General features: G+C 41.1%; 2 protein-coding genes and 1 long non-coding RNA gene across 7 annotated transcripts; 1 reads left to right on the top strand and 2 right to left on the bottom strand.

Moving 5' to 3' along the window:
• Window positions 1-351: 351 nt before the first annotated feature.
• Window positions 352-70,657, bottom strand: TRAPPC8 (trafficking protein particle complex subunit 8). Of its 4 annotated transcripts, XM_080685956.1 has the most exons (31): window positions 70,130-70,613; window positions 63,748-63,942; window positions 59,787-59,870; window positions 54,525-54,614; window positions 53,080-53,254; window positions 50,687-50,840; window positions 48,126-48,219; window positions 47,257-47,513; window positions 46,795-46,910; window positions 45,938-46,088; window positions 42,672-42,772; window positions 40,800-40,905; window positions 35,047-35,067; window positions 34,047-34,178; window positions 32,292-32,516; window positions 31,027-31,135; window positions 29,442-29,636; window positions 28,893-29,023; window positions 26,387-26,461; window positions 25,790-25,916; window positions 22,864-23,018; window positions 16,550-16,992; window positions 14,927-15,074; window positions 13,551-13,647; window positions 11,027-11,095; window positions 10,879-10,937; window positions 8,391-8,558; window positions 6,493-6,594; window positions 5,306-5,451; window positions 4,013-4,102; window positions 352-3,049 (listed from the first exon to the last, which is right to left on the bottom strand). In XM_080685956.1, the coding sequence occupies exons 1-31, from the start codon at window positions 70,284-70,286 to the stop codon at window positions 2,815-2,817; spliced, it is 4,407 nt and encodes a 1,468-aa protein (XP_080542082.1). In that variant the 5' UTR covers window positions 70,287-70,613; the 3' UTR covers window positions 352-2,814. The 4 variants fall into 4 exon arrangements, with proteins under 4 accessions (XP_080542082.1, XP_080542084.1, XP_080542083.1 ...); XM_080685958.1 differs by lacking the exon at window positions 59,787-59,870; XM_080685957.1 differs by lacking the exon at window positions 35,047-35,067.
• A 151-nt stretch (window positions 70,658-70,808) lies between these two features.
• On the top strand, window positions 70,809-80,410 carry LOC308256186. Of its 2 annotated transcripts, none has more exons than XR_013961415.1 (3): window positions 70,809-70,994; window positions 71,499-71,695; window positions 73,197-74,360. It is a non-coding gene; the product is annotated as an uncharacterized lncRNA (long non-coding RNA). The 2 variants fall into 2 exon arrangements; XR_013961416.1 differs by lacking the exon at window positions 70,809-70,994 and adding an exon at window positions 78,349-80,410 and having other exon boundaries at window positions 71,171-71,695; window positions 73,197-73,411.
• A 21,193-nt stretch (window positions 80,411-101,603) lies between these two features.
• LOC308256034 (uncharacterized protein) lies at window positions 101,604-109,470 on the bottom strand. Its single transcript, XM_080683940.1, has 3 exons — window positions 108,725-109,470; window positions 102,515-102,606; window positions 101,604-102,137 (listed from the first exon to the last, which is right to left on the bottom strand). Exons 1-3 carry the CDS (start codon window positions 108,946-108,948, stop codon window positions 102,106-102,108), a joined length of 348 nt encoding a protein of 115 aa, XP_080540066.1. The 5' UTR covers window positions 108,949-109,470; the 3' UTR covers window positions 101,604-102,105.
• Between the last annotated feature and the right edge of the window lie 12,294 nt (window positions 109,471-121,764).

The following is a 121,764-nucleotide window of genomic DNA, read 5'->3' on the forward strand; positions in this document are numbered from 1 at the left end:
AAAGTTATTTGGGCTGCACAAGCCTCAAAATACTCAATGGTCTAAGTAGCTGACTGATGAGGTAATTTTTGTCAGGAGGCATGGCCTTAGCTGTGTGATGGATGGTCCCTCTTCCTGCTGCTGCAGACTCAAACACCTGCCTATCACCAGAGCTCTGCTCCACCAGCTCTCTCATTATTCTTTCACAGTTAGTGTCAACTTCTCTGTCTAGAGCAGCCGTGGGCAAACTACGGCCCACGGGCTGGATCCGGCCCGTTCGGCTGTTCTATCCGGCCCGCGGAGCCAAAAGAGTGGAGGGTTCTCTTGCTCTCCCCTCCGCTCCTTTACTTTTTTTTTTTTTTTTTACATATATATATTTTATTGATTTTTTACAGAGAGAAAGGGAGAGGGATAGAGAGTTAGAAACATCAATGAGAGAGAAACATCGATCAGCTGCCTCCTGCACACCTCCCACTGGGGATGTGCCGCAACCAAGGTACATGCCCTTGACCGGACTCAAACCTGGGACCCTTCAGTCCGCAGGCCGACGCTCTATCCACTGAGCCAAACCGGTCAGGGCAGCCGCTCCTTTACTTTGAATTTATATTAGTTCACACAAACACTCCATCCATGCTTTTGTTCCGGCCCTCCGGTCCAGTTTAAGAACCCATTGTGGCCCTCGAGTCAAAAAGTTTGTCCACCCTTGGTCTAGAGTGACTTCAACTCACCCATAAGTCCTCTGTTCTCTTACTTTCCAGTCTTTCTGGATCCGTCTTCCCCTCCTCCACTCACCACAAAAGCTCCCAGGAGAGGCGGACAGCCAGGTGGGAATCAGTATTAAACTTCCCCGGACAGGTATCAGGCTAGCAAAAATCTGTCTAGTTAGGCTAAAAGCACGAGTTAGGTGTGGCTTCACCTGCTCTTCTAGTTGATTTGCACACTTATTTGGAGAATGAATGGGAACATTTTGATTTGGGCAGACACCACTGTCCTGCGGCCACCTGGAAGTCAACTCTCTGGGTTTGTCTGTCTGAACATATCTTAGTTTCACTTCCATTTTGAAAGGAATTCTTGCTGAGTGGAGAATTCTGGCTTAGCATTTGGTTTCAGTCCTTTGAGGACACCACACTATCTTCTGGCTTCTGTTATTTTTGGTGAGAAGTCGGGTATTTGTTGAATTACTACCATTCAAGTTTTGTCTTCTGTATTTAAGATTGTTTCCCTTTAATTTCCACTGTGTCACCGTGATGCATCTGGATACATAGGTTTCTTTTATTCGTATTGTTTGAAACTTACTGCACTACTTGAATCTGTAACTTGATGTGCATCTTGGAAAATTCTCAAAGGATCTCTTCAGATACTGCTTTTGCCCTATCCTCTCTCCTTTCTAGGACTCCAAATAAACAGGTAGCCTCTCTCACTGAACTCATTTTTTTTTCACCCATTTTCCTCTCCTTGCTTCAGTTTGGTTGATTTCTCCTGACCTGTACTTCTTCTCAGGTATGCCCAACGCAAGGCTCTGCCTCTCAGCTGCTGCTTCCTAAGTGGTCAACACTCCAAGGAAAGAGTCCCAAAGGACGGTCTCATCTCTCTGGACTTCCTTCTGGATTTGGTCCTCTTATAACTGGCTATATTGGTCACACTTGGTTTTTGTTAAGATGTTTTCTTCTACTTCGTTCAGATTTTTACTTGGCTTCAGCAGGAAGGCTAAATGACCTGGTCTGCCATAACCAGCCCCGGCCTTCAAGGTGGTCATTCCTAACGGGTTCATAAGCACGGATCTTCCTTTCCCCGGAGAGAAGAGGATTACACATGTGTAACTGGGCATCAGACACACACACTGGCAGACGAGATGCACGTGCCCACGTGTACCAAGGTCACAAGGACGGCAGGAACCAAGACTGTGCTTCCCTTTGGAACCAGAGATGAGAAAACGCTTTCTCAGGAAATTGGTCAGGTACCTGCCATCATAATACAGCTGGTATTCACTTTAAATAAAGAATATATTAGGTCCTCAGAATAGAAAAAAACCCCATCTAATAAATTTATACAGTGAATAGCGTGTCTTTATTCTATTTACAGTACATTTGTTATAAATATAATACATTTTTGAAAAGCTTATTTTTATTAACTGAAATTTATATTTTAAACAGATCAACTCAAATGTTAAAGTTACATAATAAAGAATATGATAATTTAAATGACAAAAATCTCATATTGTGAAATAGTGCACACTATGATGAGATGAATGAGGAAAAAAAGGTCAAACTCCTTTCAAAACTATATTCAAAGCATCAGAAAAAAATTTCTTTTTACAAAGTTATGTATAAGCCATAGGGAACCACCAGGTACTGAACCATGACTTATAACCAAAGTTCAGAACTGATTTTAGAGAACCGTGTGAAGCAAGACAGGAAAGTTTGTATTTCATACTCTATTGAACTTCACAGTAAAGCTGGAATTTGACTAAAGGCTTAACAGGAGTATTGCCAACGAGGCCCTTTCTTCCTCAAAATCGTCTAATGTTTGCATACCATCGATAAGTTGTAACAGCAGACTTAGACACTGGTTTTTAAGATGGTGCTTAATAAGGTGCATGGATATGTTGAAATTCTGCAATATGAGCATGTAAATTATTACCAGGTTTAAAGAAATACAAAAGAAGAGTATCAGTTTCTCAGTCCAACGTGCTTTACATCATCAGCAAATTGACAAGTATTTTGCAGTGATCCGACACCAACCTCGAGAACAAGTTAGGTATTCCAAATACTGCTGTAAAAGTCAGTCAGTAAAATAAACTGATTCTTGTGGATTTCAGTACAACTTTACAAGCTGTCACACATTATTAATGATGATCAGGGCAGGCATGGAGTTCTGCTGACTTGTTTCAAACACTGTCACTTGGTCCGATAACTTGGCAAATACCCTAGGAGTTCCAAGGTTATAGACACCTGTGTGGACAAAGCATGCTTTCAGCTGCAAGCTGTGAATCTCCTCGCTTTTAAGCTGCAGTTTATACTGTGTTTGTCCAAGCCATGTAAATGATCCATGGATTTCCAATGATTCTGGACTAAGGAAGGAGGGAAAGGGTAAGTTTAAGGGTTTTTTCTTTATAAATTTATCCCCGAGGTCCCAATTAACACATCCCTTCTATCTAGCAATTCAATTTCTAGAAATAATTTTATGAAGCCAACTATTTATTAATGATAACAATAATGGCATTGCTGTTATTACTATTGCTATAATAGTTAACATTTATGAACAGTTACTATGTTCTAGGTACAAGGCTAAGAGTGAATTATCTTATTTAACACTCAAAACAGCAGCTAGCAAATGATGGGACCTGTTTTCAAACCCAAGCTTTTAACTACCACCTGGCTATCCATACATAAAAACCCATGTGTATGGAAGAATGCTTATAATATTGAAGCTGTTTATAATACTGAAAAATGGAAAGCAACTCAGTATCTACCAATAAGTCATTAGTTCCTTAATTACAATACAAATAATCACACACAGAATGTGTTTGGATTTCAGAGAGCTGCTTCCGATCCTGGGATGTTAATCAACAATAATGAGTGTATGTTTCACATTACTAACAATCCACAAATTTCTGAATTCCAAAAAGCACCAGCTGTTGGAATATCAGATGCGGGAGTATGAACCAGCATTTTTTTTTTAATATTATTTATAATCAGGAAAATAAAACTTTAAAAAAAACACACTTTTTATCACAATCTTGCTGGTTTTCAATTTTAGAGTTCCTTCTCACCAACAAACTTCTATAAAAACTTCTAGCTCTGGTCAAATTAATTTTGTGCTTGGGGGATGCTTTCCATTTTGTCCCTGTCCTATGCTAAGATGACCCTCCGTAACCCTTTGCTAACACTTCTGCAACACCAAACAGAGAAATCAAGACGTGCCTGAGTAAACGTTATCCATGTTAGTAACTATTTGCAGAATTTCAAAATATTACGTTGCTCTCAGATGAACCTTAAACTATAAAATAACCTTACCCTACATAGACCTTTACCTTGTCGTTTTGTGCCGAAGATCAACTATGACGTCGACATCAGCCTTAGAGCAATTGGAAAGTAAGAGGGTGACGGGAACTAAACAAAGGCTACGGAAGAGAAACAAACAGATAATCGGCGGTGTGCTTTTAAAAACCAACCTTCGAGTACATAACACTTAAGAGCACCTAACAGAGAAGAAGCTCCTTAAAAACTAGATTCAAGAAGGAAAAAAACTGAGACCCAAAACCACTTAAGACAAATTGTGTATGTAAATAGAGTAAAACATAGTAATACAATGCCTGAATATCAGAATATACACATCCACAAACCCGTTTTTTATTTCAATGTATTATAGTTAACCTTAAAAAAAACACCAACTGAAATATTTCTAGGTGGTTATTTCCCAAAATGAAAACAAAAGTAAATAATCTCAACTACAGAAGGTCAATGGAGGAAAAAATCAATCATGGAAATGCCCACACATAACCGTTCTCTTCCTCCATTCAGCCTCTCAGGAGACAGGGCACCTTCGGCACAGTACCCAGTGCTTTTTCATTGGGATGGAGCTCCTGGCTCGCCAGCCCCAGCCCATTCCTGGGTTTCTGTTACTCTTCATTCATTCCTGTCATTTCTTTTTTTTTTTTTTAAATATATTTTATTGATATTTTACAGAGAGGAAGGGAGAGGGATAGAGAGCTAGAAACATCGATGAGAGAGAAACATCCATCAGCTGCCTCCTGCACACCTCCCACTGGGGATGTGCCCGCAACCAAGGCACATGCCCCTGACCGGAATCGAACCCGGGACCCCCCAGTCCGCAGGCCGACGCTCTATCCACTGAGCCAAACCGGTTTCGGCCCTGTCAATTCTTTTACCCACACATCTCAGCAACCTGGCACTCCACTCCCTCTTCATTTTCCTCTGGAAGTTTACCACTTGGTAAATCTTAAGTAATTAATACTGTCGAAATTTGAACTGTTTTGATGTATCTATATTGCATTCATGTCTTGGGTTTAATTTCTGTCTTCAAACAAACACAAAATGATATAACATTTTTTCCTTGTTTCTGACTTAATGATAAATCCGTGCATTAAAAGGAAACTTTTGGCAACTGAGGTAGCTGAGGCAATATCCATCTTTAACCATAGCAGCAACACAGAGAGCTGTAGTACAGGGTACATTACTAACACCAATACTTACAGATTAACTATTATTCTAAGTTTCTCCTTCAGCATTTGGATTAATGCCATTGTCAAATTAAATAAGTGTGTATGTGTTGTATAAAAATTTTAACAAAAAACCCCTCAAACCTTTTTTGATGAAATGGGTGGTTAAGTGACTCTGGGTAGTGAAGACTTGTTTTAATGAGACTAGAAAGCTGCTCTACGGATGGTCTCAAAGAAACTGCAGTGTTTTCTGGCCTGAAAAATTTTAATGGTTCCATTTCTGGTGGCTCCTGAAAAAAGAAAAAATACATGACAATAAAAGCCCTGCCTTATTATCATGTGTAATGAATACAAAGTTAAAACCAATAAAGTAAAGCAGACACTATTTCTGCTGTTATTTAAACAAACAGCTGGAATCATTTGCAATATAATTTAGGATAAAAAACTAGCATATGGAATCATTTATTCATTTCCCATTTATTATATGCTGGACTTAAATGTTGTTGTTTTTTAATATATTTTTATTGGTTTCAGAGAGGGAAGGGAGATGGAGAAAGATAGAAACATCAAGGAGAGAGAATCATTGGCTGTCTCCATGAATTCCAGCAAGTTCACATATTAGCTCTATGATCTTAGATAAGCTATTTAATATGTTAAGACTTAATTTCCTCATATATAAAAAGGGTTCATAATAATAACGATAATTTCAAAAGTTGTGGTTCTTATCTGGTGAAAGTGCTTAGTAGTAAAGCTATATTCATTCCGTTGTATAGCATCTGTTTAACTTTTTAATGTAAAGCTTGAAAATTAAGATCTAGTATTTATAAAAACAACATAAGGTAACTATTTGAATTACTGGACTAAATGTGCTTAAATTTTGTTCACAAATACTATGAGAACTTTTCGGTAAGATCAAACAGTATTTCAGGAGAAATAAGAAAACACATTAATCACTATTACCAGCTGCTACCCAACTCCAGAGGGCGCTGGTACATTTTAACAGATGCCCCTGGAATTCCACAACAGGGTGGGCCTGTTACAAGTGAGGAAATAGAACATTGTTCTCTCAAGCAAAGCAATTCTTTATATAATATGAATTCTAGATTCAATATAGAGTATACTTTAGGAACCACAAATGCATCTTAATACTCTTAGAACGGGTTAATGAATTTTATAAGAAATTTACGTTCATTTCTAATTTTAATCAGTCTTCTCAACCAACCACCAACTCAAATCCCAACATAAAGGCTTGCACAAGCCAGACCGCATCAAAAATACAACACCCTCCCCCGCCCGCCCCAGTTTACAGGAAAGCCGCAAACTGTGAGTACCTGTTTCTGAGGATACGAATAGGCTTCTTTTCCTACAGTGTGAAGAACAACATGATGCTGACCTTCCAAAATCAGCTGCTTACTGTCTTCCACCACGTAAGCCTAAGACACAAAGCACAGGAATGTCACCCTGCTGAGCAGGAGCCTGAAAAGCACTCAGGGACACTTTTTTTTTTTTTTTAATATATTTTATTGATTTTTTTTACAGAGAGGAAGAAAGAGGGATAGAGAGTTAGAAACATCGATGAGAGAGAAACATCCATCAGCTGCCTCTGGCACACCTCCTACTGGGGATGTGCCTGCAACCCAGGTACATGCCCTTGACCGGAATCGAACCTGGGACCCTTCAGTCCACAGGCCGACGCTCTATCCACTGAGCCAAACCGGTTAGGGCACTCAGGGACACTCTTTCCCTGCGGCTGCGGAGTTAGGCTGAGTGGGGGTTGGGTGCGTCCCAATCTGGGCTCGATCCCTAACCCACCTCCATGGCTGAGGGCGCATGGCTGCTGGAGGTGAAATGGGGCTAATGCTGCTCTGCGCTGGAGACCGCCCTCAGCGCCATGGCCTAGCGTGCGGAACTCTCCAAGCTGCCACAGCTCAGCCATGTGCCAAGGCCATCTGTGTGCTTGTCTCCGACTCTGAGGAGCTCTGTATGTCCAGCGGGCAGAGGCCCTTGGTGCCCCACACCAAATCAACCTAATTACCTTGACAACCAGAAGCCAGGGGAATACATCAGCCACTAGGAAACCGACAGAGAGGAAAGCCCCGGAGAACTGGCTGGCTGCAGCTGTGTGGTTATGGACTATGGCAAAGAGTCTCAGGCCAAGGATGTCACCGAGGAGTATTGCAAATGCAAGAAATGAACAAATAAACTCGGCTTTGTTTCTCAAAAAAAAAAAAAGTAACCAGCGCAGTATTTAAAGGAAGGTAGAAATATTATGGCTACTCCCTATCAATTACTAACACTCACGGCTGTGTCAGCATTTCTACTTTTATTTATTCATTCAATCTATGAAGTATTTGTCGAAATCTGTCTGCCTCAATATAACACAGCTGGCTTGGATATTTCAGAGACTCATCTTGAAATCTTTTCCAATTTGCTCTAGAGCGCCTAAGGCACTAGTACAAAAGAACAGTGTCATGAGACAAGCTCCTTTTCTCTACTGGAATACCAACACAGAGGCAAAGGCTTATTATATTCCTCTCTCTCTGCTGGGAGTATATGCAGCAGCATTTTCAGATAAAATATTCTGTTATTATAAAAAGAAAATGCTACAGGCCCTGCCAGCTGGGTAGCTCAGTTGGTTAGAGCGTCATCCCAATATGTCAAAGCCGCAGGTTCAACCCCCGGTCAGAGCACATACAAGAATCTACCAATGAATGCATCAATAAATAGAACAGCCAACTGATGTTTCTCTCTCTCTCTCCAAAATAAATAAAAATAAATTTTAAAATACGCTACAGCAAAAAATAAAGGTAAAAATAGAAGAAAACAAAGGGGAGAGGCAAATGGAATATATGAAGATGAACAGCAACAAATGAGTAATGGGTACCAAGAGGTTCATGCTGCCATTTCCCCTTTTCCAGTGTTTGGGAAGAGTTTACTCATTAGTAAAGAGTTTAACACCTGCTGCCATGAAGCTCATCATGTGTACAGTATTCTCAGCACCACTTAGAAATAGCAATAATACCGAGAAAAGTGATTGAATTTGAATGAATTCTTCCTTTTGGCAAAAAAAAGTCATTATGGAACTACTAAAAAAGTTATAAAACAACCTTAATACTGAAACTGGAATATTGAAGCAGGAAAAACATAATTAGCAGTTTACATTTGTTCTTCAGCTCAAGAGTCAAATATATATAAGCAAGGCTTGCTGAAATAACGTAACATCACATACCTTCCACAATATGACAACATTCAAATCCACCTCACTGCACTTCTGAATTAATCTCACCGCATCCTCTACTGACTGTTTTTCCATATGCGCTGACGGCTGGACTTTTTTTAATTCAGAGGATAAACTTCGATAAAAGAAATCTGCACACGGGCTTGCAGAACTTATTATCTGTTGAAAGAATATCACTTGTCTAATAAATGTTTTCTACTGAATATACCCTGCCAAACTTCTATTTCTATAACTTGTACATACCCAAAAGGCTGATTCGATAATTTCATGTCAATGTGTTGACTATAGAGAGGCCACACCAATACTTAAACACCTAAAATATCTGGTACATATTACCCGGAATCTTAAAAGATGTTACTTCAAAATAATTAATCTACACTGCTGTGACATTAGATTTGATCTTTCAAGTATCCATGATGAATGAGGAGCTCTAAGAAAATGATTAAAAAATAAATTGTTGAAAAGAAAGTAATTTTTTTTACTATTAAAATATTAAAGTATTTCTCATTCAAATACTTAGAACACTAGGCAACATCCCACCAACCAGAATGCAAGTGACTCTGGTATTAATTCGGCTGTCACACTTGAAGGGATAGAATATGAGAAAAGAATTTTAAATGGACTCAGCACTGCAGGATTTCCCTTTATGAAATATTGTGTTTCATCGTAAAGTCTCTTACTTAGATTTCCTGCATTACAGCTGTATTATACAGATGCCAACCTTAGGTTTAATAACTATTAATATATACATTGTCCCCATTAGGAGGGAACTTTTCTGGTAAACTACTGTCCGTCGTTTTCTCATTGATCTGCAATGCTTGGTAAGTTCTACTCAACCAGATTCATCGTAAGGGAAAATGCCTTTGTTTCTGTCTTCAATGGTCCCATACAAAACTATTCAGTAACAATACAATTACATCCTGAATATAATTTAAGAGTCCTGGTAATGTTTGTAGGTATTTTAAATTAAAAAATGAACCAAACAAAGCAACTGAAGTCCTGAAAGCTAAATTCAACCATTTGGGAAGCCCAGTAGCTCCAAAAGTCATACTTGTTTTAGAATTATTGGGGTTTTGTGCTGAGCTATTTCTAAATAGCTGTTTCCTCAAAATGTCAAGACAGTCACAAAGAGTAAGTCAGATGAAGGCAAATGATAAGAGAAATACAAAAAGTAAAAGGATGTTTGGAATTATCAAGGGAAAAAACACAAGGAAGAAGTAATGCCAGTAACAGCACACAACAACACAGAATTTTACATCCTTGGTCCAGAATTTTTTAGAAGCAGATCCCCAGATCACCTCTTCAGATTATCTGCAGGGCTGGTTGAAAATGCATATTCCCAATCTCCACCCAAGACATAAGGAAATGGAGCTTTAGAGGTAGAAAGGCAAAGCTCTCATTTTTACAAAATTCTCTAAGTCACATATAGGGTCTGCAGACTGATAACCTCAAGATCACCTGGCAGCTTCCTATGTAATAAAAGGCTAATATCCAAATCGACTGAACGGTGGAACGTCCTGTCACTATGACGCACACTGACCACCATGGGGCAGACACTCAATGGTGGAGCTGCCCCCTGGTGGTCAGTGCGCTCCCACAGGGGAGCGCCGCTCAACTAGAAGCCGGGTTCATGGCTGGTGAGCTCAGTGGCAGTGGCGGGAGCCTCTCCCACCTCCATGGCAGCACTAAGGATGTCCGACTGCCAGCTTAGGCCCGCTCCCCCCAAGGGCTCCCAGACTGCGAGAGGGCACAGGCCGGACTGAAGGGACCCTCCCCCACCCCCACCGTGAGTGCATGAATTTCGTGCACCGGGCCTCCAGTATAATAATATAGACTCTCAGGCTCACTCCAGTCCTGCTACATCAGAATCTGCATTTTACATCCCCAGGTGACTCATATGCACATTTTGAAAGTTTGAAAACTACTACTCTAGGGAATTCTTACAAATAATGAAGTTGGGAGTATCACTGCTCTAGACAATAATACATTTAAAATCATAAGAGTTCATTATCTGGGTCTCAGAACCATATGGTAACCAAAATCCGAAGGAGTATCATCTTTGTGTTCCACTTTCTCTAGTAGACAGGTTTCTTCATATAATCCTGTTTCTTTTTTTTTTTTTTTTAGCCCCAAGAACTATACTTATTCCATGATACTCTTAAAAGAAAGTTAATTTTAAGTAATTGATTAAAATGGTATAACCCTTACAGCATTTTTGGTCTGTTTTGGGACATGAAGTCAAGTTGTAAAACCCAACGAAGTTGACAAGTTCATCCACCAAAGAATGTGGGGATTACTAAAGCAATAGTTTTGCCAAAAGAGGCAGATGTTCCAAAACTGTGACTTTTATTGTTATTATTCTTATTATTTTTTTGGAGAACTGTGACTTTTAAAATCAAATGCTACTATGTAAAACTTTAGACAATAAAGGAAGAAAATTATTTCAAAAAATCAAATGCCTCTGTGTTTATTTGCATACCTGTTCATTTCCAAAGATGATATCTGCAAAGGTGTATTTTTCTGAGGACTGTGTGGCAACTGAAAAAATAGAGGGAAAAAACCTAATCATATCACTGGCATGAAATATAAAATGACCACAAAGAAAGGTTGAAGTAAAATGAATTTACCTTCTTTTTCCTTACATCGTATTGCCTTGAAGCAAAACTTTCCTTTTTCCCTACTGCCAAGTTTGGCATCTAGGAAGAAAATTTCAAAGACCGTTCTCAGTTTATGACATGCGAAAAATCATTATTCAGATTTCCTCAGTCAAATTGGAAAATAATTCGTAATTATAAATAACTAGAGGCCCGGTGCATGAATTTGTGCATGGGTGGGGTCCCTCGGCCTGGCCAGCGATTGGGGCCAATGGGGGCCGCAGAAGGTTGGCCGTGGGAGGGGCCACGGGAGGTTCCAATTGGGGCCATCTGGGCCGGCCAGCTGGTGGGAGGGGCTGCAGGAGGTTAGCTGGCCAGGGTGGGAGGGCAAGGGCAGGACCACGGAAGGTTGGCCGATGGCCCCCATCAGGGTCATCGTGCCAGTCGGCCATGGGGAGGGACCACAGGAGGTTGGCTGGCCGAGGGGAGGGACCACAGGAGGTTGGCCAGCCATGGGAAATTGGCTGTGGGAGCACAATGACCACCGGGGGGCAGCTCCTGCGCTGAGTGTCTGCCCCCTGGTGGTCAGTGAGCGTCACAGCGACCAGTCGGCCTGTTGTTCGGTCACTTAGGCTTTTATATATATATAGACTAGAGGCCCAGTGCACAAAATTCGTGCATGGGGGTGTCCCTCAGCCCAGCCTGTACCCTCTCACAATCCGGGACCTTTCGGGGGATGTCCGACTGCCGGTTTAGGCCCGCCGGTGGGCCTAAACGGGCAGTCGCAATCTGGGACCACTGGCTCCTAACTGCTCGTCTGCCTGCCTGATCGCCCCTAACCGCCTCTGCCTACCTCCCTGATAGCCTCTAACCACTTGCCTTCCTGCATGATCGCCCCTAACCACCTCTGCCTGCCTGATCACCCCTAACCGCTCCCTGGGGGGCGGGACCAGCTGGGGCGAGGGGCCATGGTCGTTCTGGTCTCTGGTCGTTCTACCGTTTTGGTCACTGGGCTTTTATTACATAGGATGTTGAAGCAAAAATGTCTTTGCTTTCATCTCAATAAACTAAATCTCACTCAGCTCTTTAAAAGGATAAAATTAAATTTTCTTGAAATACATATTCATTATGTCTGTCTATATATACACTGAGTGGCCAGATTATTATGATCTCTGAATGCATAATAATCTGGCCACTCAGTGTACATCCTATATAATAAAAGGCTAATATGCAAATTGTCCCCTGGACCAGGAGTTCAACCAGCAGGCAGGCCGGCCAACTGCCCATGTCCTCTCCCCCTGACCAGGCTGGCCGGATGCCCACCCATGCACGAATTCATGCACCGGGCCTCTAATATATATACACACACACACACACACACTGAGTGGCCAGATTATTATGCATTCAGAGATCATAATAATCTGGCCACTGAGTGTATATATGACAGTATAGATAGAAGTTTGAAAGATTAGAACTTGTGGGCTAGGAAGTCTAAAATCCCACCACTCTATCATTACTTCATTTCCTTTCAGTATTTGTAATAATAAAAGCATAATATGCTAATTAGACCAGATGGCCAAATGACCTTCCAGACTAAGCTGGGGCTGTGAGGGCCAAGGCAGCCACCACGGCTGCAAGGACCGAGCCCCCTGAACGAATTTCGTGCATCGGGCCTTTAGTTTCTTCATAATATGCACGATTTATACCAATATTGTTATATGCACATAATTTGCTAGAATATATTTTTTCACCATTGCAAACACCTCTAAAATGCTAATATATTTTAATTACCACAATAGTTTTAATTGCAGCTTAATTTATATTACAGCTACACTGAATTTTTCCCTAGTGAGCATAAATCTTACAATAAACTGCTCTGACCTATATGGGTTTCCCTTATTTTAAGTTAATTCCTTTATATAAATGCCCAAAACAAGGATGACCCTGAGGCTAAGGGTTTAAACATTTTTTATATTTTTTGAGTATGTATCATACAATTCATTTCCAGAAGGAGCAAATATCATTTTTCCAGCCTCACTCCACTCTACTAGATACTCTCTTGTTACTGTCAGGATGATAAACTGACAGAAATATTCTGGAAAACAATCTGTCACAATATATATCACAAGTATGCATATTCTCTTTTTCTGATGCTGTATAGGTATGGAAATACACAGAAGAGCCAGTGAGTACATAGGCATGGTTATACTCAGAAAACCCAGCCTTCTGATGGCAAAGGAAACTTCCATATTCTAGTCTGTAGGTTTCTGAACTGTTTGAAATTTTGACAGTGATCGTGTATCCAGGTACCAATTTTATGAGTGAATAAAAAATAATGCAAATAGATCTTGAAGAGAATAAAAAGATGGAAGATGGAAAAGAATCAATTAAAAAAGTAATTTGATTTATAGTTACTTAAACTAATGAAGGCACAATTTCATGCTTAATAAAATCAGTTTTAAGGAAGGTGCCATATTATGGTACTATTCTAGGGGGAAAAAAGTCAAGCAATGAAGATATGTCAGAATTTACTATGAAGAGGGAAAAAGGCACAAACCTTTGTTTTCAGAGAGATTTACAGATTTCTGTAACTTCCAGTGTTTGCTACTACTTGATACTTGTACTATATGGAATTCCTTAACACCTGCTTCACTCTATCAAAAAGAAATGAAAGAATCATTCAGGATTTAGGAGCACTAATGTATTCTAATGAAAACAATATTCAAACACTGATACCAAAGTCAACATCGATTAACATAAGATGGAAATTTTATTTTAAAATAAATTAACGATACACATTTCAGAAAGTTTGTTATTTAAATTCCTTTAACATTCTTAAAACAGACAAACCAACATTGCATCTAAGAAATGTTTATAATGTATTCCTAGTGGCAAATTTTAAAAACACTAAAAGTATTCATAATGAGTTACTGATAGTGTTTAATCGAGAATTATTTGTTCTCAATTTTTAATCAAAACTATATCATTATTTTATTTCTTCTGATCGTTCTGATATAACCCATTCCCGTTAAGGCAAAAAAACGGGAAAAAAAACCTCTACAAAACAATAAGCATGACCAATGGACACAGACAATAGGGGGGTATGTGCTAGAGGGCGGGAGCGAACGGGGAGAGGTCAATAGGAAAAAGGAGACATATGTAAAACTTTCAACAATAAAGAATTTAAAAAATAAATAAAAATAAAATGATATGAGAAAAAACACAACTGACAAAACAGAATCGCAATATAAATAAAGTTATTTAAACCACATATGTTTTTATTCTCCTGAATAAGAGCCAATATGAAAATGAAAATTTTCTTACTCTTTCAATTATTGATTTTTTTTGGGGGGTGGGATCATCAAAGTATTAGTGCATTAACCCTAAATATCCTACAAAGAAGTGCCCTTACAAATTTATGAAGCTAAAAGCAAAGTACATTATAGAATTAATAATATTTTAAAGTAAGTATTTGAATCGAACCACTCTAAAGCTCAGATCCTATTTTAATTATGAGATTGCATTCCTTTTTAAGAATATTTATTTTTATGTTTTGAGTACATAAACAGGAATGGTAAAATGTTTAAAAAGCTTTGGAAATTGTACTGTCAGAAAAGTATGTGAAGGGTTATCAAATTAATACTGAATGTGAAATCCTAACAGAGCTTTATAAATTTAATTATAAAAGAGATTCTCAATGGTGAGATCTCTTTTGGGTTGAATTACTAGCATATGAGGCTACATTATCATGTGCAAATGTACCATATTTATGCCACCAGATCTTTTTATTTGGAGACTTAAAATTATAAAGCTAATGGAGAATTAGTATGTTTTCATACTCTGTTCTTGTGAACGGAAAAATATCCATTACTAAAAACAAAGGAAATACTTCAAATAGAATTAAAAACAAAATTTAGTTTTAAGCCAACTTACAGTATTGATGTTTTCCACATCCACAAAGACTAGCATATTGCCTCCTCTGCCCTCCTCATCTTCAAGAGAGTTACTTCTGCAGACAGTGGCACGAACGTTCAGAGATCGGCTGGTGCAAATAACTGCTGTGTGTCTTAATATCCTGTGACTGAAGAAACAAAAAACTGCAAATTTAATCTAAAAACCTCTTCCTGTGTCTGAGTCTCTAAATTCCAAATAAAGCTTTTAAAACCTCATCACTTTCAGAATCATTTATTTAAAAGATATATATATAATGAAGTAAAATTACCTAGTTGGCCTTAAGTTCAATCAGTTCTCCTTTGGAGGGTACTATTAGTCTCTCTGACTTAGGAAAACAATCTTCATGTAATCATGTCCTGACCATGCCTCTTCTGTGACAGCAGCTCCAGAGAAACTGCCTACCACGTCAACTCCACACTTCCACCTGTCACTCCAAGCCCTCCACAGTAAAGCCTTACATTCCAGGCTGTATTTAGTTCCCTTTACTCGCTCCTTTATGTTTTACACTGTGGCCAAACTAAGTCGTTCAGGTTGTAAATCTCGTAAATCTTCATACATAGTCCTGGGAGACCCACTACGTCTATCCCCCTCGATATGCAAATTCTGAAGTCTTCACTTTCCTTGGAAGCTCATTTCATCCCTACTACATTCCGTAAGGCCTTCCCTGTTGTCTTGGCCAGAGTACTCTCTATCCTCTTCTTGAGGAATTAGCACTGAATGAGGATCTGAAATGTTCTTATGCTTACAAATACTGTATCATTTCTCCTCAGAGTCTTATATTTTAAATACTCCATTAAATAAAATAAATGTAGCACAATCACTCCTAGTTAATTTTATAAAAATGACAATGCACAATGAAAATATTCTGCTATATAATAGGATAGGCCACAGTCCTTGTCAGAGACAGGTTTGATTTCTTTAGTGAGTTCCATTAAAACACCACCCAATCATCTGTCAAGCACATACATACTTTTTTTTATACATTCTCGTGGGGCAGGAGAGGGCACAAGGGAAGAAGAAAGTTAAAATAATTTTCTTAAAACAGAATGACTGCAGGCATGTTGTCTTCATATACAAATGGTACTTGTGAACTTCGTTATTATGTGATAACTCTAGCCAAAAAATTCCGTTTTATTAAAGAATCGTAAAGTTTGTAAATAGAGAAGCCACTAAAAAGATTAAGCTAGCCTGGCTGGTATTGCTCAGTGGTTGAGCATTGACCTGTGAACCCGGTCACGGTTTGATTCCTGGTCAGGGCACATGCCCGGGTTAAGGGTTCTTCCTCGATAGGGGGCATGCAGGAGGCAGTTGATCAATGATTCTCTCTCATCACTGATGTATTTTTCTCTCTCGCTCTTCTTCCCTGAATCAATAAAAATATATTTCTTTCAAAAGATTAATGTAGCTTAATTTTTTCTACTTTCGGCCACTTAGAACGTATAGCTCGCTATATTAGGAACAGCGTCAGCTAAAAACAGCATGTAGATTTGGAAGGAAGTAATTCATAAAAAATTGACATGCTAGCAAATATCAAAATGTTTATTTGAATTTGTACACATATATTAAACGAAGAGGTTAAATCAGAAGTTTCCTAATGCTCACCGTATTTTAGGCAGCTTTTTAACACTTTCATAGTAAAACAGAAAGTTAATTTCATGGACACCTTCTTCATCCGGCCCACGTAACCACAGTGGTAGTTGGACTGAAGCTCCAGGTAGAAGAACAGAGTCTGGAAGGGGAACAGGAATCACCTCTGGCTGACTTCCTATGCCAATGCCGAAGTGTACAGAAGACGCTGACGAGGTGAGTGCTGCACACACAGAGGCAGGCTCGGTCACCACAGTCTTGTAAGCACTACAGTTCTCAGCAGCTGAGGGACTTAGTGGTGTCAGAGCAGTCGTGTCACCACCAAAAGTAAAGAACTCTGGGCGCTTAGAAACGACCTTCAATCCAGTGAGAGGACACTTGCTGACGTTGACAAATTCTACGTATGCTTTTCGGATTTCTCCGCAGAGGAGCCCTGTAGGGAAATGTATAAAGAACACCTGCATTGGAGGGAAAAAATAGCATTATATTGTCTGTTAACAATTCTGACCCCCTAGTGAACGAATGACACTTTAAGATGCTCTATTCTTTACTAAAGGTTTGCAAGTATTTAATTCTCTTTGATATCTCCCTGAATATGTGGCAATTAACAACTCCATTTTAGAAAAGAGATAGAAACCAATGTTGCTCAGTAGCAGATTTCAGTTATGAATTAAAGGAAAAATGTCACTAACAGAGGGTTACTGGCAAAATCTTCACAGCTCTGTAGATTATAGACAAGAGAAGTCAAAAGTAATTTAATATGGTTATATGAATTAAATAATCCTCAGTCAAAAAGTCCTTATCAATATTAACTTGAAAAATAGCTCATTTATTTATACATCATTAAAATGAAAAGATACTAGTAAATTATAGGTCTTAAAAGGGAAGAACACAGAGATCCATGATTCCATACCCATAATTTGAGAACCCCAAAAGCTCGAAGAACCTCAAGCTTTCAGGAACTCACATGGGAGCAAAAGCTGAACGTGACTAATGTGGGCTTTATATAGCTTTTCCCATTTAATGTATTATTTATTTAGTGTATGATTCACGCAAGAAATGAGCTTGATAACCAGTTGCTGCCACAAACCCAACAGGAGTTACATAACACTTTGGACATAAATATGAACATATTCACATAATTTCTAAAAATTAGGACAAAAAGTGACTTCCAACACACATCTGGTTTCAAGACTTTCAGATATTGTGGACCTATACTAAGAGGTAGAAATATGGGCTAACTACTTGCATTTAAAGAATCATTAAGTATGAATGTCAGAACTACACTGAGTATATCAGAAAGGATAACTATAACCAGTATGAGGAAAAATGTTCTAATAAAAGTTATGGCTGGCAATCCCAAAGGAGTTATAAAAATCCAGGGGAAATACCTGTGTTTCTTAATCTAAGTTTGAATGGAACTACATTATCACCACAGTTTTAAGGCATCAGATAAAATTTGTGGATATTAGAAGCTTTAAAATGGATATGAAAAAATAAGGGATTAATGTAGAATCCCAATTATAGGTTAAAAAGAGGAAAAAATAAAGCAGCATAGCATTATACTGAAGATAATGACTGAACTAATTGGCTAGTGTCAAATAAACTTAAGTCAAATTACCTAACATTTGTGAAGGAATATCAATCTTGAGATGTTACATCAAAACAACGACATGAGTAACTAGTGAGACAAAGTACCACAGCCACACTACAATATACAGACAACTGGACACCATTAACAAGGCTAAGGCGCTGGTAAAAAAAGGGAAAGGTGATGGTATACGTAAAAGATCAGTGATCCAGCATATGGAGATGTTGTGTAATGTATCTTCAGAATAAAGGTTTTATTAAGTATAATAAGTTGGCTCTTTAAGAAGAATCAACATATCTAGCCTTTATTTCAAATGTTACTGAAAGTCCTTTTAAACAGTCGATATTGGTAACAACTTCAATTTAAATGAAAAAGACCAAGACTTACTAATTTATCTTAAAAATACATATGTGAATACAAATATGCAAAATGATATACATGTGGTTATTCACTGTGGTTTTATCTGTAAGGGAAAAGGACTAGACACAAATCAAACATCTATCACACAAGTCTGGCTGAATAAACTAGATATATACACAACATAGTCTATACGAGAAAGTCAGTGGAAACTTGAAGGGGCCTGCTCTTTTCTCTGCTTTTCTATATTAAAGTGGTAGTATATATACAGTATTTTAATTTTCATCTTTTTTTCAATGAGTTTCAGTAATTTTCATCCTCACTTGTTTTGATAAATACCCTATAACAGAGGCCCAGTGCACGAATTCGTGCACAAGTGGGGTCCCTCGGCCTGGCTGGCAATCGAGGCCTATCAGGGGGCAGGCCGGCCAGGGGGAGGGGCTGCAGGAAGTTGGCTGGCCAGGTGGAGGGACTGCAGGAGGTTGGCTGGCCAGCCGGGGTGGGGAGGGGCCGTGGGAGGTTGGCTGTGGGAGTGCACTGACCACCAGGGGGCAGCTCTTGCATTGAGCATCTGCCCCCTGATGGCCGTGCGCGTCACAGCAACTGGTCTACCGGTCATGCCAGTTGTTTGGTCATAACTGTCACTTAGGCTTTTATATATCCTATCTAATAAAAGAATATGCAAATTAACCATCACTCCATCACAAAGACGGAGGCGCCCATAGCCACAAGGTGGTGGCACCCAGTCCCCTCAGTCCCGCCGCTGCAGTGTTTGGGCCTGTCAGCCCAGCCAGGGGTCGCGGGGACCAAGTGGAGAGGCGGGACCCGCCCACTCTGGTAGCGGATAAAGCCTCACTGCTCTGCCACCTCTGGAATGTCTGGGGCTGAGCAGAGAGGCTGGAATGTTTGGGCCTGTCGGCCTGGCCAGGGGTCATGGGGACCAAGCGGGGAGGGCAGGCTTGCAGGGAAGGGCAGTTGGGGGGACCAGGCCAGCAGGGTAGGGCAGTTTGGGGGAACCAGCACAGCAGGAGAGGGCAGTTAGGGGGGACCAGGCCTGCAGGGGAGGGCAGTTAGGGGTGACCAGGCCATCAGGGGAGGGAAGTTGGGGGGGGGAACCAGGCCTGCAGGAGAGGGCAGTTGGGTGAAACCAGGCCTGCAGGGGATGGCAGTAGTTGCGGGGGGTTGGGGGGGAGCAGACTAGGCCTGCAGGGGAGGGCAGTTGGGGGAACCAGGCCTATAGGGGAGGGCAGTTGGGGGGGACCAGGCCAGCAGGGCAATTTGGGGGAACCAGGACAGCAGGGGAGGGCAGTTATGGGGGACCAGGCCTGCAGGGGAGGGCAGTTGAGGGTGACCAGGCCAGCAGGGAGGGCAGTTAGGAGCGACCAGGTTGGCAAGGGAGGGCAGTTAGGGGTTACCAGGCTGGCAGGGGAGGGCAGTTAGGGGTAATTGGGCCAGCAGAGGAGCAATCAGGCTGGCAGGGGAGTGGTTAGGGGGTGACCAGGCTGGCAGGCAGAAGTGGTTAGGGGCAATCAGGCAGGCAGGTAGGTGAGTGGTTAGGAGCCAGCAGTCCTGACTTGTGAGAGGGATGTCTGACTGCCTGTTTAGGCCCGATTCCACTGGGATCAGGCCTAAACAGGCAGTCGGACATCCCTCGAGGGGTGTCAGATTGGAGAGGGTGCAGTCTGGGCTGAGGGACACACCCCCTCATGCACGAATTTCATGCACCGGACTTCTAGTATAGATAATAAAAGTGTAATATGCTAAGTGTCCAACCAATCGGTCAGCCGTTCAGTTGACCACTCGACCAGTCACTATGACGCACAATGACCACCAGGGGGCAGACGCTCAGACCAGTACGTTAGCTTGCTGCTGGGGTCTGGCCAATTGGGACTGGGCGAGAGGGCCGGACACACCCTGGAGCCCTCCCGCATTCCCTCCCCGCCGGCCAGGCCCATCAGCCCCAATCAGGACTGGGTGAGATGGCCCTGATCGGCCCTGATCGCCAGCCAGGCAGAGGAACCCCACCCGTTCACAATTTCGTGCACCGGGCCTCTAGTATAATGTAAGACATATTTCATCAGACTGTAGATCGGTAACTTCTTTCACTACTCCTTTAAAGTTCAAATTCTATAAAATATTTCTGACATAAGGTATTAGGAATAGCTCAACCAACATGGCTTAGTGGTTAAGCATCAACCTATGAACCAGGTCACAGTTCAATTCTCGGTCAGGGCACATGCCCGGGTTGTGGGCTCGGTCCCCAGTGTGGGGAGTGCAGGAGGCAGCCGACCAATGATTCTGTCTCATCATTGATGTTACTATCTCTCTCCCCCTCTCCCTTCCTCTCTGAATCTAACAAGAGCACAGTATTGACACAGAAAGGGATGAGGGAATAGAGTACTGAGCCAAACAAGTATCACCTGAAAACAAAATAAAACAGGGTATGCATACTTTCAGGATATTAGTATATTAGTAAGAAAGTATAAGCTTGCAATATTCAATTAATGGTAATTGGAACTAGAAACAAAGTTTGATCCCTACCCCTTGACATTCAGAAGATGAAATTCCCTCGGATTAAAAATAAAACACATAGAAGTTTGACAAGGGAAGTCCATGTAATTATAAAACTTAGAAGCAACAAAGTAAGAGACTATCAGGTATTATTTTATATGTTTAAAACCTGAACATGGTGAAAGACACCAAATTAATGTCAAAATAGGTGCAAAATAGGAATCAACAGAAACTAGCACTGAAATCAGTCTACAAGTCTTTTATTGGCCCTATTCACACGACACTAAATGCAACATAATTAAGCAAGTGTAAAACTGGAAAGAATATAAGCAGCTCAGCAATAGCCTATGCTCAACACACATATCACCACTGTCATGAGTATGTTACCTATCAATAGGTATAGATTTAGTGCCCACAAAAATCATCCAATGAGAAAAGGGAAATAACACCAATTAAAGGGGTATTAATAGAATTATAGGGACATATGGAAGAAAAAAATCATATGGACAAAAAATATGAAGATTGACAAACCTTGTCAGTTACCAGAGAAATGTAAATGAAAGCAATGTCATTTTTCACCAATCTGATTTGCCAAAGTTAAAAAAAACAAAACTGAAAAATATATAACATGGCAATGCACACTCCCACTCCAAAGAAAGTGCAAACTACCACAGCCTTGCTGAAGGTAATTTTGTGGTATGTTGCAAAGATTTAAATTTCTATACCCTTTGACCAAGCACTTCCATTTCTAAAGTTTAATCTAAACTAGAATATGGACACAATATATGCATAATGATGTTTACCAAAAAAGTCAGTAATGATGAAAAACTAGAACCACACCCATCAATAGAAGAATGGTTAAAATACATTACAATGTAAATAAAGGAACACCGTACGTAGCTGTTAAAAAAAAAAAAAGTTTTCACTGAATGAAAACAGTATGTTGTGAAAGACAAAAGCAAGCCACAGGGGCAAATGTGCAGGATGATTCTACTTATAATTACTAAAACTACATGTAAGTGTACTATGAAAAGTCTGAAAAGAGAAACACCAATTTGGTACGACGGGCACTTTTTGAAGGTAAATGACTAAGCTTATAAGTTCCCTTATTAGAGAAATCGGAGGATGCAGGAGGAAGGACTGCCTTCCAGTGTTCGCCCTTAGACTTCATAGCCCTGCGTTTGTTCTGCCTCACAGGTACAGACACCTGGTCCAAGGTGGGCCAGAATTCTCTCCCAGAAATTTGAAACTTGTATTAAAGTGGCACAAAAACTGTAAGTTATAAGACTAAGGCCATATCAAAAGCAATGCTTTTAAAAGGCTTACAAACATTTACTGCTACATTCCTGGAGCTGCTGAGTCCTTATTTTTCTTTGGGACTTATTATTCCATAATTCTTTAGTTGTCAGGAGATATCCAATACCCTTCAACTAAATAATCTTTTCTCATTTTTGGCTTCTGCAAACTAGTATCAGTGAGTCTTCTGCAACTGAAAGACCTTGAACTCCTACAGCATGAATGTAGAAGTGGGTGGGGATACAAACTAACAAGGTAAAGGGAATGTTGCTTTTTATTCATATTACTTTTATATCTTTACCCAAAAAAAGCCACTGATTTTATTAACAAAAATGTTCTTTTAGAAGTTTTTCCAATTTCCATTCATATTTTGAGGGTCCTATTTCATAACCAGGCTATGACTTAATGCCAAGTTGCATGATTAGCTTTACCTTTGTGAATTATATTTAATCCTAGCTTAATAATAATTCAATGTATTATCAATAACCTCAAAGCCTAAAGTTAATTCACTCAAAGTATAATCTGAACTTATAAATAAATAATTAAATCCACAAATTTAAAAGAAGTGAAATACCTCCAACAGTGGCATTTCCTCAATGATTATGGGATCTAACCGTCGATCAGGACCATACGTTATAGAGGTTTTCTCTTCTTTTGTGCTGTTAAGTCGCGGACCTTGAATTTCTAAATCTTGTCTCCCTCGAACTGACATGCTCAAGGAATGTTTCCCTGAAATAAAAAACAATCAATGTCCTTACAAACTTGGTATGTTATTATCAGTTTAGCCTGAATATATGAATACTCTAAGTTTCAGATTATTTCTCGAAAAATTCTAGATTATTGATTAGCATTGTTCATCAAAGAATTCTGCTTTATTTTCATTTTGATTATACCTATTTTATGCTGCTTAATTACTCATCTTATTAGGATTTTCTTACTTTGCAGAATGACTACCTATCACTAAATAGGAACCTGTATTTTTGAAACCTGTATTTAACCATAATGGCTATTATCCAAAAATTTCTATCTAAGAGAACGACTGTGTTGGTACCAGGTTATGAAAAAGATCCATTCACGTCCTTGCCAGTTTGGCTCAGTGGATAGTGTTGGCCTGCGGACTGAAGGGTCCGAGGTTTGATTCCGATCAAGGGCACATGTCCGGTCAAGGGCTTGATCCTCAGTGTGGGGTGTGCAGGAGGCAGCTGATGAATGATTCTCTCTCATCACTGATGTTTCTCTCTCTCTCACCCTTTCCCTTCCTCTCTGAAATCAATAAAAATAAAGGTATGAGAACAAAGCATATTTTTTTAAAAAAGAATAGCATTTAAAAAAATCTATTCTCAAAGGGAAAAAATTCCAAAATATTGAAGAGATCAACTTTTCACTTTTACTCATATTCAAATATACTAATGTATATACTGATAATAAATATATGTGCTAATATTTCTTTATAACTACAACTTTTCACTTTTACTCATATTTAAACATATAAGTAAACATAAATACTGATAGTAAATGCATATACTAATATTTCTGGATAACTACATCGTCTCAATAGATTGTACAAAGAAAATTAAACTCATTTAATATTCATGTGAGATATCCCCCAAAAGCTTCAACACAATGGAAAAAAATCAAGGGTATTAAACTATCTTTCCTGCAGGACTACTCAAAGCCTTTAATGTTCAAATGGTCACTGTGATATCCCCAGAACAGACATACATATGTAGCATTTCCCATACTGTTTGATCTAGATCCCTATTAGCATTTTACATAATAAACTACACTAAATCATGAAAATTCTGCCTATAAGATGCAACTTATTTCAATAGTTAATTCAGGGTTTGTTCTCATTAACGTCCTAAAATAAATCTATTTATATAAAAGCCCAGCGACCGAACGGCAGAATGACCGGAATGACCAGTCGACCAGTCGCTATGATGCGCACTGACCACCAGGGGGCAGACGCTCAATGCAGGAGCTATCCCCTGGTGGTCAGTGCACTCCCACTCAGCTGACTGGGATGAGCGGCTGCTCCCACAGCAAGAGCAGCCACTCAGAGGGAGGGTCCACAGCTGCTTGGCTAACCGGCCATGCCCACCACCAGTGCATGAATCCATGCACAGGCCTCTAGTATAAATTATAATATCCTATATAATAAAAGGGTAATATGCAAATTGACTCTATCAACTGGGAATGACCGGTTACTATGACGCACACTGACCACCAGGGGGCAGACGCTCAACGCAGGAGTTGCCCCCTGGTGATCAGTGAGCTCCCACAGGGGGAGCTCCACTCAGCCACAAGCTGGGCTGATGGCTGCAAGCGCAGCAGTGGTGGCAAGAGCCTCCTCGGCAGTGCTAAGGATGTCCCACTTATGTCCGGGGGGAGCGGGCCTAAGACATCAGTTGGACATCCCCCGAGGGTTCCCAGGCAGCCAGAGGGATGTCCCCCAGGGAGCGGGCCTAAACCGGCACGTGGAACCCCTAACTGAGTGGATGAATTTTCATGCACTGGGCCTCTAGTTAATAAATATATTTCGTACCATAAATGAAACAATGATCTATCGTTTATTGAAAACCATAACTTACTGGTATTAGATTAAGATCCTAAGTATGTACAAGTGGGAAAGAAAAAGATCTTAAAATTCTTAACACTCAGCTTGCTTACTTAACATGTGCAATAAAATTAGGAAGATTACTTATAAATGTTGCCTGCCTGTCAACCAAGAATTAAAAATATAGTACTAAAATGCAGAATACCATACTCAACTTCAGTGTCAATTTTTTGTTTTTAATTTTGAATTCTTATGGATTCATTCCACTTCTGTTTACTTTGTACAAAAATCATTTGTATCTAAATTCAAGTCTGTTTTAAAAAAAATAAGCCTTATCTACTCAAGTGAAGTGCCGAAAGAAGGGATTTTACAGTAAACTGTGTAGCATCTTGTCAACTTAAATAACTATATATAACAATTACAAGATAATATTAGATCTAGAAGTGTTCCCCAAGTTTACAGAAAAAAGTAAACTATGTTAAATATGTATCTTAGAGTTTTACTCTTCTAAAATTTGTAAAACATCAGCTGGGACACCAAAAATATCACATTAACACTAAAATCCTACTTTCTTCATAGGAGAGATGACAGAATTTAAGGTGTTTAATATCCAATGATGTGAAAACACTGGTCTTTAATTTGCTAAAAAACAATATTCAAAAATAGAATATGCTAAGATGGTTTTTGTATTGGCAGCAGAAATCTCAGTCAATGGTTTGAATATATTTGGTCAGACTTTATTAAGTTTGGATCAATAACAGAAAAGAGATGAAGAAATGGCAGTGTTTAAAATAATCCAAATTATTCATTCTTCCATCTGACTAAATGCTGAATTGAAAGTACATTAAACCTATTTTTAAAATCCTTCACTTTTATTCATTTTATTCTTTAGAGACTGAATCAGTACTAGTTTCCCGACTGTTTAGTGATGTCATAGCTTTACCTGAGTGACATCCAGGAAGAGCACCGATGCCATCTACTGTCATGGAGCCCTGAACAGTGCCCAGATTATAAACAATTCCCAGAATATGCAGGTCCCCTATGTGATGGGGGAAGAGCTTTAGTCTGGCCTGTGGAGATATTTAAGTCACTCTTATTATCTGTTTTCACAGTATCTTAAAAACAGTATCATACCTAAATTCTGTAATGTTGCAGAAATATAAACCCATGACCTAAACTTTTAAGTTATCAACTAATATTTCTTATTGGAAAACATTTTCTTCAAAAGAAAGTCTCTAAATTCAGCAGAGGCCTGGATCCTCATCAATACTTTTAATAAGAATGAAATCTTCAAAATATACTGACCGCAACAAAAAAGCAAAAACTTTTCACCAGGCTTCTTAGAAAATTAACAAATCAAAACAACTGCAAACCTATTTTTCCCACCAATTTCCTTCCTCCTGTACAATCCCAGTATCCTAATCTTCCAAATTCTAGTTTTAAGAAAACCAGGACCTAAAACAAACGGAATAAACTGATTTTTTAGAAAGTTTTCATCTTGCTTTCAGAAAGACTTAAGATTGAAAAATAATCAAATTACCACTTTTGATTCTTCACTGTTAATTAAGAATTCTGAAATAACTTCAGTTCCAATCATTTCGGGTTCACTTGTTACCTAAAAAATAAATTATTTTGTAAAATATACATTCTAATAAAGTTATCAGATTATTAACATTCCTATGTATCAACACTAAGAACAAGCACAACAGTTCTAGTTAGTATTTACTAGGTTCTTACTAAGTGCTAAGCACATGCAGTTTCACTTTTACAACGGCAGTAAAGCCATCCAGTAGTGGGCACTTGTTTCCCCCCATTTAATTCAGTACAACTCAACTGAGGACAGTAAGTGAAAGTTGCAGCCACCAAGAGGTTAAACCTAAAGAGATAAAATTCAGCTGCTTATTATCAACAATGGCCAAAATGGCCATTTAATTTAATCTTGCAATAAGAGCAATTTCTCCCTTTCACTCCACCCAGCACCTTTTTCCAAACTGGCTAATTGCACGTATGAAAAGTAATGGCAGCCCAAGCAGGATATTTAAGAGACTGGTGGAAAATAAGGGCCGTGGGGAGAGCAAAAAAGGCCTGTCTACTCCAATCAATGACATCAGCAAGGAACTCTAGTCTCTGGTCCTGTAACAGGCAGAACTAACTGCTCACACCTGGAGTACACCTGATCCTCATGACCACAGATTTACTTTTACCATGACATTACATTTCCCTAAACTCCAGTTCAGCATCTTAGTCCATCAGTAGAAATTCATGAAGAAATCCAGATTTTGAAATTTATAGAAAAAAGAATACCTTCAATATAAATAAAAACTTTTACTTAACTTTAATAAACCTCCTTTGAAATCTAATTATTAAACAGACTAATATACTTTAAAAGCTAATAGATATTTAAATTTTTTTCCAGGAATAAAGGGTTCATACTCTTCTAATATGTATTCCAGGTATCCATAAAACATTAGAAAAATGACTAAAATTCAAGTCAGAATAGAGCCTGGGAAGTCTCATTCTTTCAAACTATTCACAATGAGTATAAGTAATCACAAAATGTCTTCAATTAATTTAAACAGCAAGGTTTTAAATAAGCCAATCTTTTTTAAAAAATGAAACACTTCAAAAGAAAGTTTAAATAGTTTAAAGTTAATACAACAGATGTCTTTCAGGTTCCCCCTTCATAAATGAACATGAAAATGTTGGAATACTTCCCAGTTCCAAAATAATGCTTACCACATTATTAAAGCACATAGGAAGGTAGTACTAAGAAGTAAAATTTATATAAAAGATATCAGTAAATGAACTAATAACTAGGTAAAAAATGTATTTGTGCAAGTTCTTTCTTTCTTTGTCCAAGTTCTTTCTGATACTATCAACTGGGTAACAAAAATTCTCTGTTCTAAGACATTCCTACTTCAAAAATAACATCTTAAAGTTGGGGGGTGAGGGGAGAAAGAGACACATGTACTACTATTTGTAATACCTTAAACAATAAAACAAATAAATAAAATAAAAATAAAAATAATACATAAAGAGGTTATGACAGATATAGTAAAAAAATAAATATAATTCAAAAAGAAATACAAATATAAGAATTTCAACTTTACTACCCATCAAGATGAAATATAAAATAGTATAAGATGGCATTTTTTAACCTATCAACTCAAGATTTTCTTTTTTATAAATAAGAAGACTTCATGTTGCAAAGATGAGATACCGAACCCCATGTTGTGCTGGTGAGAAACTCGTTGGTCGGCAAACTCATTAGTCAACAGAGCCAAATATCAACAGTACAACAATTGAAATTTCCTTTGAGAGCCGAAAACCGACTTCTGCGCATGGGCCACGAAGTTTCAATCACACTGTACGTGCGCGCCCGCACGTGGTATTTTGTGGAAGAGACACACTCAAGGGGCCAAAGAGCCGCATGTGGCTCGCGAGCCACAGTTTGCCGACCACTGGTATAACCTTTTGAGAAATCAATAAAATATTAAAATATTTATTCCCTAAAATGTTCTAACTTCATGCCTAGGAATCTTTCCTACAGAAATAATCATTATAAAAAAATACTATGCACCCAAATTTTCACGAACTGATTGATGGTAAACAAATGGCAACTTCCAAAGTAACTACCAATAGAGAGATGAAACAATTTATAGATCATTCGTATGGTGATTATGCAAAAATGAAATAGTAAGACATTTTAAAATTACAATTGCAAATAAATCAACAGAGAATGAAAAAATAATATATATGAGAAAAATCCCATATATGAGGGGGAAATACAAATGTAAGTTATTGAATATACAGTGAAGTGTTAAAATGGTTATTTCTAAATACTGAGAAGACTTTTATTTTTATTTCTTATATTCTTCTGCATTTTCAGTTTTCAACAATAAGTATATAACATACTTTCTATAACTAGGGGAAAAGCCTAAAAAGAGTAAGTACAGTTCACTAAACAGAGAAGTTAAAATGTTATTACAGCATCTGTTATGCTATCTCTGAAACAAGCTGATTACAAATACCTTTTAATAACTTACTAGTTCTTTAACTTCTTCATCATTCTTTCCACTGCAATCTTTAGGTTGAAACTTCCAAAGCAATGACAAATTAGTCAACAAAAGTGGAACCTTCAAAGGGTTTCTAAAAGCCACTTCCACTGTTATTGGTTCTATAAAAGAAATACCTCAATCAGTAACTTTAATAACCCTCTACTTCATCTTGTGTGTAAATTCTCTGAAGACGCCTTGTTTCATAGCTCTGAATTTCTGCCTAGACTACCCTTTACCAACGTGTAAATGTCTATTTACCCAGGATTCAGTTTTAAAACCGCCTCCTCGAAAGCAGTGCCTCCGTTTCTCTGTACTAGAGATGGCATTCTCTCTTTGGCATTCTCACAGCACTTTGCATCTACCTACACTAGGAGCCCACCGCCTGCTTCTATAAACGCAGCTCACTAAATTTTGAGTTCCTAATTTATTTTGCATCCTCAGCTTCTGGTGACTTGGGGCATACAAAACATTACGTTGAATCTACTGTAAGTAAAACAAACAAACCAAAAACCATGTGTAAAAATTCCAGTATATCACCTTCTACAACTGCAAGCGGAAATCTTGAGTTATCTGAAAAACTATTCAAACAGTATTGCGTGGGGTGGAAATTGGGTGGAATTACTCCTTTGTTAACCAAGGCCACAACTTGTTCCTCAAGTTCTCGCCACTGCTCAGAGGATTCATTGTCATATTCTTGATCAAGACTTATATGAGTAGCTGCTTGCTTTTCACCTAAAAAATAAGTATCAAAATTAAGTATACATGCTTATTACTAACTACACTCAAATGAAACACTTCAAATAAAAATCTAAGTTATCCAAAGAAATACATATATACACTCACTCTTGCCTATTTCCAATTATCTAAGAGAAAAAATACCCTATTAACCCTCGCCTATCTGGAACTCTGCTGGTCTTTTCCTCCTGACTCTGAAAGGATATAGTTTCTCTTGTCTTCCACAGCAATTTTATATAAAATACTTCAAACATACAAAACCAAACAACCACCCATGAAGAATAATGTAACAAATAATTGTATATCAAAATTTAACTAAAGTACTATTTTCATATAATCCCACAATTATTCTCTTATAAAATAAATGTTACAGATCTGTGAAACGCTCTTCAACCCTTCATCTCCACTGGCACCGCTTCTCCTGGAGTTACTCCAGAGCAGTACAGCATCTTCATCCTTTTTTTTTTTTTTTAACTTTACCATAGATGGGTATATACTAAACAATGCACAGAATTGGCTCTTATGTTTGAAATACATAAATGAAGTTATATTTGATCTATCATTCTAACTTCTTTCACTCAGCCTTTTGTTGTAGTTATTACCTACGTTGAAACATGTAGAACTAGTTCACTCATGTTCTACAGCATGAATCCTTTATATGAAAATACCCAAATCTGTCAACTCATGTGCTGCTATTGTTTCATTTTTGGCTATAAAAAAAAACATTGCTGTTACCCTTTTTAAATAAAACACTAAATTAGCTCAAGAAACATATTAAGCTTAAATATAGGACTGCTTAGAATTACTTTACTTTAACATGCATTATATTTATAATTTTGGCCCAGTTCTGCCATTCTAAGGCTCAATCCTAAGGAAAAAATCTGTATTTTAAAAGCCTTACAAGAACAACAGAATAGGGGCAACTGTTCTGTACTTCCATGTACATTTGAAAACTTCCATAATAAAAAGTTAAGAAAACCAGTTTTATTCATAAAGATGACTCTTACAACATAATTTTATATAAAAAAAGATGGAAACAGCCAAATTATATAACAAGCAAATGTGAAAATACAGTACTTTTATGCACTGAATGTAATATATTATAGTCATTAAAAATTACTATCAAGATTATATAATTGCAGGAGCATTCTTTATATAAGAAAGCCATTATAATTACAGCTATTCACTTGTTAGATTTTAGTTTAGGGCTAAGGAAAAACAATGTAATAGTGATTATCTTCAAATGACAGAAAGATAGGTGTTATGGTATAGAATTATATTTATTTTCAAATATTCTTTAACAACAACACATCAGTTTAAGTGGAGAGAGGAAAGAACTTTAAAAAAACAGTCACTAGGGAACAAGGCCAAAAAAACCTTTACTAACCATCTGCTGGTCGTCTGTCATGGCCAAAGAAAACCCGTGTTGCTGAACTGTTAATATATGGCAAAGGAAGCTGCGGCAAGGGCCCATCTGGCGATAGCTGACTTACATTCTAATAGAAATACAAAAGAAATAAAAAAGAATTTCTGAGAAAACGCCATTTTCTTTATATTTACTTCCCCATTTGTATTGTTGTTGTTAATCCTCACCTGAGGATATATTTTTTCCACAGCTTTTTCAGAGTGTGGAAGGGAGAAAGGGAGGGGAGAAGACAGGGAGAAACATCAATGTGAGAGAGACACATTGATTGCTTGCCTGAAGTGAACCCACAACCCAGGTACATGCCCTTGACTGGGAATCGAACCCAAGACCCTTCGGTGCACAGGCCAACACTCTAACCATTAAGCGACACCAGCCTGGGCTGCTTCCCCATTTTTTAATACACAAGGTGTTAAAAACATGTTAAGCAAAAATATGTAATTTAAGATTCCAAGAACAGCCACAAATCAAATATATACTGGAATATTAAAATTCTCTTTTGCCCTAGCCAGTTTGGCTCAGTGGACAGTGTCGACCTGCAGACTGAAGGGTCCCAGATTTGATTCACGGTCAGGGCACATGCCCGGGTTTCAGGCTTGTCCCCAGAAGGGGGCGTACAGGAGGCGGCCAACCCATGATCCTCTCTCATCGCTGATGTTTCTAGCTCTCTCCCCCTCTCCCTTCCTCTCTGAAATGAATAAAAATATATATATTTTAAAAACTTATCTTTTAAAGAACTCTGGAAGGGCAATGCAACTCCGATCTATGACCAAAAGACAGCTTGTCACACTTTATTATGAAAGATAATTATATATATACTAGAGCAGCGGTCGCCAACCTTTCGGATCTCACAGACCAACAGGGGTCCACAGACCACTGGTTGATGACCACTGTACTAGAGGCCTGGTGCACAAATTCATGCACGGGTGGGGTCCCTTGGCCTGGCCAGCGATCAGGGCCAATCGGGGCTGGCCAGCCAGGGGGGAGGGACCACGGGAGGTTGACTGTGGGAGTGCACTGACCACCAGGGGGCAGCTCCTGCATTGAGCATCTGCCCCCGGTGGTAGTATGCATCATAGTGACTGGTTGTAACGGCCACTTAGGCTTTTATATATATATAGGTATTCTAATAAAACTTTATTAGACTCCTGCTAGATAGTACTAAATATTAGGCTTTTTGCTAAAAATGATTAAAATTTTAATATCTGCTCCAGAAACTATGTATTCACCTTGTAAACATAAAGATATTCTCTGAGGAAGGACCCTTGCTGAGCCGCAGATTGTTTACTTTCGTTGATTAAAATATGCCTGAAAGCAGACACAGCATTGTCCAGCTGCCTAAGAGTATAGGATTGGCGCCCAATAGTGAAGTTAATGTGATCCTCTGCAAGAGACCAGCCTTTTCCTTTGTAAACTTGCATGGCCTGACAATAGCAGCGTAAGGCATGCTTTTTCTGTAAGAAAATGAACACAACAAAGTATTACACAACAAATCCAAATTCCTCTGGGACTGAAAAAAATAAGCATACACACACACAATCAAGTAACTAGTAACTAGTCCTCCCAAGGCTCAGATACTGAGGAAAATAAAACCAACGTTTTGGAAAACCTCTTAACAATTACTACTAAAAACCAAGAGGTCCTACAGCAAGTGGCTGTCTGTCCGAGGGCATGAAGTCTGAAAGTCAGGAACACGGACGCCCTCATGAAACCACCGGGCGTTCCCACAGCAGTAGCGTTATGGAGTTATGGATTAGTCAGAGGCCTGGTTGTCAGCTTAGGAACAAGAGCGATCTTATAAAGTCTCAATTTTGTTATGGTCATCTCTCTTTATGCCACTGCATTGGCCTGAATGGAAATACCCCATGTGTGCTAAAACTGCATATGTGAGTATATGGTTGTATACACACACATTTTTAAACTACTGTTTTGTTTGTTTGGTATTATTTTCTTTTGCCCCCTGCATCCTGCCACATATGAGCAGATACTTGGAATTAATCAGCTATAATCACTGCCACCCGCTGAACTCAGATAACTTCCATCCTAACGATGGAATCTGGTACCAAGGAAGAGGCCTCCCTCCACAAAACCTTTTGCTTCAGAGAATACTCTTGTATCCACTCCCCATCCCAGGGCAGATTACAAACTTCGCACCATGTACTGCCAGAATTACTTGTTTCTTTAAGAAATGTTTTCTTTATAAAGAGATAATGAAAGCAAATCACAGTCATCTACCACTTGACAGCATGCGGAGAATCACCATCTGACTGCTGCTACCACTCTCCAGCAAAGCTCCCTCCAACTAACTCTTGAATGGACCTGGGAATTAATAAAGATCTCTCCAACCCAACTGCTTCTGGGGACAAAGAAGACTTCTACTCATTCACTATTCAGTACATGCCCTCAGAAAGCAGCCTGGGAGACAACAGAAAAGCAGAGTGGAAGTGGGGAAGGTTCAACCCTACTATATAGTAAATACTGTTTGAATGCATTCATCGTATCTGGATTTTCACATATATGATTTGGTTTAGCCTTACAGAAAATTGGGGCAAAACTCTAATTTTTTTTAAAAAGGAGGCTCAGAAAAATTGCTCTACCAAAGTCAAGTTGTAAGCAGAACATCCTATTTTTTTTCACTGTGTTCCCCCATTCAATCTTGGCTGCCACAATCAGACAGACAGAAAGCGCGAGGACTCTTTTTTCTTGCATCTGCACTGGAACCTGGGCAGCATCAGTAACTGCTCCAGGTCTGTCAAATAGATGCGCAGAATTTCAAGGTTGAATCCCAGATTTCTCTTAAATCTAAACCTCATGCTCTTATCAACATAAAACATTACACATTACCTTGAAACAAAATTTGTATCCATCTTTAGGATTAAGTCATAAAATATTGACAAGTGACATACATTTATAAAATAAATAACAAATTATAACAAATAAAAACTAAAATAATGTTATTTTCCTTTTAAAGAAAATGCACTCACCTGCCCTGCTTTACTAAACCGATGGCCTGCCAATATCATATGGAACGCGTACTTTCTAACCATGGGGCTCTTCATGTTTATAAAGCAGTGAGCCGCCTGTTCCAAAAGAAGTGCACTTCGAAGATCAGAGTCCTGTTAAATGTTTAAGAGAAAAGGTGAGTTTCACAAAATCAAAAATAAGATAATGGGTGAAAAACATTTACTCTCTTAATATGTAACATATTCAATGTTTAACTTAGAGTATCTGAGGGCAGAGAGCAAGGGGTAATCCAATCCTGATCATTCTTTTTTCCAATAAGCACATTTAAAAAAAAAAATCCTTCAGAAAACACTCTACCATGAAGTATTTTCTTTTGCTTTTCATAAAGCCAAATGCCTGGTTATGACATATACCACATAAAACGTCTCTGAAGAAATGCAATCCCTTTTCAAATGGCAAAGCAGTATACAGATATTCTGATAAATGATAAACCAGAAAACAGAGCACACACAAACACACAAAAATAGATTCACACCAATCTAATTTCTCCTGGAAATTGATCTGTGACATCCAATAGTGTATTTCCATCCAAAAAAAAAAAAAAAAAAAGGAAAAATAAAACAGAATGTGTAAATTATAAAATAATTTAATCTATTACTTTATCCTCCATAAAAAGTTTTACTGTATTTGAAAAGAATTCTTAATTTTTGCTGTAATTCGAGTGGGCCAAAATAGCTACTTCATTAAAAAGTGCAGAAGGCTTCCCCTTCAAGGAGAATTGCCTGCTATATTAATAAATGGTACAACGCAAATTATTTCTGCCTCAACTGAATTGTACAAGTGTCTACAAAAACCACATACTGCACTTACATCCTTATCCATAAGAAAAATCTTTCAACTGAAAGAGCCATCATTACTTTCAAAATCACTGAGAAAGTACTGAAGGGTGCTGACCAAGTACCAACAACATTTTCACCAAAGCTTTCTCTAGGTTTCCAGCTACTCTGAAGCAGAACTTACCATGCCCTTCCACGTGTTCTGCTGCCATTATTTTCCCCAGGGAAAGTTGAAAACAGAAAACATTGACTTTAAATGAAATAATTTCAACAGGTTATAGTTACATCAAAAAGTATTCAGACACTATGATAACTATCTCTGCAGCAATCATAAAATTATATTAGAGTTGGAACGGACCTGAGGAAACACTCCAGAAAGCATTCAGTTAAATGGTAGATGTCATCTATTTCAAACCCCTCAGAACAAAAACTAAGTAATCAGATCATTTTTCTAGTAACTAAGAGCCAAATGCTAGTGAGGAAATTAGGAATATACACTTAACAAGTGGTTCTATATCAATGCATCAGAATTACCATGGGGGGGGGGGGAGCGGTTAGGAAGCTTACATCTTCATTTTCTTAGGACAATATTTTCTTTTTTAAAAAATTAATACAGACTCTTCTTTCCTTAAAGACTAAATGTTTGAAGAAAAAAAAGTGAACATATTTCTTTCCCATCCCATGCCTCATCCAATTTGCCAGTTTAGAGTGGTGTGTGTGTGTGTGTGTATTACATGTGTGCTTATATGTTAGTTTTTAAAAAATACATACTTTTCTATGCATAAACAGTATTAGAGTATTCTTTATTTTGCTTTTTAAACTTATTATCATGGACATCTTTCCAAGACATCTACATCTCTCATTTCTTTTAAAGCTACATTGTATTCCATTACACAAATATACCCTAATCTATTAACAGTCTCCAACTGATTTATTATTGCTTCAAACTTTTCTAACTATAAGGAAAAAATGCTTTAATAAACATCTTTCTAGCCCTAGCTGGTTTGGTTCAGTGAATAAAGCGTCGTTGGCCTGCAGACTGAAGGGTGCTGGGTTCGATTCTGGTCAAGGGCACATGCCTGGGGTGCGGATTCGATCCCCAGTAGGAGCCGTGCAAGAGGCAGCCAATCAATGAGTTTCTCTCATATGATGGTTCTATCTCTGTCACCCTCTCCCTTCCTCTCTGAAATCAATAAAAGTATATTTAAAAAAATAAACATCCTTCTAAACAAATGTGACTAGTTATACAAATACTAGAGGCCAGGTGCACAAATTTGTGCATGGATGGGGTCCCTCAGCCTGGCCGGCGATCAGGGCCATCTCGCCCAGTCCCGATTGATCAGGGGCGATGGGGGCCAGCCGGCCAGGGAGGGATCATGGGAGGGCTCCAGGGCCAGTCTGGCCCTCTCGCCCAGTCCCAACCAATCAGCCAGACCCCAGCAGCAAGCTAACCTTACCGGTCAGAGCATCTGTCCCCTGGTGGTCAGTGTGTGTCATAGTGACTGATCAAGCGATCGACTGAATGGTCAACCAATCAGTCGGACACTTAGCATATTAACGCTTTTATCATATAGGAATTTTATTAGACAAATTTCTGGAAATAGAACTGACTTAATGAAAGCTATGCTTATACTTCAAATTCTAATCAAGATAGACAAACTGCTACAAAAAGTATTGATATATACTCTTGTCAACAGAGAATGAGAGTATATATTTTCTCTACACAGCCCAAGATCATTTTTAAATGTTTATCTCTTTAATAAACAAAAAATTACTCTTTCTCAACATACATTTCTTCAACAGTAGGCTGTTAATCTTTTCCTATGTTTAAAGGTCTTTGTACTTTTTTTGTGAATTGCCTGTTTATACTCTTTTGTGAATGGGTTTTTGTGATTATGTGGTTTGTAAGAGCCCTTTGTACACTTAATCAATATCAAGCCTTTATCATACATTTGCAAATAGTATTTCCCAATTTTGACATGAAAGAGTTTATTCTTTAGTAGTCAAGCATATTATATTTGCCTTTGTTTTCAGGATATTGCATCAAACTAGGAAAGGATGTTATCATTTCTAGATTTTTAAAATGCTCTCCTATATTTTCTTCTAGTTTTTTTTTTGTTTTATTTTTCACATTATAATTAATCCAACTATAGTTATATTATCATGTAATGAATAATCCACCCCCCCCAAACAGCTAGCTACAAATCACAATAGCATTCAGTGAATTATCTAACACTCTTCACTAAATTAAAAGACACCTAGTCATATGTATTTAAATTCTCATTCCAATACATTACTCTGTCTACTCTTATCACTGTAAACAGTTTTAATTTCTATAGCCTTCTAATACATTTTAATAAACAGAACAGGTAATTCCCTCTAATTACTTTTTCTATTTTGGAACTTTATTTAGACTTCTCAATAGAGTTTCACAGTTTTTTCTCTCAGTCCTATATATTTCTTAAGTTTATTCCTAGTATGCGTGTACACATAACGTTCAAACACACACACTCAGAATAAATACATATTTTTAAATTGCCAGGGAAACTTCAGTGAATTGCAAAATTTGGATGGGCAGCAATCTGGACATTCTGATTAATATAAGGATATGCCACAGATATCTTTGATAGTGTGTAAATGAATCTAATATATAATCCAGATGAGAACTAGCACAGTAAACCCTCAGCATTCTCAAACTTAACCCTCAAGGACTGACCCATTTAGGAGAGACCTGGAAGCCCACGGCATGTATTAATTTAGCTAAAACAAAATTTGACTCTTGTATCCAGTAAAGCTGTTGTCTGAGAAAGCATGAATTTTCAGGTCTGAATAACTACATTCATATCTCATTGCAGCTTAGTTCTGTTAGCCCATCTCTTTCAGTGACACCTCAAGCAGAAGAAAACACTGCTTTGAAACACACAAAAAGCCCTGAAAAGAATGACAACTGCCATGAATGTTTTTGAAAGGAAAATGGAAGAATTTTAGTGATAGTTTTATTCAGAGAGCAGAAGCTATAAATGAGCTGAAGAAGAGTTTATTTTCTGTAGTTCATGATATGACAAGCCTATTATATATACTATAAGGAACTAAGGAAAAAAAAAACACCTGTGATACCACTTTAACAAGAACTCTAGCCTATAAATTTTGCCCACAACCAAGAGATAATTTTGACAAAAACTGAAAGGGCAACGTTAACTTAAATTATGAGGATAAATATAGGGGGAAATCATCTAAGCTAGAGGCGTGAATAAATACTTCCACCAGCTACACGAGCTTAACTGAAATCAGCTCCCAAGGATGGCTTAAGATTTTTTCTTCGCACAACTGTGAGGTTACCGGGAAAGGTGCTGCCAGCTGATGAATTTAACCCAGGGCAGCTCCTCCCACGCTGGAGAAATTTATGAAAACGGTTGCTGTTACTCTCCCTGGGAAACTGATTTAATGTCTTTAGATACAACAGTAGACAAAAAGAGCTATAAGACTAGAATAAATGTCCAACACAGAAACGCAGAGGAAAAGCATCCCCTCTTAAACAGCAAATTCAGGCCCACTATCCTGTGTGGTGGTGAGTGCGGCACGCATTGTCATTGAGCTGGGACTGCTGTGCCACGCTGAGAACAACTCAAGTGTGAGATCCCCTGCCCATCCACTTGCAGTCCAAATACAAAGTCAAGCACAACTCTTCTCACCCAGCCTCCCAGCTGTCTTTGCCATAATGGTATTAGCGAAACCTAACAAGCACCATTCATAAATGTCAGGAGTATATAACGTAGTTCCCTGTCCTCAAGACGAGTGAACTTTCTACGATATAATGCAGCCCCTCCTAGTTAATGAAATACATACAACAAACACAATTATTAGTTAAAATTTAACATAACTTTATATATATTATGCCTAGAAGTCTTTACTTTCAAATTGCCTCAAAGAAATATCTGAAAGATACAGCAGAAAAGGCCAGAGAATCACAATTCCTGGGGAAATAGATGCCACACATCACCTCAAAGTAGTAAATAACAATGATAAATTTGTTAGAATTTCATGAGAAAATAAATCACCCGAGTTTGAAAAAGAAAGGTGAAAGCAAAGAGATGGAAAGGAAAAGAGAACAAGGACAGAAAATTGCAAGGTTACAATGCAGACTGAAGAATCTGCTCTAAAAAATTTTATTCAAGCTCCTACACCATAAATTCCTTTTATATTCACTGAGAATCCCTAGGTTGATAACAACAGCAACATATTCAAACCCAAGTTAAGATTGCTTATTATAATACAGAACAGCACACCCAGCAGGCTATATTCAGCTCTATCAAACAGTTTATGTCTGACAACAGTTCACATTGGTCAGTGTTCATGTGGAATCAATTATTAAACATTTTTAATATCATCTCTTAACCTCATTAGTTACATCATACAGAAACCTTTTGAGAACAATTAAGGTTCAGTTCAGCAAACATTTGTAAGTCATACACCATGTGCCAAGCCTGTGTTAGGCACCAAGGATAAAAGCAGAGAAGGTAGCACAGTCCCCCACTATCAAAAGCTCACAGCTTAAATGTAGTATGACAGGTCAGGCTCACAGCACTGAGAGAGAGGGCATGACAGGGACACTGAGGACAACCTGGTGTACTGCAGATGGCTGTATGAAGGGCCTAACAGGAAAGGGGGCAGGAGAAGGACTTTAAGGAGATGAAACAAGACATGAGGAGGGATTTTTTTAAAAAGAGAGATAAGTATAATATTTGGATATTAAAAAAATACATATTTAAGAAGTTAACCACCTCTCCCACCCCCACCCCCACCCCCAATTGTGTTACTGACAGGTCAGAGAATATCTCAAGTAATTTCAAAACCTTGAGCAAATGAGAAGCTACCTGGTTATGACAATTTAAGATCACGATCTATAAGGTAAGAAAGTTTATGTGGTTACTCACTGATATGTCAACTTAAAGGAAGGTCTAAAAGGCAGTTGGCCATACAAATCTAAAACTCAAAAAGCCAGGGCTGGAGACAGATTTGAGAGTGAAAATCCTGCCTATTAACAAATCACCCCCAAAAGTGAAAGTACAGAATGGTCCGAAAAGTAAAATCATAGTGGATAGCCCTGGCCAGGTGGCTCAGTTGATTGGAGCATCATCCCATACACCAGGTTACTGGTTCAATCCCCAGTCGGGGAGCAATTGATGGATCTTTCTCTCTCATACTGATGTTTCTCTCACTCTCTCTTCTTCCCTCCCTCCCTCTTCCTTCTTCTCTCTCTAAAAATCAATAAAAACATATCCTCGGGTGATGATAATAAAGAAATAAAGTAAGTAAAATAAATAAAACTGTAGTGTACATTACATTAAAATTTAAGGAACAAAGAAGGTGTTTGATTTTGTTCTTCTGTTCTTAAGCCCGTTCATCTAAAAAATGTGTCTTTAACCATACTTTTAAAGAAATTACTATCATTCTTTACAAGTCTGTAGGCAATGCAACTTAATGTCATAAATCTTTAATGTCAACTATAAATGGATTACTTTTTCTTTTGAAATATTCATATAGATTTTTTAAATGCTTATGGCGATTTTTTTTAAGGTCATACTACTAAAATAAGATTAAAAATTCCTGAGTGATCACTCTTTTAAGTATCAATTTTACATGAGGAATGATGCACACGCTTGTTTAATTGTTGTTATGCATGGGTCACAACCTAATTCATAGAAGATGTACAACACGTTTGTGGTTAATAATGATGCAGACTTAAATCTATAAATAAAATCAGTCTATAAAATATTGCATATAAAATGTATTCAAGTAACTAAAGTAGCCATGTTATAAATTCCCAAAGAGAGATTCCCCTCTAATTTTGTTTGGCACACCCTCAAAAAAAAAGGGACACTTTCTAAAAATTATGAAGTAACACTAATTAAAACAAATACTACACAGTTTCAGTACCTCACTGGTCAACCGTATTAGAAGAGCTGCAGCCTCTGAATATTTGCTTTGGCTTTTTAAGATTTCAGCACTAAGCAATACACATCTTTCAGCCAATACCATATTCCTAAAAGAAAAGATAAGAAAAAATATAATTAGCACTACAGTATCTTTATACATCATAGTAACTATGTGTTCAACAAGTTTCCAATTCTAGTTTTCAAGTAAAAAGAAATCCATGTCCTTGTTTTCCACTTACAAAAAAAGTTAAAAAAAAAAAACAAAAAAAAAAACAACCTAAGAATTTAACTACTTGAAGCTTTTCATCATATAATTTTGTGGTAAAAATACTAAGTGAAGTCACATTTCCAGTGTGCAAAGAGCAGGACTTATCTGGTATCTGTAACCCGGCAGCTATTTAACAATAACACGTGCTCTGAACAGAAATGAACACAAACTTTTCCCTCTTTTTTTTTTTTTTTTTTAAATATATTTTATTGATATTTTACAGAGAGGAAGGGAGAGGGATAGAGAGCTAGAAACATCGATGAGAGAGAAACATCGATCAGCTGCCTCCTGCACACCTCCCACTGGGGATGTGCCCGCAACCAAGGTACATGCCCTTGACCGGAATCGAACCCGGGACCCTTCAGTCCGCAGGCCGACGCTCTATCCACTGAGCCAAACCGGTTTCGGCAAACTTTTCCCTCTTAATCCTGGCTCCCTTTGCTACCTCACTCTCCTAGCTCTTCTTCACCGTCTCCTCAATCCTTCCTCTTCCACAGAAAGCTGCTATCTCCTGCCAGAATCTGCAAATCTGTTCTCCAATAGATTACTACATAAGGTAAAATAGGTGAAATTCAACATTGGCCCCACCATTTACTAGCTGTGTGCCCTTGCGCAAGTTAAACTCTTAAGTTTCAGTCTTCTCATCTGTAAAGTACAGATAATAATAGTACCATTTTATAGGCTTAAGATTAAATGAGCATGTAAACTATTTTGGCATAGTAGCAAATGCTGAACACTCGATAAATGTCAATTATTATTATTAGTGTTGTGCTGTAAATATAACACCGTAACTTGTACTACTTATACTTCAACAACATTGTAAGACAACCCATGCATGCTACATGGAAAAGTCAGATTAATCTTCCTGAAAAACAACTGTTATTATGTCAGGGCTGTACTCAAATATTCAGTAACTTCCCGTTTACTACCACGTAACTCTTACTACAGCTTAAGTAATAGAGGGCTGAGGCTCCCCACACTGATGTCTCTCAAACCATCTTTCCACATGTAGCACCCAATACTCTTAATGCTCTCACACCCCGAACCTCGCCATGGCTCTATTCCCTTTCTCTAGTTAGACAGCATCCAAATCATCATTCCTGGCAATCACAATTCCTGAACTGTCTTTATGTCCATCAAATCCCAACCACCTTTCTTTCAAGGTCTTTTCCCCAAACATGCCATGAAACTCCCTGACTACTTCTGGACCAGCTCACTGTCTCATTAAAATAATGAGTTCTAACAGTTCTCACGATGTGTACAAAGCATTTCTCATTTCCTTCCCTGGACTATTATTTCACTGTTTGTGTTTTGCCTATTTAACAATGAAAGTTCAAAGTGGTTAACTCCTGGTTTAACAGCAGTTAAGGTTAGATGTTCCCACGATACAAATCACCCTCAATATAACATGAAACCTCAACATTACATATAACAAATTCCTAAGCACAAATCCAAATAAACTAGGAAACACTGGTTTTAGATTACCTCATCTTGTCTCTCACTATATTAACTTGCATGAGAAACACAGAACCACTTACATTCAATAACACTGTAAATGCCACTGTACTTCCAAATGGAAAGAACATAAATATTCCAGTCACCTACTTGCAGATATCCCTGTATGTCTGGATTGCTGTATCCATGTAATGTGCAGGGTATGGCCTCGCAGCTCCTTGCTGAAGAAAAGCTGACACTGCTGCCATTTCCTGGAGGAAAAGACATTATTTACACTATTTCAAAAATGCTTGTGGTTCAGCATTCAGGAAGCCTAAAAACTGGAATGAAATTTGATGAGATTTTTATACATGTACATGCACAAATTTTATAGCCTAACACTGACTTGAAAAATATACTTAAAGCTTTTAAATTTTAAATTCTCTAGTCAAATTCCAAAGTCTGTTATTCAATATTTAAATGAGATTTGGGGGAAAAGAAGAAGACTCAGTGAACACTGTTGAGTGAGGGCATATATATCTACCAGGTAAGTCTAGCTTAAGATTTCAGCTACCACCTCCTCCCTACTATTCCCCTTTTCTCACCAAGTAGAGAACAGACCAATGATAGGAACATACAGAGACAAAATAAAATACATCTTTCCAATTACTGACATCAAAATATGAAGAACAGAGTTCACAACAGCTTGCACTATATATATTTTCAATTATTTTCACTCTAGTTTATATCCTTACCCTAACAAAAGGCACAAAGACCATTTCTAAGACCTATGTTACTGTCAATTTTCTAGGTCTTATTTCATTTTCAAAGCCCATTTTCTTGTTAATGTCTATAACTTTAGTTCATTAATTCAAATAATATAAAATGGTGCCAAAAGACTAAGAAATAAAGGTTAAAATACAGGTTTTGTTTTCTTAGAATATCCTCCTATGTCCAAAATTGCTTTAAATCCTCACCTAAGGATATGTTTTCATGGCTTTTTAGAGAGGGAGGGGGGGAGAAACAGAATCAGGGAGGGAGGGAGTGAAGGAGAAAAAGGTAGGGAGGGAGAGAAACATCCAGGTAAGAAAGAAATATCTATCAGTTGCCTCCTGTACACTCCCTGGCTGGGGATGGAACCCACAACCTTTCGGTATACAGGACGATGCTCCAACCAACTGAGCCTCGTGGCCAGGGCTTAATAAAAATTTAACTAGAAATAAATGAAATCTTCGTAGGCTAAAGGGAAAAAATTGTTAATGCCAATCTACTTTTAGGATAAATAAATATACTCCTCTGCAACCTTTTTTAAAACACACACAAAACACAAAAATAATTTAATTCCCTAAAAACTGGGATGTGATTAAAGCTGTTAACCTGACAGACTAGGATTTCTATCCTCAGCACCCAGAAGTGCCTGCTCCAAAATTTAGTGAATAAACCAAATAAAACTGTCATATCCATGTGACAAAATATTCTACAGCTCTGAAACACATTTTCTTAACTAGTTTATATTTTAATGTACATAATGAATTTACATAGTTCTATGATGCATAAAAAATATAAAATATATTGACTATGTAGAGTAATACTGTACTTATATTATACAAAAAATACATACTTACTATCCATGTTTTTGTCTGTGTTCCAGTTACAAAGACACATGTTTTAAGAGGACTGTCCCAACATTATTTTCCCCCAAGGCCTATTACTTTTAGGGCAGCTTTTACAGACTACAAGGATTTTTACACATGCATACATTATGTTATAGCAGATAAGCCTTTATTTTCCAGTGCTGAACTATTTTCTCTCATATAGCTACTATTAATATCTTCATTTAAATGGCTCAAATGCAGTATTTATCATACTACAGATAAAAATGAAAAAACTTCAGTGCCATAAAATCGTAGAAATTTTTGCCTTATCTTTAGAAGATTTTACCTCCATACAAACATTAAATTTGCAGGTACATTATGTAAAATTTAATAAATGTAAATTTAAACCTATGTTATATTAATGAAATGACATTCAGTATATATGATTTCATTAGCTTACATTAGATGACTGTAATAGAAAAATCAGAGAATGTCTAACCAAGAACAGTTGACATAATTTTTTAAAACACTTGAACATGAAAATTTTCTGTTCCTGAACAAGTTGGTCAAAAAGTTAGTTGACTTTTTCATTGAAAAATATTACAGAAATAAAAGGTCAGAGTAATATAATTTTGCTATTTTAGCTTCACATTTTTAAATTACCCATTTTAGTTTTATATATACATAGCATTAAAAAATACAAAACAGCTGAAACCGGTTTGGCTCAGTGGATAGAGCGTCAGCCTGCGGAATGAAAGGTCCCAGGTTCGATTCCGGTCAAGGGCATGTACCTTGGTTGCGGGCACATCCCCAGTAGGAGGTGTGCAGGAGGCAGCTGATCGATGTTTCTCTCTCATTGATGTTTCTAACTCTCTATCCCTCTCCTTTCTTCTCTGTAAAATATCAATAAAATATATTTAAAAAAATAAATAAAAAATAAAAAATACAAAACAGAAGCAATTAAACAAGTGTCTACATGATAACAACCCAATGGAGTATTTTTAGTTCTTATACAGTTTGTTCTTCACACTTTTGTTTAAAAGCTTACATGTTTTAAAGAAGATTTAGTAGAAAGCAACAATGCTAGTTTTACTCTTTTCTAGGCACAGAAGGCAAATTATATATATATAGATATATATATAGATAGATAGATAGATATCTATCTATATATACATATATATAAATATTTAAAACAACTTTTCAAAAATACTAAAAGGTGGTAACAAGTATAGAAAATTCTTTCTAAAACACCAATTACTGACAGTGTACCACAGATGATACAATGCTAACTGACAGTTTATTACATACAGGAAGGTATGCTAAGCACCTTACATGCCTTATACCTTATCGACTCCTGTGCCATTAGGATTCATATTTTATAGACAAGAAAACCGAATCTTACAAATAGTCAGTAATTTCCATAAGAGAACAGTCTGTCTTACATCAAAGTACATGTTCTTAACCAATTTATAGTCTTACATCAGGAAAAAAAAAAAAAAACATTTCAAGCAATTTTAAAAGACTATTCAGAAGTCCAAAATAAAAGCATCTTCTAAAAAAAGTAAACTTTACACTTTGAATATAGTAACTGAAATTGGAATCAAATTTTGAAAACATACAGAAAAATTAGAAGGTGTTAATCAAAACTAAGAAATCAATCTTTACATACTACCATGTTTAAAAGCCCTAGCTTGAGGAAAATTCAGCTAAACTAATTCAAAACCTATAAAGCATTGTATGCTCTTTGAATACAACTTTATCCCTAGGTATTTTGTTTGCCATTTCATTTGCAGAAATTCCTACATCTTACGGTAGCGGAAGTAAATTATACAGAATACCAACCAAGGCACCAGCTGCATAAAGCATTGCTTGATCATTAAGAAAATCCTTCTTTGCAGTATGATAGCAACTGTAAGCCAGATCATAATGCTGCACCAAGAAACATAAGTCAGCCATTTTCCTGATTTGAAGCTCTGGTGCTTCTGGTGGATACCTATAAACACAAAATATGGTAAGAAAGTAATTTGTGATTTATGACCCATATACCACTAAGTATTATCAAATGTTTAACAGCTGCTTAACTGCCCAGAACATTGTGAAAACCAATCATGTTTTACAAAAATCCTATCTCCAAGGAAAGAGTGTCATGTCGCAAAGATATCTGGAACTATAGTTATATCTATATTTAAATAATTTATACCCCCATACTGAGAACTGCTCAACAACAGGCAAGCACTTTCTCCATGGTCAAATTATGAAGGAAATAGTTAACTCCAGTTTTATATACAACCAGGAAAAAAATTTAAATCCAAAATGTGCTTTTACTTTACCTTAAAACAGTATCTTATATTAAATAAAATTTTCTAAGTACAGGCTGTCTTAGAATCACAAGACCACAATATCTTAACATAGAAGAATCATTAATGAACACCTAATCTTACAGCACCTTTTTACAAATAGAAAACAGAACCAACGTAAAGTGACTCCCAGTTATTTTCTTTATTTTTAGACATCCAATTACTTAAAGTTGTTTTTTTTAATTAATGGAATTTACCAATAGTCACTGTTCTTACCTACCTGAGTTTGACCAATGTGAAAGGAAGAAAGTGAAAAAAATAGTCATTTTTTTTACAGGCTATCATATAGTCAAACACTAGTCAGAGTTAAACAGGGGGGAAAAAAGATACTATTTCACTCACAGCAATCCAGATGTATTTTTCAGCTCATTAATGCTCTTTTCTGGAACTTTACTGCCACTAAACCATTTTTTAGTTGCAGAAAATAGAGATCGACTCAAACCTTTTCTTGATATAAGCTAAAAGAAAAGATTAAATACGTTGACAAATATAATTTAATATTTTTGCTTTATATACAAAAGAAAAAACTCTAAATAAGTAAAAAGCTTTAATAGTGAGCAAATGTTTATTTTTAACAACACTGATTTTTTTTTTAACTGTTGAATATGCTGAAAAATCCCTATTGAAAATGATTTAGCAGAATTTCATTAGAGATAGTAATGTTACTAAAACCTAATATTGGTCTTTCTTTAAAAAAAAACACATTTTAAATACTTTAAAAAACTTATACTATTATAGTCTCAAGTGTACTATGTACTGCAAATTTTAAAATATTAATCTAAAAAAAAAAAAATCAAATCTTACCTGATCATTTAATTGCCGAATTGTTTTCTCTATATGCGGCAAAAGGCCTCGAAATGTGAATTCTTGTACAAACTGTCGAATTCTATCATGATCAGTGAGGGTTAAGCATGCACCATGAATAATTCCAGGATTTGCTTTCTTTGTTTCATGTAATGAGGAGGCAGATTTTACATGATCTGGGCCATCAATGTTGTTCGAAGGGTCACTAGATGAGTCCAACTGAAGTGGGTGGGCTTTAAAGTTATTTGGTAAGCCATCTGCTGAAAAACAGACCTTTCTTTTACTCTCAGCATGTGACAATATTACTATCATACTGTTAACGAAAAAAAAGAATGTTGGAATCCTTTATTTTTCTGTATATCTTAGACGTCTGTGGTACAATAACATTAATCTTTTCCCCTTTAAAATTACAGGGCTTGGGTTATTACTTGTTACACATAATAGGAATTTTAAAAGTCATGTAAATAAATCAAGATAAAGTTTTTAGATATAAGTAGTTATTTTCAAATTGCAAAACTAAGCAATAAGAAATATAATAAAAAATTGTAAAGCTACTCCTATTACCAAAAATATAATTTAAAATATAAAAAGAAACCCTCAAAATCATGCTAATTTTGGAAATAATTCATGCTGCACATCATAGCTCTCCTTGCTTTCCATAAATTTTTGAGCAATGTAGTAGTCTTATAAAATAAAATTTAAATGTCAAATAAAAACAATCTCAACAAAATCTTCAGAAGAAAAGCTAACCTGTAGATTATCTTTATTATAAATATTTCCCCTATCTTTAATCTATAAAGTTTAGCATGTTTTGACAACAGTGCATATTTTCAATTAAAAAGAGAAATTTACAGAAAGGGTATCAAGACCTTTGACTTCGTTATCTAATCCATCCAATGAAAGCAAGTTACTATCAGAATTCTTATTTGAAGACACAGTACAAGGGCCATCCTCATAGGATTCCTATCAAAACAAAATAAAAAGCATTAGCACTTACCCTTAATCATTTTAAGATAACTCTAAATCCATCAACAAATATGGCTGCTCTGCCTCATTTATTTGCTACAGCAGGACTCTTTTCTTCCAATCCTCCAAATTCTTAACTTTTTCTATGCATCTTTTTCTAGCACTCCAGTCCACACCTACTATATTCTTAAATTTCCTTTCTCATTCAATCTACTACCCTGATAGTTCTGGATTCAAATGATCTCTATCCCAGTCTATCTGTTTATAAGTGATGGATACAAGCCGATATGAATATCTGTATATGCATCTAAGTAAGGAATAACAGCAAAAGAAATGTACTACTAAAGGCAAGCCAGGGGGAAAAGAGATGGCATGGAACCTCCTGGTCATGAACCCAGTGTTAATAGGTTGACATGCATACTGAACATATCAAAATGTTTTAGAAAAATATCCAATGCAATGCTTATTTGAACAAATAAACTAAAAATACTCAGTGTAGTCAATGAGACCAATAAGTTTGAGGTATTATTCCAAATCCTATATAAAATAGAATTTAATAAGGGGAAAGTGATCACGACAAAAAACAGTCTAAACCAGGGGTGGGCAAACTTTTTGACTCGAGGGCCACAATGGGTTCTTAAACTGGACCGGAGGGCCGGAACAAAAGCATGGATGGAGTGTTTGTGTGAACTAATACAAATTCAAAGTAAAGGAGCGGAGGGGAGAGCAAGAGAACCGGATAGAACAGCCGGATCCGGCCCGCGGGCCGTAGTTTGCCCAAGGCTGGTCTAAACCCTTTAAGAAAAATTTGAAAAAAACTTGCTATATTTAGCCTGGAAAAATACAGAAGGGGACATGAACGCCATCCTCCTATATTTTGAAAGTTGTCTCAACAGAAAATTCATACAGTCCTCACAGGACACATGAGTACAAACAAATGGAGAAAATGTTTGGCTGACCCTCACTCAGCTGTTCAGAGATAGAAAGGGTCACGTGGGAAGATAGTGCGTACTGTAACTGAGGTCATTCACAGGTTCAGAGGAAATTAAAGCATTAGAAAACAGGGGTTAGATTCGGGAACCTTTACACTATCCTCCAATCGTGACCCTCTAGGGTTATAAGCTAGAATCGTTGATAATTCTGGTCTTGTGTTAAAAATTCTCAAACTGAACAGTCTCAACATTAGATACTGGGCTCTAAACTGAATATTCCACTACTATTCCTATTTTGAGTGTGGCCTTCGGACCATTTTAAAACACAGAGCCCCTTCACATCTAACTGGTTCTTTTTTTCTCACCTTTCCTCAGCATTATCTTAAAGAAGGTCAGTAATCATCTCAATATTGCAAATATCAGTACAGAACTATATGTGGATCAAAATTTCTATATAGAAAAGTAGGGCAAATAAACAGGTTATTAAATATTTATAGATCAAAAGTTACACAAACTTTATAATTGATATTTTTTAAAATATCACATAGAGAATACAATGTTGTTTAATTATACAAAATAAAAATATTTTCCATTTACTTAAGAAATCCTACTTCTAAACAAAAACCAGTCAACTCTGGATTATCTGAACTAATCTTAGGAACCTGTCATTTGACTATTTACTACCAAGTGGCAGACAATGCTTTAACAGTGTGTTGCCCGGTGGGTGTAGCTCAGTGGACTGCGCGTAGTCCTATGCACCAAGAGGTCACCAGTTAAATTCCAGGTCATGGCACAGGCACGGGCTGCGGATCGATGCCTAACAGGAGTTGTGCAGGAGGAAGCCTATCAATGTTTCTATCTCATCAATATTTCTCACTCTCTCTCCCCTGCATTCCTCTCTCTCTAAAAAAAATCAATAAAAACATATTTTTTTACAAAGTCTGACAGTGTGAAACCGTATACCAACCCATTTCAGACAACAGTTGACATTAGTATGGAACTCTAGATTAAGAAAGTAGATTAGGAAGAATCAGCACTTCCTGAAAACTCCAAGGAAAGGAATCACAGGAGTTATGGGGAAAGCCCACCCACCACCTAAAGAAGGATGAGCCCTAAAAGGTGGCCATAGAAGAGCACGTTAAAAATGAAGGAAGGCAACCCCACAGCACGTGAGTAACAAAGAACTGACGATAAGCATTCATAACGAATTAAATGTACAAGTCAAAAATTCTAGCCAACTTAATTCACTTCTCAATGTGTAATTCACTTCTCATCTTTTCAGGAAAAAAGATCAATTAACATTGATATTATGTACCTGAAAGGAGTAACACAGGAATTATTATTAGTTAAAAATAGCTTTGAACCACTGATTTAAGAGTTCACATGGTGATGAATGAAAGCTAGCCAGATTCCAAAATAAATATTAATTCTATTAGTTAAACTAAGATATAAAAAATTCTACAGGTACAATTATGTCATAAAACTGAAATAGAGCTTTTATAGTTTGCTTCATTGTTGTTTTTTACATATACCTGGTTTTGAATACTATTTTTCTGAAGATACTGACTCCAAGGATCTGGTATCTGTTCATCTGATGCTTGATTAGATGTTCGAGAATTAATTTTAAGTAAATAGCAACCCTGAGTTCCATATTTCTGTTTCATTTCTTCATAAATGGATTCAGCTCTAAATTTAAAAAATGAAAAACGTTTGTGGTAAGTAGGGAGCAGACTTTAGGCAATAAAAGATACTAAAATAATTTTAAAATGATGTAAAAATAATCCTCTAAAAAGGCAGAACAGAAAATTAGAGATAGACTAATTTTCAAATGAAAACAAAGATAATGATCTTAACTGAAATTCATCTAGCTTGGATAAAGCAGGGTTTCCAAAGTGTGTTTCATGGAATAAAATTTTGCAAGCTACTCCTATGTTACTCAAAGAGAGTTCTGGTGGTCAAACTAGTTTGGGGAATTACAGTAAACAGTCAGTTTCGCTGCAGCAAACCATCTCTAAGTCTTCCATTTGTTAATGTGCACTATGAATTTACAAAGAGCAGCAACAGTACTGTAACTCTTTCAACTCTGAGGATTTCAAAAAATATGACTTTGGGAAATTCTATCTTAGAGAACAGACGTTTATCAAAAAAACACAAGTGCTGAAATCGAAAAGTACAGTACCCCACACTTACAAAACATCGTTAGCTGCCAGTTTACCCTTCACTTAGCTGTCTCCAAAGGGACACAGTACAGAAGAGGAGAGACAGAACTCAAGAAGAGCAGCCATAGAATTTATTACATAAAATCATTCCATTTTTCTTGCAAAATTTATAATACTTATATCCATGAGCTGTATATCAGATGTAACAAAAAGCATTTTGATTTCCATACTTTATGTTAACTAAACCTCCTCACTGGTGGGAAATAAAATAATTCAAATGACAAAACAGCCTAAGAAGTAAACAGTATATTCTGAGGAAAAATGAAATTTTGGTACTTAGAGCTAATCTAGTTTAAATAAGGTATTTTTTTTAGTCAATCAGCCATCTGGTGCAAAAACAAAAGTCCTGGAAAACCTTATATATCATGTTCAAATTGCTAATACTATGCAAATGACAAGCCTAGCACACAATTAAATTAAACCATAGTACATACTATAAAATTAAGGTTAGAAAAGTAGTTATAAATTTCTGTAAACACAGATGTAAGGATACATGCATGTACATATACTCAAGTACAATAAACTAAACTTCTGCTCGATTTACCAATGATACTGCTAAACATGTGCATCACTAATCCAGTGGTCGGCAAACTCATGAGTCAACAAAGCCAAATATCAACAGTACAAAGACTGAAATTTCTTTTGAGAGCCAAATTTTTTAAACTTAAACTTCTACCACCACTTCTTCAAAATAGACTCGCCCAGGCTGTGGTATTTTGTGGAAGAGCCACACTCAAGGGGCCAAAGAGCCGCATGTGGCTCGCGAGCCGCAGTTTGCCAACCACTGCACTAATCTAATACCTGAACTACCACTTAAATGCCCTAGAAGATACATAACATATTTAACTGACAGAAACTAATCTTAACCAGTTCAAAATTATTTCTATTCTTTATCCTACATGCTACAGAGTATTTATGATTTCAAAGATTAGTAATCCTCAAAATAATTCTTTGGTTTTATAGAGAAAAATTTATTAAAAAGGTGGCTTGTGCTCAAAATAAGGGCAAGAAATAATTACTCAACTGCGTATTATAAATGTCATTGTGACATCAGAAAAGTGAGAAACAAAGGATTTGATATGCATCTTAAACCAAACGTCAAAGTCAACTCCGCAAGTAAAATTGCTTTTAATGTTATCTTATTTTTTAAGAAATTTTTAAAGATGTTATTCACTTATCTGAAAGATAAAAGGACTACAGCAAATCACTAATAATAAACAGTCAAGGGAACATAAGAAAGAAATGTTTGGATGTTTCTGAGGTTGTGAAAAACATCAAGGCTAAAAATATAAAGTGACAAGAGAGTGAAGAGGGAAAAATGAAGTGCCTATAAGCAACAGCCAGGAAGTGAAAAGTCAGACGAAAACTGGGAAGGAAAAAAGAGAGAAAATGAGAAATAATTTTATATAAAGTAAGAAGTAACACCTTAGACCTATAGGTGTAAAATGGCAAGCACTTGTGTACAATGATTATGCTAACAGAGATTCACAGTGAAAGAAAAGTTTGGGTAAGCATATGAAATTTAACATAAAATGATTCAGCTATTAACTATAGCTCTGAAATAAAAGATATAGTTATATGTTTTCTTTACTCAATTTTTACTTTCTCAGATGAAAAATATACCTAAAATTTAAATAAACCATGTTCAAATTAAAGTCATATCATTTAAAAGAAGAAAATCTCTTAATTAAAAATGGAAAGCTTACCTCTGTTCATCTCCTGCACTTACATCGTGTAAGAGTACATAATATTTAAGTGTATTTGGTATAAACCACTTGGGGTAGGAATAGTCATTATTGTGCTGAATTCGATGCTGCTCTTGTGACAGCTTTCCAAACTGTTCCATCGGTTCTGCTTCACTAGATGATGCTACCAGCATACCTTATAAACCATGTTATTAAGGTAATTATCACTTACCACTCAATGATAAAAATATCCTATTAAAATAAACTTAGGAAGATAATTTCTGAGCCAAAAAAATTGATATCATAGGTTTTCACAGCAAGCACAAAATGTCTCCAACACTTCTAATGTTATTCAAGGTTCTAAATCTTAGAGATTTTTTGTTGACATTGTTAGGTCATTTACATATCAATATGGAAAATAAAAACGGACAATATCAAAATCGTACAACTATCAATATATCCAACCATTCTGCTGAATCTTGCTCCTTCCCATTCCATTTCCCTGCAGTTTTATACTCTATCCTACCACTTAACTTTTCTCTGTAATCACATTTAAAAAACTAAAAAAACCATTAACTGTCAAAGGAGGTTAATAGCTACAAAACAGCTTACTAAAAAACTGAAAAAGTTTTTAAATATGAGCTTTTGCAAAAGCAATTAATTTTGAGGCTATCTTCACAAGCCGTTAACACTGGCAGGCTCCATCTTCTCTTTCTAAAATGGCTCAATTTATTATGCACGCCCTGGCCTGTGCGGCTCAGCTGGCTGAGAGCCATCCCTGCACCCAAAGGCCGATGGCTCGATTCCCGGTCAGGGCACACGCCTGGGTCTCAGTCAACCCCCAGTAGGGGACTCGCAGGAGGCAGCCAATCCATGTGTCTCTCTCACACCGATGTGTCTTTCTCTCTCTCCTTATCCCTTCCTTTCTCTCTAAAATAATTAAAAACATACTATTTTTAAAAAGTTATTGTGCATAAACCACTTGAGTTAGGGGATAAAGAAAAACAATAAGCAATCCCTCAGTATCCTTATTTTATAATCAAAAATTAATGTATTACACCAATCCCTATCTAGGATGCCACTTAACACAACAATAACGAAAACTTCTGAAGCATTATCCATTTTAAAATAATCCAGCCCTAGCTGGTTTGGCTCAGTGGATAGAGCATCGGCCTGCAGACTGAAGGGTCCGGGTTGCATTCTGGTCAAGGGCACATGTCCGGGTTATGGGCTCGGTTCCCATAAGGGGGCGTGCTGGAGGCAGCCATTCAATGATTCTCTCTCACCATTGGTTTTCTATCTCTCTCTCCCTTCCCCTTCCCCTCTGAAATCAATAAAAATATATATTTTTTTAAAAATCCACATTCTCTATATCCTTTCAACAATTTTGCCTTCATATAACTATTTCTGAGATTAGTAACTTTCAAAACATTTGATTTTAAGAGAACAAAAAGGTCAAAGGATACACGCTAAATAGTGGTTCAGAAATTCATGATCTGATGCAGGCATTGACTGAAGAAAGGTCTCTCTGTAAGACTCAAACCATGGAGTAGTAGCTAAAATTAATCATAAACAAAACAGTTAAAATTTCTCAATAGAATCAGTTTACAACAGACAAAATTTCAAGTCCATACTCCTTAAAGGCATAAGTTAGTAATTTCTAGCAATAAACAAGCATTTCACCTGTGCTTTAATATATACATAGGATGTATATATGATAAAGCCATATACACAAATACATTCATATATCAGAGTACATACAGGGGGTGTCCCAAAGAAATGTATACACACTATGAATAATTATAAAGGCAGTACTTATTAAAATACATTTTCATTTCAAAATGTAATAGAATGAGCTGTTAGTGTATACATTTTTTTGGCACACCCTATATATTTGCAAATATAAAACTGATTTATTCCCAAACCTACATAATAATCCCACAATTTATTTACCTATTAATGCTTTAAATATCACCTACATGAGTAAAACAATTTAGAACTGAAGTTCTGTGTTCTTGCCACTAGTCACATTGTTGTAAGTAGCTCCTTTTCATAAATATATCATTTCCGAACACTGCTTCTCACCTGCGAGTGGCTTTAACCTCCAGGAAACATTTAGCAATGTCTGGAGATATTTTGGGTTGTCACAACTGCGAGTGAGAAGGGGGTGCTACTGGCATCAAGGGAAAGAGGAATGATGCAAAACATCCTACAATAAACAGAACAAGCCGAAACCAGTTTGGCTCAGTGGATAGAGCGTCGGCCTGCGGACTGAAGGGTCCCAGGTTCGATTCCGGTCAAGGGCATGTACCTTGGTTGCGGGCACATCCCCAGAAGGAGGTGTGCAGGAGGCAGCTGATCGATGTTTCTCTCTCATCGATGTTACTAGCTCTCTATCCCTCTCCCTTCCTCTCTGTAAAATATCAATAAAATATATTAAAAAATAAATAAATAAACAGAACAAGACAGCCCCCTACTTCAAAGAATTGTATGGCTGAATGTCAATAGTGGCAAGGCTGACAAACACTACTTTGTAATTTAATTACTTGACTATGACAGTAACAAAACCTCTTTACATGGAATTTCAAAGCATATTTACCTTATAATCAAATATAAAAGATAGGTGTTTTCACTTTTTGAATACATGTACTGTATATTAAGCGTTTCTTAAAATACCAAATCCCTCTTGCTCCATGCTAAGCATTTTACATTACAACTATTCTAACATTTTTTTATTTGAACTTAAACTTAGTCACTAGGTTTAAGTAGATTATCTAAATCACAGTATTTCTAAAAGGACACTCTATTCCCAGTTTCTTATGCCAATTACCAAGTCATATGTATTTTTTATTTTCATCTTAATCACTGAAAACAGCAAATAGATTTTCTGTTTAATACTACATTAAATGAGTGGGAAGGTAGAAGAGAAAAAAGCTATTCAGCTTGACCAAATAGCTTATTTCACCTGGTAGCATACATACACAAACATTTAATTCCAACAAATGCCATAAGAGAATAACCCATATATTGTTTAGGAGGGCTATTAGCGTAACAATTTCATGTTCATTGCTATAGAAAAAAGAAACATTCCCAGAAATATTATAATCTATATGAAAAGTGGCAAAAATAATGCCTGACCAGTGTTGCTCAGTGGTTGAGCATCGACCTGTGAACCAAGATTCCTGGTCAGGCCATATGCCTGGGTTGCGGGCTCAGTCCCTAGCTGGAGGCGTGCAGGAAGCACCCGATCGATGATTCTCAACACTGATGTTTCTCTCTCTCTCCCTCTCCCTTACTCTCTGAAATCAATAAAAATATATGTATATTTCAAAATAAAGTTAAATTTTAAAAAAGCAAGTATACACACACACGTTCTTAAATTGAAATAATACTTTCTAAATACTGGTACAGGACACTGGGTACTCACTAAGGATATGAAAAACAAAGGAAAATTTTAAAAATATATATGGCAGAAGAGGGTTTTATCTTTCAAGGTCACATTCACATTGAGAGAGTAAATTTTCCCTTCAGCCTTTTATTTCCTTAAGGAGCTAATTAAGAAGTCCTCCTTCAGTTATTTTACATGCCAATAAATCAAGGGCATCCTACATTTTTTTGTTTTGTTTTTTCAAATGACATTTTTGTAGAAAGTGGAAAACATAATAGTCTTATGTTGCTGTAGAGTAACCCAAAATGTCTTGTTAACAAAAGACTTCAACATTTAGTGACAATTCTCTCCCTTTATAAATTCTCTTATACTCACTTGAGGATGAAATTGGTACTTTGCCCATACCACTTTCCTCCTCTGTGTGTTCTTTCTTTGGAATTTAAAGAACAACCATGTTATCCTACCAGCTTCTCTATGCAGAATGCACTTTGTCTTGGTAAGGAAGGTTCAAGAAGGCAGCGAAGGGCCAGAAAACAACGTGATGGTCTAACTCCCAACCATCCTTCTTCGCTCCCTTTCCAGTGCCAGTGATTTGGGACACGAAGTTATTACTATTCCCAACGAATGTCTAACAAGGGCTACAGCAGTGAATTAAACCTAGAGCAACTTGGGTCCTTATCCTACTGAAACCCAAAGTATTTAATGACCCCAAATCTGCAGGTGAGAAAGACTGAATATCCTAAATGTAAGCATCACCTGTAAATCACGTATTTACCCTTCCTAATCATTCACAAAAGCTGAAAGTGCCAGAAAACACTATCAAACTAAGAAATACTAACATATTACAAATCATGTTGGCACTTATGACTATGCAACTTTAGATAAACAGTAGTAACATACCAAAACTAAATACAGGGTAGAGCAAAAGTAGGTTTACAGCTGTGAGTACACAAAACACAGTTTATTCTTACAGTATTATTTGTTATTTTCTTTGAAATGACAGAGGATTTATTTTTTTATTTTTAAAAATATATTTAGAACATTACATAAATATTCTAAACCTAATATTTAGTTGAGAAAGCAAATTATTATTTTCCATATGAACAACTGTAAACCTACTTTTGCCCCACTCTGTACTAGTATATATTCAGAATAAAAATATCCTAGTAAAGGAAAGGAATTAAATAATTAAATGTAAAATACTTAATTACATAAATGTATAGCCTCAAAATATTTGACATTATACTCTATGATTATCAGAAAATACTGTTTAATACAGAGAATCTTAATATAAAAGCTACAAAAAACTGAAACCATAACTCAAAACTTACGAGCATTTTGCAAATCATGAAAGGTCTTAGATAATATTAAAAACCAAGAAATACTGACCTTATATTTTCACAACACCCATGAGAACTATTCTTGAGGAGACTACTTCTAATCAAGTATTTTCAGAAAAATCAAAGTATTCCAAAGAGATGAGGGTCATGATTACTTATGCCCCATCGTTACATTTCTAAGACACCACAATGGAAGATCTTTTAAAAATAAATTGTCCTCTAGTCAAACTACATTCCTTTTTGTCCTCAGTATATCAGGAAAAAATAGTCATTGCCATTTACTAACTGGATCTAACTGACCCTTGATATTTTACTGTATTTTTAATTCACTTTACAAATTATTTACAGAATAAAGGCACAGAAAAAAAAATAAATAGTAATTTTTTTTGCAGGGCTGTCCAGTAAGTAGTTAGCCACTAGCAACATGTGGCTAGCAAGCACTTGAAATGTGGCTTGTCTGAATTAAGATGTGATCTAGATTTCAAAGGCAGTACAAAAAAAGTAAAATTTCCAATTACATGTTGAAATAATATTTTGTATAGTCTGGATTAAGAAGATATAGTATTAAAGTTAATTTCACCTGTTTTTTTAAAGATTTTTTTAAATTGATTTTTAGAGAGAGAGGAAGGGAGAGGGAGAGAGAGAGAAACATTGATGGTAAGAGTGAAACACTGATCAGCTGCCTCCTGCGCCTCCCAACCAGAGATCGAGCCCACAACCTGGGCATGTGCCCTGACCAGGAATTGAACTGAGAAACCTTGGGTGCATGGGACGATGCCCAACTGAGCCACACTGGCCAGGGCTTCACGTGTTTTTTATATTCTTTATTGTAGCTATAGAACATTAAAAACAATATAAGTGGCTCACAAATTCCTACTGGACAGTACTATTCTAGAATGCTACTGTTACACTGCCCTCATTTCTGATTTGGCTAATTGTAAAAAATTGTGTCTTCCACTGTCAAATGTATTTTCTTTGCCAATATGGACTAAAAATTAAAAGTTCTCAATACTCATCTGCGTTCAAAAGGAAAAAATGAAGGCAAAGGTAATTTCATTTATCTTTGAATATTTGAATGAAATATGTCTTCATTCTTCCTTTGTAACTTCTTGAAAGAAAATGATCTGAGACAACTGTGGAAAGTATCACCTACACAACCCAAAACTTTCAATATGTTTCCAATATGCTTCCTTTTTCCTGACCTATTTTAACATTCAAGAGAAAACCATGAATTAGCAAAAACTAGAAGAAAGCAACTGGTATGAAATGACAGAGATCACAACAAAGAGGAAAGCTACTAGAAGAAACAGGTTATTCTTGGATAGAAAAATTTTTAAAGGCCACCAATAAAATCAATTTTGGTATGAAAAATAGAAAGATGCAATATACTATGGGCAACACAAAATTTAAAACTGAAGGATGATATAATAGTAATGATTTATTTCACTACTGTATCATCTTTCTAGGCAATTTCATCATTCTTGCACTTTCTTAGTTGACAGTAATTGATAATTCACAGGATGATGAAAAATACCTTAAGATATTGGAAAAATAAGTTCTTATATTGCACTAGACATATTTTAAGTAATTGTCATTTTTAAAAGCATTCTTTATGCTTTTTATTCTTACATAAAAATTTAGGAAAAAATATTAAAGAATATTGAAACAATCCTCTAAAATACTGTTTACACATGACTACTCTCCAGAGAAAAAAGTAGGAAAAAACATTCTTCCTTATCAAAACAAGGTGTAACCCAAATTATACTATTCTAAAACAATACCTGGATTTAGAAGACAATGTAAATCAAGAGTAAACAATAAACAATAGATGATAAGATTGATAACGTAAGTTGCACAAGCATCACCAGACTGCCTGTTTTAGAAAAATTAGACAGATGTTAATTGGGACAAATATTTCTTTTAAAAAGTAGCTGAGTAGAAAAAAGATAATAGGCAGGAGTGAGAACAATCTGGAAAACTCAGATCAACATAGAAAATACCTGTATTTAATGAGGATTCTTTCATTTCCATCAATGTGTCTTTCCAATTCCTGTACCAAGGAACACTAGCTTTAACTGACCAATCTGATGAAGAAAACATGGCACTGGTAAGCTAGTCTTATGAGGTAAAGACATAACATGTATTTTTTAAATAGAATGGGTAAAAAGTATGCTGATTCACATTAATGGCAAAAATTAGAAGTATTTTTCCAGACATAGAGAATATCTTATTTGAAATGGATAAAATCACTCATATATCTCTAGAGCAGTGGTTGGCAAACTCATTAGTCAACAGAGACAAATATCAACAGTACAACGATTGAAATTTCTTTTGAGAGCCAAGTTTTTTAAACTTAAACTATATAGGTAGGTATGTTGTTATTAACTTAATTAGGGTACTCCTAAGCTGGCCTTTGCTAAAAACTCAAGGGGCCAAAGAGCCGCAGTTTGCCGACCACTGCTCTAGAGTATCACTGTTATAACGGAATTTTATTTTTAATGCATTCAGTGCTTCGGCGTATCTCATTCCCAGTCTTTAAGACCAACATAGGAGATGTCTTAAAGCAGGAGCAGGGAGAGAAGCTGCAGAGACTGTTTTCTTCTGCGATGTAGCTTATCCAAACCACTGGGGGTTCTTTTTAAAATCTGCCTGGAGGGAATCCGCTATAAAGCAGTGCCTGCACCTGTGCTTAAAGACAAACAGCACTCAATCCTTCTGTAGGTGGAGTGTTAGCAGGGGCCTAAGAATGTAAGTAATTTAACTGGATAAAGTAAATTTTTATACTATTATTTTGCAATCGTCCTTTTATTAATGGATTAATACACAGGACATTTTTTAAAATATATTTTTATTGATTTCAGAGAGGGGGAGAGAGAGAGAGAGAGACATCAAATAATGAGAGAGAATCATTGATCGGCTGCTTCCTGCATGTCCCCCACTGGGGATGGAGCTCAGATCCTGGGCATTTGCCCTGAACCGGGAATTGAACTGTGACCTCCTGGTTCACAGGTCAACACTCAAACACTGAGCCACGCCAAGTCAGCTGTATAGAATAATTTCTCACACCCAAATCATGACCATATTGTTCCTATAAACTATCTACCAAACCACTTTAACACATCATTTAAAAAATAAGCCCACCTCCAGCAGCCAGACATCAGATTTGAGAAACTTACTCTCGAGAAACTAAATGACCCCATATTAAAGAACTATAAGTAATAAAAGCAGGGTAACGTTCAAGCCTATTACAGTCTCACTGCCCAACAGAGAAGACAAGTTCTGCTATGCCCAGTCAGGGTTTTAATGCCTCAATTAGAAATAGAAAATAATGCCAAGGGCTCACCAGACATTTGAGGTAAGATTCCAATATGAAAGAGAGACCAAAACAAACTGAAAAATAATACAAATGAGAGAAAAATCGTAAGAGAAGAAAACTTAACCATTTATTAATATTCTCAGAATTAAGTTACCACAATAGGAAGTAAGAACTACATGCTACAAAAAGAAAAATCAGCCCAGCCGGAGTGGCTCAGTGGTTGAGCGTCGACCTCTGAACAAGGAGGTCACAGGTTCCCGGAGAGGGCACATCCCAGGTTACCCGCTCAATCCCCAGTGGGGGGTGTGCAGGAGGCAGCCAATCAATGATCCTCTCTCCTCATTGATCCTATATCTCTCTATACCTTCCTCTCTGAAATCAATAAAAACGTATTTTTAAAAAATAAAAGAAAAATCGAGAGCAAGGGAATATTAAAATTTCAATAGAAAATAGAAAATAAAGTCAAGAGTATCCCCCAGAAAGTAAAACAAAAAGACCTAAGAGATGGAGATGGACAATATTAGAAGAAAGATGAAAACATCAAAGGAGTAACTCAGGAAGCCCTACATCCAGCTAACAGCAGTCGTTCTGGAAAGAGCAAAGAAAACAAAAAACACAAGAAATTTCTCAGGATTAAAGATTATGCATGACCAGATTATCAAAAGGGCTACACAATACAATGAGTAAAAAAGGAGTTAAATCAGGTCCAACATGAAATTTCAAAATAAATGGAAGAGCTTCTAAAAGTTGAAGGGAATAGGGGGAGACGTATCATAATGGCATAGTTTCTTTACATTACTAGAAGTTACAAGACGTGAAACAATTCTGTGAGGAATTATTTCTAACTTAGAATATATAAAGTAAAGTATATAAGAAATCAAGTATAAAACCATTTTTCAGACATTCATTTCTCAAAAAATGTCCCTTCCCAGCAGAGTTTCTTAGGAAGGTACTTGGAGATGTCCTTCACCAAACCCAGGAAATACGCCCAAAAAGATATGAATGAGAGACTACAGAGAAGGGAAGGGAAGGAAATCCCAGGGATGACAGCTGTGGAGCAGGCCTTGGACAGTAACCAGTCCAAAATGGAGAAGAATGGTGTTTTGCAACTTTTATTTCATTATCTCCCCCATGAGCCTTTTTCTTTCCTAGTCCTTCCCCCCAAAAAATACTTTTAAATAATACCACAGGTTTACCATGTATCCATTTATGTAGCACAGGCCTTTGGAGAGCCACAAACCATTGTGATATCTAGATTTTCTGTCTACCACATCTCTCTCCCACTGAAGGCTATCATTCCCCATGGAGCAGGAGAAAACTTCAGGAAGGAGTCTTTTGATATGGAAAGATAACCATAATATTCTAAACTTGAAATTATCAAGTTAACTTATCTTGCTATAATTAAAATTAGTTAACACCAAAGAAAAATTATGAACACTTAAAACAATATAATTTTACAAATATTTCTATCTATACAAGTATAACCAACTAACTTTGTGACCTAAAACATACCAATTAAGTTCTCTTAGTATGTTTACCACAATCTTTAAAGATGCAATTATTTTAAATAATTTAAATTCTTATAAATTGCACTGACCTAAAAAGATTATTTTATTAGGCTACTGAAATATCCTGATTAGATGATGTACTTTTAATCTTTTCCCTCTAAAAACCTATCCCATGTCCCTCTTTTTCATACTGAGAGTCACACCAAATACTGCTAACTCACTTTACATATTAATGTATCATTTCACCCACCAATCTTATCATGAAAATGTGTATCACTAAAGCACTCAAAAAGTATTAAATGGCCCTGACCAGTTTGGCTCAGTGGATAGAGCGTCTGCCTGTGGACTGAAGGGTCCCAGGTTCGATTCCGGTCGGGGGCATGTACCTTGGTTGCGGGCACATCCCCCAGTGGGGGTGTGCAGGGGGCAGCTGATCGATGTTTCTCTCTCATCAATGTTTCTAGCTCTCTATCCCTCTCCCTTCCTCTCTGTAAAAAATCAATAAAATATATTAAAAAAAAAAAAAAGTATTAAATGTTTACCCATACATTAATTATAGTACTATTTAATTATAGTACTATTTATGTCACAAAAGAATATGTTGTTTTTCATCTACCATTTTTCTTTCATTCAAGAAATATTTATTATATACATGTTCTAGGGCGGCATTATTTTAGGTGCTAGGAGTAAAATAAAGAGCCAAAGTCCATGCCCTCATGGAGCATCTATTAGCTTCACAAGTAGAACTATAAAAACAATTTTATTATGAAAAAATAAAATAAAATCATGTAATTCAGTTTCAATGGCTGCCTACTCATCTATCTATAATAATAAAAGCATAATATGCTAATTATACCGGACGACTTTCCAGACAAAAGCGAGGGAAGCCTGGATCCTGGGTGCCAGAGGGAAGCCGGTGCCAGCAGCCAGGGGAAGGAAGGCCTACTCTTGCACGAATTTCGGGCCTCTAGTTTGATTTTAACTTCCTTAAAAGCAGTAACTGCTATTTTCAACATTGTATTCCAGATCTATCATTCAGTAAGCACTTAAGTGTTTGTTAAATGATTTCTAAGTTCCAGAATTACTTTTTCTAAAAAACAACAATTCCTTTTAAAAATGATAAACCTTATTACATACCACTGATGTTGAGGTCATAGTCTCCTGCCGTAATCACATTAGCTACTAGTCCGTCCGCAGGCTGACTGCCAGAAACAACATCACTCAAAAGTTTCCGAATGGCTCCAGGCTGAGGCGGTTGGGTGATAATGTTGCTTACTGCTATCTTCAAATTTTTTATTATGTGAAGCTGATTATTAGGATCTCTCATATGAACTTTAGGGGAAAGAAAAACATGAAATTAATTCTACACAATTCATAACAACCCAACTATAACAATAAAAAAAAAATGGGTTAATGTTTTACAAACAAAAAAGATGATCAAACCAGAAATTCCTAGTGGAACAGCCTTCCATAAATACAACTGACTTACAACATTCCCTTATAACCAGAAGGGCTAGCCAGACAGTCTAACCTTCCCTCGCAATGCTACTGCTCAGTCCCTACAGTATGTATTTTCCTTCTTCCTGTTTGGAATTGCCAGGGATCAACCACCGTACATACCACGTCGCTAATTCTCACCTCACACTGCGGCTGTCCAGAGCAGTGTGAAGTCTGGTATCAAGGCTGGAAATGGTAAAGGGGAAGAAAGGGGAACTAAATGATGCACTGGGGATTCCTCTACTTCCCCGAGTGTGCTTCCTGCATTCTCAGCCACTATTGTACTATCATAAAAATCCCGGGATGTTGATAGTGGGAAGGTACTGGAACAGAAGGTATAAGGAAACTCTCTTCTTTCTGCTCAATGTTGCTATGAACCTAAAACTGCTCTAAAAAATAAAGCCTATTTTAAAAAATCAACACCCAAATCCCTCTTCCCATCCCCAATACCCTGTTACAGGTCTTGCCTCAAGTCCATGTGATTTATAACCAGTGGCTCAGAGCGTCAGGCCAAGATGTAGGTTCTTAGGAGATTATACCAAGACAGTATCCACAGTGCACAGTAGGAAATGTGAGCCTAGCTTTTCATAAAATAAATTCAAGCAGTTTCCGGAGTAGTATTAGAGAGCAGCCCATTATATTAAGGTCCTATTTTTGAAGTCAGACTTTTCTTTTTTTTTAGAAAATATCTTTTTATTTATTTCAGAGAGGGAGAGGGAGAGAGATAGAAACATCAATGATGAGAGAGAATCACTGATCTGCTACCTCCTGCTGGGGATCGAGCCCGTAACCCGGGCATGTGTCCTTGACCGGAATCAAACCCAGGACCCTTCAGTCAGAGGCTGACGCTCTAGCCACTGAGCCAAATCAGCTAGGGCTGGAGTCACACTTTGTTTTAAATCCCAACCCACCACTTATTAACCGGGTTACCAAATAAGCTTTTAATTTTTCTGTTCTTCAATTTCCTCATCTGTACCATGTGATTAAAACCTACTTCCACAGGGTTATTTTAAAGATGTACGTGGGATATTGTTGGGTGAGATAGTAAGTGTAAAGCACTGAGCCCCAGGCCTGGCACATACATAATCATGTAGTTAAGTTCTCAAGAGGTGATGGAGGCAGCAGGTGTAACACACTATTATAAGAACATCATGAATCACTGTATACAAATAAGAGGCAACTCTGGAAAACTGGCTTTGGATACCTACCCATAAAAAAATGACTTTTATTCCCAATGGAAAATGCTTTCCACTAAACTTTTAATTTCAGGCCTGCCTGTATTTTAAATAAGGTTACAACTGTAAAAATTGTATTCCTAAATTTCCTGTGAATCTCTGTTGATTTCTAAGCTTTTAATTAAAAAAAACAAAACAACAAGTTTATAAAAACTATATGGAATATGTGCACTTGTATTATAAATATTTGTACAAAAGTACAAATAAAATACATGCAAATTCCATTATAATGGTTGCCTATGAAGGAAGGAAATGAGACCAAGGGAAGGTTTAAAGGTGACTTCAAAGGTATCACTAACGTTTGGTTTCTTTTCAAAGGAAAGAAGAAGACACAAAGTAAATATGACAAGAAGGTTAATATTTGTTGGTTCTGGGTAGTGGGAAGCTGGCTGTTTCTTGTATTCTCTGCATTCTTCTGTAATTGTTTATTTTTTCTAACTTAAACACACACAGAGCTCTCTCCCTAATTAAACTTTCCAGCTAGTCTAACTATGAAACAGAGAAACCAAAAAACAAGAAAATATTATGGTACATTTCTGATATTTTTAGAAATAAGTATTTTCCTTAAAGTTAGTTCATAATTGTTGAATATCGTGAGCAGCCATGTGTGTATTAAACCTCTCTCAAGTCTGGCCAGTGTGGCTCAGTGGTTGAGCGTGGAATGTATGAATCAGGAGATCCAGTTAGATTCCGATCCAGACACATTCCCAGTAGGGGGCATGCAGGAAGCAGCAATCAATGATTCTCTCTCATCATTGATGTTTTTCTCTCTCTCTCCTTTCCTCTCTGAAATCAATAAATATATATATATATTAAATATAGATAAACCTCTCTCAAAGTTTTAAATTGGCCTATTAACACAAAAAGGATATTCTAGTTTTGCACTGTATTCAGAGTGGGCTTATCAGTTAGGTAACCCTAATAAATCCAGAAATGAATTAATAGGTGTGGCAGCCGGTCTCTGACATGGCCCCCAATGATCCTGATGTTTCCTGTTACACACACTCTTGTGTAGTCACCTCGCACATCCTAGGGTTGCTTTGTGTGACCAACAGAACACAGCAAAAGCAATGGAATAGCACTTCTGAGATAAGGTTATAAAAGAGTCCAGCTTCTATTCTGGGTTCTCTCTCCGATCACTCCCTCTGAAAGAAGCTAACTGCCATGCCACGGGATACTCAGGGAGCCTATGGACAGGCCCCCGTGGCACAGACGGAGGTCTCAGGCCAATATCAGTGAGGAAGTGAGACTTGCCAGCAACCATGAGTGAGCTTGGAAGAGGATCCTCAAGCCCCAGGTGACTGTAGTTCTTGCTGACAGCTCCACTTGCAACTTCAAGAGAGACCCTGAGCCAAAAGCATCCAGCTAAGCCACTCCCAGATTCCTGAGAAACAATAAATGCTTTTGTTTCTAAGGTACTAAGTTTGGGGGTCATTTGTTAAATGATAATAGAAACAGGAATATCACAATATAAGAGCTAATTAGAATTAAGAAAAATGCTCTTAAATTCAAAAGCTTCAGAACTAAATTATATTAAGGCTTCGTTAAGATTATAACTGCACAAAAGGAGACTATCTACCTATATATATAAAAGGCTAAGCAACTGTCTGACCATCCAGTACTTATGACGTGCACTGACCACCAGGGGGCAGACTCTCAATGCAGGAGCTGCAGAGCTGTGGTGACTTGGCAGTGGCACACCTTTGCAGAGTGCCCTCTCGCACTCCAGGACCCCTTGGGGAATGTTGGAGAGCTGGTTTCGACCGGATCCCCGCAGGCCAGGCCAAGGGACCCCACCTGCCAGAGGGGCCCTGCTCACTCCCCAGACGCCCCGGGCTCCAGGGCATGTCCAGCCCATCTCGCCCAGTCACTCCCTGCCGGCTACCTTCTAATTAATTTCCTTTCAATGTGCACAAATCCATGCATGGGATCACTAGTATATCATATAACATCTCAGTTTCAAAATGAAATTCAACAGTGTGGTGATTTCCGGAAAAGGGGTAAGGGGTGTGTAAGAGAGTATAGGAAGGATAAATGATGATGGAAGAAAAATTAAAAAGTCAATAAAATTCCATTAAAGTTAAAAAAAATTAAATTCAAATCTATCATTTTCTTAATTTTATAGGTACCAGATAGTATCTTGAATACTGTATTATGAAGTAATATTTCTCAGTATATGCTACTCCATGGAATACTGCTTCCTCAAGAAAGTTAAGAGCTTGTTTCTGAAAAACTGATCCCATGTTCAAATAAATTTGGGAAATAAAAAATAGTATATATCTAAGGAAAAGGTATTATGGAAATAATAAAACTTGAAACAGCCTTTGCCTAATGGGCCAGGGAGTAAGAACAAGTTTTTAATTTAATCTAGGTGGGGTCATCTAGATTTATAGAGAAAGCAAAGTCCTAAAATTTGGTTTTCAGATAAAAATTAAATCATTGATTTTTTATGCATTCATTGGTTGCTTCTTTATTTATTGTTGACAGTATCACAGATGTCCACCATTTTTCCCTCCTTTGCCCCACTCCGCCCAGTCCCCTCATTAAGATCTTTCTAACCCGTACCAGTGTGGCTCAATTGGTTGGAGTGTATTCCCCATACACCAAAAGGTGACGAGTTCAATTCCTAATCAGGGCACATACCCAGGTTGTGGGTTCGATCCCAGGTCTGGGCACCTGCCAGAAGCAACCAATTTTTTTTTTTCTTTTTCTCTCGCTCAAATGAATAAAAACATATCCTCAAAAACAAAACAAAACAAAACACAAAACACCATATCCTCAAGTGAGGATTTTTTTAAATGATCTTTTAATGTTGATTATATATTGAAATAACATTTTGGAAATACTGGGTTAAGTAATATACTTATCAGTCATTAAAACTAATTTCACTTGTTTCTTTTCACTGTTTCACCATGTGAACACTAACTTTAAATTATGTATGTGACTCACATTATATTTCTATTGGCTAGTGCTGCTTGCTGCCCATGTGAATAAGTAATTCTAAATACTGCCAGGAGGTAAGATGACCTGATTAGTGCCTGTCTCGAGTCCCAGGGCCTGTGTTTAAATCTTTCCCACATGTAAGACAGGACACGCTAACTCTGCCTCAGTGTCCTCAAATGTACAATGACAGTAACAGTATCTGCCCCATAGACTTCAGTACAGACTACAGGAGAAAAGCTACGGAAAACAGGTATCGGGTATTAGCATTATTACTTATTAACAAAGCTGGGAAGAGCACGCACGTCTCTCAAAGAAGTGAGGAATGTAGGGCACTTAGCTGATCTTGTTGACTTAGTGCCACACTGGAGGAGCTGGCGATGGCCCGGGCTGAAGAAAGCCCAAGCGCTCCCCAACTGTGTTCCTTCCTCTCTGCTGTGAGCACCCAGGAGCTCAGACAGCAGCTACTCACCCAGGAGCGCACCTGAGGCATGTGAGCGCCTGAGTTTACGGCACAGCACAAACCAAATCACCATCATAGTCCTTCACCTGACACAGCTGTCTTTTTTATAATATACTTTTATTGATTTCAGAGAGGAAGGAAGAGGGAGAGAGAGATGGAAACACCCATGATGAGAAAGAATCATGGTGGATCGCTGCCTCCTGAAAGCCCCCCACTGTGATGGAGCCCACAACCCAGCATGTGCCCTTGACTGGAATGGAACCTGGGACCTTTCAGTCGCAAGCCACCACTCTACCCACTGGGCCAGACCGGCTAGGGCCGTGGTCGGCAAACTGCGGCTCGCGAGCCACATGCGGCTCTTTGGCCCCTTGAGTGTGGCTCTTCCACAAAATACCACGGCCTGGGCGAGTCTATTTTGATGAAGTGGCGTTAGAAGAAGTTTAAGTTTAAAAAATTGGGCTCTCAAAAGAAATTTCAATCTTGTACTGTTGATATCTGGCTCTGTTGGCTAATGAGTTTGCCGACCACTGGTGGGCAACACAGCTGCACTGAATGAAGCCTTCGTTTCATACATACTTTGCTGCCTTCTGTTTGCAAAGTACAGATAAAGGCATTGGATAAGTCATACCTGGAGTTCTGTTCGACCTGTTTTTTCCCAATAAAGACTCTAAAGCTGTAAAAATCAGGTAGCTCCTCAATAAAAGACACATTCCTACTAATGATTTAATTTTTACCTGAAAAACCAAATGTTAGGACTTTTCCTTCCCTATAAATGAACCATTTGTTCTTACTCCCTAGGTCCATTAGACAAAGGCTGTTTCAAGTTTTATTATTTCCATAATACCTTTTTTATCTTCTTGATGAGAAGTAAAATATGACAGACCTAAGAAAAAGTTTAAATTTTCAAAGGGAAAAAAAAAAGTAAAATAACTAAACGGGAGCTTAGAAAGAGATGAGCCTCGTTGCTGTCAGAAACAATCCCCCAAGTCCAGTTTGACAGCCAGGGGATGATGATTCGGCTTCTCCCCGGGGCCTCACCTGACAGCTTCCCCCTCCCCTCCCCTCCCTGTTCCTCCCCTCCCCTCCTCGGGGCCGCGGAGACCAGTCTCTTCGCCCTTCGCGGCGGCCCACGTTTTCTTTGCAGAAACTACCTACCAGGCGGCTGGTTGGAGGTGAAAGGAAAGCGCCTGGAGGAACCGAGGTCAGGACCGCGCGGTCCGGACAGGCTCCCTCCTGGCCCCGCCGCCCGCAGCCCCGCCGCGGGGCCCGGCCGCGGAGCACGCGCCGCCCTCCGGGATGTAAACATCGCCCTCTCCCCGCCCGCCCCCGCCTCCCTCCCGGCCCCGCGTGCGGACGCTCGGGGAACCGGGGGCAGACCACGTACCCTCGGAAGTGAGGCGAGTGAAAGGTTTCAGCAACTCGGCGAAGCTCAGGTGGTTGAGGCGAGTGAGCCGCTCGGCGTCGTCGCTGCACAGCGCGGCCACACAGGGCACGAAGGAGTCCGGGATGAGCTCTTGCACCGACTGCACACACTGGGCCATCGCTCACGGCCGATCCGCGGCTGCAGCAGCCCCGGCCGCCGCCCGCCGGCCTAACCCGGCCGGGCGGGGCCCCGCAGGGAAGCCTCGAGACCAATCCAAGGACCCGACTCCGCCGCCTCGGCGCCCGGGGCCCACGCCGCCGACCCCGCCCCGTCACCGTCGCTCCTCCGCGCTCGCCACGGCGGCTCACGTCCCACCCATGAGGCGGACACGCCGACCAGCCCCAGGGAATCCTTCCGATCGCGAAACCTCGGTCACTGCCCGACCGGAACCGCCATGTTGAGGCCGAACCCTGACCCACCGGCAGAACTAGTCCCGACTGCCCCCGCGCTCGCCCCTCACGTGACGGCGTTAAAGGAGGCAATGGGGGCGGGGACAGAGCGGAGGAGAAGGAAGTGGAGAGCGACGGAAGCCGATTGGACGCTAGCACCGGAAGTAGTGTGGCGTCTGGAACCCTGCCGCGGGGCGGGGTTGGGGCGGGGCTACGAGTGTGGTGGGCGGGGATACGAGCGTGGTGGGCGGGGCCCGGCGAGGGCGGTCCTCGGCGTCACAGCAGCTTTGCTCGCAGGGTCTCCCCGAAGCCCGGCGCGGTGCGGGGTCCCGGGCGGGCCCGCGCTGAGCGTCAGCGCTGTCCGAGTGGCAAAGGCGCCGCTCGCCTTCCACGCCCACCGGCCTCTGTGGGACCCCAAAGGCTCTCTGGGAAACTAGGTAAACGGCGTCCTGCTTGCTCGCCTCGCCCTGCCCTGCCCTGCCCACGCTCCCCGTGCAGCGGCGAGGGGCACCTGCTCCCTGGAGAGGGCGCTGCCCCTCCCGCACTGCCCCCCGCCCCCCACACACTCACACCAGCCCGGGGCGTGGCGGGGGGGGTCCTGTGGAGCGGGCCCGAACAGGCCACGCATCCTTTGAACACAGACTGCCTTTGAGAAACACACTGCCACGAATGTGAGCTCCACCCGAGAGCAGAAACGCGCGCCCCGCGTGTCCTGCAATTACCGGGAGTGGCGGGGGAACGCCCCGGCGCCCGCCTCGCTGCGGGTCGCAAGGAAAGGGTGTGCCTGCTAACGTCCGAGTCGGCCGTCTGCAGCCGCTGCCTCGTCACTCCCCAGCCCCCTGCTCCGCGTGTACTTCCTAGCGGTGGGGGTCCCGGAAGCCAGTCGTTACGGAGCTGTGGGGTCCTGAACCGGTCTCCACCCCTGGCCTTCATTTTTGCAGATTGTTCCTCTAAATCGGTAGAAGGGAACGGGATGCGTTTTACTATCGCGTTCCTCAGTGGTTCGAATTGCTTCTGGATTCTATGCCCAGAGTGTAAGGCAAGGGAAAGTGCAGTGTGCTCTCCTGGTTCATGGTGCCTCGATATAAAGGAGGTTTCCCCAGCGTCGGTAATGCAAACGGTCGGATTGTCTGACACCGTGAGCTGTTTGCTATGCTGGGGACTTATGACAGGTGAGACGTATGACTCCCTTCTGTACACTGAGGGATGGGAGGTGGGAGAGGACTGTAGGACATGATGACGTGGCAGCTTTAGCCTCAGGTCAGTCATGAAAAGGCGATACCTGCACGTTGGGGATATGGAAATTACTTTTCTTAACCCTCTCCGTGCCAGGGCACCTGCTGGAAATTCTTCTCGTGTACCCTGGGGTACGTATGTTCCCTTGTGAGTACCTCTGATGTCAGTCCCTTGCGTTTTGTAATGTAAGAATCGCATACGATTGAATATGATGAGTTAAAAGACATAGATTTTTGGAAACAGGGTTCCCAAATGCAAGCATACTACTTTATCTGGTACTCAATTCAAAAATTAAAAAGGCAATTTATTTTTTTACACAAAAGATACAACAAGCTGTTTTACATTCTGTAAGAAGGATTTTCAAGGGCAATTTAGCTTAAATTTACTTTCTGGAGATGTAATGCACCTGCCATAAAATTCACCCCATTATAGTATACAATCCAGTGCTTTTCAGTATAGTCAGGAAGTTGTACAACCATTACTACTGTCTATTCCCGGAACATTTTCATCACCACCAAAGAAACCTGATACCCATTACCAGTCACTCTCCACCCCACGCAACTTCTAGCCCCTGACAATCACTGATATCCTGTCTGTAGATTTACTTATTCTGTGCATTTCCTATAAGTAGAATCATACAACATGTGACTTTGTGTTTGCACCTTAATGTGTTCAAGGTTCCTCCATGTTGTAATGTGAATCAGTACTTCCTTCCTTTCTTTTTCTTTTCTTTTTTTTTTTAAATACATTTTATTGATATTTTACAGAGAGGAAGGGAGAGGGATAGAGAGTTAGAAACATCGATCAGCTGCCTCCTGCACACTCCCTACTGGGGATGTGCCCGCAACCAAGGTACACGGCCTTGACCGGAATCGAACCTGGGACCCTTCAGTCCACAGGCTGACGCTCTATCCACTGAGCCAAACCGGTTAGGGCCCTTCCTTTCTTATGGCTGAGCTTAAATGGTCTTCTGCTTGGACTTGACAGTCTCCCAACACATTCACACACAGGGTTTTCAGTGAGTGATTCACTGTAAAAATCTATTTCCCAGTTAATCTAAGGCGTCCATTTCCTCAGGTCAGTACTGCTCTCAGTAAAGGTTAAAGCTGAGTCACTGACACATTGGGAAACATGGACTGATGGTGTAACATCAAATTGTAGAAATGGCATTCAACCATTTCACTCACATCCCATTGAGTGAAGTCGATTGGTCACACCTATCTCCAAAGAAGACTTGGAAAGCATAGGTTGAGAGGTTCTGTTGCTAATGAAGAGGAGGAAATGAATATGGGATAACCGTCAAGGGTCCCCAGCACACTGTATTAAGAAGGAGGTACCCTGCGGATGGTACTTGCGTGGGGACCAAAGATACCACACTTCTCTCGTTTCTCTGACTCCTCCAGACACTCGCTCTTTTTGCAGCACACGTCCTCTGAGCCATTCTCGGTGTCCAGGGTGCTGTGATTGGCCAGGCCTTGGCAATGTGCACACCCTCAAGGCCAAGAGGACAGATTCTATCACTGAAAGAAAGGAAGCTTGGAAAAAATCAATAAAAGAAAGGAAGCTTGCTGGACTAAATAAGACAAGAAATTAAGGATCTGTTTTCCAAGTACCGAAGGTGAGGCTCAGCTTTCTTCTTCACCAAAATCAAAGAATCCTATAGACTGTCAATGGGCTTGTATGCTGTGTTAGCACATGTTCATGATTTGTTTTATTTTGTACATATAATAAGACTGTTGGCTGGTGTGGTCAGTTTGAAACAACACATACACTGAAATCAGAAGCATCTGGATGTAAAAGCAGTTCTACCACTTGTGAGTAAAAATAATGTCACCATTACTGTCCTCCATATATCAAGCATGGTACTTTACATACATTGTCCACTACTTCTGTTTCTCACACAAACCCTGAAAAGGCCGAAACCGGTTTGGCTCAGTGGATAGAGCATCGGCCTGCGGACTGAAGGGTCCCGGGTTCAATTCCGGTCAAGGGCATGTGCCTTGGTTGCGGGCACATCCCCAGTGGGAGGTGTGCAGGAGGCAGCTGATTGATGTTTCTCTCTCATCGTTGTTTCTGGCTCTCTGTCCCTCTCCCTTCCTCTCTGTAAAATATCAATAAAATATATTTAAAAAGAAAAAAAAAAACACTGAAAAGAACCTGTCACCAACTTTCAGATGTAGAAACGGAAGCACAAAGCCGTTAATTAACTTACCGAAAGGCAGTCAGCACAGGAGCCACCAACAGCCAGCCTGGTTTTCAACCCTGGAGACTTGATCAGTAGGATAAATTGCTTTTCCATGTTTCCTTGCTTTGAAAGCACCTACAGAAATTTTAGTTTGCAATAGTATGTATTATCTGTGACTTTTAACAAGTTACTTATCTTTTATGAGCCTCGCTTTCTTTATCTATAAGCTTAGAAGTTTGGGGTTAGAATATTGTGTTTGTTTCAATGTGAAGATCTGAGAATATGAACATTCTTTTCACTATTATTAAATTTCACTACGTTAACAGTAGATGGTGCTATTGAGTACTGGCTTTAAAACCCAATAAAAACAATTCTAATGACTGAATACATAGTCCTCAAAGGAGACACCTACTCAGAGGGTGGGAGGTCAGGGGATGCTCAGAAAAGTTGCACGTTCAAGTTTGTTAAGCTGAAAAATGTTTTGTTATGCTACTTTAAAACACTAAAAAACGAAAGGTTTAAATATATAATCTGCATATTGGCCCATACTTTATTTTTTTTACTGTACTGGATGTTTTAAGACAACTTATTAACATTAATATTCTGACTACAAAAGATGGCATCTATTTCTCAATTATATTAAGAATGAATCATAACCATAATTTTGCATTCTAAAGCTCATAATTGTATTTTATACTTATAGGTATTTAACCTCCATATATAGCTTCCTCTAATTTAATCTGCAGCAAGTAAAAATATATATTTTCACTCTTATACTTCTAAGATGGGTGAGGGTGCATGGAAATATTGAACATCTCAACCGCAAACAATTTTATAAATGTTTTATTTCTCAAGATTTAGTCTAAAAATAAATACAGGCCCGGCTGGCTTGGCTCAGTGGTTGAGTGTCAACCTATGAACCAGGTCAGGGTTCGATTCCCAGACAGGGCACATGCCCAAGTTGCAGGCTCAATCCCCAGTGTGGGGTGTGCAGGAGGCAGCCAATCGATGATTCTCTCTCATCATTGATGTTTCTATCTCTCTCTCCCTCTGCCTTCCTCTCTAAAATCAATAAAAATATATTTTAAACATAAATAAATACAGTTGCATGCCATATTGATTGCTGTCATAGACCCATGATTTCCTATTTAGGGAAAGTTACAATACTTATATGTGAGGAAACAGTCCTAGAGAGGTAAAATAATTTTTCCGAAGGTTATAAGCCTAGCTTCCCAATTTCCTGACTTCCAGTCTCAAGCACTTTTCATTATACTTTCTCAGTTTATATATTAACTAAATTTTGTGGGGTTTTGTTTGTTTGTTTGTTTCTTCTGATTTAAGAAATTACTTAGAGCAACAGGTATTGTTTTAATGAGTACTTCCTTTTTTTGGTGGCGGGGGTGGGGGGGTGGGAAGGGAGAGAGAGAAAAAGAAACATTGATCGCTTGGCTCCCATATGCACCCCGACCAGGGATTGAACCCACAACCCAGGTATGTGCCCTAACCAGGAATCGAACTGGTGACCTGGTGCATAGGACGACACTCCACCAACTGAGCCACACCGGCCAGGACTAATGAGTACTTCTCTATAAATATTTGTAATTCTAATACATTAAAAGTTACTTTAGCTACATAAAAATAAAAGGAATAGTTATAGCTGCTAATCAGTACCCTAAAGCTATTTACTTTACCTTTTAGCTAACTAGCTATGCGAGTTAAATATATATGTGTGTGTGTGTGTGTGTGTGTGTGTGTGTGTGTGTGTGTAATTAAAAAAAAAATTAAAAAGACCTAAACACATGGAATGGCATCTCACGTTCATGGATCAGAAGACTTAACATCATTAAACGGGTATTATACTAAATGAGTAAGTCAGAGAGGACAGATACCATATTAATTCACTTAAATGTGCAATAAAAAAACAAATGAACAAACAAAACAAAATAGAAACAGACTCATAGATACAGAGAACAAACTGAAGGTTGCCAGAGGGCAGGGAGGTGGGGGAATTGGCAAAAATAAATAAATAAAGTGAAGGAGAATAAGAGGCACAAACCACCAGTTATGAAAAATAAGCCACATGGGTGTAATGCACAGCATTGGGAAAATAGTCAATATCATCATCATAATTCTGTATGGTGACAGATGGTTACTAGGATTACTGTCGTGATCACATCATAAGGAATATAAATGTCGACCTAACTATGTTGTACACCTGAAACTAGTATACAGGCAGTCCTCGGGTTACGTATGTCGTTTCGTGGTTATGTCGCCATCTCCGATTTATTTGTAAAAAAAAAAAAAAGTTCCGTCATTTCACCATATGTACATACGTGTGTGCTTTATGTTTTTTTATTATTTACCACAAATAAAGGTCAGGAATTGTTATCTTTCTTTTAAATTTTTTTTACTGTCACTTCATTCCTGCTGTGTCTGTGCTCCATGTGAGTGACGTAAGTGCTTATGTAAGTGGGTTCCGACTTACGGCGAAAATCACGTTATGTCACGCCGTAGGAACGGATCTCCGACGTAACCCGAGGACCTACTGTAATATTGTATGTCCAATATCCTATATAATAAAACCCTAATATGCAAATCGAACAGTGGAACAACCAGTCGCTATGACACACACTGACCACCAGGGGGCAGATGCTCGATGCAGGAGCTGCCCCCTGGTGGGCAGTGCGCTCCCACAGGGGGTGTGCCCACTCAGCCAGAAGCCGGGCTCATGGCTGGGGAGCGCAGCGGTGGTGGCAGGAGCCCCTCCCGTCTCTGAGGCAGGCAGGTGGTAAGGAGTGAGGGGTCCCATACTGCGAGAGGGTGCAGGCCCGGCTGAGGGCCCACCTCTTCCCCACCCCCACAGTGCACAAATCTCATGCACCGGGCCTCTAGTACTTCAATAAACAAGAAAAATGAGTGAAGGATATAAAGAGAAAAATCAAAGTTTTACTTGGTGGCTGTATAAATTAAATGTCCCACTTCTGAAAAGAATTTGGTGGCATGTATCAAGAGCTACAGAAATGTTCATAGTCCTCCACACATTGATTCCACTAGGGAGAATGCATGTCATTTCATTTCATTCAACAAATATTTGTTGACTACTTTTCATATGTTAGGCATTGCTCTAAACTCTAGGGTTTAGAACAGGCCAATAAAGACCTGGCAATTCAGGCGTCCTCAAACTAGGGCCCGCGGGCCACATGCGGCCCGCCGAGGACATTTATCCAGCCCGCCGGGTGCCGCTGCCTGTCCTGCTTAGCAGCTGACTCGTCCCGGGCCCGCAGTGCGCATAGGAATTTGTTCATAGTTGTTGTTTTTTTAAACTATAGTCCGGCCCTCCAACGGTCTGAAGGACAGTGAACTGGCCCCCTGTTTAAAAAGTTTGAGGACCCCTGAACAGATCATGAGGGTTAGAGGTTTGAACCCTGTGTTGCTCTCCATGGTTCTGAACCATACTTAAACCCATCGACACAGTCTACTTCACTAATATCCCCTAGGTCCGTGGTCGGCAAACTGCGGCTCGCAAGCCATATACGGCTCTTTGGCCCCTTGAGTGTGGCTCTTCCACAAAATACCATGGCCTGGGCGAGTCTATTTTGAAGAAGTGGCGTTAGAAGAAGTTTAAGTTTTAAAAATTTGGCTCTCAAAAGAAATTTCAACTGTTGTACTGTTGGTTTTTGGCTCTGTTGACTAATGAGTTTGCCGACCACTGCCCTAGGTAATCTTCCCCAGAATTGTGAAGCAGAGCAGAGAAGAGAGAGGAGTAAGACAGAAATGTGGAATCCAGAAGAAGACAAATCATCACAAAGGCATAGCCACTTAGATTCAGGCAGAAAAAAAAAAGATTTCTTTTGAGATTATTTTCAAATAGTTTCAGCTGCAAGGTTTCACAGTAAAGGAAACAATCAATAGAATGAAAAGGCAACCTATGGAATGGGAGAAAATATTTTCAAATTCTATATCTGATAGAGGGTTAATCTCCAAAATATATACAAATGATCAAGTGTCCTATGAAAAACATGCTCAACATCACAAAATCATCAGGAAAATGTAAATCAAATGAGAGAACATTTCACACCTGTCAGGAGGGTTACTCTCAGAAAAACAAGACCAAGTTGGCAGCGATGTACGTTGTTGATGGGGATGCAAAAGGGTGCAGCTAATACATAAAACAGTATGGTTCCTGCCTGGTGTGGCTCATTGGTTGGAGCATTGTCTCTTGCACAGAAGGGTCACAGGTTCGATTCCTGGATGCCCAGGTTGCAGGCTCCACCTCCAGTGGCATGCAAGAGGCAGCTGATGAGTGTTTTGCTCTAACATGGATCTTTCTCTCTTTCTCTCTCTCTCCCCCTCTCTTTTCCTCTCTCTAGAAATCAATTTTTTTAAAGTCTTTTAAGTAAATAAAACAGTATGGAAGTTCCTCAAAAATTTTAAAAATAGAATTACCATATAATCCAACAATCCTACTCTGGAATTCCAAAGAATTCAAATCAGTATCTTGAAGAAATATTAGCATTTCAATTTTATTACAGCACTATTCACTGTAGCCAAGATGTGCAAACAACCTAAATGGCAATCAACAGAGAAATGGATAAAGAAGTTGTGCTATATCCATGTAATGGAATATGATTCGGTTTTTAAAAGAAGAAAATTATGGACACTTCCCTTGGCGGTCCCAGATCTGTCTCTTGCTTCAGCAGTGTTTGGATGGAATAGACCCGGGGACCCAGCCTCCAGCCACTCTTCCTGTGTCTTATCCAGTCTCCACCTTCAGAACCACCTCTGAGACCAGCCAACACATTGGGGTTTTTTTCTGCCTTAACTCCTTATTGCTGAACAACCATGAGCTCCCAAATTCGTCAGAATTATTCCATCAAGGTGGAGGCTGTGGTCAACCACCTGGCCAGCCTGCCTCTGTGGGCCCCACATTACCTCTCCCAGGGCTTCTATTTCGACCGACCGTGATGATATGGCTCTGGATGGCATGGACCACTTCTTCCTCGAGTTGGCAGAGAAGTCACAGGGCGCCCAGCATCTCTTAAAGATGCAAAACCAGCATGGTGGCCGCCTTCTCTCCAGGATGTGCAGGATGAGTGGGCAAAACTCAGGATGCCATGGAAGCTGCCCCGGCCTTGGAGAGGAACCTGACCCTGGCCCTAGTGGAGCTGCAGGCCCTGGTTCTACCCGCCAGAGCTCAGCTCCGTGACTTCCCAGAGAACCACTTCCTGGGCGAGGAGGTGAAACTCATCAGGAAGATGGGCCACACCTGACTCACCTCCGCAGGCTGCCGGCCCCCAGGCTGGGCTGCGCGGGTGTCTCTTCGAAAGGCTCCCCCTCAAGCACGACCAGGAGCCTGTGGAGCCCAGAGGCCTTTTAGAGGCCCCTCTGCACCCCCCTGGTGTCTTTTCTTATAAGGATACTAATTCTCTTGGATCAGGTCCTCACCCTTAGGACCCTACTTAACCTTAATTACTTCTTAGAGGCCCCATCTTCAAATACAGCTACATTGGCGTTAGGGCTGCAGCATATGAGTGGAGGGGAACACAAACATTCAGTCCATAATATTTGAAAATCCTCAAATATTTAGAAGTTAAACAACAGACTTCTAAGTAATCCATGGGTCAAATTAAAAAAAAAAAAACAAACACGGAAAATTGGAGAATATTTCAAACTGAATGATAACAAAAATACAAGCTACTCATTTGGGGTGGAGAGGAAATGCAACGAAGGCAGTGCTCAGAGAAAATGTTAGAGCTTTAAATTCAACAAACAAGTGCTGGCGAGGATGTGGAGAAAAGGGAAGCCTGGTGGGAATGTGGACGGGTGCAGCCGCTATGAAAACCGCATGGAATTTACTCAAAAACCTAAAAATGGAACTGCTGTTTGAACCGGTGATCCCACTTCTAGGAATATATCCTAAGAAGCCTGAAACACAATCGGGAAGAATATATACACCCCTGTGTTCATAGCAGCACAATTTACAATAGCTAAGATCTGGAAACAGCCCAAGTGCCCATCAGTAGACGAGTGGATAAAAAAGCTGTGGTACATCTACACCATGGAATGCTATGCAGCAGTAAAAAAGGGATTTCTTACCCTTCACAACAGCATGGATGGACCTGGAGAGTATTACGCTGAGTGAAAGAAGCCAGTGAGAAAAAGATAAACACCACATGATCTCACTTATAAGTGGAATCTAATGAACAAAATAAACTGGAGAACAATATAGTTCCAGAGACATGGAGGCATGGAACAGGCTAATATGTCTCAGAGGGGAGATGGGAAGAGATTAAGAATAACCAGTGGACACAGATAATAGTGGCCTGGAGTGGGCAGGGCTGGGAAGAGGAGGGTAAAGGGGAGGGAATTGGGGGACATCAATGTCAACAATTAAAAACAAAAACCGAAAAACATTGGTCCTCTCTTACACGTCATGTCTGAGCTCTTTTTCTCCTAGACGGCATTTAGAAATCAATGTGCTTTCTGCTGACAGGCAGTAGTGACACAGTAAATGTAGGTTTGGGCTGATACTAGCTTAAAGTAAACATCTGAATAGTGTCCATATTTTTAAAACATAAAATTTAAATAGAACTTAGGTTGTAACCGTAAAATGACAGGAGCTCAGTTCTTATTTTTGGGCAACATTTCCACGGCACTTCCTGTTACCTATTTTAAGGGCCGACACTGACTGTCCCTGGGTAGAAAATTGGGACGCCTATTTGAATAATTTTGTTCATCTACTTTCCCATTGATCCCACTGTTTCCAAAGAAAGCAAACAAAACAAAACAAAGAACAACCAATTTAGCCCTAACCAGTTTGGCTCAGTGGATAGAGCGTCGGCCTGCGGACTGAGGGGTCCCAGGTTCGATTCCGGTCAAGGGCATTGTGCTTTGGTTGCAGGCACATCCCCGGTGGGGGGTGTGCAGGAGGCAGCTGATTGGTGTTTCTCATCGATGTTTCTGACTCTCTATTCCTCTCCCTTCCTCTCTGTAAAAAAAATCAATAAAATATTTTTTTTAAAAAAAAAAAAAAGAACAACCAATTTAGTCATAGTTACTTGGATAACTCAGACCAAAGGTGGTCATTTGGTTTGAATTACATGGTTTGCTTTCCCCAGTTAGCCATTCTACCTCGCCTGTGTATAAATGCTATTTTAATGTTGCTGGCATAAAAAAAGCAAATGAGTACATTTTCCAGAAGGCAGGTGACTTAACTCACTCATGCAAACTCAGGCTGGTCTTTGACCTTCCATGTAAAGCTGGATCTATAAAAACACCAAGCGTACAAAAGGGTTAATAGTCTCTGTGATCCAAAGTTGGCTCTGGGTATTTATTTATTTATTTTTGTCTGCAGATTATGGTTTACATACTTAAGCAATGCTTTAGAGATTATCAGAAAACAGAATTCCGCCCTAACTGGTTTGGCTCAGTGGATAGAGCGTTGGCCTGCGGACTGAAGGGTCCCAGGTTCAATTCCGGGCAAGGGCATGTACCTTGGGGGGTGTGCAGAAGGCAGCTGATCAATGTTTCTCTCTCATTGATGTTTCTAACTCTCTATCCCTTTCCCTTCCTCTCTATAAAAAAATCAATAAAATATATTTTTAAAAAATAATGATAAAAAAAAAACACAATTCCTTGGTATAGTCTTCTTTCCATCTCCAGTAAGTCCCTTAATCTACATATACCTAAATTCATTCTCTCTCTCTCTCCCCCTTCCTCCCTCCCTCTCTCTCCCTTTGTTAATCCTCACCAGAGGATATTTTTTCCCATTGATTTTTACAGTGGAAAGGAAGGAAGGAGAGAGAGAGAGGGAGAGAGAGAGAGAGAAACATCAATGTGAGAGAGAGACACACATCAATTGGTTGCCTCTTGCACCCACCCTGACCAGAGCTGGGGATTGAACCTGCAACCCAGATACATGCCCTTAACAGGAAATCAAACCCAAAACCCTTCGGTGCGAGGGCTGGCGCTCTAACCACTGAGCACATCAGCCAGGGAAAATCTCTCATTTTTTTTTAAATGAAATCCTTTCATTTTAAATAGCCAAAACATTATTATGTTTACATTTGTCCATCTACGATTGAAACTCTAAGACAGTGAAAGTGTAATTTCTAAAAAAGGATCTAAATTTCTTTCCTGATATTTCAAATTACATGGTAGGGTTAAGGAAATGTTTGTTTAATTCTTAGGACTCCAAGTAGAAACCCTTGAATAATGACAGCTGGCACTTCCAGACCATTTACCAGAGGTTGGATGTCAGAGTTCTACATGTGTTAATTCATTGAAAATGCGCGACAACTCTAGTAAGAAGTGGGTGCTGTTATTATCTCCACAGCTGAGGAAGCAAAGGCCCAGAGAAATTAACTGGCTCAGCCACAATACCCACTGCAGTCAGTGGTGGAGTTAGAATCTAAACTCCGGCTGTCAAAAATAAATAAATAAAAATAAAATAACTCCCGCTGTCGGGCCCCGACTCCACAGTCTTGTCTATTACATGCTATGCCTCTGCTGTTGCCACTACTCTTTGTAATGTCATAGCTTGTACTTGTCCTTTGTCCTCAATAAATACTTCCTGAATGGACCTGAATCAGATTATTTTTTAAATATATTTTATTTCTATATTACAGTTATTTTTAATCTTCCCTGGGTTATACATATTTTTTAATAAATTTTTATTGTTCAGATTATTACATATGTTCCTCTTTTTTCCCCCATAGCTCCCCTCCACCTGATCTCCCACCCCACCCCATTCCCTTACCCCCCACAGTCTTCATCCATAGGTGTAAGATTTTTGTCCAATCTCTTCCCGCACCCCTCACACCCCCAAGAATTGGCAGTCCACTCCCTTTCTATGCCCCTGATTCTATTTATTCATCAGTTTATTCTGTTCATCAGATTTTTTATTCACTTGACTTTTAGATTCACTTGTTGATAGGTTTGTATTTGTTGTCATTTTGTTGTTCATAATTTTTATCTTTACCTTTTTCTTCTTCTTCCTCTTCTTAAAGAATACCCTTCAGCATTTCATATAATCCTGGTTTGGTGGTACTGAACTCCTTTAGCTTTTTCTTGTCTGTGAAGCTCTTTATCTGACCTTCAATTCTAAATGATAGCTTTTCTGGGTAGAGTAATCTTGGTTGGAGGTTCTTGCTGTTCATCACTTTGAATATTTCTTGCCACTCCCTTCTGGCCTGCATAGTTTCCGCCAAGAAATCAGTTGACAGTCGTATGCGTACTCCCTTGTAGGTAACTAACTGCTTTTCTCTTGCTGCCTTTAATATTCTCTCTTTGTCTTTTGCCCTTGGCATTTTAATTATGATGTGTCTTGGTGTGGTCCTCTTTGGATTCCTCTTGTTTGGGGTTCTCTGCGCTTCCTGGACTTGTAAGTCTATTTCTTTCACCAGGTAGGGAAAGTTTTCTGTCATTATTTCTTCTAATAGGTTTTCAATATTTTGCTCTCTCTCTTCTTCTGGCAACCCCATAATTCAGATGTTGGTACGCTTAAAGTTGTCCCAGAGGCTTCTTACACTATCTTCATATTTTTCGATTCTTTTTTCTTTTTGTTTTTTTCTGGTTGGGTGTTTTTTGTTTCCTCATGTTTCAAATCTTTGGTTAGATTCTTGGGGTCCTTTAATCTACTGTTGAATTTCTGTATATTCTTTATTTCAGACAGTGTATGCTTAATTTCTGACTGGTCCTTTTCCATTTTTTTTGGCATTCTCATTAAGATCTTTAAAGGTCTCACTAAGTTCCTCAGAGGTTTTTAGCAGATTCTTGAGTAACTTATAAATGTGGTTTTGAACTCTATGTCCAGTAGTTTGCTTTCCTCCATTTCTTTCATTCGTGACATGTTTCTTTGTCTCCATATTCTGGCTGCTTCCCTGTGTTGATGGAGTGGCTTTGTGTGTTAGGTGACCTATAGGGCTCAGTGGTTCAGCCTCCCCAATCACCTGAGGTGGATACTCTTGGTGCACTTCTTTGTAGGCTGAGTGCACAGTCTTGTTGTAGTTAAGCCTTGATTGCTGTTGGTATACTGGGAGGAATTTACCTTCAGGCCAATTGGCTGTGAGGACCCGCAGTGTCTATAATGGAAGAACTGCTGTGCTGGAGACACCCTTATGGGGCAGGACTTGCTTCAGTGGGGCTTTGGTGCTCACTGAGTCTGCCTCCTGAATTTGTCACTTATGGATGTGAGAAGTTGAAATCTGGTGTCGTCTCACACTGACCACTAGGTACACTGGCTTCTGGATCTCCAATGGTGTGCAGGTCAGCTACTGTCTGAGGCCACCCAGCAGGAGCTACAGCGAGGTCTGCAGATTTTTCCTGGTCTGACCAGAGCTGCAGTTTGTTAGGTTAAGCTGCAATAGGGCATGCCATTTATTTTTTTTTATTTTTTTTTTTAATAAATCTTTATTGTTCAGATTATTACAGGTGTTCCTCTTTTTTTTCCCCCTAGCTCCCCTCCACCTGATTCCCCACCCCACCCCACCCCATGCCCTTACCCCCCGCCACTGTCTTCATCCATAGGTGTAAGCTTTTTGTCCAGTCTCTTCCCGCACCCCTCACACCCCCTCCCCCCTGAGAATTGTCAGTCCACTCCCTTTCTATGTCCCTGATTCTATTATATTCACCAGTCCATTCTGTTCTTCAGATTTTTTATTCACTTGATTTTTAGATTCACTTGTTGGTAGGTATGTATTTGATGTCATTTTGTTGTTCATAATTTTTATCTTTACCTTTTTCTTCTTCTTCCTCTTCTTAAAGAACACCCTTCAGCATTTCATGTAATCCTGGTTTGGTGGTGATGAACTCCTTTAGCTTTTTCTTGTCTGTGAAGCTCTTTATCTGACCTTCAACTCTGAATGATAGCTTTGCTGGGTAGAGTAATCTTGGTTGTAGGTTCTTGCTGTTCATCACTTTGAATATTTGTTGCCACTCCCTTCTGGCCTGCATAGTTTCTGCCGAGAAATCAGCTGACAGTCGTATGGGTGCTCCCTTGTAGGTAACTAACCGTTTTTCTCTTGCTGCTTTCAAGATTCTCTCTTTGTCTTTTGCTCTTGGCATTTTAATTATGATGTGTCTTGGTGTGGTCCTCTTTGGATTCCTCTTGTATGGGGTTCTGTGCGCTTCCTGAACTTGTAAGTCTATTTCTTTCACCAGGTAGGGAAAGTTTTCTGTCATTATTTCTTCTAATAGGTTTTCAATATTTTGCTCTCTCTCTTCTTCTGGCACCCCAAAAATTCGGATGTTGGTACGCTTAAAGTTGTCCCAGAGGCTCCTTACACTATCTTCATATTTTTGGATTTTTTCTTTTTGTTTTTCTGGTTGGGTGTTTTTTGTTTCCTCATATTTCAGATCTTTGGTTTGATTCTTGGGGTACGTTGATCTACAGTTGAGTTTCGGTATATTCTTTATTTCAGACAGTGTATGCTTAATTTCTGACTGGTCCTTTTCCATTTTTTTGGCATTCTCATTAAGGTCCTTGAAGGTCTCATCAAGTTTCTCGGCGGTTTTTAGAAGATTCTTGAGTAACCTTATAAATGTGGTTCTGAACACTATGTCGTCCATTAGTTTGCTTTCCTCCATTTCTCTCATTCGTGACATGTTTCTTTGTCTCCGCATTTTGCTGCTTCCTTATGTTGATGGAGTGGCTTTGTGTGGTAGGTGACCTATAGGGGCCAGTAGCTCAGCCTCCCCAATCACCTGAGGTGGACGCCTTTGGTACACCCCTTTGTGGGCTGAGTGCAAAGTTGGTGTATTTAAGCCTTGATTGCTGTTGGTACACTGGGAGGAATTGACCTCCAGGCCAATTGGCTGTGAGGACCCGCTGTGTCTATAATGGAAGAACTGCTGCGCTGGAGACACGCTTATGGTGCAGGGCTTGTTTCAGTGGGGCTTTGGTGCTCACTGAGTCTGCCTCTTGAATGTATCACTTATGGATGTGAGGAGTTGAAATCTGGTGTCTCACACTGACCACTAGGTACACTGGCTTCTGGATCTCCAATGGGGTGCAGGTCAGCTACTGTCTGAGGCCACCCAGCAGGAGCTACAGCAAGAACTACAGTTTTCTCCTCTTTGCTTGGAGTTTGGAGGTTTTGGAGCTGTCTGACCTGGGCTGCAAGTTTGCTAGGTTAAGCTGCGATAGGGCAGGCCATTCATATGCTAAAGCTGCTGCTTGGAGCTTGGGTGGGTTCGTAGATTGTGCAGGGCGGGGTCTCAGGGCGTGACTAGGCTAGGGCGTGGCAAACAGCGATGGCTGCCAGTAAGCCGGCTCTGCGGCTCCGACCCTGTCCCCGCGTCCCGCACCCCAGCTCAATAAACAATTGTTCCTGCGCGCAGCCCTGCAAGCAAGTCTCCCTCACTTTCCGACCCCACGGCAGACAGTGCGGCTTCTCCCTGTAGGAGTTTGGGTCCCCCGCGTCTCTCCAGAGACTGGAGTTCAGAGTAATCGGGAGCTTATCTCCCTTCGGGTTGAAAACAGCAGCGCTCCCAGTCACCCGTCGCCAGCCCAATTCGCACGTCTCCGTACCTCAGCTTTTCAGCGCTTGTGCACCCCTCAATGCTGTTTGCTCTTTCCTTCTAGTTGTAGAACTTCCACTCAGCCAGCTTTCCCGTGGTTCTGGGTGATAGACGTTCTGTCTTTTAGTTGTAGTTTTGAAATTGTTCTAGGGCATGCCATTTATATGCAAAAGCCACTGTGCACAGTTTGGGTGGGTTTGTAAATTGTGCAGGGCGGGGTCTCAGGGAGTCACTAGGGCGTGGCAAACAGCGATGGCTGCCAGTCAGCCATCTCTGCATTTCCACGTTTCCAAGTCCCCGCGTCCCGCACCCCAGCACAGTAAACAATGATTCCTGTGCGCAGCTCTACAAGGAAGCCACCCTCACTTTCCGACCCGATGGCAGACAGTCCAGCTTCTCCCTGTAGGGGTCTGGGTCCCCAGAGTCTCGCCGGAAACTGGAGTTCAGAGTAATGGGGAGCTGTGTCTCCCTTCAGGTTGAAAGTAACAGCGCACCCAGTCGCCAACAGCCAGCCCGATTCGCGCGCCTCCGTACCTCAGCTTTTCCACGCCTGTGCATGTCTCAATGCTCTTTTCTCTTTCCTTCTAGTTGTAGAACTTCTACTCAACCAGCTTTCCTATGGTTCTGGGTGATAGACATTTTGTCTTTTAGTTGTAGTTTTGGTGTGGTTGTGAGAGGCAGCACGTACAGGTGTATACCTTATGCCGCCATCTTGGTTTCTCCTTAAATATATTTTTATTGATTTCAGAGAGGAAGGGAGAGGGAGTGATAGAAACATCAATGATAAGAGAGAATCATTGATCGGCTGCCATGCCCTAACTGGGAATAAAACCATGACCTCCTGGTTCATAGCTCAACACTCAACCACAGAGCCATGCTGGCTGGGCTGAATCAAATCCTTAATGTTGCACTTGAGAAATACTATAATTGACCTTTTCTGAGAAGTAGCACAGATATAAAGAATATTCATTTGAAAAAAATGGTACTCAACATTTCTGCTTTAGTTTGAGGATTCACTGGCACAAGCCGTAAAACGAGAAGATTTATTAGAACAAGCCAGAATAAACATATGAAATGCATCCTGGACCTGCTGTTCATGCTTTTGAGCAATTGTGTCCATTACCTGGTCAGATTTCCCTCTGGACAATACATAGGCACCACAAAACATACTCTCGCCGCCCAAACTACACAGTCGGCCAAAATGCGAAAGACGGGAAATGATCTTGGTATTGGTTACTGCAAAGATGAAATGCAGGAATCATCACTGGCACCCACCACACCCACTGGCCTTACATTGGGGACCCAGAATTTGGCGGGCAGTAAACAGGTTTGGGACTCCGGACATTTCAAGAATATTTTAAAGTTTTTACAGTGTTCTATTTGGTCGCATAACATGTGAACGAACTTTGACAGATATAAGATAGCATTCAAATATAAAGTCGTGTTTTTTTAACCATCATCAGAATCTGTAGGCTTCTCTAGTCTTCAACACCGAGGCACTGACATCTGAGAAGATGCACTTCTGCCACCCAGCTAAGTGCCCCCTGGACAGGGAAGGAGACTTACTCTTCCGGCCTTCTCCTAGCAGCAGTCTCCTAGGGCAGTGGTCGGCAAACCGCGGCTCGCGAGCCACATGCGGCTCTTTGGCCCCTTGAGTGTAGCTCTTCCACAATACCACGGCCTGGGTGAGTCTATTTCAGGGATGGGCAAACTTTTTGACTCGAGGGCCACTATGGGTTCTTAAACTGGACTGGAGGGCCGGAACAAAAGCATGGATGGAGTGTTTGTGTGAACTAATATAAATTCAAAGTAAAGGAGCAGAGGAGAGAGCAAGAGAACCGGATAGAACGGCCAGATCCGGCCCGCGGGCCGTAGTTTGCCCAAGGCTGGTCTATTTTGAAGAAGTGGCATTAGAAGAAGTTTAAGTTTAAAAAACTTGGCTCTCAAAAGAAATTTCAATTGTTGTACTGTTGATATTTGGCTCTGTTGACTAATGAGTTTGCCAACCACTGTCCTAGGGTATAACCTCAACTGCTCTGCTGAGGGCTGTGACCACAGCTGGCACTGACACTGCCAGCCCTTCCTCCCCCACCCTTTGGCGGAGCTCTGCCCTCTATCCTGTATCCTCTTCCTCCCCCTCTCCCTCCTCCCCCTACCTGCATTCATTGGCTTCGCCCTGACCCCCACGCCCGGTCCATCTCTGGCTCAGAGCAATGCATCAATGAGTGACGCTTTGTAAGGCGCTGTCCCCACACACAGGATGTGACCGTAGGGAGGTGTGATCTGCATGCCAGTGCTGAACGTCAGAGAGCACTTCCTGGGATGATTCTCACCATTGATAACAGGTTTTCCTCCAGAAAAAGGCAGGCTAGTGGAGCGCCCTCTATTTTTTTATTTTATTTTTTTCTTTATTGATTAGGGTATTACATATGTGTCCTTATCCCCCCATTGCCCCTCCACCCCCCTGTTGTCTGTGTCCATTGGTTAGGCTTATATGCATGCATACGCGTCCTTTGGTTGATCTCTCCCCCTTACCCCCACCCTCCCCTATCTTCCCCCTGAGGTTTGACGGTCTGATCCACGCTTCTCTGTCTCTGGGTCTGTTTTTGTGCATCAGTTTATGTTGTTCATCATATTCCACAAATGAGTGAGATCATGTGATATCTATCTTTCTCTGACTGGCTTATTTCGGAGCTCCCTCTATTTTAAGAAAATACTTCAGCCATGTCAGTTTTTGGAAAGCTGGAAGGCTCCATGTCCGACCCTGCAACTTATTCACGTCTTCAAATCATGTCCTTGAGGTCATAATCCGAGAGAGTTTATCCTGCTTGTGTTTGGAAACATACATCAGAGCGATGAATGACGTCAGGCGCAACTCTGCAGTGAGGTCAGAGCCGAGAGAGACGGGGTTCTAACGAAGACCTGGGTTCCGTAGCAGATTGTACTGTTACAGAAAACCGAATAAGAACAAAGCAATACTTAGAGAGATGGAGTTACATTTATTACGCGCGGGTCCAGAGGAGAATGTCTCTCAAATTCTAGGCCCCAACATGCAGGAATTTTTCCTATTTATATGTTTTTGCCTTCTTTGTCTCCCAAATATGGGGTGTTTCCAGCCCCTTTTGCAAGTTCTTAAAGAGCCCGTATGTGCTGGGGCCTTGAGACCTCAACCAGAGGCCTGGCCTGGCACCAGCACTGATAACCTTGTCTGGGGAAGGTTTCATGGCCTCTCTGAAGTGGGAGTAGTCTTAGCAAGCAAGAATTTACAGAAGCCAAAGAGCAGGGCTAAACTTTCAAACAGCAGTATTTCTATAAGATGGATGCTTCAGTACCAGCTACATGGATTGTAGAATTATACAAAGAGACTTAATTTTTCATCAAACTCTGGGTTTCTCATTGACCACAGGGCAAGAAGGGACATAAAGTCTAATATTCAAACTAGCAGCAGCAGCGACCCCATGGCAGCCCGGTGTAGCCCAGCCTGTGCCTGGTTCCCTCGGTGGTGAAGACTAGCACCAAAGCGGAGACGTAACTGCACCTGGGGGTGAGCTCAGCCATGGCTCTGCCTGAGCTCAACCTTTTGTCTGCGTTTTGCTCTCCAGAGCAATAAACAGGAACACTGCCTACTCGTACATACTGGAAGAGCGCTACCTAGCTATCGTGTGCCTTTATAACCTGTTCGTCGTTGCCAAAACCGGTTTGGCTCAGTGGATAGAGCGTCGGCCTGCGAACTGAAAGGTCCCAGGTTCGATTCCGGTCAAGGGCATGTACCTTGGTTGCGGGCACATCCCCAGTAGGAGGTGTGCAAGAGGCAGCTGATCGATGTTTCTCTCTCATCGATGTTTCTGACTATCTATCCCTCTTCCTTCCTCTCTGTAAAAAATCAATAAAAATATATTTAAAAAATAAATCAACAAAAACATAACCTGCTCGTCTCCGGCCTAAAAATACATACCCTCTTTGGCAGAGCCGTCTTTGCACGGTTTTACGTTCCCCCTCCATTTTTCCCTCACTTCGCGGAGAATACCTTCATTTGTCTGTGTTCCTTTCAAAACGGACACAGTGTTCCAGATGTGAGCCGACCAGTACACAGTACAATACAACTATTGTCTCCCGTCATCTGGAGAGTACTTTTGGGGGTCACTTAACAAATAGAAATGAAAAAAAAAAAAAAAAAAAACACGTTTGACAGTGACTGCCATGTATGTAGCTGACACTCCAAAAACATGCCTGGATGTTGTCACATAAAAAGCCAGCAGGTTTCGCTTGTTTCTTTTTTTGTTTGTTTGTGTGTGTGTTAAGAACACTTACAGAATATACGGTTAAAGGTTTATGGGACCTTTCATTTTGTATCCACCTTCTCAGTGTATTTGAATTTAGGTTTAGCATGGGTAGTCCGCCCTTTTTCAGGAATAACTGCCTTAGCATCAGTAACGGCTTTAATTTAACTCCATCTTCAAGCAAGTCTGTCAGCTGCTCAGAAGTGATTCTTGCCTGAACAGAGAGTCGCACCAGAGAGGATTAGTCAGAGCCTGGGTACAGTCCGGCCCTGGGCCAGCTGCTGCTGTTTGGGGGCGTGCTCATCGCTATCGTGGCTCTTCCCCAAGGGAACACGACACTGGGAACTGGCACCATCTATTTTCTCATATAGACACCGGTCACGTTTCTTTTCTGAGCAGAGCAGATGCTTCTGTGAAACGAAGACGCGTTTTCTGTAGTCACGATAGTAACCAGGTACAAGACTGCCCTTCTCAAAACGCTCCTGCTCCGAGACCAGAGTTTGGAATCACCATTTGTCCAAGCTGGTGACAGCTGGGGACAGGACGCAAACATGACTGGTTCCCCGTCATCTCGCCAGCAGCTGATACGATGCTTGGTAAGGAGGGGACATTTTTTCAGGATTACTTGCAGGGGTCCTCAAACTACGGCCCGCGGGCCACATGCGGCCCCGCCGAGGACATTTATCCGGCCCGCCGGGTGCCGCTGCCTGTCCTGCTTAGCAGCCGACGCGTCCCGGGCCCGCAGTGTGCATAGGAATTTGTTCATAGTTTTTTTTTAAACTATAGTCCGGCCCTCCAACGGTCTGAGGGACAGTGAACTGGCCCCCTGTTTAAAAAGTTTGAGGACCCCTGCTAAAGTCAAGAACATCAGATTAAAGACCCAAATACTGATGCAGGCCGGGACCTCCCACATCAGTGTGCGACCTCTGTATTTTAGATACGGGCACTGGAGACACAGAGGAGCGAAGTAACTCGTCCAGCGTGACAATATCTCCGTCTAATTGGTTACCAAGTCATCCCTAGACGTTAAAACTTAATCCGGAGCGGCAGAAGGACTTGCCCAGGGCAGGCCCCGGGGTCTCCCACTCTGGCCCCAGGTAGGTTACCTTACTTAGCATGCCTGGATTGGAGGAAGCTTGAAAAGAGGTCTTAGCCTCAGAGCGGGATGAAACCCCGGGATTTAAAAGAGGGATAGCCATGGCCGGTGTGGTTCAGTGGATAGAGCGTTGGCCAGCGGACGGAAGGGTCCCAGGTTCAATTCCGGTCAAGGGCACATGCCCGGATTGTGGGCTCCATCCCAGTAGGGGGCGTGCAGGAGGCAGCCGATCCATGATTCTCTCTCATCGTGGATGTTTCTCTCTCTCTCTCCCTCTCTCCTTTCCTCTCTGACATCAATAAAGAAATATTTTTTAAAAAATAAAAGAGGGATAAAAAGCAAGGCAGGGTGAGCAGCTGGGTCCTGAGACCAGTCGGAAACTGAACAATTGACGTGCTGTTTCCTTACTGTCAGTTGCCGGCACGTCCCTCCGTTGGACTGAAGTAGATCAGACTCGGGGACAGGAGTTGGCACTCAGAGACGGGACCCACGGGCGGAAATCAGAGGCCACGCAGCGCAGGCCAGGGCCGGAGGGTGGTCACGGGTGTTGTCTCTGGAACACAGAGGAGGCTCTGCCACTGATCTTGGGGAAATGTTTAGTTAAACAGGGCTCTTCACTGCAAGATTTCGAAGGTTTTTAATATACTAATGGGAGTTTTGAACCTCCAAAAGGCAAATTGGTCCGCAGAGCCGGCCAAATGTATTTGACCACTGTTCAATCAATTGAACACGGAGGCTGTTAGACAGGTGAACTCATCCTGTGGGCCCACTAAGCCAGTGGTCGGCAAACTCATCAGCCAACAGAGCCAAATACCAACAGGACAACGATTGAAATTTCTTTTGAGAGCCAAATTTTTTAAACGTAAACTCCTTCTAACGCCACTTCTTCAAAATAGACTCGCCCAGGCCGTGGTATTTTGTGGAAGAGCCACACTCCAGGGGCCAAAGAGCCGCATGTGGCTCGCGAGCTGCAGTTTGCCGACCACGGCACTAAGCAAACCAAATCCCTGCTTGTAAATGCCTCCAAGTTAGGAAACCAAACCTAAGGACAGCCAATTACAAACAGCCACCTGGGTGAAGCTGTAGCCAATCAGTTTCCTCTCTTTACTCCCACACTTTCTCTGTATGTCTTCCCCACCACAACCCCCTCCCCCCCCATCCCCCGTCCCCCGTCCCATGAGCGCTCTTATCTGTTTCCAGCACTGCCCTGTTCCAATCGATTTTTGCTCAAAAAACAACAAAAAAAACTCTTCCAATGTTCAATACGCTTCAGTTACCTTTAACACCATAATCCGCCTACATTTTATTAATCCTTAAAGGACTTGTTTTCCAAAGGACTACACTTGGACACCGTGTTTTTCAAATTCGTTTTTGCCGTGACTTCAGTTAGGGATGTAATTCATATCAGAAACCAGTACACGTGTACTTGTAGAACAGAAACGAATGTCTCCTAAAACAGCCCTTACCTTTTCTGGATGTGCGACCCCTGTTTCCTGTTCTGCCTCCCTGCTTTCCTAACGTACGCCCGGTTTCAGACCCACCCAACTGGCTTCACAGTCTACCCATAGGTCGCAGCCTGCAGTTGCAAAACGCTGCTTTAGCCAATCCTGTCCCTTCAACCTTTTACCTGTAAGCTGTGCAACCTTTTTATTTTTTTAATATATTTTATTCATTTTTTACAGAGAGGAAGGGAGAGGGACAGAGAGTTAGAAACATCGATGAGAGAGAAACATAGATCAGCTGCCTCTTGCACACCCCCCACTGGGGATGTGCCCGCAACCAAGGTACGTGCCCTTGACCGGAATTGAACCTGGGACCCTTCAGTCCACAGGCCGACGTTCTATCCACTGAGCCAAACCGGTCAGGGCTGTGCAACATTATTGACGGGACCTGGGGTGAACGCAGATCACAGAGTGGGGTTAAGTACCCTCAGCTGTGTTACTGCTGTCACATTGGCGCACAACTCGCAGGAAGTATAGCTGGGAAAGTCTGGAGACGGTGACCACAGTCATCAAGGAGGTCTCTGTTCTTTGCAAGATACCTTCCGCCCCAGGAAGTGAAAAGGGACCAGAGCTACATTATTCTCACGTAATGGATGTGCTGTTCACAAGAATGATGTGCTAATTTGCAATAATCTGGAAGCTCTGTTGTCGAAGGAATAAAGCAAGATGAACAGTGTTTTTTTGTGTGTGTTTTTAAATACATTTTATTGATTTTTTTACAGAGAGGAAGGGAGAGGGATAGAGAGTTAGAAACATCGATGAGAGAGAAACATCGATCAGCTGCCTCTTGCACACCCCCTACTGGGGATGTGCCTGCAACCAAGGTACATGCCCTTGATCAGAATTGAACGTGGGACCCTCCAGTCCGCAGGCCGACGCTCTATCCACTGAGCCAAACCAGTTAGGGCAGTGGTCGGCAAACCGTGGCTCGCGAGCCACATGCGGCTCGCGAGCCGCGGTTTGCCGCTCTGTTGACTAATGAGTTTGCCGACCACTGATTTAGGGCAAGATGTACAGTGTTGTGTACAGCATGCTCCCATCTGTGTACAGAAGGGGGTTTATACATACATGTATATGCTTGGTACGCAGAGAACATCTCTGGGGTACAAATTGGCCACAGTGGTGTGTCATTGATTGCAGCTACTGTGAAGTGGACTTTATTTTTCACTGTTTATCCTTTTATACTATTTTAATTTTTTACCATAAACACATATTACTTTTTCAAAAACAATGATATACTACTACATGGATAAATAAGCATATTTTATGAGAGGTGTGAAAATCTGAAAAACCAGGAGACTCCCAGTGCTTGGTTTTGTAAGTCACTGAAAGTGACGACTTCTGCAAAAAATAAAATTGCCAAAAAAAAAAAAAATTAAATAAAATTGCCAACGTTCAATCTTGAAGTCATAGGTGTGTGCTATGGTGATTGCTAGACTTTCTGTTTCTTCCACGGGACTCTTGACCTTATTAAGAAAAACCATCGCCGAAACCGGTGTGGCTCAGTGGATAGAGCGTCGGCCTGCGGACTGAAGGGTCCCGGGTTCGATTCCGGTCAAGGGCATGTACCTTGGTTGCGGGCACATCCCCAGTGGGCGGTGTGCAGGAGGCAGCTGATGGACGTTCCTCTCTCATCGATGTTTCTAGCTCTCTATCCCTTTCCCTTCCTCTCTGTAAAAATCAATAATAAAATATATTTTTTAAAAAAAGAAAAACCATCTATGCCTCGGGGTGTGTTCTCTCTTCTGCCTCTTCCCCATGTATGGTTTTTAAAAAAAAAATACAGGAAGAGGGTTCCGCATATGTTTTCTCAGGATGACTCATGTTTCCCATTTTACCTGCAACTGAGTAGCAATGCCAGTGGCCCCTGAAAAGGGAAAAAAATAAGAGGAACGCCCTGCGGGGCAAGGCTCCAGAGCAGAAGAAAAGGAGGGTGACCAGTGGGTCATTCAAGGGATTGCAGCACCGTTTCTCAAACTTCAGCGCTGACACCAACTACCAGGGATACGCAGTGGTTCTCAAACTTCAATAGTGATAAGAGTTCCAGAGATACTGGTTCAAAATTTAGCCTCCCGAGTCCTGCCCCCAGAGATTCTGATACGGTGGGTCTTAGATAAATTCTCTTTTCTGAACCTTCTGGGATTAGTCTCAAGTAAAGCGGAGTGTGACAGTCTCGTTCAAAACCGCACACACACACACACACACACACTACACAAACCAAAACCCATTTCTGCTATACACATCACCAACACAAGGACTGCGCATGTCAGAAAAAGGTCTATTCTCCTTACGTTTTTCACCTCTAACGCAGATTTCCTTAAGTGAGTTAATACATGTGAAGAACAATGCCTTAGAGTTCTGGGTCTGAAAATGCTAGTTTTCCGGACGATGAGCCAAGTAAACGCTTGAGAGGCTGCACAGCATCCGAACAGCTTTTTAACGAGCACTGCGGTCCTGTTTAAAGCGCTTGTGAAGAAAATGCCCAGCTGGTTTCAAACTTGTCATCAGTGGCACATTACAAGCAACAACATTGTTAAAAGTACATCTGCACAAACATGTAAATGTCCCTATGACGCTTTTCCTTACTTCACCGCCACAGATTGTTTTCAATTTTATTTTGTTTTCCTTTGCAAAGTTGATGAATACCCAGGCACTGATCCCAGTTTGGGTTTAAACTTTGTTCTAAATGCTTGAATAATGTCCCAGATTCTGTCTCTTTTTTAAACAACAGCATTTCGGCCTCAAGTGAGTCACTCCTCAAACAGATGTGAGTTTGTAAGCTGGCAAAGCCGGCAGACCCAATCAGCAACCCCAGTGTTAATACCTCCTGGAGAATGTCCCAACGTGGGTAACCACACAGATAACATCCTGTTTGATCACGTTTCCCCCCGTCCCCAAAGAAAGCGGTTCCTTCAATGACCGTTCCTTCCAGTCATTTGTTTTTTGATGACCGTATGGAATAGATTTTATTTTTTCATACTCGGTGTTTTAGAGGACAGCAAAAAAGGAGGTCTTCAGCCCCGGCCAGGGTGACTCAGTTAGTTGGGGTGTCGTCCCAGACACCCAGAGGTGGTGGTTCGATTCCCGGTCAGTGCATATACCCAGGTTGCAGATTTGTTCCCCTCTGGGGATGCATGCGGGAGGCAACCGATCGATGTTTCTCTCTCTCTCCCTTCTTCTCCCTCTCTCTCAAAAAAAAAAAAAAAAAAGATTTAAGAAAAAAGGAGGTCTTCAAAAGATTCAATTGGGACCCCAGCCAGTTTGGCTCAGTGGATAGAGCGTCGGTCCACAGACTGAAGGGTTCTGGGTTCGATTCCGGTCAAGGGCACGTACCTCGGTTGCAGGTTCAATCCCCATGTGGGAGGTAACCAATTGATGCGTCTCTCACATCGATGTTTCTCTCTCCCTCCACTCTCTACAAATCAATGGAAAACTTCCCCGGGTGAGGATGAACAACATCAAAAAGAGATTCAGTTGGGTTCAAACTGGCCCAGCATCTTTCAGGGCCCCCCTCCCTCCTGAGTGCAGGCCATACATGCCTTGTGAGACACACATAGGTAGCTTCATCTTTATAGCCCCCCTTTCAAAAAGTTGTCTAGCTTCCGCCTTCTTTAAAGCTAGTAAGAAGAATTCCCTGCTTGTCCAGGCAGCCCATTCTATTTTTAGAAAACAGTGATTAGAAGGCTCTTGCTTATGTTCCTTCTAAATGCGCCCATTGGTGCTCGCCCGGACTCGTGCCCTTCGAAGAAAAGCAGAGCGAGTGTGTCTGTCGTGCAGGTGGCAGCCTTCCCGCTTCCTGCGACAGCTGTGACGCTCCATGCTGCTCGCTTTGTCTGCTCTGGCTTGGGAAAGAGGTCAGAGGAAATTACTCAGTGGGGGTTACTATGAGTGTGAATCTAGTTGCCTTGAAGCTACTTTATACAAAGATTCAACAACCAAAAAGGAAGAAGATCTCTAGAAGACAGATTTAGAACGTGCTGCCATCTACTGAGAAGTTTTCCTTGGAAGAGGCCGGTGTAATTTGGCCTTTGTCAGTAGGTACACTTGAGTGGTGGATCATTTTTCGTGTGAGTCTTTTGTTTTTCCAATCGTGTGTGTGATTTTTAAGTGAAATAAAAACAACTGCGTGGGCTGACATTTTGACTGCGTTAGGGACAGATAAGTTCTGTGGAATACGTAATTCTTTTTTGAGTGGCCCATCACATTTTGAGTTTCTTGAAGGCCAGGATTATGTCTTATTCTTCTTGGTCTCACCAGTGCCTAGTAGAATGCACGCAACAAAGTTGGCCTCAAAAAATGCTTATTGAGCCAAAACCGGTTTGGCTCAGTGGATAGAGCATCGGCCTGCGGACTGAAGCCTCCCGGGTTCGATTCTGGTCAGGGGCATGTACCTTGGTTGCAGGCACATCCCCAGTGGGAGGTGTGCAGGAGGCAGCTGATCGATGTTTCTCTCTCATCGATGTTTCTAACTCTATCCCTCTCCCTTCCTCTCTGTAAAATATAAATAAAATATATTTTTTAAAAAATGCTTATTGAATTGAATTTACCTGAATTTCCAGAAGTGGATAGATCACCAAAGAGAGGGAGAAAGGAACTGAATTTACTTCAAAGAGGATTTTTTTTTTTAACTGAACTCTTCTAATCTTGTCCTCCTACTTACCAGAAATACCCTCAAGGATACGAAATTATACTGATAGCCCTTTGACAAATGATATCTAGGCCTCCCCCCCACACACACACCTTAAAAGTGCTGTCTTTGGAAGTATCAATATTGTGATAACCCTAAACTTTAGGGCCTAAAGCAATGACATTCTAGGTGTCATGATTGGCATTCTTTGCCATCAAGTCAATATGCCAATGTTTAATATGGCCTTTTATGGAAGGTGCCTTTAACCAATGGAAAAACTATAATAATAGGCAGAGATGTCTTGGGGCCTATTTTGGTGTCAAGTGGTGCCTCAGATTAGGAGTTGGAGAAACTCAAGTCAATGACTTAGCAGAGAGATCGAGAGAGAGACCCCCCTCCTCCTCCAGGAGATAAGCTGGAGGCGGGTAGGGGAAAGGAGAGCTGCCTCGGAGTCACCCCCAAGGCGACAACCAGGTCTGCCAGAACTCCGAAGAGCATCCTGACCTAATGACCTGTTTTGTGCAGGGCCGAGAGGGCTGTAGATTACAACACAAGCGGGATTGGCAAAGCCCTATACGTGCTAACCACTCTGTGTCTGTGTCCCCGTGTTTGAGGACTGCTTGTCCTCTGACCACATCACTGGATTAGCAGCAGCACTTGCCCTGTTGCAGGAAGCATGGCTATTTTCTCAGAGTAAAACAGGCACCCATCTTGGCCCTGGGCCACACTCGCTACCCTAGGAAGGGGTGGGAGTCTGACTCAGCTGACAAGAGAAGTTCAGCCCGGAGGGCAAAGAGCCGTGCCCTCAGGAAAGGTGAGCATTGTCCGGGAGATCTGGTGTTTGGTGGCAACCTCCGCTCACCAGCCAGCCTGGGTTGCCGAGACAGGCTCTTGGTCCTCATGAAGAAGACAGGCAAATGCGAGACAGAGCTCCAGTACCAGGAAAAGCATTGCTGGTTGGCCTGGAACGTCCTGTGTGGTCCTGCTTGGAACCATAAAGGATGCCATTCTTGATAGGAAATGCTTGGAGTGCCAGGAAATTCCAGAATACCAGGAAAACAACTTTTGCAACAGGAACTGAGGCAGAAGCCATCTTTATAAATTGGGGCAAAAGGACCTTGAAATGGAAACAATGGCCCAGGACCACCTGGGGAGGGGGGCCAAGCAGGCTGCTCTTGCATTTACTGGCATCTCAGAGTCGGTGTTAGCCACAGCTGCGTCACAATGACGCCTACATTCTTTAAAATGCAGGGGTGGATAGTCTCGCAGTGTGGGTTTCTATTGTGAGCCACTGAGAATGACTGCTGTTTACTTAGCACATTAAAGTAGTACTAACCACCCCTGAAGAAGACAAAGTTCTGCACTGGGTATTCTTTCCAGACATATGGGCAAGACACTGCTCCATAATGCAGATGGCAAGTTGCTTATAACCTAACTAGAGGCCTGGTGCACGAAAATTCATGCACTCAGGGGGCCCTTCAGCCGGCCTGGGCCCTCTCACAGTCTGGGATCCCTCGGGGGATGTCCACCTGCCGACTTAGGCACACTCTCTGGGGGATTGGGCCTAAGCTGGCAGTCAGACATCCCTCTGGCAGCCCGGGAGCCCTCGGGGGATGTCTGACTGCAGCTTAGGCCCGCTCCCCCAGTTGGACATCCTTAGCGCTGCCGAGGAGGTGGGAGAGGCTCCCGCCACCGCTGCACTTGCCCAGCTCGTGGCTGAGCTGAGCTGAGCTCCCCCTCTGGGAGCACACTGACCACCAGGGAGCAGCTCCTGCGTTGAGCGTCTGCCCCCTGGTGGTCAGTGTGTGTCATAGCGACTGATCATTCTGGTTGTTCTGCCGTTAGGGTCAATATGCATATTACCCTTTTATTATATAGGATTGGAAGGTTCAATAGTTAAGTCTTTTAAATAGTCCAAGACAGCAACAGACAAGTAATCACAACACAGTACTTGGTTAATAATCAAACCCATTGTGTTAGCTGTGATTTGTATGCCAGTTCAGAGAGTAACCACTTCAGTTTTAGAAGATGAAAGAAAATGTATGAAGAAAGTGGGACTTGAAGGACTTCCATTTATTAAGTACTCATTACTTGTCACACATGGATTTGGATTCCTTAGACCATTCTGACCTAATGACCTATTTTGTGCAGGGCTGAGAGTGCCGTAGATTAATTTCCTAATACCTAGGAAATAGGTGTTAGTATCCCGCAGTCTACGAAGGAGGAAACTGAGCCTCAGAGGGCTTAAGCAACTTGTCCTAAGTCCTCGGCCAGGAAACAGCAGAGGGCTTCCAGGGGTGGGCAAACTTTTTGACTCGAGGGTCACAATGGGTTCTTAAACTGGACCGGAGGGCCGGAACAAAAGCATGGATGGAGTGTTTGTGTGAACTAATATAAATTCAAAGTAAAGGAGCGGAGGGGGAGCAAGAGAACCGGATAGAACAGCCGGATCCGGCCCGCGGGCCGTAGTTTGCCCATGGCTGGCTTAGACCCATACGTACCTGTAAAGAAAAAAGCCGCACTCCGGCGTGTCTCCCCTGCTCTCAATACCCTTTGATAACACCATCTCACTTCTGATGCCAGAGGTGTGGGTTTTCCACACACCTAGCAATTCTGGGACACCAGTGGGGTGTCCTACAATTTTACTCAATTCTGACACATCTGCCTGAAGATAGCATCCGGTCCCACAGGCTAAGGGCTGTCAAATGACAAAAATAAAAAATTCAGTAACCAGTTTGATGTCCTTTATTCAAAGGGAAACAACCTAAGGATGGGAAAGCTCAGTGCCTCACAAGCAGTGACGCACTCTGCCCGAGGGACATTTGGGCAGTAGGCGAGTTTTATAGGCTGTTAGAAGAGGCGGCATGAAGCAGGGCATGATTGGCTTGGAGGTCCAGATTTCCTTGCAAGGCTAGCAGGTCAATCAGGAAATAAGGAAAAATATCTGGGTTGCGTTGATTGGCTGAGGTTGCATATCCAACCTCATTTAGAACAAGGAAATCAGTACAGAGTCTTGGCAGTTAGGGGTGGCCTGGCTGGATAGACTGTGATTCTGGTTAAGCGGAGCATTTATAGGAACTCAAAAGTTACCTAAGTTTTGGTTTGCTGATACGACACCCAGGCAGGAGTGGCTCCACCTTGGGCCTACACCAGCCGTGGGCAAACTACGGCCCGCGGGCCGGATCCGGCCCGTTCGGCTGTTCTATCCGGCCCGCGGAGCCGAAAGAGCGGAGGGTTCTCTTGCTCTCCCCTCCGCTCCTTTACTTTGAATTTATATTAGTTCACACAAACACTCCATCCATGCTTTTGTTCTGGCCCTCCGGTCCAGTTTAAGAACCCATTGTGGCCCTCGAGTCAAAAAGTTTGCCCACCCCTGGCCTAGACATTCTCAGTCCCACAAGACTGCACCGCACCTCCGAGACACACACACACACACACACACACACACACACACACACACACACTTCATATGGCAATCACAAGTCCAGGTTGTCACTTGTGCTTCTGACTGAACACCTATACGTTGGAGTTCGCCGTGACCATCTCTTCAGGTTTGATTAATTTACTAGAGTGGCTCACAAAAGTCAGGAAAACAGCACTTACTGGATTACTGGTTTATTGTAAGAGGACAAAACTCAGGAAGAGCCAGATGGGAGAGATGCATAGAACACCGTATGTTGGAAAAGGCCCAAAGCTTCCATGCCCGCTCTGGGCACGCCACGCGCCTAGCACCTTCACCGGATGACCATCCCTGTCCTTTTGGCGGTTTATGGAGGCTTCGGTACATTGGAGGGTTGGTTAAATACTAGTAAGTGGCCGTTGCTGATTGACTCAACCTCCTGCCCCTCTCTTTTCCTGGAGGTTTAGGATGGAGGATCCTGAAAGTGCCATCCCTCTAATCATGGTTGGTTGCCCTGGCAACCAGCCCTCATCCTTGAAAGCTTTCCAAAAAATTACCTCAGTAACATAAACTCAGGTGTGGTTGAAAGGGGCTTGTTATGAATAGCAAGACATTCCTCTCACATTCATGGTTCTGGAGCTATTTCAGGAACACAGAATAAAGGATCAAATACTATAACAAAAAAATTCTCCCAGTGCTCTCATCACTTCAGACATTCCAAGGGTTTTAGGAGGCCTGTGAAACAGAAACAGGGATAAAGACCAAATATAAATTTTGTATTATGAAGAAGAATATTGCAGTATCTTATATCAACGTTTCTATTTTTTTCCACCAGGAGAATCACACAATCCAGTCAAAGGCCCCCATCAGGTTGAACAGCGTGAACCAGTGCAGGGAGATCTAGTGATGGAAGGGATGCTTGGAGTTCTGCAAGCAGCTGGATGTGACAGCGGAGGGGATTTCAGGAAAGTGGAGGGGATATTCCATCAATGAAGTTAAGTAAGAAGTACTTAAAAGACCTTTAAAATGTAAGGACTTGGTTTTAGAAGGCCTTCAATAATAGTCCAAAGAGTAGCGGGGAACTATTTATGTTTGCACCAAGCCCTCCATACCTGGAGCCCAAGATGGGGCCTGGAGCTCCCGGAGAGCATTCACCAGGATCCCATCATGCTGGTACTCTGATCTTAGACTTCCAGCCTCCAGACTGCAAGAAAAACAAAAACAAAAACCATTTCTTTCGTTTAAACCACCAGTCTTTGGTATGTCCTAGGTCAGTGGTCGGCATGTCCTAGGTCAGTGGTCGGCAAACTGCGGCTCGCAAGCCGCGGTTTGCTGCTCTGTTGACTAATGAGTTTGCCGACCGCTGTCCTAGGTTGTCCACTCCAGTTGCAGGGGCAGGGCAATGTATCTGCTATCACAGGAGAAACCAACCTAAACTAGAAAGGAGAGATGAACTGCAAACTAGAAAAGCAAACAAGAGACACTGGTGTCATGCAGTGCAAAGAACAAGGACTTTAGAGTGAGTTGAGTGTAAATCTTGACTTTCCCACTCACTATAATCAAGACTTGGGCCAGTCACAAAAAACAATGTCTTCGGTGGTTTCCTCATTTGTAAAATGTACCTACTTTGCCATAGACTTTGTGGCTGATTCCCTCAGCTGATCCCTCTAAACCAATCACAACAATCCCATTCTCTGCAAATGCTTGGGCCAGGGATGGCTAAGAAGATATGAAGAAAGATGCTAATGGACTGATTCATAGGTTGAAGCCCTAACCCCCAATGTTATGGTATTTGTATTTAGAGATGGGGCCTTTGGAAAGTAGTTAGAGTTACATGAGATCCTAGGGGTGGGGCCCTCAAGATGAAATTAGTATTCTTGTGAGAAGAAACAGCAGAGAGTTTGTGAACTCTTCTCTCTCTCTCTCTCTCTCTCTCTCTCTCTCTCTATCTATCTATCTCCCTCCCTCCCTTCTTCCCCCTGCCCCTCTTCCTTTCCCTCTCCCTCTCCTCCTCTCTCTCTAATGTGAAGATACAGAAAGAAGTTAGCCGTCTACCAGCCAGGAAGAGAGCATTCACCAGGACCCCAGACCCCCACCATGCTGGTACTCTGATCTTACACTTCCAGCCTCCAGACAGCGAGAAAAACCAAAACCAAAACCATTTCTCTCATTTAAACCACCAGCCTATGGTATTTAGTTATGGCAGCCCGAGCTAACTCCTACAAAGGGCTTAATGGAGGCTTCTGGGAAACTTTCTCTGCTCTGCTAGACAAACCACAGGAGGTCTCTTTCTCATTCCATACACCATCAAGCACAGAAGTAACCCCAACTGCCTCTAGCGCCCATCCACAGCCCCCACCAGGGAAACCAGCTTTGGAACACAGCTGACATATAGAACGGAACAGCGTTGCAGGGAAATGGAGCCAGAATCCTGATCAAATTATGCTTGAAGCCAATACTACTTTGGAACTTCCTGTTCTAGGAGCCAAGGCCATTTCTGATCCTTCAAACAGGCTTGAGTCAGGTTTCTGCTTCTGGCAGATTACAGCCACCTCGGGCCATTGTGTGGATAATTAAAGTAATTCGAATAATGAAAGTAAGGAGCTTGCTCCAGTGCATGGTGTATACCAGCGATAGCTATTACTGTTTTAGGCAGGAAACGAATCTGTACGTCACTCCGTGTAGTGGTGACGACTGAGAGATCTCTCTGATTTAGGGCATTTTCCTCTCAGTGAGTAGAGGTTGTGGTGGGCAGAAGCAGTCTCTGAAAAACAATGAAGACTGGAATAAACCGACGGGGAACTGACCTGGGATTGCCCCTGGCAAACCAGATTTAGATTCTGATTGACAGCAGAAGAACCAGCAGCCGAAACCAAGCGGAACTGACAGAAATGTGGAGCCACAGTCTCCTTCGCAATTTCCGTTTTTCAGCTGGGAGTTTTTCTCTGGTCCTAGCAAATCCAACAGCCAGCTCTGCTCTAGAAACTTCCTTAAGGCTTTTCTTTGCCTTATTAGAGCTCCATTTTTTTAGTTTCTCTGGAATGTGCTCTTATATAAACTCTACTTCTCCTGTTTAAATGTTTACACTACTTCACTAGTAAAAAATGGTCAGATGAAAGAAGCTCATTAAGGTCTTCTGTTGTATTTTTCTTTAGATTCAAATGGGTTAACTACGTATTTGAAGCAAAGCAATAAAAACATCTGAAAATCATTCCCAAACCGCATTGTTTACTTGATGGTGAGCAGTTTCTAAACAACACCAACGAGTCAGGAAGATAGTCTCTCTAGGCCACTGAACAGCTCTTCCTTGAATTGTTGTAGCTGGTAATTAAACTGGCATACAGGGTATGATTGTTAGTGTTTGCTATTTTTATCAGTGGCTCGTCTACATTCTGAAAACTATTCAGTCCTTGAATTACTTGTAAAATCATTTCCTTGTTTTTAAGAAGCATGTAAGACGTTAAATTAACTCTTAGGATCCTACAGCAAAAATGAAGGCATGTCCAAGGTTTGACTGCAAGGATGTTCGATGCGGTATTATTTATAGTAGCAAAAAAAGCAAATAACCAAATATTCAATAAGAGGGAATTGGTTGAATCAATTATGGTACAATGCATAAAATACCATTATAATTCTATCTAATAAAAGAGTAATATGCAAATTAACCATCACTCCGCTGCACCCACCAGCCAATCAGGAGCAAGTATGCAAATTAACCCAACCAAGATGGCGGTTAATTTGCATATCCAGGAGCAGAGCGAAGACTGAAGACAGCGTAGAAGAAGGAAGCCAAGCGCTGCAGAAGGGAGCAAAGTTGCAGAGAAGCAAGCAAGCGGGGCTGCGGAATAGGGAGGAAAGAAGGCAGGGCGGGGGAGAAGGGAGGGAAGCAGGCGGGGGAGAAGGGAGGGAAGCAGACCGCCGCAGGAAGCCCTATTGCAGGAAACTTCCTGCAATGGGCCTCTAGTATATAATAAAATTATATGAACGTTTATTGATGTGAACAAATAAATAACAACATGAACCAATAATAATATTTTATATAATTATATCTATTAATATGGAAAGATACTTCTTTCAGTGGTAATAATCTGCAGAGACAGGGGTGCCAATTACAATTGTAGATACACTAGTTACTAGGGAAGTGGCCCTGTGCTAGGCAGAGAATCGGGGCAGCCCTGCCAGGGCACACAGCAGCCTCCAGCAAAGTGGGATGGAATCTGTGAGTCAGCGATGGTGCCCAGTGGGAACAGCCTCTTTGTAAGCATGTGTGGGATACCTCAGGAGAGCCCCCAGAAATACCGATGGCCAAACGGGAAGAGGATGACGGAAGTCCTGCATCAGTGATTATAGGGCTGAGAATCCATGAATTTTTTTTTACTTCCTTTTTTTGTTTTCTTATATATATTTTATTAATTTCAGAGAGGAAGGGAGGGGAGAGAGAGATAGAAACATTAATGATGAGAGAGAATCACTGATCGGCTGCCTCCTGCATGCTCCCTACTGGGGATCGAGCCCGCAACCCGGGCATGTGCCCTGACCAGGAATCCAACCGTGACCTCCTGGTTCACAGATCGACATGCAACCAGGAAGCCACACCGGCTGGGCTAAATGATGATTGTTAATAGGTCTCCATGTGTTCTGTAAACAGATAAAGCTTTGGAAAACTGGCTCACTTTTACTTTCCCCATAAACAATATTTTTCACTCCGTAACAATAGATGACATATTTATACATCTTAAGCAAATAGTTCTTAACTACTTTCAAGTAACTGAGAAGACTTATAAAATGATGTTGACATTAATATTAACAATTTAATTTCCCAAGAACTCCCTATATTCTTGCATTTTATGTTAGTTACGTAGATAGAGAAGTACGAGTTTCCTTCCAAGTAGAGCTCATCTTTAAATTGTCAGGAAATGTGAAGTAACTCTGAGTGACTAGTTCCAGGGACCTTCCACTGGCCATCTAACACACTCTCGTGTTCCTGCCGTGTTTAAGCCATAAGCTAGTTGTTAGGTCCGTAAGGTTGAATGAGATCAGGTCCCTAATTGAGGAGACAGACAAGACAATCGAATAATATATTTTTTAGTTAACCCTTGACATTAATGCTTCTAAAACCAGAGCATCTAATGTAAAATGAACAATAAGGCAAAAGCAATGCAAGTAAGGACAAATAAATGAACTTGCTAATCGTTTTCTGCTGCTGACATAATCTCCGGTGAAGCCTCTCCCTCAACTATATTCCAGAAAAGATCATCTTCCTTAAGCAATTCTTTGGGCTGAAAGAACAGTTTGGGATTCTTGAGTGTGATTGGGGAAAATCAGCCTGCAAAATTTTCCAAGCTCGTAAGTGCTTCATATATCTTGCTCGTTCGACCAGTTCTTCCAGTTGAATTACTAAAGGGGCAATGATTGGATCACTGCCCAGCATCAATTACTTCCTTTCTCATTGTATAGCAGACAATTGGTTGAGAAACCGATGACAGCTATGCTCCAGCCTGATAAACCCACCCCTTTTCCCAATGATTACTTCAGGATCCCAGGCCTCAGTCATTTAGACCATTCTTACGTTGAGGATGGATATGACTTAATTCAGTCCAATAAAGGAAGTTTATTGAGGAGTTTTGGAAGTATCATCACTTTCAACATCTCACAACCATTCAATCCCCAAATAATCCCATGGCCTGGAAAGCCTCCCATCAAGAAACAGATTGCTGCCAAAACCGGTGTGGCTCAGTGGATAGAGCGTCGGCCTGCGGACTGAAGGGTCCCGGGTTCGATTCCGGTCAAGGGCATGTACCTTGGTTGCGGGCACATCCCTGGTAGGGGGTGTGCAGGAGGCAGCTGATTGATGTTTCTCTCTCATTGATGTTTCTAACTCTCTATCCCTCTCCCTTCCTCTCTGTAAAAAATCAATAAAATATATTTAAAAAAAAAAAGAAACAGATTGCTGCCGAAACCGGTGTGGCTCAGTGGATAGAGCGTCGGCCTGCGGACTGAAGGGTCCCGGGTTCGATTCCGGTCAAGGGCATGTACCTTGGTTGGGGGCACATCCCCAGTGGGAGGTGTGCAGGAGGCAGCTGATCGATGTTTCTAGCTCTCTATCCCTCTCCCTTCCTCTCTGTAAAATATCAATAAAATATTTTTTTTTTAAATTAAATTAAATTAAAAACGAAACAGATTGCTGAATAGGTTGCTGTTTAGCCCTGAGCAGAGGATTTTGTGTTGATGCTCAGCCCAGATATGAGCGAAGAGGACTTGGAATAAAGGCGGTCATCCCGGAGGACAGTACTAGGGCTCAGTTAGGGCAATAAAAAGGTGACCCCTCAGGGGCATAGCTTCAGACGGGTTAACCAAGTCCCTGCATGGCAGAGAGCTCCTGCCATTCCTGTCCAACAGGAAATGATGTGTTTTGAACTCTATGGTGTGGCCCAGCCTCCCATTTCCCATCGTTTTAACCAGTTCTTTGAGTATTGGGTTGTTGGAGTGATTTATCATCCAGACACAGGCCCCCTGAGGAACTACAGCTAGAACTGATAAAGTAACAACCCAATGCGCAGATTGCGGAACTTGGCACTGATACCACCGATGGATATCTTTGGGTTGGCTCCTGGGGAATGCATCTCATGTCAGAGGGGTCATGCATGAAGATGTATGTAGTAGATGCTGCAGGGCCCCACTCAGACCTCCCCATGCCAAGGCACTCATTGCCGCCATCTGCCAGGAGTGATGTCTGCTAGTGGCTCATGGCCACTAGAAATTGTGCTACCTCTGAATTACACTTGTCCTCAGGGGAAGACTGCAGCCAGAATTACAGGAACCTGAATTCCTATCTCAGAGTCTATTTCCTGGGAATCCAACCTAATAATCCTATGTAATAAAAGGCTAATATGCAAATTGTCCCCTCGGGAGTTCAACCACCTGCTATGACATGCACTGACCACCAGAGGGTGGTGTGGAATGAAGGGAGGCCCCGGCCAGGAGCCAAGGAAGGAAGGCCCCGATTAGCCCTGATCGCCGGCCAGGCCCAGGGACCCTACCCATGCACAAATTCCATGCACCGGGTCTCTAGTTTATAATAATAATAATAATAATGCCAGGAAATACTTAAGAGGGCTTCTAATGTACCAGCCACTTCACATATACTAACTCATTCAATTCTTACACCCCTGTGTGGTAGGTGCCATTACTAACCCTGTTTTACAGATAAAGCTAATGAAGCACAGAGAGGTTCAGGAAGCTATGCAAGTTCACACAGCTGCTAAGTGCCAGCGCTGGCATCTAAGCCTGGGCCTTCTGTCCTGAGACTTCCATGCCCTTACCTGTGCTGCCTCTCAGCCACTGGCCTCGTACTTCCTGTGTGTCCGCCATCGCCAAGCCCGGTACCTCTGCTGAGAAATACCAGGCCAAGAAAAATACCAAGTTGCTGCAGAAGCAGGTGCATCCCAGGTAACATTTGGCTCATCTGGCCCATGGCCAAGAGGCTGGCCCGCTGCAGGAGCTGCTTGGCTCCTTCCCGGCCTCCCGGGAAGGGGACATCAGCCATATCCACTGCAGACTCCTCAGGGCCGACAAAGGCTCCCGTGCCTTCTTTAAGCAAAGAATGTGGCAGGGGTAGCCGCTGCTGGGGCAAGAAGACTCAGAGGAAAGCCCCGAGCCTGACAGATCTCAGGCGGTCTGGCTCCACAGCAGTGCTGTCCATCCTACACCCACCGCTTCTCACAGGCAGAGGGAAGGGGGGTGGGCAGAGATGCTAGCCAGCCCCTAGGGAAGGGCAAGAGCTGACTCCAGCCTCTGCCCCACCCCTGACCTTCGCCATAGCAGCCATGTTCTTCTGGAAAGGAATCTCCCTCCTGCTCTCCAGGTGTTAGTTAAAGAACTCAGGCCTCGCCCAGCCGGCGTGGCTCAGCGGTTGAGCGTCGACCTATGAACCAGGAGGTCACAAATCAGTTCCTGGTCAGAGCACCTACCCAGGTTGTGGGCTCGATCCCCAGCAGGGGCATGCAGGAGGCAGCTGATCAATGATTCCCTCTCATCACTGATGTTTCTCTCTCCGTCTCCCTTCCTCTCTGAAATCACTAAAAATATATTTTGAAAAAGACCTCAGGCCTCACCTCGGCACCTGACATGGCCTGAGCCACAGGAATTGTAGCCAGAACTAAGGGCCGTGAAAATGGGTTGGGAACAGGAGGGAAGTTTCCTGGAACTCTTAGTTGGCAGTTATCTTACGTCTTCCCTGAGGAGGAGGCGGGCAGGAGGGGGTAAGAGAAAAGGAAATGAAGTCTGCGCAGAGGCCCGCACTTCCTCTGGGTTTGCAGCCGCATGAGTCAGTAGCCTCCTTCTGATCAGTTAAGTCTGTGAGTTAGGTTGTCTGGTCGCAGCTGATAGCAGGGGCATCTGCAGACTCCGCTCACACCTCCTCCCTCTCTAGACCTAGCGGAGTTCTTGTGAGACAGACAATGGGAAATGCCTAGAGCATTTATTTTTTTAATTTGTTGGTTGATTTTAAACAGAGAGAGGAAGGGAAGGGAGGAGAGAGAGAGAGAGAGAGAAAAGGAGAGAGAGAGAGAGAGAGAGAGAAACCTGGATTTGTTGTTCCACTTATTTTCATTGGTTGTATGTGCCTTGACCAGGGATCGAACCCATCCCCTTGGTTTATCAGGATGCTGTTAACCAGCTGAGCTACCAGCCACGGCTAGAACATGTGTGGGTTTTTTGTTTGTTTGTTTTGTTTTTGTTCTAAATTATTTGTCCAGAGTCTTTTGGTTACCCGGAACAAGAGCCCAATGTAGCTATCTTACGCAAAAGGGAGAACTTGTTGGAAAATCAGGACATTTCACAGAACCCAAGGACAGAGTCCCACTGGGGCGCAGGAATAAGCCAAAGCCCGAAACACTGTAGAACCCAAGGTCCCTCACCCCCCACATCCCTCTGGGCCTCTTCCTTCTCCCTGCCACGCCCTCTAGCCTCCACCCCCCCACCTCCGGGAAGAGCGCGACCCACGGGTCCGCCTTTCACAGTCACAGCTCCCCCAAACAGGGCTCATTTCCTCCCCTCCCCCTCCCTGGCTCTCTCCTCTGCCTTTTGAAATCTCGCTGCCTCCGGATTTCAAAATTCCTGGGAACAGACTTCTGGGCGCTGCTCGCTGCTCGGGTCAGGTAGCCAGCGCCGAACTAGTCAACAGCGGCTGGGGGCTGGGGGCTGGGGGCGGGGCACTGGGTGCAAAGTCACGTCTAGGAGGGAGGTTGCTCCCGCTGAACGAAACGGAACGGCTCGAGGGGGTGGGGCAGCAGACGTAGACAAGAAGAAAAGTCCCCAGCAGTTTTTTTTTTTTTAATATATTTTATTGATGTTTTTACAGAGAGGAAGGGAGAGGGATAGAGAGCTAGAAACATCGATGAGAGAGAATCATCGATCAGCTGCCTCCTGCACACCTCCCACTGGGGATGTGCCTGCAACCAAGGTACATGCCCTTGACCGGAATCGAACCCGGGACCCTTCAGTCCACAGGCCGACGCTCCATCCACTGAGCCAAACCAGTTTCGGCTCCCCAGCAGTTTTGCAGACAAGAAGAAAAGTCCCCAGCAGTTTTGCTCTGAACGACACGGAAGGGCCACGCCAGAGAAGGGAGGCAGTCAGGCCGGGCTAGGGGGTTACTCGCAGCTTTCCTTTCTCGACGCTGTCATTTCAGAACGAGAGGGGCCGTGCAGCCGTGAGACACGGAAACCGCGGTGCCACGCAGGCCCAGCTCCGCCAGCGAGGTGTGCGTGGCCCCTGCCCGTCCTCGCGCTTCCAAAGGGAGCGCAGGCCGGCCCGGGTGCGGGAGGGCGGTGCGTTCGCCCAGGCCACGCGCTGCGCACCCGCGGGCACGGAGCCCCTCGTGGGCAGGAGCCGCTGCTGCGGGTGACGTTCCTGTAGCGGCGAGCACAGCATGTCAACACAACAAAGCGCGGAAAGGGGGGGCGGGGCGCACTGCTGGGTCTGAATCCAGCCGCCGGGCCGGGGTGAGGCGGGGCGGGCGGCTTCCTGTGCCCACGCAGGTCGGCGGTGCAGGAGCGATGGAGCCTGCGCCCGCCTGGCCCTATGGATCCGCTTGAAGGCCGTCTTTCCTGGGGGGACTGGGCGATCGCAGAGCCATTAGCGCAGCTCGCCGGGAGCCATCTGGCATTGATTCCCCCGGTTCCGGGAGGAGAGCCTCCGAGGGCCAGACGCAGTGCTGCTGCTCTTCCTCTGCAGCTGCTGGCTTGTCCCCGGGCTCTCTGTGCACCTGGACACGGAGACCCGCTAAGGGGTGGGCAAACTTTTTGACTCGAGGGCCACAATGGGTTCTTAAACTGAACCGGAGGGCCGGAACAAAAGCATGGATGGAGTGTTTGTGTGAACTAATATAAATTCAAAGTAAAGGAGCGGAGGGGAGAGCATGAGAACCTCCGCTCTTTCGGCTCCCCGGGCCGGATAGAACAGCCGAACGGGCCGGATCCGGCCCGCGGGCCGTAGTTTGCCCACGGCTGCTAGGAGGAGGGCACCCCTACGCCAAAAAGGCCTTCTTTCTCGTTGGGCCTTCTAGGTGCCGGGGGCACAGTGGTTCACTTTAAAACGTCTGTTCAGTTTTTATTGCTCTGGGTTTTGTTGGGAGTAGAATTAGCCCACAGCCACTGTTGAGCTTCTATTACTCCAACATAAAAATTACTTCTTAACGTCCGCTTGTCCTTGGTCTTACTGCTATCTACAAATCACTATTCACAACCTCAGTTTTTGGCCGACCTTTTGGCTACTCGTTCTCATTTGGCAGCGGAGTTCCAGATAATTCTCCGAAACAAATTGAGTAAAGTAGTATTGTCATTCAATCTTTCTGAGTTTGTTAGTTTATATATTATGGCAAGCAATTGTAATTGTAAAGACATATTGAAATTGCAAATATAAACAATATTTATAAATAAGTTCAGTATTTAATTATAAATATAAGGAAATAAAAGTAGCAACTGTAAATATAAACAAAGGTTAAATATAAGCAAACTTAGAGCCTCTTATTTTTTGATCTTTGATTAGGCTCATCTTTAAAAAAATGAATAGCTTCTAATTGGACGGACTGTATTTATTTGTATCTGATCACAAAGTTGTTCACCTCACCCACATTGGCATTTTAATAGTAACCAGCTTAATATATGAGAAGGGAAGCCAGTTTTATATGGGGATCATTAGAAGAAGAAAATAGGCCAACACAATTCAGTAGAGCTTTATACATACACTAAAAAACAATTGTGGCGTCTTCTTAACACGCCAGATCCAATCACCCAGTGCCTTGAAGAAGCATTTATGGAGTTAACTTAATTCTCTTTGTATGATTTTTTTTTAAATGTACTCTTGAATAGGGTGCTTTTAACACACTTTTATTGCCAGTGATGATATATTGTTTTGGTATACAACACTGGAATTGGAGAAATGCTATACTTTTAGTAATCTCAGTTGAAGTCTTAAAATGAGTAAACTTAATTCCAGTGTCCATTGACCCATAACATCTCTTCCTTTAATGTCTGTTGCCAATTGTAAAGGGTCAGAGAGTGACCCCGCCCAGCCGTCACCCCACCTCACCTGGCTGGACACCAGTTGTGAGAAGGCTTTGTACACCTGGCGTGACATCTGCAGAGTTGACACACAGCATGTCATTGTCCCCTCTGGCCCATCATTTTGTCTGCAGCCCAACATTCCCCCGTGGGCATGTCCCTGTGCCCTGTCCCACCTTTCCCGTCGCTTATACGAAGGACCAAGAGACCAACTGTAAATGGGGAAGGGAGCAGGGAAGGAAGGAGTGGAACACAATACTGCACAAAAATGAGTGTTCTCTAGCACTTCCTTAAAGACAGTTGTTGCGTTTTTCCACATCTGAAGACATCACGGCTCTTTCCCCTAGTTCAGGGGTGGGCAAACTTTTTGACTCGAGGGCCACAATGGGTTCTTAAACTGGACCGGAGGGCCGGAACAAAAGCATGGATGGAGTGTTTGTGTGAACTAATATAAATTCAAAGTAAAGGAGCGGAGGGGAGAGCAAGAGAACCCTCCACTCTTTCGGCTCCGCGGGCCAGATAGAACAGCCGAACAGGCCAGATCCGGCCCGCGGGCCATAGTTTGCCCACGGCTGTGTTCAACTGATATGGATTTTGACATAATGTCAAAAGGTGATACCCACACTCGTACTGCTATGCCATTTTTTTTAAATGGAGAAATTGCTCTCTTGGTTTGAGGCACAGAAGAATAGCTCCTAGCACTTATCTTCACAGAAATTTCTGCATAAAACCCACACACTAGTTGTTGACACGCCAGATCATCGGAATGTAACCTCTACCAAAATTTCTTTGTGTCTATTTTTCAGCTGACCTGCATTTCAAATTGTGAGGGCATAGGGCAGAAATTAATGGTGTGTTAGGGTGTTGGGCCTATTTATATGCTTGAGTTTTCCATTTGTAAAATGGGAATAGCGAAGTTTACATTTGCTTCATTCCAGGGACATCTTATTTATATTACTAGAGGCCCCGTGCACTGGTTCGTGCACCGGTGGGGTCCCTCGGCCTGGCTTGCAGGAATCAAGCCGAAATTGGCTCTCTGACATCCCCTGAGGGGTTCCGGATTGCAAGAGCGTGGTTCTCAGGTGACACACCCTGGAATTGGGCTCCCTCCTCTCCAGTTCTGGGTGCATCACCTGAGAACAGCAGCTGCCAAGTCACTGCAGCTCAGCAGCTCCTGCATTGAACGTCTGTCCCCTGGTGGTCAGTGTGCATCATAGCTACCAGTCGGACGGTCAAATGGTTGGCCTGTCAGCTGGTTGCTTAGGCTTTTATATATATAGATTATATTATTTGCTTATAATGGCAGCACAGAAAGCAATTACATATTTGTAATTAAAACCTAAAGCATTGACATTCTTCTGTAGTAAAAGATAGCTAGTTTTATAGGTTATAGAAGAATGTCCAATGGCAAACTATATATCTAATTATTTTTGTACAAAATCATAAAAAGATTTTACATTTGTATGCAATTAATCTTGGGCTACCTTGTTATATTGCTTCTAATTTTGTTTTAAACTACTATTTACATCATTTATTGTTACTTATCCTTTCATCGTTTATGATCTTACCTCCCCAAACAGATATCTCTTATGAACAGGCCAGGGCTTTCCAAGTACTAAATAACTAAATTTTTCTTTCAAATGTGTCCATTTGAAATGTTGAGGGATGCAATGAGAATGCTTTCACCTCACTGGGAAGCCGCTTACATGTCTGCAAGATGAGAGAACTGGGTCAGATGCCCTCTATGACCCTTTCTCATTCTAGGCATGCCATGGTTTCATGCTCCTTGACATAGAACACCCCACATGTGGATTGGTGTAAACATTACCCAGGTGTGCTGCCCACGGAGTTATCCTGGAGTGAGTCAGCATGCTTTGAGGATATGCTGTGACTGTCCACAGTGCAGGGAGCTGCAATGATCAGAATGGCATGGGGATAGCGGCCCCTGACTTGCCCTCTGGAAACCCAGCATCCAGCAGCAGTGAGACTGGCTCGCAGGAAAACGGAGGACAGTTCTCAAGTGTGAAAGCCCAGTTATGCTGAACCTGGGCAGAAGACCCAGGTCCTTGACCGGCTCACCCAGCGGAACTCACTCCTAAATCTTGCTTTCAGCAGAGCTGTGATGAAGTCCCTTTAAGAAGAGAATAGTACCTAATTTTACCATCGAATAACAGTTGAGATGGTGGAGGTGTGCTAAACACTATTCACGACCACACCCAGATGTTTGTTTCTGTAGAAGACTATGAATCTTACTCTCGACTGCTTTATAGATAGGTATTTTTAAAATTGTCTTTGTAAATTCCGGAATATGTATGTTGCGGTCCCAGGGTAATGTCATCCAGGATTGAGAAGGCGTGGTCAAGGTTGAGGACAGATTACTTTAGGGATGAATGTAAGTAACCCCTGGCACCTGACATCTCTGTTGTCAGAGGAATCTGAAGGACCTGCTGTTTGCCCACCACATTGGAACTGTTTCTCAAAGAATGACTCCTGCATCAGAACCAGCGAGGGGACTGTTAAAAATCCAGCTTCCATCGCTCACTCCTGGCTCATTTAATTGAAAAACCTTACAATGAGGCCATTTTAATAACCAGAATCCTCAGGTGATTCTGATACTAGAGTTTGAGACCCTTTAACATAGGCAGGGTAACTATGTCACTCTTCTACCAAAACTCTTTTTTTTTTTTCCATTGACCTCTTCTACTACCCGCCCTCACCCGCCCCAGGTCCTCACCACCCTGTTGTCTGTGTCCGTGGGTTTGCATATACGCATACAAGTTCTTTGGTGGATCTCTTCCTGCCCACAAAGCCACAGAAGCAAGTTGAAAATATTTCACCTGTCAAATATAGCGTTCTTGACCTTGCCTCTGCCTAGGTCTCCAGTTTTGGTTTTTTCTCTCCTCGCTACCCGCTATGTGCTTAACAATTCTGAAACAAGACTCTCCCAGCAGAGCATGCTACTTCTTCCCTCCTTATCTGCGCTCACCTGGAATGTTCCACCTTTTTTTCATTCCAGTTTCCCTCTCTCTGGAATGTTCTTTCTTTCCCTTCCCTTTCTTTACATTACCCTGGGCTAAGAGAGCACGCTTGCTCTTTCTCCTATTGAACTGTAAATGTAATGCTATTTTCCTGTCCGTCTTTCCTGCCAGGCCATGAAAGGCCTTGAGAACAAAGGATAAATATGTCCGTGATTTGGTTGTAAGAACTTCACTTTGAATAAATTAATCAAGTTACAAGGAAGTATTGGTAAGAAGCTGCATAGCCAGGAGGCAAAAAGGAAGTGTGTATCACCTATGTTTAGGAAGGACAGACACCAGAGAAGCCGCAGATCAGACCAGGGGTGGGCAATTAGGGGTAAAAAGTACACACTCTGGCCCTAGCAGGTGTGGCTCAGTGGATAGAGCATCGGCCTGCGGACTGAAGGGTCCTGGGTTCAATTCTGGTCAAGGGCACGTACCTCAGTTACAGGCTCCTCCCGGGCCCCCGCCCTGGTCGGGGCTCGTGCAGGAGGCAACCAAGTGATGTGTTTCTCTCACATTGATGTTTCTCTCTCTTTCCCTCTCTCTTCCACTCTCTCTAAAAATCAATGGAAAGATGTCCTCAGGTGAGGATTAAAAAAAGAAAAGAATACACACCGTGATCGGCAGCCCCACCAAAGTCAAGTGAGATACTGAACGGACAATTCGATAAGGAAGGGTGTGGTGCTGTTGCTGGAGAAGATGAGGAGATGCTTGGCAGACAAAAACAACAGCTGTCCACTCAGCTCCTGATGACGCCCCCAAGCCTAGTGAGGGATCTGACTCCTCGGAGGCTGTCATTGGATGTCCGCTGAATGAATGAAGTCAGAGAGAGAACTAACACTTCTTTCAGCCCTGATCGGTGTGGCTCAGTGGATAGAGCGTCGGCCTGCGGACTCAAGGGTCCCAGGTTCGATTCCGGTCAAGGGCATGTACCTTGGTTGCGGGCACATCCCCGGTGGGGACTGTGCAGGAGGCAGCTGATTGATGTTTCTCTCTCATCGATGTTTCTGGCTCTCTATCCCTCTCCCTTCCTCTCTGTAAAATATCAATAACATATAAAAAAATAAATAAATAAAAAATAAAACTTATTTCATACTACCTGCTAGGCGTGAGTGAGGGTTTCAGTGGTATTGCATCCAACCTCTCACAACAGGTCTACAGAGAAGCGTCATCTGTGTTTTCCAAATGAGGAACCTAAGTCCAAGGACGTAACTGGCCAAGGTCACTCAGCAAGAGAGAGAGCTAGGATGTTGAACATGGACGGCACCACCTCCCCCATTGAGAAATATATAATGATTTTTCTCCTTAAGGAGTATATCTTACATTGATTTTTGTTTTCTCCAATAACATCCTTTTTTAGTTAACCGTGTCTTAGAAATACCTCAATATTATGTCAAATAGAGGAAGGCATGGTGGTCAAGTTCACACAGTGAGAGCCAGATTTCCTGGGTTGGACTCCAAGCTCTATTTTTCACTTTAAATGTGATCTGAGGCAAGATTTTAACCTATTTCCACCTCTGTTTCTCTGGAAAACCAGGATGACAACATTAATTACTTATATCATAGAGTTATTATGAGGATTAAATTAGTTAACACACATAAAGTTCTTAGACTAATACCTATAGTTAAGTACTATATACACTATTTCAAAGAGCATTCCCATTTATACCTACTTGTATCCATACATTGGCTCAAGAATTAGAATTGTTGAGTTAATGGGTGTATGTCTGTTAAAATTATTAATTTTTATCTATTGCAGTGCATACACACAGTACAAATGTCAAAGTGGGCAAAAAATCATGCAGTAAGTCTTTGTTCACTCCTGTTTTTTAGAAACTAGATTCCATCCCTAGAAGCAACAACATTTACTCATTTTTTTGTAGTTATTTTCAAGGCTATTAATATGCAAATACTACTACATATGTGTATATTTACTAGTATACATATGTATGCACATATACATATGTGTATAGGCATGCATAGGGTTTTTTTAAAAAATATAAATGATAGTATACAATATAGTTGTTCTCCTGTGGAGAGCGGCTACAGCGTTTGGACAGGTTCAAGCCTCAGACTAATGAGAGGGCACAGTCCTCTTGCGGCAAAGCCACGTGCAAGTCCCAGCTTGGAGGGCAAAGCCCTCCCAGCACAATTATAGCCAAAGGCTGTGGTTGTAAGCTTGACTCTATGGTCAGAACCTGTGGTCCCACGTGGCTGAGTGATGTGGGCTTGATAGAGTTCAGGTGCATGTAATTGAGTAGATTCGAAACCCACGAGAATGTTGTAAACATCTTGACCACGTCCTTACTTTGCCTCTTGGAATCTGGCTATAAAATAAAGACTTGGCTTACAGGCTGTGGCGCTATCTCTCCATCAGAGAGGACAGCATCCCACTCAGACCCAACTTTTTTCTCTGTCTTTTCTCAATCCTTCACCGCCCCCTCTCAGGCTCACCGAACCTGGCTGAGCTGGCTTGGCACATATGGCGCCCAACGTGGGGCTGAGTATGCCATGGCCATGCCTGCTTGTCACATTCCCCTAATGCTTTTTTTCACTTAGTAATATATGTTTGAGAGCTTTCTCTGAGGGAAGGTATTGAGTTGTCTTTCTTTCTAATGACTGCAGAGTATGCCATTGTAAAGATGCACCATAAAGTACTTAATAAGTCTTTTATTGGTGGATGTTTAAAGTGTTTCTAATATTTTGGTATTATAAACAATCTTTCTATAATAATAAAAGTGTAATATGCTAATTAGACCGGACATCCGTCCTTTCTGCATGAATTTCGTGCATCTGGCCTCTAGTACTATAACCAATACCCGTGTCATTTCACCTTCATGCATCTTTAAAATGAAATACTGCAAATTGGCCTAAAAATGCCAAGCAGCACGTTTTTTAAATGATGTTTTATCTGTTTGTTGAGGGGATGCAATGAGAATGCTTTCACCTCACTGGGAAGCCGCTTACCTGTCTGCAAAATGAGAGAACTGGGTCAGATGCCCTCTATGACCCTTTCTCATTCTAGGCATGCCATGGTTTCATGCTCCTTGACATAGAACACCCCACATGTGGATTGGTGTAAACATTACCCAGGTGTGCTGCCCACAGAGTTATCCTGGAGTGATGTTTTTATCTGTTTGTTGAGGGGGTGAGAAGAGGTAGGAAACAGGCGTTTAAGGACATCTAGGTTTTCTCTAAGTTTGGGGTGCTAAAAATAAACTTCAAAGAATATAGGAATGTCTTTCTCGTACTTCAACACTAATTGAAATTGTAAATTCATTTCCTTTCATCACTCCGCTCAGGGAAGTAAGTAAAGTGTGCATTTTCCTGGCAGCTGTGCCCTCCCTTTGGCTTACTGAGGGATGCATGAGCCTTCTTGATCCCAGAGATGTTGATTTACACCAAGCTGTGCTTCTTGATGCCCTTCAGGGCCCATGGTCTGGATTGCGAATTTATTCTCTGGCTGACACCATCGTCATCATCATCATCATCATCATCATCTTCATCATTGCTGCCAGCTTTATAAGTTTATTAAGAGCCTAATAAATAATATCAGATGCTTAATTTTTATCTATCCTCCCAGATCCCATTTTCCTGCACTATTTTTAAAAAATTTTGTTTATTTTTTTTCCCAAGATTCTTAGCACTTCTCATTTCGTTACAAGTGCCTTAGCGAAAAGCACACAGATTTTAAAATAAAAGATTTAGAATTAAAACATGATTCTGCCAGTTATTGGCGATGTGACCTTTGGCTAAGTTAAATTTTCTGAGCCTATAAAACGGGAACAATAATCTCTACCTTGTGAGATTAGTACTGAGTTACGTAGGTAAGTATATGTATCGCCTCGTACATGCTAGGTACTTTACATGCATTCTCTCTAACTTTTGGAGTAGCCACAAGCAGAATCAACTGGAAGGCAAATAGAGCAGACTAGGAAAGAATGGAGGAGGTAGTATGAGACGTGGATGTGGTGTAGAACGTCACCAAACTGGTTTGGCTCAGTGGATGGAGTGTTGGCCTGCGGATTGAAGGGTCCCAGGTTCAATTCTGGTCAAGGGTACATGCCCAGGTTGCGGCTTCATCCCCAGGAGGCAGCCGATCAATGATTCTCTCTCATCACTGATGTTTCTATCTCTCTCTCCCTCTTCCTTCCTCTCTGAAATCAATAAAAATATGTTAAAAAAAAGAAAGTCACCAAACTAAGACCTGCAATTTGAGTTGAAAGTAGTTGAGAGTGATGGGTGTCAGACAAAGCAAAAAAGAAAATAAACCGCCCTAACCGGTTTGGCTCAGTGGATAGAGCGTCGGCTTTCGGACTGAAGGGTCCCAGGTTTGATTCCAGTCAAGGGCATGTACCTTGGTTGCGGGCACATCCCTAGTGGTAGGTGTGCAGGAGGCAGCTGATCGATGTTTCTCTCTCATCGATGTTTCTAACTCTCTATCCCTCTCCCTTCCTCTCTGTAAAAAAGCAATAAAATATATTTTAAAAAAAAGAAAAGAAAAAAGAAAATAAACCAAAAAAGCAGGTACAAAGGCCCTGAAAACAGAAAGAACTCAGTACACTCCAAGAATTGAAAGAAGTAGAGACATTTAGAGCCGTGCAGAATAAAGGAGAGAGTGATTGCCGTTGTTGAAAGAGTAAAATCTGCAGGGGTAACCAGATGTTTGCCTTTAAAAGGGTCGCTTTACTTGCAATGTGGATAATAGCTTGGACCGTGGCCATCGTGAATGCAGGTGGAAGGAATAGGAACTATTGCAACAGGTCACACCAGAGAATGCAGTGATTTAAAGTAAGTGGCAGCTGGCCATGGGAATAGAGAAAAATAAAACAAGAACTACCGAATAAGAAACCTCTGAGACATATATTGAGGGCAGAATTCTGACTGTGACTGTGATTGATTCAATGAGAATGAGGAAGAGGAAGAAATCAAGGATGGCTTCCAGGTGTCTGGGCGGAGCCACGTGCTAAGAGAGAGGAGAACAGCTGGAGGTGGGACAGGTGGGAGGCTGCTCTAATGAGTTTGTTATTACACATGTTGAGCTGACCATGCCTCACGCAGCCAGGTGGCTATGTCAGCAAGCTGTTGGGCATTTGCCTTGAAGGTCTTTGGAATCCAGGTCATCAGCAAGCCCTTTTAGGTCTTTCTTCTAAATGTATCCCACACCGGTCCCTTTCTCCTCTTCTACCCAGTTAACCTGCAGGTTCGGGCCTTTACCATCTTCACTTGGACCAATTCAGTGGCCTCCTAACTGTCTTCTCTGCTTTCCTATTTTGTTCCTGTCTTCCTTGGCACCACAGAGCAGTCAGACTAACTCAAATCATGGCACCCGGAATAAAACCCAAACTCGTGGTCCAGGCCTGTAAAACTGGATATGATCAGGCCTGTTTCCTACCTCTTCTCATCCCATCTGCACCTCTGGTCCCCCATGCTCCAACTCCACACCCTTCGTTCTGTTTTTCGTTCTTGCCTCACTCGCTGTTCCCAGTGCTTAGCCAGCTTTGTCCCTAAATCTTCGAACGGCTTTCTCCTTTTCATTATTCATGGTGCTGCTCAAATATCACATCCAAACAGTCTTCTCTGACCTTCTTTTTTTAAAAAAATATATTTTATTGATTTTTTACAGAGAGGAAAGGGAGAGGATAGATAGTTAGAAACATCGATGAGAGAGAAACACCGATCAGCTGCCTCCTGCACACCTCCCACTGGGGATGTGCCTGCAACCCAGGTACATGCCCTTGACCGGAATCGAACCCGGGACCCCTCCGTCCGCAGGCC

The sequence above is a fragment of the Plecotus auritus genome (assembly GCF_963455305.1).
Source record: "Plecotus auritus genome assembly, chromosome: 8".
NCBI classification, from domain to species: Eukaryota; Metazoa; Chordata; class Mammalia; order Chiroptera; family Vespertilionidae; genus Plecotus; species Plecotus auritus.

Excerpts from the sequence above, each read along its gene's own strand:
- LOC308256034 (XM_080683940.1), bottom strand. The coding sequence starts at position 108,948 with ATGGCTGATGTCCCCTTCCCGGGAGGCCGGGAAGGAGCCAAGCAGCTC. Across the intron at positions 102,607-108,724 it reads GTGGCTGAGAGGCAGCACAG|TCTGGAGGCTGGAAGTCTAA; the intron begins GTAAGGGCATGG and ends TTTTTCTTGCAG. Across the intron at positions 102,138-102,514 it reads GGCCCCATCTTGGGCTCCAG|GCCTCCTAAAACCCTTGGAA; the intron begins GTATGGAGGGCT and ends TCTGTTTCACAG.
- TRAPPC8 (XM_080685956.1), bottom strand. The coding sequence starts at position 70,286 with ATGGCCCAGTGTGTGCAGTCGGTGCAAGAGCTCATCCCGGACTCCTTC. Across the intron at positions 59,871-63,747 it reads CTATGACCTCAACATCAGTG|ATTGGTCAGTTAAAGCTAGT; the intron begins GTATGTAATAAG and ends TTTCTTCATCAG. Across the intron at positions 46,911-47,256 it reads TTCGGCAATTAAATGATCAG|CTTATATCAAGAAAAGGTTT; the intron begins GTAAGATTTGAT and ends CTTTTCTTTTAG.